The 142,276-nt window shown below is 49.0% G+C and overlaps 2 protein-coding genes and 1 pseudogene across 4 annotated transcripts; 2 read left to right on the plus strand and 1 right to left on the minus strand.

The window, feature by feature from the left end:
• Window positions 1–14,925: 14,925 nt before the first annotated feature.
• On the minus strand, window positions 14,926–70,094 carry VEPH1 (ventricular zone expressed PH domain containing 1). Of its 3 annotated transcripts, none has more exons than XM_066325661.1 (15): window positions 69,888–70,094; window positions 66,754–66,823; window positions 62,473–62,752; window positions 61,845–62,060; window positions 58,750–58,924; window positions 45,018–45,184; window positions 43,714–43,923; window positions 39,753–39,976; window positions 34,763–34,972; window positions 33,409–33,773; window positions 23,848–23,987; window positions 21,618–21,752; window positions 20,915–21,032; window positions 15,911–16,047; window positions 14,926–15,167 (listed from the first exon to the last, which is right to left on the minus strand). In XM_066325661.1, exons 3-15 carry the CDS (start codon window positions 62,608–62,610, stop codon window positions 14,931–14,933), a joined length of 2,472 nt encoding a protein of 823 aa, XP_066181758.1. In that variant the 5' UTR covers window positions 62,611–62,752; window positions 66,754–66,823; window positions 69,888–70,094; the 3' UTR covers window positions 14,926–14,930. The 3 variants fall into 3 exon arrangements, with proteins under 3 accessions (XP_066181758.1, XP_066181759.1, XP_066181757.1); XM_066325662.1 differs by lacking the exon at window positions 69,888–70,094 and adding an exon at window positions 69,254–69,550 and having other exon boundaries at window positions 14,926–15,164; XM_066325660.1 differs by lacking the exon at window positions 69,888–70,094 and adding an exon at window positions 69,254–69,550.
• Window positions 49,840–55,539, plus strand: PTX3 (pentraxin 3). The gene is made up of 3 exons (XM_066325668.1): window positions 49,840–49,987; window positions 50,476–50,997; window positions 54,138–55,539. The coding sequence occupies exons 1-3, from the start codon at window positions 49,840–49,842 to the stop codon at window positions 54,749–54,751; spliced, it is 1,284 nt and encodes a 427-aa protein (XP_066181765.1). The 3' UTR covers window positions 54,752–55,539.
• A 9,265-nt stretch (window positions 70,095–79,359) lies between the features above and the next one.
• On the plus strand, window positions 79,360–84,701 carry LOC136365767 (lysosomal amino acid transporter 1 homolog; annotated as a pseudogene).
• The last annotated feature ends 57,575 nt before the right edge of the window (window positions 84,702–142,276 follow it).

Here is a 142,276-nt window from a genome sequence, read left to right on the forward strand (position 1 = left end):
AATAAAAAAAATATAAAAAAATCTCACCACCAACCTGGAAACAGCACTGGCCTTTTAGAAACCTGGAACAGTCTTTGGACTTGTGACAGCAGAGCCAAAAAAAGTCCTACGAACCCACAATGCTGGTGCTAAACGCCTCTGCAATGGCAAAAGCCATTTACAGCCCACGGAATGTGCTGGAGATTAAAGAAATAGCAATAAAAGGAGAGAGCTGGCAGAGATGGACTCAGTGCTCTGCCCCTTGGATTAGCCCAAAGTGCAAATCCCGGGTTGATGTGGTATTTGCAGAAGGCAAACAGCACTTTCCATTTCCCTCTCGGGTTCCACCGTGTGCCAAAGGGGCTGGAAAGGAGGAAAAACCAGTCACGAAAGCAGCAGGTGTCAGCGCAGTGGAATTTGCCCACTTTATTTTTTTTTTCTTTTCATGCACACACCCATCATTTATTGCTTTTAATGCGCTCCAGTTTTCCAGGTTACTCTTTGATATTTCAAAAAGCTGCGGAGATTTGTACTCGCTCTTCTTACGCAGCTCGACCCGCCCGACCACTTTTACCAATCCTTGATGTTTTTATGTGAGTTATTTTTGAGCTCAGTAAGGATGAGCAGAGCCTTGTCCCCTCGGCAGCAGGAGCAGTGCTTTGTTGCCAGGACACTGCTGGAAAACAGCATCAATCAATGATTTCTGCTTGAGTCATGATGAACGAGTTTGGTTCTCCTGGAGCCCTTTGGCCTGGAAATCTGCAGGCCATGGAAGCTCCTCTTTAAATCAATTGTACACAAGTATAAACTGATTTTGTTCTTCCAGATGTTTGGTTGCAGTGAGAGACACCAAAGCTGAGCGATAAAAAAAAAAGGGAAAAAAGGAAACACCTCGTGGAAAGGGAGTTTTGGATATCCCAAACTCTCTGTTCTGGTGGGGAGTGACATCACCTAAGTCCCCTCAGGATTTACACGCTCGGCAGCAAATGTTTCCCAGAACGAAATACAAAAAGTTTCTCAGCAGAATGTTACAAATTACAGTGTGCACTTACCTTAACAGAAAAGAAAGGATTATTTTAGGAAAATAAGAGTCTGTGGTGACAGAAAAATCTGATTTCTTTGAAGAATAATGGCTGTAAGAAAACGTGACAGGAATTTAGGCAGCAAAATGTTTTGACATGAGCTGATATCTAAAAGTTTCTGCCATCATATCAAACAGACAAGACTAAGACAATGCAGAATATGCTTAGATCAACTTATTGATCAATCTATTCATTAAATTCTAAAATCTCCAAAGTAAATCATTAGTTGAAAGTTGTGTGGGTTTGTTTGTTTTTTTTTTCTATCAAGTAATTTAGGAGACTGACTTTAATTCTTCATCTGATTGTGATAAATTAAGTGAGAATCTGGAATTCCCTTCCATCTCAGGGATAAAAATCTGTATTATCAGCTGGAACAGGACTTCTGATGGCAAGTACAGCCCCTGTATGTCTCGACTACTGGGTTTGCATTGATATAAAAGTTCGATACCAAAAAACCTTGGCAGTGAGATTTATTCCAGCTGGATAAACAGCGTTTTGCTCTGCCAGATTATAACTTGAAGAGAAGTTCGTTAGATACCTTCATGAAAGATTTACAGAGACTCCAATTTCGGGCTCTGAAAGAACAGCTCAGAGGAACAAGGATTATTTGAAACCGTTCCCAGAGGGCGAGTTCTTTAAGCTCTTACTCACTGGTTTTGAAAGAGAAAAGGGGAATTGAGCAGTGGAGTCACACCCTGCAGTTTGCGCCGTGAATAACCGGGTGTGAAACCGGGGCAGGCGGGATACACTCGGCTGTAAAAATGTTTCTCTGTTTCAGGTTAACTGAGCCTTTACCTTCCACTCCCCGAATCCCTCCCTGCCTTGCTTTCAGCGGAATTCCTCTCGCTCGTGTTGCAGTGGAGGCACAGCTGGCGACTCGCTTGAAGTATCGAGAAACGATTTAAATATTGTTCATGTATGAAAACAGGTTTTTTTCGTGGTTTTTTTTTTTTTTTCAATTATTCTGTCACCTAGAACGTAAAATCCACTGCAGAACTGGAAAACTGGTGCTCTTCAAACCTCATACTCAAGGCACAACGCTTGTTTCTTTTGATTTCTCGGTAAATCTGCATTTCTGTGAGAGTTACAGAGATTTTTCAGAAGATTTAGTGCCTAAATGAAGCCCATTTCTCTCAGACCATGAGGTTATGGACTCGAGGATTCAGGTTTCCCGTCACAACAGACACAAATTGCTTAGACTTCCATCAAAGGTAGTGGGAAAACAAGGAAGTAAGAAATACTCACCATGTATTTAACTCAGTTTTTCCTACAGGCTGATGTTCAGCAGCTCACCTCTCTGCAGCAGCAGTATTAACAGAAATAAATCTACAAATACAGCAATTTGATGCAGTTACAAATCGAACATCAGCCTTGAAGTCCCTGAAGCTCAAACCTCTTTTCCAGCACATTTACAACACAACCCTGCTTTTCTCGCTGGTGTTCCAGGAAGAGCACGTGGAATTCGATTTATTGGATCTTATCAGGTCCCACTGAGTTGCAGGTCAGCGACAATAAGGACCTTTAAGGCTGGATCTCTGTCTGGAGAGGTTGGGTGTGAGCAGCCTTAGCTTTTCCAGGGTGTGTTTGTGCGTGGCCTGGCCACGAGCAGCTGGAATTCTGCGTGGGCAGCGCCGGAGGGAGGAAGGAGAGCTTTGCTCCTCAGCAGGTGATTGCCCCGGAGCGTGCCTGACAGCGATGTGGTGACATCTCTGCTGTCACACGGGTGGCTCCGAGGGCGCGTGGTTTCTGCTGTGCCCCGGCTTTGACTCAGCGCCGCCGGTGACGCCCGAAACCGTGAAGGTGTGACAGGAACAAACAGGCTGCTTCACGTCCCCGCCGTGGCACAGCTCCATCCCTTGGCACAGCCGCTCCTGGGGGGGTGACAGACCCTTCTGGTCACCTTTGGGCATGGGGAGAAACGCACAACAGGTCTGGGTGACATCCCCACTGGTGCGTCCCCCGAAATCCCACCCGGCCCGGTGAAATGCTCTGGGTCTGCTGGCGTTCCCAGCTGGGCTGAGGAAACTGGGGAAACAGCACCTGGGAGAGGGTGATGCTGGGCATGGACCAGGTTTCCAAACCCACTCTGCTGCAGCAAGAGCCTCTTGCACGCTGATCCTCCTGATGGGGAAAGGCCTGAGCAGGGAACGTGCCTGGGTTTGTCCTTGGGGCACTGTCCCCTCCTTTGTCCTTGTGTGCAGGTGTGGGTGTCCCGAGTCTGTCCCAGCTGAGCGGGCTGGAGCTGCAGGAGGGAGCAGGGAAATGCAGGTCAGGCTGTTCAGCTGGAGCAGGTCACAGCAGAGCCACTCAGAGGGGACAGGCGAGAACAGGCTGTATCCTGCACGGCTCATGTCAGGCACAGATATAGCTGCAGCTCCAGCAGAACGACATTTGTCACTATGACGAGAGGCCCAAAGTATTTTTAGAGCTTTCCTCATGAGTCTGCGGCTTTGAAGGACAGAAAAAGAAAGATGAGGCTGGCTTGGCTGGCCAGGCTTACCCAGCTCTTGTGGGCCAGGAGCTGAGGAGCGTGTGACAGCAGGGACAAGCCACCTCCAGGAGCTGGGGGACACGTGGACATGGAGAAGCCACCAAGTGCAGCATCTGGTTGTGTCATGCCTGTGACACTCAGCCTGCAAAGCCCAGCATCACCTCTGTTCACCTGGCTGAGCCCAAGCGAGCATTCCTGAGTTCAATCTGTGTAAGATGGAATAGCTTTACCCAGGAATTGCCTCACTGTTCAGGCTCAGGGCATTGGGAGCCTTGGCATGTTTCCTGCCCACCCAGACTGCATTAACAACCCTGGCATGGCCCAGAGGGACACCCCAGTCCCAGAGGGACACCCCAGTCCCAGAGGGACACCCCAGTCCCAGAGCCACCTTGCTGTGCAGCAGGAGGCCCAGGTGCCTGTCCCAGCCACGCTCTGGGGACACATGATGGCTCTGGAGCATTTGTGAGCCACGAGAGGCCCCGTGTGAGCACAGCCAGGCCACATCCTGCTGCTATCACCAAACCTCTCTTATCTGATCACGGGGGAGGAAACGTGGAGCTGCGAGCAGCCCACGGTGCCAGCAGGTGCTTCCCCTGCACAGACACAGCTGCTGCAGAGGTGCCTCACCTCATGGAAATACCAAACAAATCTTTCACCACATCACCGTTGGCACATTTGCATTTACCGAGCTGTGGCCAGGCCGGGCTGAGGGTCAGGCAGGGTCAGGGAGAGCAGCACTGCCTGTGTGCACGGTCACAGGAACCAGAGAGGCTCTTCAGGTCTGCTCTGGAAAGGCTCAGAGGGGCTGACACCCCCTCCTGCTCTGCTGCTGGGTGTTTGTGGCCACAACTCACTGCTCTGCTTGTGAGGAAAGCTCTTTCTGTGTATAAATGAAAAAAAAAAAAAAAAGCTGCTTTAATATTAAACAAGTTGTTCTTTCTGTCATCCAAGTGTTAAAATACCAGTTGGCAAAGCACAGGAGGGCACAGAGCAGAGCAAGGGTAGAGCTGGGGGAGATGTCAGCTGGCCCCTTCTCTCCCTGCAGGAATGAATTCCTGTCATGGTCTGTGAGTTCTTCAAGCGTTTCTTCATGGCTTTGCGAGTTCGTTCTGCTTTTAAAGCGTTTTCAAGTGTCTCCTTAACCTCAAGAGGTCTTTTATGCTATTTTTTTTCCTCCTCAGAGAATGATTCACAGCAGAAAGATCAGGGCCATCAGGTCCTCGCCTCTTCATCTGCTGCTCTGTCAGGGACTTGACCTCTCCTGCAGCATCTGAGTGAAATCTCCACTGCACTCTGAGTCAGTGGCAAATCTCCCACTGATTGCAATAAAACATGAGATCCTGTCCTTACGGGTGGAGCCGTGCAGAGAACCAGCACAACCTGGTGGAGGTGTGCATTCCGTGGGCAGAAGTGAGAGAGTGAGCTCAGGCAGGATCTGGGGAAGGAATTCCACCCTGGGAGGGTGAGGAGAGCCTGCCACAGGGTGTCCAGACAAGCTGTGGCTGCCCCTGGAGCACCCCGGCACCGTGGAAGGTGTCCCTTTAAAATGACCCTAACCCAAACCATTCCTTGTAAAAGAGAATGTAAAACCAAATCCCTAACCCAAACCATTCCTTGTAAAAATTCCTCATATTGTACCTCAGCGTTCAAGAAAGCGAAACAGCTTTTACTTTTATATCTTGCTAATTTTTTTTTTTTTTATACAGACCTCGCTGTAGTCTGGGGTTAACTAAAAGCCAAAATATAATTCTGTTAACGATTTGCCAGAGGTGAATTTCGCTGGCTTTGTTGAAATCAGACAGCGGTATTTATGGGCTTTTTCAAGGGGTTGTTTGCCATCTAGTGGGTTGTTGGGATTTTGCAGAAAAGCCTCAGGATGGTTATTTTTTGTGTCGCCTTCTCCCTGACGGGACGGGCAAAAGGGACATGAACAGCAAGAGCCTCCCCAGGAAAGGAAGGGAAATCAAAGTGAGAATAAATGAGCAAGACTTTCCTTACTGATATAACAACAGCAATATTGAACACACTCAGATGTGGCCACTGACAGCCCATGAGCTATTTGAAAATGGAATAAATTGATTCTTTGAAGTAATTAGTTATAGGTGTCATCAATAAGCTCTCTGTCCCCAGAGCACCAAGAGAAAATTGGCATTTAAGCATATAAAAGATGTGTACATTGCCAGGGTGTACTATTGTATAAATTTAATCTCAGAATGTTTTCAGTTCCTGTTAGTTAAGGGAATCACACAAAGGAATAAAATTAACTTTTAAAAATCATCTTAGTAAGTAATTTGGGGCGATGTGGGAAGACCTTTTGTTCAAGGATTGACAGAAATAGGGATTTCTGCCTTTATGAGCAAAGGTGCCCCACAGAGTACAGCATCATATATTAGAGTCTTTAATATAAATCTCCTTTTAGCCAACATTATTGAGGAATTCTGTCACCCATTTTTGGAACACATCTGAGTCTGAACTAGGAGATTCTTAAAGATGCTTTAGGCCTTCTCTAGTTTCTGGAAAGACTGACAATATAATTTTCTAGTATTTCCCTAAGTTATTAAAAAATGGGGTTTGGCAAGTGTATGTAACAATAACGCTCAGCAATCTTTGCAAAGCCTTTTCCAAAGTGAAGGAAATCCTCTCTAATCAATTCCTGAGCTAAATAAATTTTAGAGGGCCCTGCACCCAGCAGGAGGCAGCACTTTACTGCAAAAACAACCCAAAACTTTGAAACGTTTGTGTGTGACCTCAGGTAAAACTCATTCTCGAGGTGAATTAAACTGAAAAAAAAATAATAAAAAAAAAATAAATCACAGTGACACCCACGATCTAGTGGCTGCCTGAAGCAGCTTTGAGAGAGGCTGTGCAGAGTTTTGGGGTGGATGCTGCAGTTCTGATCCTCCCCAAGCAGGGAAGGGAGGCCGAGGGGCTCAGCCCCTCCAGGGACAGCTCAGGGATCTTTAGAAGGGAAATTCCGCATTTCTCCTGCACTAATTACAAGTAGGACTGTACTAATAAAGGATTGTGTCGGGTTCCAAATGTGTTAATTCTGATTTTGTGGCCCCTTTGTGCCTGCAGGTGTTGCCAGGAGGGCTGGAAGAAGGAAAGACCTCCTGACCCTGTTTGTGCAGCAGGACAAGACTTGTGGTGATTCCACCCTCCAAGTCTGCTCTGGTGTGACAGGGGAGCCCCAAAGGGATCAGCATAATTCAATTGTTCCCTTAAAGCCCATTTGCATACATCATTATCAAGAGAAAACCCACAATTTACTATAATTACCATTTTTGCTGCGCTGGAGTTGAATAGAAAAGCTGGATGACTCAGCCAGCTGAAAGCAGCAGAATCTGAGCCGTGCATGGAGCAGTTCTGGCTCTGCCATGCCCACACCATGCCAAAATAACCCATTTAGGACTCCAGACTGGTGGATTCCACAGGCTGGGCCCCTCCAGGTATTGAGTGCCCCTTCCCTCTATGTCTGGAGCAGAGCAAGGCTGGCCCTAAAGCTCTTGGCTCCTTTGGGTATCACCAAAGCCCAGGAGCTGGACACTCACCTGCTTCCCTTGGCAGCCAGAGCAGCACCTGCAGCGAGGTGGGAGCAGCTGGGACCCCCTGAACCCCCAAACATCTGGGTATGAGCAGACATCCTGCTCCTGGGGCTCTTCTCAAGGAGTCCAAGACCGAGCAGGTCACACCACGGCTTTCTCCAGGTCACCACCCAGCTTCCAGCACATCCAGGAGCTTCATGGCTCACAGCCAAGCACGTTGTTGTTGTTCTTTAAGGTGGACTTTTCCTGCTCCACAGTTTTGGCCTGTGAGCCGAAAAAATCTCCCCACCCAGCAGTCCTGAGCTAAAATCCCCCTTTTTCATCAGCAAATCCTGCTCCTCCTCTTCATGGCCACGTTATCCCCTTTGCTCCATGATTAATGGGAATATTCCAGACAGTCCTGGCAGAGTCCAGCTGACCACTCTGCTGGGCTGCTTCTCCCAAGCCACATTTTTGGGATGCAGCGTTGGCTGAGGGAGTGAGAGCTGTGTAACCTCACACATCAGCCCAAATAAAGGAAAGATGTCTCCATCACACTCCTGTCAGGGTTTAGGCTGCCCGAACAATCTGTGAGTGTTTAACAAGCTGCTGAAAACCACTGGTGGACAAAAGGCATTCCTGGCATTTTTGGGTTTCACGTCAAGCTGCGTTCCCTAACCCAAAATGTAATGATCAAAACAAGATGCAGCTCTCTGGACTTCTCTCCCAGTTGCCAGGCCTGGTGGGAACTGTGGCTCTACGACATCAGCAGCAGCCCAAAGGTGTCAGAGGACACTGTGCTTCCAGAATGTCCCTGCTGCTCACGTTGTCCTGCTCCCTGCTGGCTGGGCAGGGGACACAGAGGGACTTCATGGAACCTGGAAGTGTCCAAGGCCAGGTTGGACAGGGCTTGGAGCACCAGAAGGACTTCATGGAACCAGCAGCCATCCCTGGAGGTGTCCAAGGCCAGGCTGGAGGGGGCTTGGAGCAGCCTGGGACAGTGGAAGGTGTGTGACGAGGTGGGACGAGGTGGGACAAGGTGGGACAAGGTGGTCTTTAAGGTCCCCTCCAACCCAAACCCTTCCAGGATTCCACGATTCCCTGAGCTGAGTCACAACCACGGACAGCTGGAAAAACAGACTCTGCTGCTGCCTGAACACCACCTGCACTGGAGCAAAGGAGCCTCACACTTGCTCCCATCAAAGCAAAAACAACACCCCTGGCCACGAATGTTTTCCCTTGTGCTGGAGGCCCTGCAGCACGGCCAGGCTGGGCCCTCGGGCTGCAGATCTGGCCTGTGACACTCGTGGCCTTCTCCTGTTGTTTATCCATCCCCAGGGAAAAGCTGCTCCCACCACGGGCAGCCCTGCAGCCTTTGATGGGTGACTCAAAGTGAGCCTTTAAAAAAAAAGACAAACCCCGACAAACAAGACCCTGTCACAGACACATCTTTTCCATGAGGAGCTGCCAGTGAAAACCAGGATTTTTTTATTTTTTTGCTCCTAACCTGGAGGCATTGGCGTTGCTCCTGTGATCTTGGGAGTTTCAGTGACCTTTACCCACGCTCTGGGTGGTGAAACCACGGCCAAGGCAGTGGCTGAGCAGTGCCAGGGGTGCCACAGAGCCCAAGGAGCACCTGCTGTGGCACTGCCAGCAAAGGCATGGCCTGGCTGGAACGACCCTCCTGATCCCAGTGTCCCCATCTGTCCCCTCTGGGACACACAGCCACCACAGGTCCACCTTGATTTTCCTGCTGAGGAGGAGCTGGAAGGGAAGGGCAGGGGCAGAGATCAGGAGGCAAATCTTGGCTCTCAAACAATAGCTATTGTGTAAATGTCTTTTTACTTCTGTCCTTAAAAAAAAAAACAAAACAAAAACAAAAAACAAACCCACAAGTGATTTCGGCGTGTCCTAAAAGTTGCAGGATAAAATGCCAGGATTTTCATGGAATCACAGAAGGGTTTGGCTGGGAAGGGACCCAAAAGACCATCTTGTTCCATGGGCAGGGCCATCTCTCACTCAAGCCCCATCCAGGCTGGCCTTGAACACTTCCAGAGCCGGGGAGTCGATACCCGGAGAAGACGGACACAACATTTATATTTACAGCGTCCACATCTGTAGAAGCAAATCAATGGAAATCTTGGGATGGCCTGGGGCAGTGTGAGAGCTGTCAGGGCTGCCTGGGGCTGGGGGTCCCCTGGAGGGGCTGGGACCAGTGTCACTGGGGTGGGACAGAGCCCTGGGCTGGGGCTCTGGGGGCCCAGCCAGGGACATCCATGTCCTGGCAAAACCAACCCCAGCACAAACTGTTTGGAGAGCTCCAGTTCATTTCAGTGAAGCAGTCAAATGAATCAAGTCTGATTTTTTTGCCTCTTTCTTCACCTAATCGGACAACGGGGAGATTTATGGAATAATTGAGCCAACTCAATGTAGCTTTAATTTGACATCTAATTAATCAATGTCTTGCTCCTTCACAGGTGCAATATAAACCCTTCCTAACTACTGCAGGCACGTCCCTATTGTTTCTGCGGGGGGGAAAAAAACCCCAAAAACCCCCAAAAAACCCCAAAAAACAAAAAAAAACCCAAACCAAAAAAAACACCAAAAAACCCCAACCAACCAAACCCCATTTCTTGTTCCCTGGAGCACAGGAAGCTGCAGGAATTCTGTCGTTGCCCCCAGAGAGCAGAAGCAACGTTGCAGGGTGGTCACATCCCACGGGATGGCCTCACTGCAGGCTGCCGGGGGCACAGCCCGTTCCTGATGCAGCTAAAAGTTGGGGAAGCAGCTTTTCTCACCAAAATACTCCTGGCTGCCAACCAGGTGCTAGAGGTCTGTCAGTGGGGAGGGAAGGGATTGTGTTCCTGCAGCTGGCTGAGCCTGAGGAGAGCAGGAAGCTGTGAAGGTACCACCAGGACACGCAGGGACCCAAGGAGAATCCTGGCCCTGTTAGAGTTAATAGGAGTTTTGCTTTGACCTCAGCAAGGTCAAGGATTTTATACCCAAGGAATATTAGTCATCAGCATCGGGAGGAATTAGAGGAGTTGTCAACAAGAAGCAGGCAAGGTTAGTCCCTTGGGTGGCCGAGTTGGAATTGGAATGGCTGGAAAAAGAAAGTCCAGCTTATTCCATTTATCCCCGTGCTGCATGCGAGGCCTGAGTGCAATACCTCAGCATTGCTCTGTTCCCTTCCTGTCAGACATCCTTTTTTTTTAATTTGGGGGAGGAGGGGAAGTGGAGGGTAAAATTTCCTTGGAAAGCTTCCCGGAGCTGGGCTCAGCTCTCCCAAACCAGCCCTGGGAAGGCAGAGCTGGTGCACAGCCTATGGCTCCTATTTCTAGGAAATCCCATCCACCCTGACTCCCAGTGGCAGCAGGGATCCAGCCCAGCACATTCCCTGTGGATTGCACACAGCTGGAAGCCAGGGGACATCTGCCCTCACCCTGCCAGGGGACATCTGCTCCCGTGCTCCGTCCCCTCTGCAGGGGTGGGAGGTGACAAAGCCCCGAGGTGTGAGCCAGCCTTTCCCTGCCCGAGCCCTGGGATAGTTCCCAGTGGAGCCCAGTTGTTCCTGGGTGTTCCTGAGGCCACAAACTCACCCAGACTTGGATCCCTGAAGGATACAGGGGGATGTGGCACTGGAGGCACGGGGGACATCAGCTCTTTCAGGAAAACGTGGATGAATGTCCTTGCAGAACCCCGTTTGTGGAAGTGGGAGGCAGAATTTTGAAGGCTTTGTTTCCTAGAGCAGCAATGCTGATCCATGAACCTCGGAGGGTTTGGGAATTGCTCACGTTCAGCGATGATCAGGGCTGGATTTGGGGTTGGTTTAGGTGGAACCCTGAAGCTGGGTCTGTGCCCCCAGTATGTGGGAGGGACTGGGATTGGTTTGGACTGGGAGCTCTCTTCCAGGGCAGAGTCCTGGAGCTGTGGGCTCTGAGGAGGTTTCTGCATCCAGCATTTTCTCCAGGATGTGCCCAAGGACCCTCCATGAGCTCTCAGTGCTGCCACTGCAAAGCACCAGGATGGTTCCTGCAAGGATGAGCAAACCAACAGAGAAAACACAGTTCAGAGCCACCAACGTGTGGATATGTCAATCCAAATGTTTTGGTTATTTAAATCCGAAGTGGTTCAGATATTTAAATCCAGAACATTTGGATATTTAAATCCAAACTGTTCCGATACATGTTGTTTGAAAAAGAACCAACAAAAGCTATTTATACATTTGCTTGAGAAGTTCCCTGCTCTCGTTCTACACTGAATTGATGATCTCTGTGTTTCTCCTTTTCGGAGGGTGACAGGAAGAAGCTGCCAGCTGAATTTCTGTTTCATTTTCCTCCAAGTTTTAATTGAAGTCAGGAGAAGTGTGGCTGGGCTCCCTATTTTAGGGAATTCTTTCCTGGCACGGCACCCGGGGTGTCTCTGACTCCAGAGCAATGCATTCCACATTGTTCCCATCACCCTGAGGGTCAAAGGAAGGCTGTGAGTGCCCAGTGGTGGCAGCCAAGGCTGGTGACAGCCCTGGGGACAGCAGGTGACACAGAGCTGTGCTTGTCCCACACACCCGTGGCAGCACATTGGTGACATCAGTGACATCTCTCAGGGGTGGCAGACAAGCCTTGGCTCCAAGGGTATGAAACAGAGAACATTTGGTCTGTAAACGTTGTTTCTGGTGGCCACCTCACCTTTGTCAGTGAGCTCGTCCCAGGGTGGGTGACCTCAGTGTGAATTCCTGGAGGAAATTCTGGAACTCGAGGTGATGAATTCCGAGTCCTCACCTATATAAATTGACTTCATCCCCCACAGAGTCAATGGTTTGTCCTGAGGGCAAGGTGAGGGTTTGTTGGTGTCCAGGTATTGAAAGTGAAATGGATGAAGTCTCCTTTCCTCATCTCCCAGACGTCCTGTGGAAATCTCCCGTGGTGTGTCTGTCCTCACCCTTGTCCTGCTGCACTTCCATGGTGTGCTTCCCTGTCCTCTGTGACTAAATCCAGCTTTAGCAACGTTCTTCTCATCACTTTGCCACGTTCCAGGATCTGACACTCATCTCCAGTTTTCGTCGATACAAGGATTTTCAGGAATTTGAACATTCCACGTCTTTCCCAAGAGCATTGGGAAGTCTGGAGCCAGTTGTGAGGTTTTTGGGTTTTACTCCCCACTTTGCCCACCTGTGGCCTCACCATCCTCCTGCAAAGTCCCCTGGAGCGCCACTGTCCCCTGGGGCCACCACCATCGTGGGAAGTGATTCACAATTAGGGGAAAAAAGCCAAGCAGGGGCACACAGAGCTCCCCAAAGTGCAGGGAGCCCAAAAGGGGAACCCAGAGAAATCCAACAGCTTTTACAGCTCAGCCTGGGGCAGATGTGGCAGTTCCCTGGCCGGGCACAGCCCCAGGGGCAGGGTTTCTCCCCAGAATGAGGCTCTTTGGATGGCTCAGGTTAGAATCCTCGGGCAGCAGGGCTCAGACTCTCCTGTGCTGCCACAAATCCAGTTTTTCACCTTCCCATTTGGGTAACTGCTCATTCCCAAAGGTTGGCAGCTCACCTGTCAGGATAAGGAATGGCACAGCCCTGGGGGACAAACACCAGGAGCACTCAGTGCTCGGGAGGGACATTTACATTTCCTGGGGACACATTCCCAGCTCTGAGCCACAAACCTGTGCAGAAACCACAGCAAGGGAGCAGGAGCCAAAGCACCCTGGTGGATCCCGCAGATCCCACTCCTTTTCCAGCCTCAGACCCATCCTCCTCCTCACACACTCCAGGAGCAGCCCTCTCCAGCCCTACATCCACTGAGAGGAAAAAAAAAAAGCAATTTTTCCTCATTTTTCCACACTTCTGGCAACATTTTTTTTTGCCAAAGATACCTTTTGCTAGGTTGGAAAATTACGGATTTTATTTTGACTCAGCTTTGAATGATCTCTGAGCTTATTTCTTCACTTGCAGACTGCTCATTCTTTTTTTTTTTTTTTTTTCTTTTTTTTTTTTGCCCCCTTCTTTTCCTTTCCATCTCTTCTGCAGCACTTCCTCCACTTTGGAATCGTTTGAAAGTAACAAAGAAAATCAAACAAACTGGGAGTTTTCCAGATTTGCAGAAAGTCTGAAAAGTTACAGAATGGAGAAGAGAATTTAAAGAAAAAATTAAAAAATTACATTCAATTACAAAGCAGAGCAAAAGCAGGAAAAAGAGGGAAAATCAAACCAGTTAAATATTTAAAATTATTTTCCAGCCGTACAAAATCTTTCAAATTTCGGAATTGAAACCTGAAAGCAGCAGCAGGGACACACATAAACAGCAAAAGGATCAACTCCACCAGGATTAAATAAGGAAAATGACCTTTTTTACATCAAGTTGGTTGAGGGAAGCAGGAAGTCCTGGAATTCTCTGGACAGTGTCCCCTTGGGCAATGTCCCCATGGGCAGTGTCCCCATGGACAGTGTCCCCATGGGCAGTGTCCCCACAGACAGTGTCCCCATGGACAGTGTCCCCATGGGCAGTGTCCCCATGGACAGTGTCCCCACAGGCAGTGTCCCCATGGGCAGTGTCCCCATGGGCAGTGTCCCCACAGGCAGTGTCCCCACAGGCAGTGTCCCCACGGCAGTGTCCCCATGGACAATGTCCCCATGGGCAATGTCCCCATAGGCAGTGTCCCCATGGGCAATGTCCTCATCACCAATGTCCCCATGGGCAGTGTCCCCATGGGCAGTGTCCCCACAGACAGTGTCCCCTTGGGCAGTGTCCCCATGGGCAATGTCCCCATGGACAGTGTCCCCACAGACAGTGTCCCCTTGGGCAGTGTCCCCATGGGCAATGTCCCCACGGGCAGTGTCCCCATGGGCAGTGTCCCCATGGGCAGTGTCCCCACGTGCTCCCACGGTGGCACCTGGAGGTGTCATTGTCCCACAGGCCTCTGGCTCTGCAGGCAGCTGCCCCTGCTCCGTGTGGCTGTCCCACAGCCTCTGGGAGTGGCCTCATGGTTGTCCCCTGGTGCCACATGGGCGTGGTTTGGTGTCCCCAGGGTGGTCACAGTGGTCACAGGTGGGTGGTGTCCCCAGGGTGGTCACACGTGGGTGGGTGGTGTCCCCAGGCTGTCCCAGTGGTCACAGGTGAGTGGGGTGTCCCCAGATTGGTCACAGTGGTCACAGCTAGGTGAGTGGTGTCCCCAGGGTCACAGGTGGGTGGTGACCCCTCCCCAGGATGGTCACAGTGAGTGGGTGTTGTCCCCAGGGTGTCCCCAGGGTGTCACAGGTGGGTGGGTGGTGTCCCCAGGGTGTCACAGGTGGGTGGTGTCCCCAGGCTGTCCCCAGGGTGGTCACAGGTGGGTGGGTGGTGTCCCCAGGCTGTCCCCAGGGTCACAGGTGGGTGGTGACCCCTCCCCAGGATGGTCACAGTGGGTGGGTGGTGTCCCCAGGCTGTCCCCAGGGTGGTCACAGGTGGGTGGTGTCCCCAGGCTGTCCCCAGGGTCACAGGTGGGTGATGTCCCCAGGGTCACAGGTGGGTGGGTGGTGTCCCCAGGTGTCCCCAGGGTATCACAGGTGGGTGGTGACCCCAGGCTGTCCCCAGGGTCACAGGTGGTTGGTGTCCCCAGGGTATCACAGGTGAGTGGTGACCCCAGGGTGTCCCCAGGGTGTCACAGGTGGGTGGGTGGTGTCCCCAGGGTCACAGATGGGTGGTGTCCCCAGGGTATCACAGGTGAGTGGTGTCCCCAGGGTGTCCCCAGGCTGTCCCCAGGGTGTCACAGGTGGGGGGTGACCCCAGGGTGTCCCCAGGGTCACAGGTGGTTGGTGTCCCCAGGGTATCACAGGTGAGTGGTGTCCCCAGGGTGTCCCCAGGTGTCCCCAGGCTGTCCCCAGGCTCACAGGTGGGTGGTGGCCTCGCGGCTCTGGCGCTCACGGGCCTGTGCCACGGCCACGCTGAGGCACTGCAGCCACTCCTCGGCGTTCCTCTCGTCCTTGGCCTTGAGCACGTAGCTCCTGCTCTCCGTGAAGATCTCGAAGGCCCGCGGCAGGCTCCGGTCCCGCCGCTTCTTCCCCACCACCTTGACACTCTGCACCTTGCTCAGCTCGATGGGACACTCGTCAGGGTCATCCTTCTGGGACACAGGGGACACAGCAGAGGTCACCTCACCCACTCCTCAGTGTCCTGCTGTGGGAAATGGGCTCGGGGGGAATTCTTTAAAGTGTGATAGGAGGTTTATACAGTATGTCAACTTTGAGATTAAAAAAAAAGGTTAGATAAAAAAATGACTCAGAAATTTTATGGAGTATTTCTGATAGGTGTTGTTGGGAGAGGAATGGAATTAGAAACAAGTTTTAATTTAATTTAAATTAAATAGCGCTAGGTATTTTGGAGAAATAGAACTGTGAGAGATGCGCTGTAGTAGGATTTATGAGGGGTAATTTTAGATGATTGGTTTTAAGGTATTAATAAGTATTGTGGTAAAAGTTGATAGGTTTAGAAACGTTTATAATGAATTATAATTAGAAAATAGTTGGGTTTTGATTGTGGCGGTGTAAATGATGCTATTTGTATTTTTTTACTTTTTACACGAGACCGTTCTGTCTGCTCTAGCGTTTAACGTGCTCATGACTGTGATTGTTGTGTTGTTTGTGGTTGTGACTGTAGGTTACTTGTGGTTGATCTCGGCTCGTTTTATTTAGAAAACATGAGTTTCTATGTTTTTTAAATAAATGTCTGTGTCTATGTCTATGTCTTCCCTTTCAGAGGCTGCCTGCTGGCTCGCTGTGGCTCTGGTTTGTTCTCCCGTGGCACTGGGCAGAGCTGAGGGCTGCAATCCCCAGGAATGGTTTTGGGGGGCAGGGAAGGGGCACTCACGGATTTGCCTCTGCGGAACAGCAGCTGGTTCCCAGCCAGGGTGAAGTAACGCGTCTTCCACCTCTTGATGAACTTCCAGCGGACCTGCTTCTCCTTCAGCTTGCCCTCCATCAGGGGCTGCCCGTCCTGGTGCACACCTGGGGAGGCCAACAGGCAGCCAGGGTCACTCCTGCCCTCCCTTTTCCCCAGCCAAAGGCTGGTGCTGTGCTGCAGGACGGTGGTTCTGCCTTCCTCCCTGGTGTTCCCGACCTCCAGCATCCAGCTCTCGCTCCCCACACACAGCTCAGCCCTCGGCCGGCTCCTGCTGGGGAGGCTGAGCACATGGAGCACCTCTTCCATCTCTTTTCCTGCTCCCTCGGCCATCCCAAACTTCTCCCCACCTCCCAGTTGTTCCTCAGCCCATCCAAAAGCCAGTATCATTTCTGGCCTCGGACACTTCCAGGGATCCAGGGGCAGCTGCAGCTTCCCCTGCCCACCTTCCCAGGGTGGAATTCCTTCCCAGGATCCCACCCAGCCCTTCTCTCTGGCACTGACATCTCCCAGGGGTTTCATTTTCCTTTCTCTTCTCTCTTTCCATGGAAGGAGCGGACAGACAGGAGGGCAGTGGGAGGCACAGGCAGTCTGAGAAGGGACGGTTTGGGGTGGGATGTTTGCCTTGGAGCCCATCCCAGCATCTGTCCGAGGGGCAGTGATCCCTGGCTGGCCTCTCTCCCATCCCCAGCTCCCACCTCCATCCTGCATCCCTTGTCCTTGGAAGCCTTTGCTGCCATCCTGCAGCTCCTGAGCCCACAGGCTGCTGAGGATGGAGCTGAGCAGGGTGCCCAGTGCCACCCAGGGGAGTGCCAAAGGCTTTTGGGGCACCCACCCCGTGTCTGGAAAAGGGCAAACCAGCGGCAGGACAAGGCATCAGCTGGAGATAAAGGACGTGTCCTTCCCCCAGCGTTGTTTTCCTTGGCACTGAGGCTGGCTGGGGCGGTGTGGACTCGAGCAATTTCCTCAGGAAAGCCCATAAATATTCCTGTCTGTGCAGACTTGGAAGGAGCTGCATGGCTGAATGCAAAGGGGCTTGGCAAAGCCTCGGTGCCGGGCTGGGGGGAGCTGCAGCTGGGATTCCCAGGGCAGGAGCGAGCTGTGCCCTGCCCCACGCAGCCCCACAACTGCCCTGCGTGTTTTTGTGCCCCATCACAGCACCCCTGGAGAAATGCTGGCACTGCAAAAGGGGGATGCATTTCCCAGGAGGCTGGTTGGGGGCTGCTCCCTCTCCCCACACTGCTCTTTAGTGGGGCAGAGCAATGTTTTAGTGTCCCCCTTAGTAAAAACTCGGCCATTTTGTTAAATATTGTCCCCTGCCTGGCTCCTGGTTCCACAGGGACATCTTCAATCCCGTTCCAGAGCGGTGGGAACGTGCTTCAACCAAACCAAGAGGGGCAGAGCACAAAAGGCTCAGGGAGCAGACGATCCCGAGATGGTTTGTGGTCAGGAGCACAACACGAGAGGGGAAGTGAACGTGCAATTTTGGCCTGGAGTGAATTTTTATGGCCAAAACCTTTCAAACCCGGGATTTGCTAAGAAATGTTGATCTCTCTTTAAGGAGCCAGTGGCTTTAGGCAATGCTACCAGAGGACTTCTCCTGTGGATCCACAAAGCATCCCAAAGGGAATTCTGATGGCAGCTGCCAAAGTGGCCGTAATGAATCCGATGCCAGCATGTCTGAGGGGCTGATTAGGAGAGAGAGATTCATGCAAGATAAGAATAAAGCTCTTTTCCAATATTTTTCTAAGCCCTTCTGCTTATTTTCCTTGCGGTTGGCTTCACAGGATGCCAGAATAACTCAGCTGGAAGGGAGCTGGAGGGGTCTCTCCTCCAACCTCCTGCTCCAAGCAGGGTCACCCACAGGGTCACACCGGGCTGCTCATGGATTTATCCACGTGGCACTTGACAAATCTCCACAACATCTCTGGGCAAAGCTGTTCCAGTGCTCGACATCCTCGTGGTGGGAAAAGCTTTCACTCACAGGGAACGATTCCTGTCCAATATCCCATCTAAACCTCTCCTCTTTCAGTTTGAAAAGGTCATAAATATCCAGAGGTCTTGAAAATATCTATTTTTTTCTTAAATCATCTTAATATAGACACACTGACTCCAATTTAACCCTGAGTAGTTCCTGCTGATGTGTCTCTTGGAATTTTCTATTTCCCATCTTGCTTTCTTTGCAGAACTACAACACATCCAGCTCAAAGTTGTTTGGGTACTGAACAAAAAGTTAAAAACCCTCCAAACTCTTCCAAGATGAACTCGAGACAGATCAAACCCAAAGCTTTAAATCTCGAATCTGATGAAACATAAAATCCTCCACAAGAATTCATGGATGATCTCAGTGATAATAAACCCCTGTGAACTTGAAAGAATGGAATGTGTGGCAGATAAACGCAATTAACCTCGGGGAATATGGATTCACTCTCTCCCATTAATCACCCCGTTGGGTTTTGCTGAAAACCTGGAAAGAACACATTGCTGGATGCCACTTTTTATGATTCTCCTGTGAGCATAAGAGCTGGCCTCCTTCATTTCTCCGGGCAGTTGGCACTGCAGGAGGAGGAGAAATGTATCCCCAATTTAAATGGTATAGGCTTTCCCAAGGAATTGCAGTTTTCCAGAGGAATTCCCAAACTCCCTCAGCTTTTCCCGACTCCCAAATCCTTGCCCAGAGTTCCTGTGCAGCCCCCAGGGATTTGGGAGCTTCCAGAGGGAGGAATGAGCCGCAGCTCCCTGGTGGCTCTCCAGTGGATTGGAGGAATGTTTTGTGCAAGAGCTGGTGAAACCAAACTCTCAGTGTGCTGGGGGTTGTGCTGGAATGAGGCTCCCAAGAGGCAGCCTGTCCTGGCAGGAGGAATCCTCCCATCTCCCAGCGTTCCAGGAGCCTGGTGGCTGTGCTGGAATGGCCAAGGTTGGAACACACCACGGTGAGAGCTGCTGCTGCTCCTCCCTCGGAGCCCTCCGTGCCTGGGAGCACAGCAGCAGGATTTGTGGGAATGCTCCTCCTCAGGGGCAGGAAAAAGCCAATGCAGGATGATTTTACAGCACTTCTGGAGGAGTGCGGTGGTGCAAGACATGCTTTGGAACCAGGAGAACGGATGAGAAGGAGTCAAACTTTCTCTAATTGTCACCGTGGGTGCATCAACCCCTTTGCTTCAGCTTTACTGGTTCTTTCCACACAGGATCAGCTGCCAGCTCCAAAATCCCTCCCAGCTCCAGCCAAACAGGAGTCAGTGATCACAGAAACATGGAGTGGTTTGGGCTGAAAAGGAATAAATACCATCCCATCCCATCCCAGGCTGCTCCAAGCTGCCCCTGGGCACTTCCAGGGATCCAGGGGCAGCCACAGCTACTCTGGGAATTCCATCTGGAGGCAAGGCCGGGGCTTTAAGGCAGTGTTTGCTCAAGTCTGGAGGATAAATGGCATCTTGCAACACGGCATCCAAAAAATGCAACAAAACCCCACATGAATCAAACCCAGCAGACAATAATAGGAATTTTTTTTTTTTTTTTTGCCTCTGAATTCCCTCTTCAACAGGAGTTCAGTCGCTAAACAGCATAGCTGAGAGGAAGAAATTGCTTTCTTGCCTCTCAAAAGCGGATTCAAAGGATCTTTCCCACTCTGGAATGAAAATAAAAGATGCTTCAGAGCCTTTAAATTCCTTCCCAATCCAAGGAGACCTCCAAATCCTTTCTTGTGTCAGATCTTACAAACCCAGAGAGACCCTGCAGCGTCTCCCACTCTGCCACGACCCTTCCCAGCTGCAGCAGCTCTGCAGCACCAATACAAAAGCTGGAGTTGTCACTCCCTGCAGATTTTTATTCCACTGAGCTCCCTCTTCCACGTTCCTTTCCTCAGCTTTCACATGACCCATCCAAGGAATTCACTTTCTTGGTTTTCTAAAGGCCTTTGGAGCTCAGAAGCAAATCACCATACTCACAAAGAGCCTTTCTCACAAAAATTCTTTTAAAGTGAGACAAAGAGAGCAATTGCTCATGGAAAGGACAATTACAGCCAGGAGAGCAGGAGTGAGGCAAGGCTGGACTGGTTCAATGCCTTTGGAAATCCAGACCGAAGTTACTCCATTCAGCTCTGACATTTTAAGCAAGAGGCTCGATTTCCTCAGCTTGACATCCCTGGTGTGATGGGGCAGCCACACTGGGAGCACCGTGGAGATGAAGTTTTCACTCAGAGAAGGATTTCTTTCTGGTGCTGGGGTCCCACGGGAGCTGGGGAGGGAGGAGAAGCTCAAACCTCCATGGAATGAGCAGGGACAGCCTGGCCACTCCTGCAAGACTTCCTAAATTCGGGCTGGATGCAGCCTGAAGAGACACTAACTGTTAAAATAAATCTCTGAAACAGCTAATTATTCAAAACACTTGGCCAAAATAGTCAAAATTCTTGGCCAGGATTGAGCAGACTTTAATGGAGTGGCAGAAAGCCTCTAAGAACATGACATTGCTCTGCCTGTCAGGGCACTCATGGGTGCCAGAAAGCTCCAAAAGCAGGGCACCAGGAGATTGTACATGGGGAAAAGTCTCCTACTTTCCAATCACCCTCTTTTCCAATGAGCTGAAGTATTGATAAGCCTTTATGAGGAGATGTGCACTGTGGGGCCAATGACATTAAAGCAAACCATTCTGAGAGTGAAGACAGCAGGAAGCAAGTGTTGCTTCTGTGCCAACATCCCCTGACCTGAGGCACCTGGGAGGGCTCCAGAGGACCTGGGATGTGGTGCAGGAGATGCAAATCCTTTATCTGCACACTGCAGAGCCCTCCCACTCCTCAAGGCTCAGTGACGGTGCAGATTTGGGGTCGTGTCCCTCTGAGCACACACCAAACCAGCTTTGGGCCTGACTCCCTTCCCAGAGAGGAGTTAAATGGAGAATTCCAGTTCAAACAGCCACTGGGAAAGTTTGTTTTCCCCTTTCCCCACCACGAGCAGGGAGCTTCAGGCCCTGCAGTACCTGTTGCCTTCTCGGGGTTGTTGCACATGAAGCACTGCCAGGCTGCTGCCTCCTCACTGTAACCAAACAGATCGAAGAACCTCACTTCCTCCAGCTGCAGCTGAACCTTCTCCAGGTCCTGGGACAGGAGGAGAGAAACCAGAGTCAGGAGGTGAAGGAGCCCTGCTCAGCCTGGTGCCTGGGAAAGCTGAGCTGGAACAGAGACTGGACAGAGCTGGGGAGTAAAGCAGAGATTTATTGAAGGACCTCTGAGGTCCACCTTGGGCAGGACAAGAGCCTGGCCAGGGCTACACTCAAGGTGGACCCAAAATGGTCACAAAATGGACCCAAAATGGTCACAAAATGGACCCAAAAGAGACACAAAATGGACACAAAAGTGGCTGATTGGTCACGAGGTCTCACATTTTTCTAAGTTTTGGCCCATTTGCATTTTAGGCTTTAATTGTCCAATTCCAGTTTGGGGTTGTGAAATCCCATCCTTCTTGTCCCTCCCTCCAGCCCACCCTTGTTTGTGCTTTGGGGCTGAAAGTTGTCCTCGGTGTGCAGCAGGAGAAGGATTTGTTTTGTGTCCCTGCTGTGTGCAGAGCTGAGTGACACTGACTGTGAGCTCAGAGCTCAGCCCTGGGCACCACAGAACACGGAATACAGCAAAGATCAAACTTAAGGCAACACTTTTTGTGTGTGTGGTGAACAATCCCCTCACCTTCTGCTGTGGGAAGGTGGACTGGATCATGGCAGTCTCAAAGCTGTGCATCCCCTTGAGCTGTGTCTTCTCCCACAGGGCCTTGAGGGCTTGCACTGAGCTGCTTTGTGTGGACAAAGGTTCTGCAAACAGGCTCTGAAGAGAGTGATGAAAATTCTTTCAGGTGTTGTTTTTTGGTGGTTTTTTTTTTGTTGTTGTTTTTGTTTTTTTTTTTTTTGGTTTGGGTTTTTTTGGGGTTTTTTTTTTTTTTTTTTTTTTTTTTTTTTTTTTTTTTTTTTTTTTTTTTTTCTGTTTTGTTTTGTTTTTTTCCCCAAAGAGCAGCTTGTCCTCAGAGTGGGGCAGCCAGGAGGATAAGCAGGGCTTTAGTGCAGCTCTCCTGAGCGAGTTCTGACGGATCAATAGGCTCACAAATGGATACAACATCAAATATCTCATTTCCTTTGGGTTCTGTGGAGTTTGTTGCACATCCCACCTCTCTGAGGTCTGTGGCTCACCGAGGATTGCCCTTCAGTGAGAGCTCCATCGGTCAGCTCATTGCATTTCTCTACTGAAACGTTCATTTATCACCACTTATCACCACTGGCCTGGATATTTATCCCACTGAGCTCCCTCTTCCACGTTCCTTTCCTCAGCTTTCACATGACCCATCCAAGGAATTCACTTTCTTGGTTTTCTAAAGGCCTTTGGAGCTCAGAAGCAAATCACCATACTCACAAAGAGCCTTTCTCACAAAAATTCTTTTAATTTAAGAGCCCTGGGTGAGGTGCATCCCCCTGGAAAAACCTGGCATTTCCAGCCAGAGGGAGGAGATGCTTCCCACCCCTGCAGGGCTCTGTGGGTTTGTGTGGAGCTCCTTCGGGTCTCAGCAGCAAGAGCAGAGTTTGGGAGAGCACTGGACAGAGAGAGGGATGAAATGAAAAAGCAGGAGGGAAAACTCCCCAGCACACAGAGTGCAGGAGTTTTCAGCACCTGAACGCTCCCAGCACAGGATGGCACCTTGCTGGGGTGGCTGCTGTCACCTCCAGAGCCCCCTGAGCCAAAGGACAGGGAGGATCCAACCTCCCAGCGCCGGGAATGCTCCTGGGATTTCATCAGCACCAAGTTCTTTGTGGCACCAGCTGCTCACACAGCCAGTTCTCTCTGTGGCTGAGAGAACATTTGTGCCTCTCCTCTATCTCCTCCGTGATCTTTGAATTAAAGAATGCATTTCCACACGGGGGCCAAGATAAAGTGCACAAACAAATCTCAATTTTCCATACTATAACTGTTTGATTTCACAATATGGGCAATGTCCTTCAAATGTGGGATTCCTGGATGGACTTTCTGTCTCCTCTTTCTGAGCAGACTCATCCAGCCTAATCCTACCCTCCTGCACGAATAATTTCCCAATTTCTGTCCAAGAGTTTTGAAACTCAGTAGAACTCTCCATTAATATATTTTTTTTTTAATTAACTGACCAGTGTTCTTGAAAAGAATTTATTTCTAGGAAAACACACAATTCAGGCTGTTCCATCCACAGCATCCCTCAGCGAGTTTTTGGATAAATCCTGGGTGTTTCCAGGGCTGCCTCAGGGTGGGATGAGCTGCAGTGAAAAGCTCTGTGTGTGTTAAGAAACTGAACATTGTATTTTAACTCAACCCCCACCTGTTTGATCTCCAAGTGTGAATGGAGAGTTTTCTCTTAGTTTCACACTCTTTGTAACCTGTCAGGAAATTCCACCCGTGTCCAGATACTGGGCTGTACTTGGAAACAGCACTGAACACAGGAAAATGACAAATTTACAAATTCTGCTCAGTCCAAACCTCTGCAGTAAAAACCCCCATTGGGGGTTTTTACTGCAGAGGTTTGGACTGAGCAGAATTTGCCCCTCCAACCTCCTCCTGCAGCCCTGAGGTTGGTGCTGCTCCCCTAAAATCCACTGCCAACTCCTGGCTGCTTCCAAGGCACCTGGGACTTGCTGGAAGTTTTGCCTGAATAAGAACAATGTGGTTTGGTCCCACTTTTTTATCCCCAGACTTGGTGATCTCCCCAGCCAGTTTGCATTTAGAGCATTTAACAGAAATACAAAAACCTATGAAGCACAAAATAACTTCAGCCCAGCCAAAGGAGTTTCTGAGGGATCTCAAGGGTCACAACTAACTGCGAGTTAAAGGTGTGATTAATGAGTTTAAGCATGAGATATTCCTGTCCAAGTGGCAGGTGAGCAGCCCTGGTTTGTGTGGCCCTCACCTGCTGGAACAGGAACATGATGTGGATCCAGAGAGGAGGCTGCTGGCTCACCAGGGTGAAGCTGGATTTGCTGTACAGGCAGTAGTGACCCTTCAGGGGACAGCTGAAGGACAGCTTGGCCACACAGCTCTGAACAGTGTCTGCAAAGAAACATATGGAGTATTAAAGTCAGCCACAAAGCAGAGAGAAAACTCAGTGCCCATCCTGGGGTGTCAGAGCCACGTGGGGAAACATCCCCACTCAGGATTTGGGAGTCAGCAGGGCACTGATGTGTCTGCACCTTTAAAGAAGGAGAGAAATTCAGTATTCTGGGCTTCAAACCCTACCCAGTAACTCTTCAGTGCCAAATGCAGGAGGGGCAGCACAGCCCAGCCAGGCTCTTCATGGTCTTTGTGCTTTCTCAGGGGATATCAAACCATCAGATCTACTAAACCTGGGTGTCCCTTATCCTGATTTTAAAAGTTTCTTGGGAAAGCCCTGTCCCCCCCAGGCACGTGGGGTTGACACCCGTGGGATCCCTGCTGAGGTGATGCTTTTAACTGGAGATGGAGCCCTTGGGAGGCACAATTCTGCTTTGGCTAAATATTACAGATCATGGAATGGTTTGGAGAGGACCTTAAATCCCACCAGTGTCACCCCTGTCCCATGGTAGGGACACCTCCCACTGTCCCAGGCTGCTCCAGCCTGGCCTTGGGCACTGCCAGGGATCCAGGGGCAGCCACAATTGCTCTGGGAATTCCATTCCAGCTCCTCCCCACCCTCCCAGCCAGGAATTCCTTCCCATGTGACCCAGGAATTGCACTATCCCATCCATCCCTGCCCCGTGTCCATGTGAAGCCATTTCCTCAGCAAACCCAAGCAGTTTTGTCCAAGGATGATAAAATGGTTTCCCCTTGGCAGCTCCTGGAGGGTTTGCTCCCAGCCTCAGCCATCTGGCCTCTCTGCAGCATTTCTGGCACGTTCCACCAGCCCACTCTCAGGTTTTCTGCACTTCCAGTGACAATCTGACCACTGACACTTTGCTCTGGCAGCGCATCCTTTTGTACCTCTGGGAAACTCCCTCCTCACGTGTCACGCTTTGACATGAAATACCCAATTTATCACATTCCCTCCTGTGCACTGACATCTTGATTAGATGGAAAATGTTAAACTCAAGCGTTTGAAGCCTGTCTGCTGCAGGACACACAGGCTGCCTCTGCTCTCAGCCTCTCCTGGTGAGGAGATGCACAAACCATCTCCTCTTAGTCACGTTTTCTCAACAGCCACAACGCATTTTTCCAGTCAGGAGATTTTTTTTCTTTGAGCTTTTGATTCTTTTTCCCTCTTCTCCCCACGGTGACTCACCAGGACAGCAAGAGACTGAGTCACATCCCTGCATGGCTGGCCCATGAGCAACACACCCCAGCAGGGAAAAATGGGCCAAAAAATCCACTTCTCTTGGATGAGTGGCGTAAAATCCACACACTTGGATTAGGGGCTACGGGGAAAACTTGAGTTTAATTAATTACTTAAATTAATTAACCTACAGGTTCTTACCCAAACCTGCTCACATTCACTCTAACAGAGGAGTTTGGGAAGCCAAAGGGGTTAATTAGAGCCCTCCTGAATCCTGGGCCACATGAAAGCACACAAGGACATTTCCAAGGAGGCTGCTGACAGATGCTCTTCCAAGCTGCAGACCCCTCACAGATGCTAAAAAAACCCTTCACTGATGCACTCAAGCAGAAATGGAGGCTTGGCCTCGGGCCATGTGTGTGAAAAGTTGATGTTTCGAGATGGGAAATGACTCTTAGCTAAAAATGACCCTGAACCACGGTGAAGAGGAGCAGGCACTTTGTCTTTCCTCTTCCCTGGAGCACTGCAGCCATTCCTTTTCCAGCTACAAACACATGGATTGGTAAAAAACCTGGGGGCAGGAGGGGCAGGCCCTGGTGAGAGCTGAGAAAAGGCAGGATCATGTTGGATGGCTGGGGAAGGACATCCTCAAGTGCTGCAGGCTGAAAAAATGGCAAAGGAGCTGAAAAACATGGCAAAGGAGCTGAAAAAAATGGCAAAGGAGCTGTGGAGGAACAGGAGCTCCTGGGAAAATGCTCAGCAAGGTTTTGTTGGTGACACTGAGAGCACGGGGAGGCTGAGGACACCTGCCAAAATCAGCTCCAGCTCCAGAGCAGAGCGTTGCTGGCTGAGCACAGAGTTCCTGGAGTTCATTTGTCACTACCCACGGCAGAGAGCTCCTTCCCAGACAATCTCCCAGCCTCTGGAATGGCTGAGCTCTTACTCAGGGCTGCTCTGCTCTGTTTGATGGGCTGAGCTTGGCTCTGCCTGACCAGCAGCCCACGTTTGCTGGGTGCATCTTTCAGCAGCTTGTGAGGAAGTCCCAGGTTCCAGCTGGAAGGAGGAATATCAGTTATTCCAATGTCGGCAGGATCAGGGAATCATGGAGTGCCTTGGGTTGGAAGGGACCTTAAATAGAATTTAATTTCCACTCCCTGCCATGGGCAGGGACACCTTCCACTGTCCCAGGCTGCTCCAACCTGGCCTTGGACACTTCCACAGCTGCTCTGGGAATTCCAGCTCAGCCCCTCTCCACCCTCCCAATCAGGAATTCCTTCCCAAAATCCCATCTGACCCTGCCCTCTGGCAGTTTAAGACCATTTTCTCCTGTCTTTTCATCATCAGCCTGGCCTGGCTTGGCAGGAGAGTCCACAGGAAAAGGATCTGAAACCATGAGAACACGTGAAGAGCACCACAAGACACAAACCCACCCCACACAGTCACCCAATGGCCCAAAAGACTGATCAAGACCCCAAGGAAATGTTCCTCCAGCCAAAGAATAATTTTTTTTTTCAGCCCAGCTCTTGGTGACTCTCTGCCTTCCAGCCAGGGAATAAGCCACCACTCATTTCTCCTGCAGGAAACAAGGGAATGTATGCTGCAATTTTAAAGTTCACAACCGAGTGGTTGTGCCTGGGGAAAGAGGAACAAAATCCAACCAGAGGAATGTCAGTGGAGCTGTTAATTGTTACCTACTGCAGCCTCACACGCTGGGCTGAGCCGGGAGGGTGCAGAGTCACTGGGACAATTAATGAGCTCTTTGATTTACGTCGGTAATCCTTTACTAGGAAATGAAATCTGCTAATAGGAGTAAAAGTATGCCCATAAATTTCCTAAATAGAATCCAACCCGCACGGAAACGTGGAACCAATGAGAAATGGATGTGACTTTTTAAATTTGGGGGTTCAGCTTTTTCAGCTGCCTCCGTTCCCTTTGCCTGACCTCTCCAGTTTGGGTTACAGAAAGTATGCAAACAATAAATACATTTATGGGAGGAGAGGGTGATTTATTTACAGCAAGCAGCTTCAAGAAATGCTGCTTCACATTGTTTTTAACGGTGCTAACTCTGTGTGCAGGGCATAACTCAGTGGCAGGGTTTCACCTGCAGTGTGATGGGGGTGGACACCAACAACGAGGCACTCAGCACAGCCTCCACGTCCAAGGGGCCAATCCAGAAGCTCAGAAGTCATAAAATCATCACAGAATCACAGACTGGGTTGGAAGGGCCTTAAAGCTCATCCTGTTCTACCTCTCCCTTCCTGCCCCTAGACCAGGCTGCTCCAAGCCTCATCCAAAAGTCTTTTGGTTGATGCCAACACTCCCAGGAGTGTCCCAGGTGCCAGGCAAAGCCCAGCCTGTGTCCCAGGGCTGCTCCCAGGACAGGGGTGAAGCTCCCAGGATGTGTCCCACGTGTGTGAGGGCACCCAGAGAGGAGCATTCCCACTGCTGTGCCCGTGCCTCTGGGGATTTCTCCACCAGGAGCACCGTGGCCCATCCTGGGCGGTGGCACTGCTGTCCCCACTGCCTCCCTCTCCTTTGGGAATGGCAGCTCCTGTTCGCTGCTCCCTGGGAACGCTGTGCTGAGCCTCCCCAGCCCTGATCCCACTGCAGGACCCGAGGCCCATCTGTTCCCAATCAGGCTCTGGCTGATGGAATGCTGGAATTTCTCAGGCCAGAGCAGGGGTGAGCACTGCAGGGGAGCAATGAGCTTTTCCATCCACGCCGTCATCTGGTCCCCATTAGCCCCGAGTTCCACATAAAACATAATAACCAGCACACTGGGGGCCAGCACGCTGCAACCTGCTCCCCCTGCTGCCTCCTGCTCTGCCAGGAATCCCAGGGAATGTTCCCTGCATGGAGTTCCTCCTGCATGGCACCCAGGAGCCGGCAGCCACTGCTGGAAAATGATATTTTTCATTGGATGTCGCTGGATGGAGAGGAGGAAATGATTCCGTGGTCTCCCAGGGCTCTGTCCTTCCCAAAAGAGGCTGGAGATGGCAAATCCTTCAGCATCCTTGACACACAGTCCCAAATGCTTTCTTGGCAGCCCCTCACTCGACATCCAAAGCTCTGGTTAGTCACTGTGGCCTTTTAATCCAAATTACCAAAAAAAAAAAAAATCGAGCAGAACTACAGCAGGGAACAAGGGCTTGTCTTTGTTAGAACCAAATCCACCACTGGGCAGGCTCCTGGCTAGGAATCATCTGCACCCAGGCCCTCCCAAAATCAGGATGCACACAGCCAGGGGTCTGAGGGACCCTCCTGGCAGGGCTGGGGAACAAGGAGATCACAAATCCTGCAGGGCTCAGGGTAGGGGGGTCTGCAGGGGCTCCAGAGCTTTCTTCTGTGCAGGAAAAACTGAGGGGGCTGTGCCAGGAGGAACTGAGTGGACTCAATCCCAGCTGGATGGTGTGGCTGTGCCCAAACCAGCACAGTCACACCAATAACCCCAGAATCACCCTGAGCTGCACAGCTGGATGGTGTGGCTGTCCCCAAACCAGCACAATGACACCCCAGAATGACCCTGAGGTGCACAGCTGGATGGTGTGGCTGTCCCCAAACCAGCACAGTGACACCAATAACCCCAGAATCACCCTGAGGTGCACAGCTGGATGGTGTGGCTGTCCCCAAACCAGCACAGTGACACCAATAACCCCAGAGTCACCCTGAGCTGCACAGCTGGATGGTGTGGCTGTGCCCAAACCAGCACAGTCACACCAATAACCCCAGAATCACCCTGAGCTGCACAGCTGGATGGTGTGGCTGTCCCCAAACCAGCACAGTGACACCAATAACCCCAGAGTCACCCTGAGCTGCACAGCTGGATGGTGTGGCTGTCCCCAAACCAGCCACAATGACACCAACAACCCCAGAGTCACCCTGAGCTGCACAGCTGGATGGTGTGGCTGTCCCCAAACCAGCACAATGACACCCCAGCATCACCCTGAGCTGCACAGCTGGATGGTGTGACTGTCCCCAGACCAGCACAGTGACACCAACAACCCCAGAGTCACCCTGAGCTGCACAGCTGGATGGTGTGGCTGTCCCCAGAGCAGCACAATGACACCCCAGAATGACCCTGAGCTGCACAGCTGGATGGTGTGGCTGTCCCCAAACCAGCACAATGACACCAACAACCCCAGAGTCACCCTGAGCTGCACAGCTGGATGGTGTGGCTGTCCCCAGAGCAGCACAATGACACCAATAACCATAGAGTCACCCTGAGCTGCACAGCTGGATGGTGTGGCTGTCCCCAGAGCAGCACAGTGACACCAATAACCCCAGAGTCACCCTGAGCTGCACAGCTGGATGGTGTGGCTGTGCCCAAACCAGCCACAATGACACCCCAGAATCACCCTGAGCTGCACAGCTGGATGGTGTGGCTGTCCCCAAACCAGCACAGTGACACCAATAACCCCAGAATCACCCTGAGCTGCACAGCTGGATGGTGTGGCTGTCCCCAGACCAGCACAGTGACACCAATAACCCCAGAATCACCCTGAGCTGCACAGCTGGATGGTGTGGCTGTCCCCAAACCAGCCACAATGACACCAATAAGCCCAGAATCACCCCAGATCCTGCAATGGGCCTGGGCCCATCAGGAACATCCTGGAGGTACCAGGAAAATGCAGGATCCCAACCCATCCCAAAACCTACTCTGAGCAGAGGAGAACTCTGCTGAAGTCCATGAAAACCGAAGAGCCTGACAAATGGGGTGGTTTGTTGTTTTTCCTCTTCTTTTGAGGAAAAAATCCCCAGGATGAAGAGGCTTTAAGTGATGAACATGACATTTTAAAAAAAATGCCTCAAATGGCTTCAGGTATGTCAGGGATGTGGGTCAGGGCCCAAGGCTTCAAACCAAGCAGGAACTGAAGCAATAAATGGATTTTTGTGGGTTTGAGTTCCTTCTTTCTGCCCCAGCTTCAAATCCCCTGTCTGACTGCAGAGTTGTTCCAAAAAAAAAAATTCCCTCGTGCACACGAGTCTGGTGTTGCAGCTTGTCTGCTCTGTGCAACACCCTTTCCTTTAGGAGAAAAGCTTCTGGCCAAGAGCCCAGCGCTCACACTGCTCCTGCTGAAGGATCATCACCCAATCCACAGCTCTCCCCTGCCCAAGGCACAGCCAGCCAAAAACAGTAAATACGAAACAACACGGCAATTTTTCAAGGTCTGTATGAGGCATCTTCAAAATGTCACAGACAGTTCGTGGCTCCACCCTGACACCTCTGAACCTGCAGCCCTTTCCCGGCTGTAAAATCTGACACTCCAGTTCATATTGCATCCATTTGGACACGGAATACAAATTGAGTGGGCTTAGAAGTCAACAAGGAGCCTGCAAATCACACCCTGTAAAGCAAAAATACTCCGTGAGGGGTAAGAGCTACACAGCAAACATCTGACTCCAGAGCAAAAAAAAAAAAGCCAATTTGCAAATCACAGACGATTTAACAGAGCAGAGGTGCCAATTTTGTGTGTTTTGAACTTGCCTCTGACAACTTCATTGTGTGTTCTCCAGCATCTGGATGAGGGCAGACACTCAGTTAATCCTCCCAGTCACTCGTGATAGTGCAAATCTCTTTTCCAGGCTGCAGAGTCCATTTATCCCCACGTGGAGCTCTCTGATTTTTCCTCACACTCCTGCAGCCACTCTAAGACTTTATCCTTCAAAAATGAGGCTCTAATTAATGCAGACAATCCCAGAGCTGGTTGGGTTGGGAGGCACCTTACAGCACCTCCAGTTCCTGGGCAGGGACACTTTTCCCTGTGTGTCATTAGTGCCCAAATCCTACAGGAAAATTGGGACATTCCCAAAGTTCTGTCCTCCCCACACATCCCCTGTTGGAGGAGCCCCAAGTGTGGGGCTGAGGAATTCACCCCATTCCCACACGGGTCGTCCCAGGTTGGACACCAGCAGCAGCAGAAATGCAAGCAGGGCTGGAATTCTGGTTAAAAGAGCAGAATTTGTTCCATCACCTCATGGAAATTCTCCTGAGCGCCACCAACACCTTGCTGACCCCCCAGAGCTGCCACTTGAAACGCCAGGAAAGGCCTGAGCAAGGAAAGGAAAGGGAAATGTCCACTCTTGCAACACATTTTGCCACTATTTCCTTCAAATCCCCCCTGTGCTGAGGGGTTGCTCTGAAGTTCTTATCTTTTCACATCTCCCACATGAAATTTCCAGTTCAAGACTCCCACACAGCCAACATTAAACCAGCCAGCTATGCTTATTAATGTTTTCTAATCTCGATTTTTTTTTTTTTCTGCTAAACCACGTCGGTGAAACGTAAAACGCGCCTTTGAGTGGGCCCTGTAAGAGTTTGGGGATCTCTGAAGTGCAATAACTGCAGGTTTTTTTGGAGAGGTTTATGCAATAACTGGAATATTAACAGAGCTGTCCCCTGTGGAATGAGCTGGGCTGCATTTCTTCAACAGACTTCGAAGGAGTCCCATAAATCTCTGCTCTGCACATGTGGCCCTGCTCAAGGAATTTCCCTAGGAATGCTAGCTGAGGATTTTCAGGAAATTACAATAGTTTGAATGAATTTAGAAGTAGTCACGTGCCTGGGACGTATCATAAGAGGTATTGCAGAAAGGAAACTGAGCAATGCATTAAAAAATATTCAATATATGGGATTTGGTTAACACGGGGTCAGAGCACTCAGCACTTCAAAAGCCACGTTGTTCACTCTCATGTTTTCACTGGTATTTTATGGAACACGAGTTTTAGCCTTAATTCTACCAAATAGCTATTTCAACCACTCAACCTGGAATTTAAGGTATTTAGGAAATTCTTCAGAAGCAGAAGCTTTTAAAATATATATGTATAGAGAAAGCATTCTATCCTTTTTAAGAGTGGGAGCTGCTTTTCCACTTCTTGACCACTGAGAAAGGAAAGAAATAAATCTTACATCAACTTCAGTTGATGCTTGTTGGAGCTGAAGTGGCGCTGTATTAGAAGGTGACGTTTAAACTGACTGAAAATTGAATTTATTAAATTAAATGACATTTCATTTACTGAGGTTGGCTGCTCTTTGGGATCAACGTGGCCCACGGAAGGGTTGGGCTGTGAACAGCTCGTGGCCACCAGTGAGGGGTTGGATGCACCCAAATTCCCCTGGAAGGGAGTAAAAGCAACCAACCCAACCCAACCCAAAGCATTCACTTCAGAGAGGAGCAGATCACAGCCCCACCAGGGATGAAAGCAGCAAACATTAAAGCACCGCAGAGATTGGCGAGATGGGATCCCACCCAACCCATCAGGGATCTCACCCTGCTGTGCCCTCGGGGAGTTTTGTGGCTGGAATTTGCTGCCCTGAGGGTCCTGCCCTGCCCTGTCTCAATCCAGCTGAATTAATCACTTGTTAATGAGGAAGGAGCCCCAGACCTGCCCCAAACCAACCCAGCAGGAGCCCCTGGATCAGTGTGGGTGCCATGGGCTGCCCAGCACACATCCATCCCTGATGTCTAACCCTGCTCCACAACCCCAGCCTGGAGCTGGGAACGTCCCTTTCCTTGTGCCCAGAGGCTCTGCCACCCCTCAGGGCTCATTCCCCACGACACCCAACAGGAAATCTTCACCTGAGCCTTCATGGGAGTCTGGGAGAGGCAAGGGATGAGCTGTGAATGAACCCTGGAAGGTTTCAAAGGATTCCACTTGGGAAAGGTTGTTTTCCAAAGCTGAGGTTCCTCCCTGCCTGTGCTGGGGGGTTTTTGCTCCCCTTTGCATGAGCCCTGAGGGGGTCTGGGTGGGTGTTAAACTTCTTGGGAACTTTGGAGCTCCTTCGGGTCTCAGCAGCAAGAGCAGAGTTTGGGAGAGCACTGGACAGAGAGAGGGATGAAATGAAAAAGCAGGAGGGAAAACTCCCCAGCACACAGAGTGCAGGAGTTTTCAGCACCTGAACGCTCCCAGCACAGGATGGCACCTTGCTGGGGTGGCTGCTGTCACCTCCAGAGCCCCCTGAGCCAAAGGACAGGGAGGATCCAACCTCCCAGCGCCGGGAATGCTCCTGGGATTTCACCAGCACCAAGTTCTTTGTGGCATCAGCTGCTCACACAGCCAGTTCTCTCTGTGGCTGAGAGAACATTTGTGCCTCTCCTCTATCTCCTCCGTGATCTTTGAATTAAAGAATGCATTTCCACACGGGGGCCAAGATAAAGTGCACGAACAAATCTGAATTTTCACACTACAACGATTTGATTTCACTCTTTGAAGGCTCATCCCGCTTACCTTCGATCACACACTGCTCGGGGATGGGAATCCTCCTCCCCATCTCCAGCACAAACTCTTTTACTTTGCCCAGGTTTTCCTTCAGGTGCAGGTACAGTTTATCCTGGCATTCCTCAGGGCCCTCCAGGGCCTTTTCCAGGCTCAGTTCTGGCTGGGGGGCTGCCTGGGGACAATCAGCACTCTGGGGTGAAAGCAGAGGGCTCCCCACATGCACAGCTTCGGGGTGGTCCCCAAAAGGCACCTTCTCGTGCTCCTGGCTGAGGCAGATCTCGGAGAAGGAGATGCCAGCAGGGATCTCCCCATCCTCCCCACCCTCTGAGCTCAGCCCCTTCATCCTGAGCGCGTGCAGGGCCAGGCTCTTGGACCTGCAGGGGAGGAAAAAAGGGGAAAAGGGTTTGGAATAGGGGCAGGGCATAAAAATCCCCCCAAAACGTGCCCTGTGCAGCTGCCTCAGCCAGCCCAACGTGGGGCTCAGCGAGCCAGGGGCAAGAACCTTCTGGGAAATCTGTATTTCAAAAGCCAAGCTCAAGGCACAGCTTTACTGAGCAAATGGAAAGGAATAATATCCAAATGACATCCACATATCCCAACATCTGTCACGGGGGGGAGCGAGGTTATAAGGATCTCATAACCTCAGGGGTGGTGGGGCTGCTTTACCTCTCACCTCATAAAAACGGGATAAAAAGCCAGCAGCGTTTCACGGAGCCAGGAGCCAGCCTCCAGCTCCTCCTGCCCTGCATCCCTGCTGGGGATGGAGGGGAGCAAAGGGGGCAGAGTGCCTGAAAGGGCAAATCCTGGAGCAGGGAGAGCAGAGCTCTGCGTGGAGCTGTGGGGCAGGCACAGCCTGAGGACCCTGAGAAATCAATTCGATCGGTTTTGTCCATTGATAAATAGCGTTGGTGATAAATATTGTCATTGATGAATATTGTTAGTGATGACACCCCAGGAAAGCTCTCAGGGCCTTCTTTTCTGGGATATCTCAATGCAGTTTCTTTCCCTGCCCTTTTTTTACTGTGCTTTAGGGCACAGAAAAGATGAAATGGGTTCCCCAGAGCAGCTGTGGCTGCCCCTGGCAGTGCCCAAGGCCAGGTTGGACAGCCTGGGACAGTGAAAAATGTCTCTGCCCATGGCACTGGATGAGATTTGAGGTCCCTTCCAACTCAAACCCCTCTGGGATTCTGGGATTTAAAAAGATTTCACCCAGCCCTTAAGTCCATGGATGCAAAAATTGGTTAAAATCAGGTTTGTGCTGCCTGTGGGTGTTACAGGAGCAGACCAAACCCTCCACGTTTGGATAAAGTTTTATGACAAAACTGATCTGCCTGAACCCCTCACACATTTTCCAGAGCCATACCTGTTAAACCTCATATCCTTCCTCTCTTCTTTAGAAACCTGGCCCAGGCTGTATCTCCTCACTGAGCCAGGGGTGCTGTTGTCCACATTTATTTTCTCTTCAAAAGCCTGGATTTTAACTTGCAGCTTTTCATCTTCTTCACTGCCATTCAGGGCAGATTTTAAATCATCCAGTGGTGCAGGACATTCAGCCTCAGGGTCGTTTTCCATCCTGAGGGAGCAGAAAGCAGAGGTTTAACACTGGCACGTTGTGCTCGTTGTGCTGCTGCCGTGTCTCTGCCTGGGACTTGTGGTTTGGATCTGGTAAAATAATTACGTTTAAAACAGAGATTCCCCGAGGTTCTTTTCAGGAACATCCTCTAGATCAACATCTCTGATGGATCAGAAACATTGAACATCTCTGACAACCCCGGATTAGAAACTGCCAAGCGCCAGCAAAATCACAGCTCTGCTCCTGATAATCAAATTTTTTTCATCTGAACTGAAACCATTCTCTGGAAATTCCTAAACACTGGCTTATTGCATTATTTTCACAAGGCAAAAGTCAAGCTATTTGCAGGCTTTATAGAGTTCTGTGGTTTTAAAGCTTTGACCAAAGTACATGCAGTTCTTACTGAATTACTCCAAGAAAGAAAAATACCTTTTAAAACTCAGGAAAAGTTTCTGAGCAATGTGACTCCAGCTCAGCAAAGAGAAAATGAAGAGTTAAAAGGAACTTGCAGGACAAGAGTAGTTTTGCTTTGGATTTGTTACTAGTTTGTCTTAAAATCACAGAATCAGAGAATCATGGAACGGATTGGGTTGGAAGGGACCTTAAATATAATTTCATTTCCACCCCTTGCCATGGCAGGGACACCTTCCACTGTCCCAGGGTGCTCCAAGCCCTGTCCAGCCTGGCCTTGGGCACTGCCAGGGATGGGCAGTCACAATATATAACATTTCAATGCAAAATTCAAAGGTAACTTTCAAAAAAAAAAAAAAAAAAAAAAATTGACGGGAAGCTGTTGATCTTACACGACAAAAATCTGCTGAAAAAGACACTGCTGGTAAAAATGTGCTGGGTTCCCTCCAACAGCTTTGAAAATGGCTTTTTCTGGGTTCCTTCATCGCTCAGAGGCTGCAGAGAGACTCAGCTCCTCCAAATATTTGGCCACGTGCTAGAAATGTGAATTTTGAGTGTCTTTACTCTGCCTTGGAGCTGCAGCAGCAGCAGCAGGACTGGATTTCCCAGGGACCAGCAGCAGGAGCACCATTGCTGCTTCCCCTCTCCTGGGATGATGTGCTCCTTCCCACCTCACTCCTGCCAGCAGAGAGGAACTGGCACAAAAAAATCACAGAGGCAGCACAAAGCAAACAGGAATCTCTTGGAGAATTAAGGGGGAATGGACAGTATTTACTTTTTAAACTCTCCTCACAGCTCCAAAACAAGTTTTTTTTATGATTCTGGATATTTCTTTGATTTTTTTTTTTTCCCTGGTGAACAAACATCTGAATAGGCAAATCTGTAAAACATGGATGTATAAAAACCACAAATGAGGGCTTGAGCACAGCCCTTCCAAAGCAGCAGAGTCTCACAGTGGGGGAGCCCATTAAAAACTCCCCAAAGTGCAAATTACCAATTGTAAAAAGCCATTAAAAAAAAAAAAAAAAAAAACAACAAAAAAAAAACAACAACAACAACCAGGGATGTGGCATCACAAAATGCACTTTTTCACTTGTTTTGATAAAGGCAGCTCAGGATATTTCTCAGGGGAGCTGGCGAGTTTTCTCTTGCTTTGTTTTTGATTTAAGCAAGATCTCGTAATATATTAACACTGAGGAGCACTTGAAAAATATTCTTCTGTAATAAAGACCCTTGATGTGACCTTTCCTAACAAATCTTTCTGGGGATGTAGGACAAGATTGAATTTATTGGGAAGCAGTCACTCCAGCACAGCTCCCAACACTGCTCCCATTGTGGGAGCTGAGCTCGAAGGGAAACTTCTGTTCCCTGTGTAAATACGGGCAAAGCCTCAGGACACAGAGAGGGGATTGATGGACTGATGGGCTTTGGGAGTGACAGACCCCAACCAGGGAGCCTGGGTGATGTCTGGAATTGAAAATGGTGTTTCAGACAGCACCTCTTTGTCCAGCATCCTCCTGCCGAGCTCCCGTGGCTTTGGGAAGGGAATGCAAGGAAATTCTTCTCCTAAAGAATCATAGAATGGTTATGGTTGGAAAAGAAACCTGGATGGATGGATGGATCCTATTTTCCATATGTAGAGCAGAAAAAAGTCACTCCTAGGGTGTGGAGGGTGGGCTCCTCAAGCCACCATCTCAATTTTGCCCCTGGTGGTGCCAGGATTTCCAAGTGGGGAGCAGAGGAGCTCCGGGTGCCCAGCAGTGTCCTGTGCACCAGCCTCGTGCTCCCATCAATTCCTCGGGAAGCCAAAAGCACCAGTTCCCCAGGAAACCCTCCACGGGCTCCATCCCACCCCAGGGGGATTCCTGGCAGCCCTTCCAGCTCCACTCACATCATTGTCTGCAGACTTGGCAGGAGGCACTGGTGCCTTGCTGAGGTTGCTGGAGCAGGATCAGCATTTTTCACACCAAAGCTGTTTGCAGGAGGAGGAGGAGGAGGAGGAGGAAGCACGAGTTTGTGGAGAAACCATCATGCCAAAAATAGTGCCAATAGGCTGCTGACGGCTTCGTGCTTTTAAATCCTCTGGGCAAACCCTCAATGTCCAGGTGATGCATGAGCAGAAAGGACATTTCTCCAAAGCAGCAGCACCATTGTCACACTCCCAGCAGGAAAAAGGGCATCCCAAAGGGAGATTAATGAAAATACCCCTGGGATTGTGGCCAAGGCTTCACCTCTGTGCATGTGGAGGCCACAAGGATGGGTCAGGTGCCTGTGGTTTGTTAAGGGAGAGAAAATCACCTCCTCTGATAGGATGGATGGGAAGGGTTGAAGAAGGCAAGTGGTGGAAAACAGATCATGGAATTGTCAGCAGAATTCCAGGCTGGTTTGGGTTGGAAAGGACCTTAAAGATCTTCCCATTCAACCCCCTGCCATTGGTAGGGACATCTTCCACTGTCCCAGGCTGCTCCAAGCCCTGTCCAGCCTGACCTTGGGCACTGCCAGGGATCCAGGGGCAGCCACAGCTGCTCTGGGCACCCTGTGCCAGCTCCTCCTCACCCTCTGAGTAAAGAACTTGCTCATATTTAACCTAAATCTCTCCTCTCCCAGTGTAAACCAGTTCCAAGCAGCCACAGCCCTGGCAGGAGCAGCACTGGTGCAGCCTCTTGTGCTCAGTGCTCACCCAGAACGAGGACTTTGAAGCTTCCTTCCCCTTTAATTGACTACACTGCCCCTCTAGGTTGGCTAAGTCCATTAAAAACCCTGGATATGTTCTTTAAAAGCCCCTCGGGGACTGAATAAGTTGCAATTTTGGGACAGTAAGGAGCAGCAGAGCACGGCCTGGTTTTAATTATGCTTTAATTATGCTCCCCCCCAGTCCCTGCATGTGAAATTCCCTGTGTCAAACAACGCCAGGCCAGCCATGGCTCTGAAGAAATCAGCTTCTCCTTGTGTAAACACTGGAGTTTTGGAAGGAATGGTTATAATGCAGGCACAGAGTTTAAAATCCTGCTTTCCTCTCACAGCACCACCACTCTGCATTGCTGCTCTTCAGCTCAGTGGCTGCAGCAGCTCCAGAGCTGGGAGGGCACTTCCACCTTCACATCTGGAATGGTCCCACTTCCCAAGAGTCCCAATCAACTCTGCTTAAATCAGCAGAGAACTCTCATTCAGCCTGGTCTGATTTAGCTGACACTCTGCTTGATACAGGCCTGAAATGGAAAACCAAATAGCTAAAGACTGGGGAAAAACCAGCTTTTTGCTGTGGTCTCTCACAGTCACCTTGAGGTAATGAGGGCACAGAGGGTTAGGGAGGGAATAAAATTTAAAATAGATAAATAAAGAAATAAATATAATCAAGGAGCAGAGAGAGAAAATCATCTGTAACCCCACACAGACAATGAAGTTTCTACTCTTCAGCCAGCCCTTAACAAATTTTAGTGAGAAACAGCCAGATTTTGATGAAAGCCTTGTTTTTAACTGGTTTTTTTTAGCAGTTCTAGAGATGAATGTTAAGCACAGAATATAATAAGCAATAGGAATATCACAACATCTTAACAAATAAAGTAAATTTTCAACCACGAAGGGAGGGACCACGGTGTGTTGTGAATGCTGAGGGCTGGTTTCTGCTGAGGTTCTGCCACCAGGTGAAGCTTGGACATTTCTCACAGCCTCGTGCTCAGATGAAGGGCTCTATCTGGGTTCCTTTTTCATTTCTACCTCTCTCCAGGACACCAATAATTTGTTTCTCCACTGACCTCAGTGTTTTGGCTCCACCGCTCCCAGTCTGGCTCCAGGGCTGGCCTTCACCGTTAGGAGTTTTCTGACATCTGGGTTCCATTTTTTCCAAGAATCCCTACTCCTCTGTGCCCCCCTGACCTACTGCACTACACACAACTCTAATTACGACTCTCTCACTAATTAGAAGTGACTGCCACCCTGTATTTAAATAACATTCCTCTGCTCACTGTGATGATCACCACAAGGCTTTAACCTCAGCACGCCCAGTCAGAAGCAGCTGAGTGAGCAGAACATCTCGCTGGGGATGCTTCAGAAATCTTTTTTGTCAGACTTTTTTTTGGACAAATCTTCACCAGGGAGCTAGGCCAGCCATTGTGTTCTCATCACTCTCAATGGGCATTTTTTTCTAGAATAAACTCGATGATAATTGTGACTTCACTGATTTATTTTTAACCGAGGCTTTTTTTTCTGTTCACCGTAAGTCGACTTATCTGGGGTATGGCTTTCCTCGTGGCAATGGGAGTGTATTTGACAGAGTTAAAAACAGGGTTAAAAACAGAGTTAAAAACAGAGTTAAAAACAGAGTTTAACTGGTTCTGGTGCCTCAGAGAGCCCTGGAGAGGGTCAGTACCTGGCTGCTGCCGCGGCGCCGTCGGCATCGAGCTGCCGCAGGAGCAGTTTGGCAATGGCAGAGAAGCTGTTGCTCATACGATAAATGTCCCTGCTCTGGGTGCCCAGGATGCTCGAGAAGGTGTCCGTGAGGCTCTTGATCTCCAGCAGCAGGATGTGGTGAAAGGAGTGCTCCATGCTGGCCAGCTGGTTCACCAGATACAGCAGGGACGTCCTGGCTCGCTCCTGGGCAGCGTGGGGAGATAAGAACAGCAGTGAACACACCAAGGCATTGTCTGCTCCTGGCAGCTGGGGCTGAGTCACTGTCCCTGGGGAAGGGTGGCTGTGCCCCACCATGACACAGGCAGCTGCCTCAAACACAGTTTGTTTGTGGTTACACTGAAGTGGCTTTTGTTCCGCTTGGTGTTACCCAACCCAGCTTAACTCAGGACATCTCGGACCTAGAGGCAGATCCCTGAAGGCTCTTTGAGGGCCCTCCATGGTTCTGGGTTGGTGTATCAGCCTGGCTTAGTGATACACCAAGCTGCCCTTTCACCTCTGATGAGTCTGGCTCAGCTACTCCATAAAACCAGAGGATGGTTTGGAAAGGATCTCGACCTCCCAGTCCCACCCCTGCCACGGGAAGGGACTCCTTCCACAGGTTGCTCCAAGCCCCACCAACACCTCCTGGAACGGGGAACATCCAGCCTGGATGTGAACATCTCCAGGTTAGGGCTCCTCTCTTATAGTTGTCCTAGTTAGATTGGGTTCCACAGTCCTAAAAACACCCAAGTGGGAAAAGCAGTGGAAAAACCAGCGATTAACTCAGGAACTCCCACCATATCCTTCACTGGGGGAATCCTTTCACTCAGGGAAGCCCACTTGGTCCTCAGCAGATTGATAGAGAAACTGGGAGACGTTTGGATTGCAGCCTGTGCTGAAACACAAACAAAGGCAAAAACAAACAGCGTTTTCTTCCCAAGGGCCAGCAGGGAGCTCATGTGCCATGCACGTGCTCTGGGCTCTGCAGGGTCCCAGCCCCATTTCCTCCTCTTTTCTGGGACCTCGTAACCAGAGAGCAAAAACTGCTGAAAGTTTGATTCCAAACCCAGCTGGGCTATAAAAACACTCGGGAGACTTTGGCCTGAGCGCCACCACCACGGGCAAGGCTTTTTGTTTTTCTTTTTTTTTTTTTGAAGAGCAAGTCAACGTCATTGAAGGAGAAGAAGGAGAAGCAGCTCTGCTGCATCCTGCCATGGCAGAGAGAAGTGGGAAGAGTGGATCAGCCAAGCTGCATCCCTTCAGCCATGTGGGGGAAAGCTCCAGCTGCACCCAGGGCTGGGCTGATGTGACGAAGGAGCTTTTTCCTCAATGGCTTGGACGAGGGTGACTTTTTGGTGCACAAGTCACTCATTTATTTGAAAGCCGATCCTTCCTCCAAGAGATAAACAGAGGCTCAATTAACATTTAAAACACATTTTTGTTTTCTAAACAAACTGTGCAGCAGACTAAATGGAGGAGCAGTTTTGACCATTTTTCCTGTCACTTTGATCCAGCTGGAGAGTCTCCAGCCATGCTGAAATGCTGCTACTCGCCTGGAGTGAGGTAAAAGAACAATAAACTTGCCTGAGTAATGTAATATGTAACTGCTATACAAAACAAAATTAAAGCAAAATAGCTCAACATGAAAGCAGCCGTTATCCCTGCCACAATTCTTATCCAAGATGTTTCACAAAGCCTGTTTGGATGCACACAACCCCCTGTTATTTCAGCAATGCCTGCTTGATGTATTCGTGTATTTTTTCATAAGCAGCACTTACATTTTATGGTGTTACATCTGCCAGGAGGTGAAGAGCTAAAGCACAGGCAATGAGGTGTGGCAAAGTGTTGTGCTTTTTTTTCCCCTTTAAAACAGGTTCAGGAGACTACAAAAAGATCACAGGGCTTTCAGAAATAACTCCAACTCCCAGGTGGTTCAAAACATAGGGGAGAAAAGAAAGTGTCCGACTGCCCTGAGCCCCAAGATGGTTTTTCATTTGCACAAATTGATGGTTAAGGGACAAGTTCTGGTCTCAGCTTGCCCCCTGAGAGTGTCTCTGACACCAGCAGAAGTGGGGTGTAAATAAGGGACAGCCTTTCAAACGCAGAGCTCTCCTCTCTCCCGGGCTCCCTGGAAGCACAAGAGGCTTTTTCTAGGAGCCAGCAAGGATTTGCTGCTCAGACCCACAGTCTCAACCATCAAGGGCCAAGCCTCAATCCTTGCCACCTCTTTTCCCCAGGCAAGGCTTCCAGTGAAATAAAACATCAACAAATAAAATTCCAGCACTGCCATTGATGTCTCCTTGCCTATTTGTTTTGCTTGGCCGGGCAGGGGACGCCGACTCCTGTCTGAGAAGTGGCAGAATATCCATGGCAGGGCTGGGTGACAGGCCAGGGAAGAGGGGGAGAAGGGATGAGGGAGGGTTTTGGGAAGGCTCTGACACGGGGGTGCTGTGAGATGAGACCATCAGAGGCACACGTGGGTGGCCTTGGACTCGATGGTCCTGCAGGTCTTTTCCAGCCTGGGAGATTTTATGGTTCCACGACCTCACCTATGCTCAGGGATGAGCCATGGAGGCATTTCCTTCTCCTCCAAGGTGAGGTGATTCTGTTTGTAAGACCACCTTAGACAGGGTTTGGAGCAACCTGGGGTAGTGGATGTGTCCCTGCCCATGGCAGGGGAATGGGATGAGCTTCAAGGTCCCTTCCCACCTCAAACCACTCTGTCATTTTAACATCTTCCATTAACTCAGAATTATCCATACTTCCTCACTTTACAGAGAGCAAAACAAGAGAGGAGCCACTGATCTCCTGGTGGAACATTCACCTCCACCACCCTTTGTGTGTTGTTTTTATCCCTGTTTTTGAGTCTGGAGCAGAAGGTCCCAGGATTTCAGTGACAAACACAGCAAACAGATGACAAATGTGTCCTCCTCATGGGCTGGGATGCTGCTGAGTCAGCAGCTTCCCAAAAAATCAGACTCATGACATGGTACTCAACACTTCCTCCAGGCAGATTGGACATTATTTTTCAGTGCAGGCTGTGTGTGCTCCACTCAGTAGATTGGTGTAACCACATAAAACCAACAGGTTAGAAATATGGGGGGAAAATATTCTTTGAATTATGTCTTAGCAAACTTTTCTCTAGTGTGGGATTTCCAGCACTACGTGAAATCCAACGGGGCCAGTGGGTTCCTTGCTTAGTCCTGGTTCGGTAGAAAACACTCACAGCAACAAAAAGGCAAAATAAATAAATTCCTTCCCTTTGAAGTAGCAGAAACTCAGCAGAAAGGGAGTCTCAGAGACACCCAGATGGGGAGAGCTGGTTCAGCACCCCAAAACAGAATCCGAATGAGATCCTTCAGCTCTGAGCCCAGCTGTGCTCAGCTGAGGATCGCCTGGATAGCAACTGTAAAGCTTCTAGAAAACGCTGACTCTCAAATACTAAATACAGGATTAAATGTGGTCACCTGCAGATCTCGTAAAAGTAAAACTTGCCGGGGGATGGAAGTAAACAAGGAGAGAACAACAAACTTCATTTGGCTCCCAGGCCTCAGTGGGATTTTGGCTCCTCTTTCCACGCAACAGAAATAAGTTTTTACGAAGCCAAGCCAAATCTGGTTTTGATTCTTCTGAGATAAATTTAATTTTACACGAATATAAAGCTCCAGATTGGTAGAAACAGCAAGGATGGTGTCTTCCTGTGCTGCTCAGACACACCAGGCCCAGCCAATACACCCCCAAATGAATTCCCAAAGGGGGAAGGACTGGAACGAGATCATCTTGAAGGTCCCTCCCAACCCAAACCATTCCATGATTCCACGGCAGGGCAGTCTGGTGAAGAAAGAAACACATGGATGCCTTACTTTATACAAGGTTAAAAGCAACCCCAACCAACCCAACCCCAGACCCAAGCGAGTCCTTTTGTTTCCCACCTTTCTTACCTCATCGAGGTGCCCAACAGCTCCGAAGATCTTTGCTGTCTGCCCAATCAAACTGGGAAAACTCTCACCGATTTCCCTCAGCGTGGCAAGGAAAGGGGCCAAGGCTGCAGCTTCGTAGCTGGATATTTCCAGGAGGATGTTTAGAATCACCTCGCTGTGGTTGGGGTCCCTCAGGTGTCCAAATAAAAACGGCAAACACTCTTTCAGCGCCTGTTTAAAAAATCAGAAACAAATCGCACCTCTGTCTTGAATTGTGAACACATATAACCAGAGGAGATACAACCACCAGAGTGATAAAAATAAGCCACCAGATTTTGAGTTAATAGAAAAGTTTTCCACCCTTGGTGACCTTTGCATGGAGCTATTGCTGAGGTCAATCCAAGTTCAACTGAACATATGGAACAAGGGTAAGCTCTGCTTTAAAATATGGCAGTTATGCATAAATAAGTAAGGAAATGCCCAATTAAAAAACAAAAAAACCCACCAAAAACCTGCTTTTACAAAATATTTTCCTTGCTCCAGGCCAGTCTATATTTTATTGATTAAAACATAAGACTCAGCCTTCCTCAATGATGCAGTAAATTAAAAGTACTTGTAGAAACTTTTGGGCTCCACCAGAAACTAAACGATGTGACAAGGTCAGGAGCTGGAATAGAGGGAAAAACAGGGGGCAAGACCCTCATTGCATAATAAATGTGCTGTAGGTAAGTTGTCATTTCTTGTAAGAACCCAATTTTCAGGAGACTGAGGGTGTAGTCCTCGGAGCCAAACAGGATGCAGTTGTGTACAAGGCCCCACTGAGGGATTAATTCAGGGTACACAGACACACTAATGCACCTTGGATTCAGGGAAACTGCAGCATCTGTGGAAAAGACATTCAGACACAGACATGGGGCATAAAACAGTCCCTTCTTTTTTTTTTTTTTTTTTTTTTTTTTTTTTTTTTTTTTTGAGGATTATCAGTTCTCGTCAGTTCCTAAATCATTTTAATTGTCCTTGACATGGATTCTAATACAGCTCATGTACGCTGACAGAAACACAGTTATGGGAATTCACACTCAACTGACAGAGGAAGAGCCAAAAACACTGGAGACAAATGGCTTAGCCCAAGCCTTTTGGTCCAGCAGAGTCTTTGCTCTGTTCTCCTTACGACTGGGTGGAGGACTTGGAATGGAATCCGAGAATTTACAGGGAATCAGGGTAGGAAGGCACTGCCCCGAATTGCGGGATTTCTCTCTTACCAAGCCTGTGAAACACAAACCACTCAAAAGGAGGGGCAGGGAGACATTCCAGGTGTGGTTTACCCCCAGGTCTCTGTTCCTGGCCATGGTGTGCAGGAGCCTGAGGAGGTGCAGCTGCTCGGGGGGGTCCAGCCGGGCCATGGGTGCCACCAGGTCCCGCAGGTGGGCGCGGATGGGCTGCGGCCGCTGCTCGTAGAGAGCGGGCAGCACCCGCAGCAGCATCGAGTTCCCTGGGGACACAGCAGGGACACAGCGGCTGTCAGACACTGCCCAGCGCTGGGGACAGCCCCACAACACCAGCACGCTCCTGGGGTTTGACAATCATGGAATCATTCGGGTTGGAGAGACCTAAAAGCTCATCTCGTTCCACCTCTGCCCTGGGCAGCTCCCGCCCAGGTTCAATCAGAGTCAGAATCAGAATCAGAATCAGAATCAGAATCACCAGGTTGGAAGAGACCTCCAGGATCATCAACTCCCAACCCTAACCTCAACTAAACCATGGCACCGAGTGCCACATCCAGTCTTTTCTTAAACACATCCAGAGATGGTGAGCCCACCACCTCCCCAGGCAGACCACTCCAGTACTTTATCACTCTTTCTGTAAAAAAAGGTAATTAATTTTTTTTTTAAAAAATAGGATATTTTTCCTAATATCCAGCCTATATTTCCCTTGGCACGGCTTGAGACCTCTCATTCCGTCAGTGCTGCCTGGAGAAGGAGACCAACCCCACCTGACTGCAGCCACCTTTGTTGCTCCAACCCGGCCTTGAAGGATCATCAGTACAAAACCAGGAAGGCAAAAAACTGTAGAAAATTATATATTGAGGCCAAGAAACCAAATAAATTATCAAAATAGAGAAAATCATTGCAAGCTTAACAATGTTGTATTAAAAAAAATCCCACTCCTTCCTATTAATTATCATTTTAATTCTGAATATCTTGAGAACGCTGCTTAATGAGCTTTCAGTTTTGCATGATGCTGTTGAGTCCTAGGACCAACGAAGTGTGATTTCAATTAACAAAGAAACAAAAGAAGAAAGAAGGAGAGAAACGACCAAGAAACAACAAAAACAACAAAAGGCAAAAACTACAATACTCCTTCGCTGAGATTCAGATTTTCAAATTAAGTAAGCATCATATGGGAGGAATAGTTGGTTTACAGAGAACTGAACGTGCATTTGAACAGAAATAGTTAAAGATGCCATTTCCAGGAATAGAAAGGAGCCAGAGAGAGCCAACTGCAGACAGACAGAGATATGCTAAACCCTCTCTCACACATTTTCATAAGATGTCTGCGCATAATTCAATTTGAAGCCCAGGCTCATACCAAAATATATAACTTCACATCACAGAACATGCCTGCCTCCGTGGATTTAAGTTTCACTTGAGCAACATATGGAAAACATCTGCCTATTGCAACCTAGCATGGCTCCTTTTTGTAAACCCTTGGAAGTCCTCACGGCCTCTTTGGATTTGGTTTCCAAGAGGAATCAGCTCTCTGGCCTGCTGCTTTTCCTCCCATTTACATCTGAGCCCCGGTAACTCTGGAAGATAAGCAGATCTGTCTATGGATGGTAGGAAAAGGATATTTGGGTTCAGGCTGGAGCACATGGGGCTCTTGTCAGATACAGAAAACTCACCCCAGGACACGGCTGGGTCTCAAAACCTCCCCCCTGAGCCAAGGAACGAGCACATAACTCAGGGCAGGTTCAGACAGCTCTGAGCCCAGCAGCTCCTAATGAGCCCTGAGGGTCCTGATCCTTGGCAGGAGGGGCTCTGCACTCCAGCCAGCCACACTTCTGCACCTTATCCTGCCTGGAGAATCCCTGGCTGCTTCCCCAAGGCTGCTCCGAGCCCCCCGTGCAGCCCCGGCAGTGCCAAAGGCCAGCTCAGACCTCACTCCCACCCCCAGCAGATTTATCTTGTTCTGTTCTACACAATCACAAAGGCCAGGGGCAAAGGAAAGAGTTTTGCTGATGAATCACCCTGAAAAGATGAGCAAACTGCTCCATTCTGGCCACTTCCTAACCACGTTCCCTGGGCTCTTCCTGATGTTCCCAATGGATCTGGATGAAAAGTATCACCACTAACATTCCATGGGGGTGATGCCAAGCACCAATTCCTCCAGAGGGAGACCAGGGAAAGGTTCTTCTTCCCTCAGAGAGTGCTGGGCACTGCCCAAACCCCCCAGGGAATGGGCAGAGCTGTTGGAGCTCCAGGAGAGTTCGGACAATGCTCCCAGGGGTGTCAGGGTGGGATTCTTGGGGTGTCTGTGCAAGGCCAGGAGCTGGGCTGGAGGATCCTTGGGGGTCCTTCCCAACTCAGGACACTCAGTGATAATAAAAAGGTGTGAGGATGGATTCACTGGACCTTTTCTAGACTCGTGTCATCATTCGAAATGGAAACATTTTGTCCTGAATACCCCAACAATTATTTTCTCTCCGGATGACGTCGCCATTCCAGCACCAAGTCCTTTCTTTGCACTTGCCCTTGCTTAAATTTGCACTGGAAGTTTTCCACCCACATGGAGCAGAGCCCTTAAACTCCAGTCAAAATTTCAGCAACGATTGCAAAAGATGAAATTCCCGTATTCCTGGAGAGGCAAATTTCCTCTCAGCTATAGAAATGTGATGGGAAGGAATCCAAGAGGCAGGAACAAAAATAACAGCTTCGAGCAAGGAAAGACACCAACCTGAGCCATGCTGTTGCCTAAGCTGGGATGTCAGGGATAGGAAAGGATCTGGAAAGGAAGACTGATTATTTAGTCTGGCAAAGGAGCACTTGGAGTGTGGGGTGTATCAGAGGAGTGATGCAATCACAGATGATGGACTGCAGCCACCAAACCTCTCTGAACAAAAAATACTTTGTGCTAGCGCAGCTTTGGGCAGTTTCCTGCAGCAAACACTGCTGGGCTGATATTCCCTAAGCAAGATAAACGAAAAGCAAAGGCAATCAGAGCAACCCCCTCCCTCTGCAGCGAGATTGGAGTGAGCTCACCGACAGGGAATTGCTTTTAAGTGAAGAACCTGTGTGCACACGTGTAAATAATCCCAGATATCTCAGTTTGGAGATCTCTGCTCTTTAGAGATCTCAAGAAAGGTCAGCAGGCACACCCCAGTTGGCCATTTTCTGGTCTTTTCATGTTTGAGGTAGCAAGGGATACCCAGAGCTGTTTGTTTGTCACATCTTTAAGGGCTCTGAGGGGGATTTATGCACACACAACTCCCCAGCCCCGATTCCCAGAGCTGGAACAGCCAGAGGTGATATTGGGAATTCTGAATAATTCACTTCTCCTCAGTCTTGCTTCATCTGCCCTCTATCTAAACCAAGAGTGGAAATGTTTGTTGCGTGAGAATGGAAAAAAACATCCCACTCAACTCCTCAAACACCTTCCTTCCCTCTTCCCTGCCACCCTGACCCCCAATACTTTCCAGATTAGATTTTCTCACCCTTCCCAAGCAGACCACATGCTGGGAATGACACAAATCCAGCACAATTCCAGCTGGGGACACTCCATGGCTGCACATGAGGCAGGGAGGGACCCCAGGGCTGTGGCTGGGTGGTGCCAGCCCTACACCCATTCCTGGAAAAAGCTGCCCCAGCTCCAGCTCTGCCCATCCCGGCAGCACAGAGAGGAACAAGGGCCCTGGAGCACATTGTGCTGTCCCACGGGCACACGGATTTTCACTCCAAAGGGAGTTTCCAAAGACAAAAACCCCAAACACCAAGAGTAATTTCTCCCCCAGGGTGACCCAGGTTTGGCACACACCTACTTGAAAGTCATGGAATCATTTAGGTTGGATGGCACCTCCAGGATCAGAGTCCAACCTGTGCCTGGTGCCCACCTTGTCCCCGTCACCCTCCCAGGGAGGAATTCCTCCCCAGTACCCAAGGCACAGGTAGTGCAGGTTTGGAGAAGCAAAACCAGAGACACAAATGGAAAGGGAGCACAGATTCCAAGTCAGATGCAATTACAAGAGGGTTTTTTGCTATTCTCTGGATATTTCATAGCCAACCCATAATCTGTATGAGATCTCCCCCAATCTCACCTAAGCAAAGCATCTCGGATATGATTAATGAATGGCCTGTTAAACCAATAAGATTACAGGATTTAAACCAGATTGACACCAATAACACTTAGACTAAATTAATGTTTCATTCAAAAGCACCTTGTTTTGCTTTGTTAAAGGTGACAGACACAACTCTGACTGTGCAGCTGCAGATTTACAGTTCCCAAAACAGGATACAGCACTAACAGATTATCCGCGGAGTAATGATGGTGTAAGTGCTAATTAGGGCTGGAAAAGCAGAACCCTGACAAGCTGTTAGAACTCCTTCAGAGCTCTCCTTTATTGCTAAAGCAATAAACTGTTGGGACAGAACAGAATTACTTTACAGCAGCGCCTAACCCTCCCAAAAAAAAGCTGCACTATTTAGCGAAACCAGACACGTGTATCCAAACCAGCTCCAGGTATGTTTCTTTTCCTACCGATCCCCTCCAGAACCCTGGCACACACCGACCACAAACTGAATTTGCAGGGAACTCTTTCTTTTCCACAAACGACACAAAAAACACCCACACAGCCGACCCAGCCTTTGCAATTCCGAGCGCTCCCAACCCCTGGCGTTATTGCCGCACGTCTCGGGGCGAGCCTTGGCCAGTCAGAGCATCCCTCGGGCAAACCTGGAGGGGTGGGATTGAGCAGACTGCCCGCCCCTTTCCCTTCCCATCCCATCCCTTCCCGGCCAAAAGGCAGCGGCAGGAGCGCTCGGGTTTCAGCTCCGCTCATTCATTGGGGCTCGCAGCATCCATCTGCGCTTCTCCCGCTCCATCCCAGCCTCTGCCGCTTCTCTCCTCAGGGGATTGTCAGCAGCAGCCAGGACAATGCAGCCCCGAGGACTCCTCTCTCTGCTCACGCTGCTCTGCCTTTGCAGGGCGCTTGGCTCCGCCGGGGAGGAAGAGGATGACTACGAGCTCATGTACGTGAACCTGGATAATGAAATCGAGGGTCCAGCCCCTGCCGCTGAGGAAGGTGAGTGATAAACTGAGTTTGGGTTAAGTGCAGGACAGCCGCCGGTGTTGCCTAGCTCTTGTGAGAGTTATTCCTGCAAACACAATGGACTTGTTTTCAGAGGGGGAAGCTCGTGCTCGTTTATGGGCAATAATGGGAGGTTTTTATGGGCAATAATGGCAAAGCCCTGGGCTGAGGTGCTCTGGCCTGTGCTTTAGGCTCTTTATTTCTCAGTTCTCCTGCGAAAGGCTGCTGCTGGGGCAGGGGTTCAGGATCTCTGAAATCACAGCCCGGCACTGCTCTGTCCCCGTACACAGGGACAAGCAGTGGCCCCAGCCCGGCACTGTTGGGACCACAGTGTCTGTAAGGTCCCTTCCAACCCAAACCGGTCTGAGGACGGAGTTTGGAGGTCTGGAGGACGCGAGCCTTGCACAGAGCCAGATTTTGCCAAACGCTCCCGTGTAAATCTCGGTACAAAGGAATGGCAACATCTGTACGTTCCCTTCCAGCTGCTTCGTGTGACTGCCAGCGGGAGCACAGCAAGTGGGACAAGCTGTTCATCATGCTGGAGAACTCGCAGATGAAGGAGAACATGATGCTGCAGGCTCTGGATGAGCTCCCCAGGCTGGAGCTGCAGACCCTGAAGGCAGAGCTGAGCCAGCTGGCCACCACCCTGGCGGGCACCTTGGCCACTGTCACCTCCCACGTGGTGTCCCAGGTGGAGCAGGTGCTGGTGAGGAGCAGGGACCAGGCAGAAGAAGCCAGGAGGCTGCAGGAGCTGGAGCAAGGGAAGGTTCTGGAGCACGTCCTGCAGCTGAGCCACAACGTGTCAGTGAGGCTGGGCTGGCTGGAGAGCGCCTGGCGCAGCAGGGCTGAGCTGCAGGCACAGGACACAGCTCTGCAGCAGGACAAGCTGGATGGCAGCAGAGGGGACAGTCTCATCCTGAACTCGGTGTGGAAGGAGCTGCAGCAGACCCGGGCTGAGCTGAGGGTGTCACAGCAGTGGGCAGCTCAGCACCTGCTGCCTGCAGGTAAGGCCAGTGGGAGAGCTCTGGGGATCCACAACCCCCTCCTGGGCACCTCCTCCTCCAACAGCTCCAAAAAAACCCCAAAAAACCAACCCAGGAGCAGCAGGGCAGCTTTGAACAAGCTGTTTCTAAAAGGGGGGAACCCCAGAAGTTGTGGAAAAAGAGGCACTGAGCTTTTCAAATGTGGGATCAAAGAAAGGTTTCATCAAAGGGCAGAGCCAGCCAGGATCCCACCTCCTCCAGGCTCTCCCAGATCAAAGCCGCTGTCAGCGAGCAGCAAATGTATTTTAGACACCCAGGTGATGTTCTCTCACCTTTTGCCTTCCCAGCTGGTGACTTCTATGCGTTTGCACCAGTGATGGAGCTCTCCTGTTCTCCTGCATGTTCCCACTCCTGCCTCTTCCTGCATTAACATCTCACCAGCTCCAGTGGCCAGGAGCTGGACATGCTGCTGCCAGCCAGCCAAGCACACTTCCAGGCCAGGGAGGGCACATTCCCTGCATGCCAGTGGGAATATTCTGCCCTGAATATTCCCCACTGGCACAGAGGAGTCAGTAACCCGTGCTGCTGCTGTTGTTTGGGGAAATTTTCCCTTTCCAAAACATTTGCACTGCTCAGTGAGGTGGCCGTAGAAAGGTGGGTTCACACCTCAAATCCCAACTCGGCTTTTCTGTGCAGTGTAACCCAAAAAACCAAAACCCAGAAACCCAAAAAAGCAGCAGCTTGGGTGTGGCAGAGCAGCCCCTCATTTAAAGTGTGGGTGCAGAATTACCACGTTGGAGATAAGCTGCACTGAAATCTCCCTGCCCAGCAGCGAGCTGTCACTGCCTGGCTTCTAACCGCTGATTAATGGCTCTGTTTTCCACAAACATAAGTTATTGCAACCTAAAGCCCTCCAAAATCTACCCCTGCAGGGTGGGCATGTAGGCAGGAGGGTGTGCAGCATCCCCAGAGTGAGCTCTCACACCAAGGAGCAGTAATTTGCAGTAATTTGCTCCAGCAAAGGCAACAACACAACCCCAACATCATTTCCATCAAAGCTTTTACAGCCTAACCTGAACCCATCCCTTCACGCAGGGCACGGACTCAGCTTTAGAAGTAAATTGTTTTCAGTGCTTTATCACAACAGAAATCTTTGTGTGCTGGGAGGAGGTCTGTGAGCATATTCCTCTTGCCCCCAAACACAAACCTGGTAGAGAGCACGATCTCATTTCTTATCTCCCTGTGCCCCAGCCACCCTCAGCAGCTACCCTGCACTAGGTGAGAGCAACAAACTCGAGCTGCATTGAGGATCAGCAGTGGAAATTCAGTTTATTTCCACTGGTTCCCACATGATTTTACATAAAACAACCACACTTGTAAATTTAAGGGCTACATTTTAAGTACTTCCAGAGCATCTCTCCGGATTTTTTTTTTCCAAGGGAATTTTTAGCAACTGACTTTAATTTCTCACATCTTGACTTACTGCCAGCCATACTCTTGAGGGATTTTCTAATCACACTTTTTTGTTCTTCACTGAGGCTGGTTTTAATTTTGTTTAAGCTTTGATAACAGAGCCTGAAAGCCTGCTAATTAAAAGCTTTTTCACAATAGTGCTCCGAAGTAGCATTTTAAGGAGAATCCCCAGCAGTTGTTCTCTGACCCTGGCCCTCCTCAAAAGGGTCAATGGGAGATGTAAAATCTGCTCAAAGCTGGAGGGAAACAGCCCATGAAATACCTCAGCAGCTCAGTCCTGGAGGGCACAAAGAGTCCTTCATTCCCTGGAGCAGAAATTTCCACACACGTTTTAGACATTTCAGATCCTCCAGCTTCTTTAAACAGGAAATGAAGCAGCTTAATTGGAGAAGGGGCTGCTTGTTCCCTCCTGTCACCTTGGATATTAACTTAGGTACAACCAGGGAACAGCACAGAAACCACCAGAAATGTCTTGGCTTCACTGATCACCAGTTGCTTTCTCAAGCTGCATCAATTTCTGTTAGTGGTTTTAATTAATCTAATTTCTATTATCAACACTTTGATTAATTGGACATGAGAAAAGAGCTGGCTTAAAATTATCAGTTGTCTCATTATTTCTCCTGTTTAACCAGTGCCTATGAATGCTCCTGACCAAAAAAATCCTAAAGGCAGGGCCAGGAAAGAGAGTCATGTAAATTAAATAAGCAAGCTCATCTCGGCATGTTCCTGCCAGCATTTTCTGCTTTTCAGAAGCTCCAGTGCCCTGATGCCCATTATCCCTGGCACAGCCTCCCCCTCTATCCTGGGAATTCCAAAGTGTCCAAACCTGCTGTTTTTGAGGGGATCCCTGACCCCTTCCCTCAGCACAACATCGGGATTTTCACCACTCCACACTTAGAACAGAGGCTAAAACAACACTTCAGTGGCACTGGGGTGGGTTACCCAATTACCTGGCAGAATTACCCCAATTCAAGGGCTGAAGGGTCCCTCTCCCAGGAGGTGGAGCTCCATTCAGAGCTGGGAAGCCCAAAGCTCCTTCCCAAAGGAAGCAGCAGGGCAGACAGGCTGCATTGAGCCTTTGCATGTCACAGGGCTGTGCAGTGCCCCCCTGTGCAGGCAGGGAAGAGCCCAGAGATTCCTGCAGTGGGATTATCTCTTGCCATGGTGTCCAGCAAATCCTCTATCTGCTCTGACAGCTCCTTCCAGTCCTCCTGGGGCAGGTTCCTGCATCCCACGGGATGAGCTGAGCTCTCAGCTCCCTTTGGGAAGCCAGCACTGGAGCAGGCATTGGGACAGGCTGCCCAGGGGTGTGATGGAGTCCCCATCCCTGGAAAGGCTCAAAAACGTGGGGATGTGGCACTTGAGGGCCTGGTTTGGTGGTGCTGGGCTGGCAGTTGGACTTCACAGAATAATGGAATGGTTTGGGCTGAAGGGATTTTAGAGATGATCTGGTTCCAATCCCACCTGCCATGGGCAGGGACACATTTCCCTATCCCAGGTTGCTCCAACCTCGTCCAGCCTGGCCTTGGACACTGCCAGGGATGGGCCAACCACAATCACAAGATTGGTCTTTTCCAGCCTTAATGATTCCATGCGATGTCAAAGGTCCCAACTGTGCACAGGTAGATAAAACCAACATCCAAATAAACCAGTTCTTATTTACCTGATCATCTCCTCCACCCTTCCAGGCTGTGAAACCGCAATCCTGTTCCCCATGCGCTCCAGGAAGATCTTTGGGAGCGTCCACCCCACCTCTGGGATGACCCTGAGCTCCTTCACTGCCTGCATCTGGCTCAAGGTGACCGAGGCCTTGGACAAAACCATTGTCTTCTCCTATGGCACCAAGTTCAACCCCTACGAGATGCAGCTGTACCTGAGCCGGGACTCGGCCGTGCTCACCGTGGGAGGAGCCCAGCACAAGTTGGCTGCCAGAAATGTGGTTATTCCCGGGAAGTGGCTCCACCTTTGTGGCACCTGGAGCTCCCAGAATGGCTCAGCATCCCTGTGGGCACAGGGGCAGCTGGCAGGCAGTGCCTCGGGCGTGGCTGGAGCTCACACCATCCCCGACGGGGGCATCCTGCAGCTGGGGCAGGAGAAGAACGGCTGCTGCGTGGGAGGGGGGTTTGATGAAGCTCTGGCCTTCTCAGGGAAGCTGACTGGCTTTAACCTGTGGGACAGAGTGCTCAGCCCCGCTGAGGTGACGGCTCAGAGCACAGGGGACTCCTGTGGCACCCGGGGCAATGTGGTGGGCTGGGGGGTGACGGAGGTGCTGCCCTACGGAGGAGCCCAGTACGTGTCCTAAAGCCTGGGCTCCGCACAGGGAACGCATTTCGCAGAGCTGAGGGTCAATATTGCAACAGCCAGAGCTGCAGGAGCCCCTGCCTCTGGAATTCCTGAGGGACATCAGCGCTGCAAGGTCACAGAGTGAGGTACTGTGGAGATGGGATGGAGCTCTGCCTGCTGTCCTGGCAAAACCCTGAAAACACACCCACAGAGCAAGGCATGGCGTTGGAAAAGCTGTTCCTGGCGTCAGGCAGCTCTGTCTCTCCAGCGCAGGGTTTTCTGATGTCTAAAGTGAGGCTCACCATGGACATTCAGGAGCTAAATGGAGCTCCTGACATCCCTGCTGAGGAAAAGCTGACCTGGCTCTGCCAAACAGAGTGGCTGCCCCTGGATCCCTGGCAGTGTCCAAGGCCAGGTTGGAAGGGGCTTGGAGCAGCCTGGGACAGTGGGAGGTGTCCCTGCCCATGGCTGGGGTGGCACTGGATGGGATTTAAGGTCCATTCCAACCCAAAGCATCCCAGGCTCCCTCCAGGCTCCTCCAATCCTTGGGTTCTATAGCGTTAATGTGAATTTTGCAGAGGAACCACCCAGGCCAAGCAATGTGTTGTCTATTAATCGTTGTTAGGAATGTGTAGACTCTAAGAAAGCTAGTGCCTTGTTTAAAGCATTATTTATGCCACAGGATGATATAAAAATAATATTCCCCATCATAATCTGACGTTACATCAGGAGGAAATGCAGCTGTATTATAGTGTACATTGACTTCGTGATAATTTTATTGAAATTATTTTTGTAAAGCTGTTTTGTAAATAAAGATACTTTACTAGACTAAAACTCTCTACTCTTCTCATAAGCTAAACTTCTGAGCCAAGTCCCAAGTGAGACTTTTTCCACGTTTTGAACCATGCAGTTTTAGGTGCTGATAGAGAAAACAAAAAGAGCAACATCATCACCCCATGCACAATCCTGACCCTCTGGGGCCAGGTTTTAAGGTACTTTTAGATTGGTTTGCTGCCCTCAGGAGGTTTGTACAAGACAGGACTGCTGCTCCAGTGCCAGTGGTTCTCTTCTCCCTCAAACTTATCCCAAAAGCCTAAAACTCATCCCCTAAAAGCCCAGGGCTGGATACAGAGCACAACAGCAGCAGCAGAGAGCCAAGCAACTGCTGATGGTTTTCGTGTAGAAAACAGCACGAGCAGAGAATGATGAATACCCTGCTCACTGGCTGTGTAACCATTTACAACAAGAACCATTACTTGTTATCTGTTGAAGCCTCTGAGCAAGTTATCATGAGGAATGTCTTACTCAAAGCGATTCCTATCTCCCCTGGAAGCAGCCCATCCTTCTTCTCTATTCCCATATTCCCCTGTCTCTCTCATTCTCTACAGATGTCCTAAGAACATATTTTGACAAATTTCTTGACGTGTTGCTGCTGCACTTCCTCCTGACCATGACAGATCCTTTCTGCCCAGATACAAAAAGAGCAAAAAAAGGTAAATTCCACTTTCCTGTGCCATTTAAGGGGGTTGTGCTTCGTATCTAAAGTTATACGACCTGCTCCAAAGTTTTGGCAGCGCTGCTTATTTAAGGGAAAAAGAATTGCTCTGATTGCTGGAATTCCTCCTGTTACTCTGCAATAAAAATGTATCTACGTTATAAATGCTTGGCAGTAAACTTGACAAAAATCCCTCACTAAGTAATATCTGCAAATAACCTTAGCTACAGGACAATGAAATACTACCTCTGTTCACCTCTGGCAGCCAAACCCCAAATCTTCAGAGTTACAAAAACACTCGGGGTCCCAACATTGTGCAAGGGCAAAACCACTCTCAAATCCTCCCTCTGTTCAGTGCCCTCCATTAAGTGAAAACAAATGGCCTTGAAATGCAGCAGGAAAAGGAAAATCCTCAAAATGACCTCCAGAAATCCTTCCTGGCTGCTCCTCTTGCTGCAGCTCATACCTGAAATGCTTTGTCTTGGAAGGAGCCTCCTCTTATCTCAGCTCAGGTTTGGCAGAGGACCAAATGCAAAGCCAGGCCTTCCATCCTCCCTGACTCAGCTGGAAAATCTCCCTCTTCTCGAGAGGAAAAAAAAAAAAATAAATTCCCTTTCCCTCTGCTCCTCCTTCATCAGCTCCCAGGAGCAGCAAAGCCTCTCCCCACAACTCACCATCCACCAGCACACTTCTCCCTTCCCTGCCTCACCCAGCTTTGCTTTCCTTTGGCAACACTTGGGAAAACACCGAGGAAACAGCAATTTTTGGGAGGGGGCAATTTGGGCTCCAGTGATGGAAAGAGCCTCTCTGCAATCCTGCACTGCCAACACAAAGATGAAGGAGCGAGGCTGAGGCACAGCCCAGCAGCACAGAACTGCTCTGGGAAGAGAAGTGTGGAGTCCCAAGGAACTCTCTGATTACAGGGCAGAGCTGTTGCTGTCCCCCGGGAATGGGAATGAATAAATAAATGGGAGTAAATCAAGCCGTGTGACCCCCGGGTGCTGATGGACGGTGTCAGCACAGAGCTCACACTGACTGGGGGCACAGCAGCCCTTTCTTAAAGAGCTCTTTTTGAGCCAACCAGATAAGAGACCTGGTTGTGCAGCCAAAGAGTTGCCCCCCAAGTCATGCAAAACTCCAGTTCCTCTCCAACATTTGCAGGCAAGGGGCCAAAGTTTGCTCGGGCTGGTGCCACGAGGCTGAGCCCCGTCTGTGCAGCCCTACAACACGGCTTTTGTCTCAAAAAAAAATTAAAAAATCCTGCCTTGGAAATCCATCCTGGGCAGCTTCTCCTCCTGCTCCCTTCAGGGAGAACACTGCCAGGGCAGCCCCCGGTTCTGAGCCCTCTTTGTCGTGCCTCAAACAACATTTATGTGCGCTGAAATTAAGTCACTAGGCAAAACAAATCGTTTTTTTTTTTTTTTGCCTTGCTCCGAGTGGCCCCATCCAGGCTGGAATTCCCAAAGCTGATACCCACAGCAACATCTGCTGGTGGAAGAACAGAAATGCACAGGAAAAAAAGGCACAGAAAAAAAAAAAAGTCACAGAAAATGCACAACTCAGCCGTGCTGAAACCTTCCCTCGTGGGTGCACATCGTTTTCCCCAAAATCATGAATATATTCGCTTTTTCTTTCTCTTACTACCCCACAGTTACAAGTGGCAATGCGTGATGTCAGCACGTTATTAAGCCTTAAAAGCATAAATTTATAAATTAATTAATAAATTAATAAATACGGGATGCACGTGTTTAATTTGAGGGCTTAATAGCTTCACAGCAATGTTCTTTTAATAATTAGTTATTGCTACTTACTGCTATTGCCCCTGCTCAGAGGAGAACACTGATTTTACCACTGCAGTAGCACTGTATTGCAACAAACACTGTGAACTTTATTACTCCAATTCAACTGGAGTTCTCTTTATAGAGGAATGAATATTTTTGGCTTTTTAAACCACAAAAAAAAAAAAAAAAAAAAAAAAAAAAAAAAAAAAAAAAGATTAGCAGCATTGTTCTATATAAAGCTAATAACGCAGGCAAAATGAAAGAACCACTACAAAGCTTTTATATCTTCCATCTGATTTTTTCCACCACAGAATGGGATTAATTTCATCCCCATTTCTCTTCTGGAGCCTTGCCAGTGACACTAAGAGGAAGGATAAGAGCTCATGGCTGGTGCCTCATATCAGGGCTGATAATTTGGAGTCCATTAGCAGGGAATATTAACGAGTACAGATGTATTTCCTGCCCCGTGGGTCAACCAATCCATCCCCAAACCTCCCGAGGAGCAGTAAATTCACATATTCCTCGAGGAAGTCTGTTATTAGAGCGTGATTAATCCATTTGATCACGTTTATAGATATTTCCATCCGTCTGCTTTATAGAGCTCACATGATTTGTTGAAGGGTGGGATTGATCCTGGAGTCTCTCTCCCAACCCCTGATGATTGATTGAGCCTGTAAAAGGATGGTTCTGACTGATGTGGTGACACAGCTGGATTAAACCCAAGCTCAGGGCTGGGCTTACCTTGCAGGACACTCCTGAGGATGGTTTCTGTGTGCTCAGCCAGCAGCTCTGCCTTGGCAATGGCAGCCAAGGACAGGTAACTGGACATGTTCCTGCACAGCTCCTTGTTGCCCCTCTGCAGGAATTTCACTGCCACTGGCACAGCCAAGGCCATCACTGGAGGCCGGTTGTAATTCTGCAAAAACGGCAAAAAAAAAATTGGATATAAAATCCTCGTGGTGGGCAGAGCAGGGAAACCAAAGTCAAAGCAACAAGGAGGGGGGGAAAAAGCAAAAAACTTGTCAAGAAAGGTCGTGTTTTGGTACCAGTGCAGAAGGCAGAGTCAAAGAAAGAGCAAATACAGAAATTTAAATTCCTACTGCAGCAGGAGACGTTAAGAATAGCCCTGGTTTTGTCTTCTGCTAGAGGAAACGGAAGGGCACTGACAAAATATGTGGTGCATAAATAAAAATCAAGTATATAAAATATTAAAAATATAAAGATAGACTATAAAAGATATTTTATCAATAAAATATAAAAATACATATAAAAAAGAAAATATATAAATATTAAAATATTAAAATATAAAAATATAAAAATATTAAAAATATTAAAAATTAAGCACACCAAGTACGTGTAAAAAGACATTTTGTGTTTGGTGCTCCCTGGGATGACAGAGGCTGTATCCACCATCCCAAAGCACAGGAAACACCTTGGAGCAGCCACTCCCAGCCACTGCACTGGGAAACTTGCTCACAGTGCTTTAGTATTGAGCATTAATTATCCTATAATCATTAAGATTTCAAATTTTTTTTTTTTTTTATTTAAACTCCCAGACTGGTTTGGGTTGGAGGGACCTTAAAGATCATCCCATTCCACCTTCCACCGTCCCAGAGTGATCCAAGCCCCAATGTCCCTTGGACACTTCCAGGGATCCAGGGGCAGGCACAGCTTCTCTGGGACCCTCCAGCCAATTCTTCTGAACACTTGGAGATTTTTCAAGAGTGCAAACTCCTCTTCCTAAAATGGCCCCAAGCTTCTGGGATCTCTGGGTCCCTGAGTTGTACACTGGGCTTTTGGAATCAAGGTCAGACAAGGTTTTCTGCTGTTCTTCACACAGAAAATTGTGTGTACAAACCACACACATCCACTGCCTTGCTCAATCCCCACAGCAGCAGGACACATCTGTGTGTGACTGAGCACCCACATTCCCTCTGGAGCCTCCTTAACCAGGGCTGGCCTCTCCTCTCCACTCAGCTCTGAGCAGCTCTTTGAAACTGGAGCACATCCCTGATGCTGAAAATAATCCTGCAATGTGATTATGTCTCATTAGCAGCTGAAATCCCAGGCAACCCCTGGAACCCAGATGTTTCAGACAGCGACAGAACAGTGAGAAGGAAGGCACAGCAGACTTTCTGGAGGTTCATTCTGGAGCGGCTCTGAAGAGAATAAATTTAGACTGAGAGACCCCAAATCTGTTTTTCCACAGAGTTTGAGTGGCTCTGAGGATTTTCCCTCGGAACAGAGACTTGCCAAGGGGTGGACACTCCCTTCCAGAGACCCCTGAGGGAAAAGGGGCTGCAGCCACCCCTTGGTGTCAAGACAGATAATTCTGGCAGCTGCCATATGACCAAAAGCTGCATCTTTAATGAGAAAAGCCCTTCAAATAAACGGAGCTTTCTGCAGCAGCATGTTTAAATCAACATAATGCCTCGTTATGTTTGGCTGAGACACCACGGAGCAGGAGCCAAACGCTGCTCCAAGTTATTGCTCTGCTACTCCACACAAAGAATGGGAAGATAAGGCTTGGCTCTCTCACTAGGATTTAAAAGATCTAAGAAAATTCCAAAGAACAATTCTTATTTTTTTTCCCCCCCACCAACCCTTACAATAAAGATAAAACCCTTAGTTAAGAAAGGGTTTGAATGCAGAGGGAAGGAGAAAGGTTTCGTTTGTTCCATGATAAACATCAGGGCAGGAAGGCACACTTGGAAAATGTGGAGGTGACAATGAAGAGCAGATTTCAATAAAGTGATACAGTGATGTTTGCAAACCTTGGGGACCTCCCTGCTGCTGATATCAACAGAGACCTGCCTGAGATCCAGCCCAGCTGGCAGATACTCATTCTTGTTCCAACTGTCCCCCACATCTGCTGGAAAACCTCATTTTATACCTTTTTTTTTTTTTTTTTTTTTTTTTTTTTTTTTTTTTTTTTTAATGCAAAGGAACTTGCCAATAAAAGCTCTGCTTTAGGAAGCAGCAAATGTCCTTTTATAACTCATCCCTGGCAGTGCCCAAGGCCAGGCTGGACAGGGATTGGAGCAGCCTGGGACACTGGGAGGTGCTTTTAGGTCCTTCCATCCAAAATCCATTCCATGATTCTATGAGTTACCTCAATGATTTCAAGAGAGGAGAGATCAGAACAGTGCAATTCCCTGAGCTCCTAGTTTTAAACATAACCACCCACAAGCGCCCCAAAAGAGAGTTACAAAAACATTTTCTTAAAAAATAAAACTCAGTTGGCAACAAGAGCACTCCTGCTTTCAGCCCAACTCTGTTGGAGCCCTGGGCACTGAGGATTCCAGCCTTTCTGTGCTCACAGCACTGACCCCTGAGCAAACACTGCACTGACCTGAGGCCGTGGAAAAGGCTCCCAAAATTGAGTGACAGCCCTGGGATTGTGGGTGTGGGGTTTGGATAGAAGTGTGGGATATCACAGGGTGGGAAACTCAGAGTTTGAAGGCTTAGAATACAGTAATATATATAAAGCAAGATGGAGGCTTTAGGGCAGAGGCTGAGTCCTTCTTTTTCACCTTCTTCTCCATGGCTCTGGGTTGGGTTTTGTAATTGGGTAGAAAAATCCTCATTGAGGGCCACGGGTGGTTGATTATTGGGTTAAAAGTAAAAATAATTTAGGTATCATTTCTTAATTGGACATTTTATCCTTAAAAGGCCTTGGAGAGAGAGAGAGATAGAGGCCATTTGTAGTTTGTTAGCATGAAGTGCTGTAGAACTCATGGTTTGGGACACTGTGACATAGATAAGAATTAACAAACATCTCGAGCATTTAAATCCCGACTCCGGCAAAAAGAAGCTAAAACTCCACCCAGCTCTACCTGCAGGATACAGCTCATGATGTCAGATGCAATTTTGGCGTGTGGGGCATCCTCATCTCTGCCAGAAGCCCCCAGGTTGTGCTCCAGGCAGGACTCCCAGAGGGCCACCAGGGCTCGGCCGTGCCTCTCGATGGACGCCGTCTCCCTGATGGCCGTGGTGATCCTGGTGATGCAGATCTCCACCACAGCCTGGTCGTTGTCGTTGGTCTGGTAGTCCTGGGCCGCAACAAAACACATCTGTCTGCGAGTTGGTTTGCCAGGACCCCATAAAATTAAGGTTTTGGATCATTTTCCCGTATCCACCTTTACAACAAACTTTCGGCGTGATAGAACTCTGGAGTTTGTCATCCCCCAGGTCTTAATTCTCATTACTGGGAAGGTATGGACCCCTGTAATCTCCTATAATCTTTATTATGCTTTAAAGAGCTATTTAATAAAAAAGCTATTTTAAGGATGGACTTGAAATATCTTTGAAGATGGTGGGAACTGGATTTTGTCAGCATATTTTTAAATATTTTGCTCTGTCCTTCAAGTCTTATCACAAATCTAAATTGTTTATATCCTCCCCCTTATTTATACAATATAATCTCATTTTTAAAAAATATATTAAGGACACTGTTTCACTTACTGCAGCTGAACTAATGATTCTGATCTGTTCAAGAGCTTCAGAGAGGCTTCCTTCAATCTCAGCATCCTCCAGGGAGAAGAGATCCCCTGCCCGGGACAGGTCCTTCTGTGCCAAAACCAGCCCAAAGAGATGATGCATGGCCCTGCTCAGCCACCCTCTGCAGGCACACGGGCATGGGCAGCTCAGCTGGGGACAAAACAGGAACAATCCTGGCCAGGAGGGATCAGTTTAATAGGAAGGATAAATCTGGGCTGTATTTCGAGGCTTCTCTGGCCCCAGTCTAAAAGAAAACAATAAAAAAAAAAAAAAAAAAAAAAAAAAAAAAAAAAAAAAAAAAAAGAAGACAAGAAGAAGGAAGAAGACAAGGACAAGAAGAAGGAAGAAGACAAGAAGAAGAATAATCAGCAAATGCATTGATGGACACATTCCAGTTCAGCAAAGATTTTAAAATGTGTGTGAAAGCGTCAGACAGGACCCCCTGAGCCAAGGACATCCTTGAGCACGTTCATGAACTGTGGGAACTTTTACCTTCAAACGCTAAGTAGAAATTAGGTTAAACAAAAATATATAATTACTGAAAAATAATTTTAAAAAATGCATAATAACTGAACCCAAGGTTTTCTTCCTTTCTGTGCATGTTACCTGAGCAGGCTGGTGCCTGGACCAGCTGCTGAAGGTTCCAAACCTCTTTCCCTGGTCAGGAGCAGAGCTTGAGGAGGAGGGTGAAGCCTCTTCCTTTGTTTCCTGGGTTATTGCGTCTCGACTCCAGAAAAATATTATTAGCAAGATTGAGACGATAACGAGCTTTGTTTAGAAAAAACTATCCCTTTTGTTGCCAAGATGATCCCCAGGGGCTTTTAAACTGGTGTAAAACAAAGCCTTGGCTGAGGTGAAACTGCTCCTCTCCTTGGCTGAGGAATGGAGTGAGGCTGGGCCAGGCTCACACCGTGGGAAGTGTCCTGCACTTGAGTCCTAAAACTCTGCTTAGGTCCCACGTGGAGTCACTCTGGGTGTCACCTCCTCTGGATTCTTCTCTGGAGTTGACAAAGCCACAAGATACATCACTTATAATTATTATTTGAGATATGGAGTACCCTTAATCCCTATTTTATTCTCTTTTTCAGGGAAAAAAAAAAAAAGACTCAACTATAATCATAGAATCACAGAACTTTAAAGAGTCAGGAGGGACCTTAAAGCCCATCCAGTCCCAAGCCCTGCCAAGGGCTGGGCCACCTCCCACTAGCCCAGGTTGCCCAAGGCCTTACCCAGCCTGGCTTTGAACACTGCCAGGGTTGGAATAACCACAAAAAGGGCAAAACCAAAGCAAAATCTTGAGAACCTTCTGGAAGCAACTCCCTGGAACCATCTCTATTTTAACAGGCAGCACATTGCACTTGCTCATGCCACAAGGCAGGGCTGTTGGAACTCCCCCAGCTCTGTCCATCCCATTCCACAGGACTCTCAATTTCAGCAGGCAGCAGCAGAAAGGAGCTGAGACTGCAAATCCCGAGGCACAAATCACCCACCTGAACCACAGGGTTAGTGGGAGCTCAGATACTCTCACCCTGCTCACACACTCAGCCATTCCCAACTCCAAAAACAAAAGCTCAGAAAGCCTCAGACACAGATTTTTAATTCTTTTTTTCTTTCTTTTCTTTTTACCTGCTTGGCATCCCCCCGGGCCATCCTCAGGGATGGGGACAGGTGCTCTGGGGACAAAGCCTGCCCCTTTCCTCCTCTCCCCCCGGGCAGCATCCAGGGGCAGGGGCAGCAGAAAGCCGGGGAGGGATCCCGGAGCTGCTCCTTGCAGGAAAAGCATCCCAGGAATGCAGACTAAAGCAGCCTAAAAGTTACCCGTGGCTCCGTCAGGTGACTGAGGGAACCCAAATGCAGGGAGGGTTATCTCTCAATGAGCTGCTCTGTTTCCAGGGCAAAATACAAAGCCTGCTCCACTCGAGGGCAGTTGTTTTTGAATAGAGGGAACAGAACTCTCTGTGTTAGTGGAAAGCTATCCTTCCCTGGGAAGGAGGGGAAACAGCCCTGGGTAAGCTCACGCTGCTGGAAAGAGAGAGAACAAGTGAACAGCCTTGCTGGAGAGGAGATTTCCTGGCCGAAGGAATAAATGCTGTCGTTCTGCAGCCTTTACACGAGCACAAAAGAGGGTCTGAGGTTTGCTTTGGCTTTTAACGTGAGCCTCAGGAGCAGCACAACAAAAATGTGCCCACAAAACGCAGAGAAGTGCTCCAGGAAAGAAGGTCCCTCGAGCTCTCCCTTTGATCAGCTGCTCTGAAACACTGCAGCCCCTTCTGCGGGAGCTTCATCATCCTCCTGGGTCCCTTCCAGCTCAGGATATCCCCTGAGCCTTGGGAATATCATTGGCCTTTTGCAAATGATCCTCCCCAGGGTGTGCTCCTGCACAGCAGTTTCTCAGAGAGATCCTGAGCTCCACCTGAACAGAGAATTTTATGTGAGTTTTATAGACAACAGTCAGGATAATGCAGAAAAACATTTATTTGTTGTGAGCTCTTGGAAATGGAATTATAGCAAATCCTCTTAATGCTCACATTGTGTAACAGTGCTGGAAATACTTCCCTTGCATCAGCATTAAAGAGAATTGTTCCTTAAGCATTTCCTTGCTCACTACAAGATTTGCTATTAATAGGCAGCAGGCACTGAGCAAGAGGGAAAACAAATCATGTGCCTTATAAAACGTCATTTTAAAATTTTCTGTTTTAAAAGGCTCAAGCTGGGCAATAAGATTGCTTCAGGGTGCAGTTCCTGAGGTGTCTCATCACCTTGAATCTCCATCAGCTCGACTCCACCCCACCCAGCAGAGTTCTCTCACCTGCTGCATTGGTGTCCCACGCACAGAAGGAATGGAAAAGGCAAAGGGTTTGGCCAAAGCTCCTCCATCCTGCCCAGATCCCCCTGGCACTGCATCAGAGGGGATTCACAGCAGGAATTTGCACCTTTCCAAGGCCAGAACGTGGGGAGCAAAGCAGGAACTCCAGCGCTTGGAACAAACTTCAAGTCATGGTTGTGCAGGAAAAACCCCTCAGCTTGGAACACAAGCCACTTGCCCTGGTTCTGGTGCAGTCCCACATTAATTCCAAGGTTTGATCTGATTTTCAACACCTCCTTTTTTTCCCTTTTCATGCCGAGCTGAAAGTGCCACCCTTTCCCTGGGACCTTGAAGCTGCTCCCCTCCAAGGTGAGTCTCTCCACTTGCTGCAGGCACAGCATTCTTACCAAAGCTCCTTATCACAAGCAATCAGAATAAAAGCCAGCCTGGCAGGTTTCAGAGCGTGAAGCTACTGAATTGGTCTGTTTGCAAAATAATTCCCCCAATAACAGAAGATTAACAATAAAAAATTCTATGTAAAAGGGCTGTTGGACCTAAAGGCATCCAAAAGGCAATTGAACTCGAGCTGAAAGGCTGAGCCTTACGGTTTATCAGGAGCTTAGTTTCTGCAGAATGACATTAGAAGGACAGGAAAAAAGTCTCTCTTGAGCCAAAGAGGAAGAGAGAAGATAAGTTTTTTTTATATTTACAGTGAAGGAAATTCTACAAGTAAATAATTTCCTTCACTTCCAAAAGGCTTGAAATGTAAATCCAGCTGCTTGATTTTCTGGGTGTTATCCCACTGAAAACAGAAACACGAACCTCAAACAATTGTGCAATGACATTTTTTATCTAGCTCTGTGCCACACAACAGCCATGAGGAAAGCCTTCACTCTGTTTAAGGAATTTCAGGGAACTCAGGCCACTGGAGTTTGTGTTAAATGAACCTTGACAGGATTTTCTGGTTTCTCCCTTGCTGGAGCTGCAGAGAGGACAGGGATGATCCCAACCCAGCCCAGGCAGGGTTCCCAAGGAAATGCAATTAATTAGCAGAGTCCCATCCTCTGTGTGACCCCAGTTTGCCATCCCCAGATGCTGCAGCACAACTCCCACACGGAATTTCTCATTCCCCACGGAAAGGCTGAGCCACCAAAGGTGCCAAAGCTCTTTGCAAAACACAAGACCATGCTCAATTTTCTGAAATCTTCAAAAATCCCAAAGGTATAGAATGAGCACCTGGTGCAAAAAAAATGTAACTTCAAGTGTCCAGTAAATTCCATGGGAGAGGAAAGTGAGCTGGGAATTCCCTCAAACTGGAGAGACTCGTGTTGGAGAACTGGGAGCTGTTTTATCGTGGTCATCCTGGGCTCAACACAGCCCAGAGCTTTGAGTAAAATGAAATAAAATCTTCAAAAGGAAACAAAAACTCTCTTCCTTACCTCGCAGCCGTGTTGCCATGCTAAACTCATGGATTACACAGAGTTCTCTGGATGCCTTGGCTGAAAGGCACTGGGGGAAAAACAGAAGGAAAAGAGTGTTAGTGACTCTTTGCCTTTCCAGACTGTAAAATTCCCCTCAGGAATGACTGGTTTGCACCAAACAGGGTTTAATCCTCATGACCTGGGCTCTTAAAGGCCAGGAGAGCAGCTCTGCTGAGCCCTGGGCTGGTGTTAGTCACATGTGCACGGGGTGAATGGAGCACGTTTGGATTTCCATGCTCTGGAGATAAACGTTTGCAACGACTGCATATTTACTTTTAGTTTCCTTTTCCATGAATAGCAGGAAGATTTTGAAGTGTCTTCCAAGAAAAAAAATTGAATTTCAGGTGGAATTCCCTTCTGTTGAAATTCTTCCTCCCCATCTTACCAGGGAAAAATTTGTGGAATTTCTGTCTCAAAGAGTTACAGAAGTTTGTAATATTGCCAAGACTGCTGGATGCTTCCTTCCCCCTCCAACACTGACCCAGGGCAAAAAAAAAAAAAAAAAAGCCTGGATACATTTCCCAAAAACATCCACATATGCAATTCATAGACAGGAATATTACAAGATATCTCAGAGAACTTTTCCCCTCCGTGTTGCACTAATCAAAATTTATTTTATTTTTACACTTGGAAAGCATTCACTCCCTAAAACAGAGCTTCCTTTCAAAACTTGGAAATAAAGTTCTCACATTTTTCAGTGAAAGAAAAGGATTAAAGATTATATTGAGAGAGCATCATTTTCACACAGGGTGAATAGACTACAGCAGTTCCCATGGGATCAGCTGCATATATTTAAAATCTTCCCACAACACAACCATTGTTTCCTATGAGCCTCTCTCTTTTTTTTTCCTGTCAGGACAGGTTTCCACACTTCACATCCCTTGAAATCCCTTGGATGCTGAGCTGGACCAGATGATGAAATGATCAATCATGAAGTCCATTGATTAATTTTAACCCCTAAAATTAATTTTAGGGGTTAAAACTGTTTTTTTTTTTTTTTACTAATGGAACACCTCGTTGCAGTGCTGGGAGCTGAGCTGATTTCAGCATCCAGCTCCTGGACACAAGGAACCTGTGTCCCTGTGGAGGCCACTGCAGGACAACCAGGAATTACAGAGCCTTTGGAGAGATATCTCCTGCCGGAATTCCAGGGCTGTGCCACCACCCAGAGCCTGAAGGCAGCTCAGGGCCCTTCCAGACGTGTGAATATTCTCCCCTGTGATGAACTGGTCTGAGCAGCAGTTTCATAGGTCAGAATCTGCCTGAACTGAGCCAGATCTCACCCAGCTCCGAGGTAATTTTGGCTGCACAACCCTTGCAGAAGCCACTGCTGCAGAGGGGTAAGAATGTTCTCAGGAACTCGCCAACTTCCACTGCTGCAAACGCACAGCTTGATCAATTTTTTAATATAAATAAATGACTCGATAATCTGGGTGCTGTCGAGACAGTTTTCTCTGATTTTCAATCTATAAGAAATCATAGTTGGCTGCTGGTCCAGTGCACACTGATGCTTTATATAACACTTCATAAGACTTAGCATTTTTAACATCAGTAAGGCAGATCTGTAAGAATTCCATGTTTAAATGTCTCTGTGATATTAAAACATTAGGCTAAACTAAACAACACAGTGCTAAGATGGAATGAATTTCTTCATAATAAACACCAGTTCCATCCCTGTCACAGTGATCTGTCAAAAGCTGCTCATTTTTAACCATTTTCATTGCTTAATGAGCTTTTGGATCTGTGGCTTATTTTCAAGACTGCAGTGATGGTACAGAAAATCGTTTGGCTTAAAATTTTACAAAGGGAATAATGTGTCTTTCTGTCTAAAAAGAGTGAAGGAGGAAATGGGGCAAAGAATTAGGGTCAGAATACAAGAAGCCTGTCATGCAAAATGCCACTCTGGCAGGGAAGATTGGACTAGAGCAGTAAATAAATGCAAAAATCACTGAACCTCAAAGTCTCCTGAAGCAGCAGTCAGCAGACAAGCACTGAACGTCCTGAAGTTCCTCCCAGGACCTGGCAATCCCCCCCAGTGTCTCTCCAGCGGGTGATTTTATAGGACCAGCAGCTCCCCAGTCTGCCAAGATTCCCCCAAAGCAAGGCTTGAATTCTGGAGCCCAGGGACAAAGTTTCCCCAGGCACAGTGAGGGGAAGGAGGCAGCTGAGCCCCAGGAGGAGGATCCAGGGGCTCTGCAGGTCCATGTCCCACACACAGACATTGCTTTTTTCCTTTCCTGGCAGCTCCAGGCATCACTGTAATGCATTTCTACATCTCACACCCACAGCTCCCGCAGTCAGAGAAACCCGGGAACAGCCACGCCGTTAACGAACCACATTCCCTCCCAAAACCTCCTCCATTATTTAACACCCAGCCCTGCTCCTCCCCTCCCCTCCTCGCAGGGATTTATTCATTATTCAAACTGTTACGCGAACACACAATTTAAGTTATTCATACCTCTCAGAAGCGAGACCTCGGCAAAAGCCATGAATAATTGATGGCAAATTGAGGCTCTTTAGAGAAATTCGGATGGGCTCCATCCCAGCTGCCAGTGCCCCTTCCATCCCCCTGGCTCTGGTATGTGAGCGAGGCTGCTGGCGGGTGCTCAGCCCTGTCAACCCGACCGTACAGTCTATTCAGTTACCCTGGAGTTGTCATGTGGAATCAAGCAAACAAATATCTCCTCTCCCTCCGCCCCAAGCCCGGCGCTGGAAAACACATCAGGAATAATTCCTCACCCAGCTTAACTTGGGCAGCAGCCTCGAGTGAAAGTGCTTCCCAGCTCGATGCGGAATTTGAATTAGTTAAAAGGATTTATCAACAGCCAGTGGTTACATTCAGTTAATTAATAACCTGCTTAAGAGTAACAAGGAAATTGCAGAAGTTAATATTACTTATGGGGCCTCTTCTCGAAGGCTGGAGCCTGTCAGTGCCTCTGGAAGAACTTTAGCCAAAGGAAAAGGCAGGGAAGAGCAGGACACTGAGGAACTGCAGCCTTTCATCCGACACTTGTGGCATCTCAGCAGCTCCTGGACCTCAGCCAGCCCTTCCAAAGGGACCTGCCCGGGTGGGACCTGTGCCCAGGACCTACCTGAGCACCTCCAGAGCTTGGCAGCTGTCACAGAAACAATCTCCAAAGCATTCCAGAGGCTTGTGTTTGTTCCACACACACCTGAGCCTTCCCCATCAAACATGTCAGGACTTCTCCCCTTAACTTCCCTCTGACAAATCAATTCCACATTCCCACCAAGTCGAGCTTAACTAAAACCGACCCCAAGGATCTGAGCTTGGCTGTGTCCTCCTCTCCTGGGAGAGCACAGGAGCAAACCCCCACTGGGAGTGTCCCAGCAAGGACATTCTTCTAATAACAGCCAAAGAAATATCAAAGGAACCAACTGGGAACAGCCAAGTGTAAGGTCAAGCACCCTTGGGCAGCTGCTGGGAGAAAGGAAAGCCTGTTTGCCCAAAGATAATGAGGAGAAACGTTTGTACAACACTTGTTAAGGCTTTTGTAATACTGAAGGAGTTCATAAATTACAGGGTTTTTTTTTAAAAATCAGCTCCCTAGAATACACATTCAGTCACACAGGTCCTCAGTCTTGATGGCAATTCCTCCTAATGGCTTTTTTGCTCCTGTTCATTGCACCACAGCCTGGGCAATCAAATACAGAATTAATGGGGGGTGAACACATTCTTTTAACGATGTTAAAGTTGTTGTTGTTATTGTCTTTTAAGGGAAATCCAATTGTGTGTTTCCTACATCTTCCTTTTAGCTCAGGAAGGACAGGAACACAGCTGGCTTCTCTCCCACTTCTGTAAAATACCTTGTGAGATGATGGCAGGACAGAAATATTCTCACTCTGAAATTCATTTTCTAAAGAAGAAGTTTCAATATAATAAATTTCACAGGGCAGGCTGGTCTGACTCAGAGAGCACAAACGGGGTTGGATTTTACTTCTGCATCTGAGAATTACTTTAGTCATTATACAGCAGGAATTCAGAGCTTCCTTTGCTCACCATGAACCTAATTTTGACTTCGAATAGCAACCAAAAATCACCCAGAGATTGTGGATTCCCCATCTCTGGAAGTGTCCAAGGCCAGGCTGGACTGTGCTGGGAGCAGCCTGGGATAGTGGAAGGTGCTCGTGGCAGGGGGTGGAACAAGATGAGCTTTAAAGTCTTTGCTGTAATCATAAGACAAACCAAGATGTTGTGGTAATAAAACAAAAAAGTTCACACACATCTTTCCCTAGCTGAAAAAAAAAAAGAGAGTTTACTTTATGAAAATAGGTTTTTCCCCCATCCTAGAAAACAAGAATTTTGTTTTAACTTTCATTATAACAGCTACAGTGAATGACGCCCTTTTTCAGCAAAGCCCTGAAAATATTTATTTTGTTAGACTTTTAAAAACAAACATCTTGTTAGGGAAGAGACAGGCTATTGTTCTCCCTCCAACTAATTGGGGAAAAGCAACAGAATATTCCATATTCATTACATTTCACCAAAATGACTCATGTTATCTTCCACCCAGACAAAGTGTTTTAATTTTAATAACGACAATGCCGACAGCTACAATACTGTTCTTGCAGAAGTTTGCTTGTAAATAATTAACAATTGTTGTATAATGACAGAGGGGGGGTTGATAGCTCTATTAATTTCACAGTCAGGCTGGAGTCTCTTTAATTTTGGGTATTCATAAGAACCCACTCCCCTCCCAACATTAAAGGCTAATGGCAAAATCAGGTTTATGACCCTGCAGCCCGTCCCAATGCCCAAATCCTGTTGTGTGCCAGGAATCAGCTGTGGAAAACCACAGAGAATTGTGCAGGACTCACGGATCACACCTCCAGAGGGTTTCAGTTTGGCTAATAATTGTCTGGGTTTGAGGCTGAAATGTGGGATGGGATAAATAACGAGTTTCAAACCCTGCTCTGTGCTGGGGTGGCCTCAGCAGGGGACAGACCCAGGACAGGGCACCACTTATTAATGGCCTTTAAAAATGTGCACTCCAAGGCTGGCCAAGCAGGACACCCGTGAATGTTCCTTTAATCCACTCATATCCTTAAAACCAGGCAACATTCCCCTGATTCTGATGGAATCAAGGGACACAAATGCCTTGAGGACCTTGTAAAGGTTTCTCTTGTTTCCATACCAAGTCTTTCTTACTCTTCAGTTTCCAGCCTCAGGCACAGCCCCTGCTGAAATTAAAAGAGGTTTTCCCCGAATAAAACCCTGGGATTATGACCCAGGTCTTGGAGGAGGCAAAGCCTGCCCAGCCCTGGCACTGCTGTTCGGGTTTGCAGGTGGGTATTGCCTGCTGCAATGCTCAGAGCTCATTAACAGCTGCCCTGCTCCAAAGGCTCATTTGCATCTCAAACCCAACATCTGCTGCGCCATCGTGGTGATAAAGTTTATCACGAATGGGGAAACTCCGCATACTCATTTCTTTATAACGACTGCTGGTTCAGAGAGGGCTCTAAAATACTCACAAGCAACAACAAAAAAGTCACTCCAGCCTCCCTCTGGACAAACTCAAACCACCCCCAGCCTCGTTTTTACATCCCCACACACCTTCACATTTCACATCTCAGGTAACATTTTCATTAAGCACCCGCATCACTTCCCCGCTGAGCCGGTATTTTATGACTTCGGGCATCTCCTTCCACCGGCTTTGCTTTCCGCCGGACAGGGCTTCCTTAATTGAGCTGCATAGTTTATGAAGTGCGCTAATTGAGCTGCAGAACTCCGCTGCTGCCGGGGTTTCAGAGCCTGAACCCGACACAACATCGAGCCCTGGGTCGGTGCCACCGGAGCTGCAGCTCCGCAAGTCAAGGAGCCCTCTAACAGCTCCGCGCTCCCCACATTCCTGTAGGTTTTATCCCACTTCGTAATACCCGAAGGGGTCAAAAGCTGCATTGGGCTTGCACAAGTTGTTTTTTTGTTTTTTGGGTTTTTTTTAAGGAGAGCCAGGACAAATGAACGGAGGTGCTGCCGTCCCTGAGAGCAGCAGTGAGGAAAACTCACCCAGGAGAGCAAAAGCGGCTCCTCCTCACAGAGAAAAACCCGCCTGACTCCAAGGACTGCTCCAACCACGCTGCCAGGGCCTGGGGAGGAGCCAGAGCCTTTAAAAAGGGCCTGGAAGCAGGAAGGAGGAGCGGTATTGAGAGGTAACCGTGAGGATGTGCCGGTCCCAGCTGCCCGTGCTAAGAGCCATCAGGGCAGAGACACTGGAGCCAGGGCTGGTTCCGCACAGCATCCAGCTCTTTCTCGCCCTAATTAAGTCTATAGGCTAACAAGGGTTATTAATATTAATCGCCCAGCCTCTGAAGCGTCTAATGAAACCAGCTGATGATAATATAATGATAATATAATAATGAAAATTAACGCAGGGATTAGTGCTGAGTTATGCGGCAGAGAAGCAGCGCCCGCTCTTACAAAGCGCTCACCTCTTCCATGTGCACAGGTTCTCCTCCTGGCCACAGAGAGATGCCTCAGTAAGGCACTAAAACCCCTCAAATATCCGCAGAATAAGCTTTCCATCACGAATGAATTATTTAATACCAGTTATTTGAATGAATTAATACCAGCACTGATGTGGAAGTGGCTTGGCAGGCAAACTTTTCTTTGCTCGCTCTGTAGAATCCTTTGTATAAATAAGCAGGAAACTGTAAAATGTTGGATTGGAAAATCCGTGAGATTGCCAAACCTGTTGAGGCAAGAGCTGTCAGGTGTGGGCTAACCTGATGTTTGTCCTCATGTTGCTTCCCTAAGCAAAGCTTTTCAACACCCCACAATTAGGAAATTACTCATTAGCCAGAGAGTTTTCCCCACTCCAGCAAGAACAGAGGACACCAGGTGACTGGTTTGTTCTGGTGTCTGAATGAATGATTCTTTGCTCTCTCAAATTCTCCTTTTGAAGCAAACATTTCTTTCTTTTCATCTCTTTCTCACCCCGCTCATTTTGTCCTGTCCTGTTCCTCAGCAATCCCCACTAAGTTTTCGTTTCCTCAGTTTCTCTGTGTTTTGGGGGGGTTTGTTAGTTGGGGTTTGTTTATGGGCTGGTTGTTTTGGAGTTTTTTTGGGTGGTATCACTGTGTCTGTTTTGTTTTCCCTCCAACATCCTCCCTAACCTAAGAACCTCTTGCTCCAGAAACCAACTCCCTGAATTTTCAACACGTTTTGCAGAGAAACCATTTTCCTCTCATAACTTCAAAATTTAAACCAACTGTTCCTGCGAAATAAAACAAGATCTGATCCTTTGAGTCCGAAATGTGGTTCCTGGCTTTTCCCCAGCAGGTCTGAATTTATCAAATCGTGAGGTGTACACATTGCATTAAAACCAAGTAATAGAAAATTCAGTGTTCACCTTTCAAGTCCAACTCGGTAGGAAACCGATTCAATTTTGCTGTCAATTACGTTAGGGAGAAATAGGAGAAAATAGGGGGGGAAGAAATCAGATTAATGCATTCTGAGATAAATGGTATTTCAGATAAGTTTAATCTTACTTTTGAGAGGTGCAAACTCATCACGTGCATCCACATGGAGGAGCCTGGGAGGCTCAACACCAAAACAGTTTCACCCTCATCTAACTGAGTTAGGGTTTCCTTTTTTACCCTCAGCAGGACAGGACGAGGATTTCAGCTGGGGCCTGAAATTCCATATCCAGTTTGGCTGACTTTAACCATAAAGGCAATTTTCTCCTAATCAGAAGTTAGATTGGCCCTTTGGTCTCCCTTGTCAGGCTGCAAATAGATGCTCCCCTCTCTCCTCGGGAGGAGAAGGAGTAAAGGAAGACAACATGGAAAAGAGGTTGAAACCTGCAGGAACTGGGGGTGGAGACCACCGACTTCTGAGGTGTTTTTAGGAAGCTCCAGATCTCAGCTCAGCAGATCCTTCAGCTTAACTTTAACCACCCGACAACAGTCTGGTATTTTTAATTATTCAATGTCCCATCTCTTAGAGTGGGAATGAGACTGGGAGGTGCCTCCAGTGACCATCAAGTGCAGCCCCAGCAGAGTCGTCAGGGCCAGCTCCAGCTGGATTTGGAAACATTTTCATGGCTCTCCCCTGGATTCAGTGCCTCCCTGGCCTTCTTGTACTGAGAAGTTTGTTTTTTAGAAGTAAAAACTATAATGAGAGGCTATAAATGCCTCTCATCCACAGAAAAAAAAAAAAAAACACCTTCCTGAATGTCTTCAAATCCCTAACATTATTTCACCAGTAAAACGATAAAATCTACTTCAACTTGCCACTCTAACAGTGCCTTCACTCACCCTATAATTTGCTCCTAGAAGGGGTTAATGTCACACATATGCACACACCAAGGATTTTTATATTTTTATAGCAAGGCGACAAAGAAATTCACTTAATGACAAGTTCTTGGACTGATGCATTATTCATTTTGTTATGTGACAGCAGAACAAAACTGTAGCCATAAATATATAATGTTACACACCACTTTTAACGTCGTTTACATTTACCGAGTAATTGGCTGTCTTCCACATTATCCTGCCTTTAGTCACTTCTTTTTAAAGGGAGTGTCATGAAATGCAGCTTGTGGCATCAAAGATGTGTTTATTCAGGAACGGGGACAGCAACAGGCTGGGATAAAGCCGAGCATCTCAATCTATGTTTCTGAAAACTTTTTTTTTTAGTCCCTGGGAGGATCTCAGAGGTATCTTTACCCCGTTTTTTCCACATACAAATTGCTTTTTTGCTCTTTTTTCCCCCCCTATGATTAACATGAGTTTTTAAATATGCAGGAACAAAAGGAGACAAGGTGAGAAAGAGGATCTGTGACGAGGCTAAAGCACAGATCCAAAGGAGGCAGGGGTGGATTCTGGCTGGGTGGACAATGTGCTCACATGAAGGATCCATCCAGAAGCTCCCCTCCTGCATCCCAAGAACTGTGGAGTGCTTGGGATGGAGGGGGGACACCTTCCACTCCAGCCTGCTCTTCCCCAAATCACAAAACCTACTCCTGCCACTAGAAAATCTTCAGATTTAACAGATGAGTGCCATGGACATAACAGGGAATTTCACTGTGCCAGACAAACGCAGCTCAACTGCCAAACCCAACACTGAATCATTGCCTGAGCAGCAATTAAAGCAGAACAATGCAGATACCCAGAGCCTGCCTTTAATCATTCCTCCAGCCCTGTGTTAATTAGCTAGGCTGCAGTAACCACTGACATGACGAGCCTCTATGAGAATAAAAAGTAAAACTGAATTAAAAATTCAGTAAATTGTACAACACATTTCCCTATCAAAATATTCTAAAATATTCATGTCTGGCTTTCCAGGACCTAAAGGGGACTTGCAGAGGGGCTGGAGGAGCACTTTTCACAAGGGCCCGGGGTGATGGGACAAGGGGGAACGGCCTGGAGCAGAAGGTGGGCAGAGTTAGATGGGATATCAGGGAAAAATCCTTCCCTATAAGGGTGGAAAAGCCCTGGCACAGGGTGCCCAGAGAAGATGTGGCTTTCCCTGGATCCCTGGCAGTGTCCAAGGGCAGGCTGGACATTAGGACTCGGATCAACCCGGGATGGTGGAAGGTGTCCCTGCCATGGCACGGATGGAGCTTTAAGGTCCTTCCAACCCAAACCATTCCACGCTTCTAAAAAGACAAAAGGTCCCTCCAAAGACCCTGGGACTGTTAATTAGAATCCTCTGTATTGCGGTCTTGACGGACCGGATTAAACGCGTTAAAGCGAGCGGGTGGATGAAGGCCGGCGCCGCACCGGGGATCTCCCCTGACGCTCTTGCATTTCCCGCAGGTCGGCGGGTGCCTAACCCTGGAGGGCACATCTGGGCCTGCCGCCGGCCCTTCCAGGCTGGGATTGAGGGATAAAACGGTGATTTGGCAGGTTTTAAGGCCGAGGGCCCGGCGCGGCTGCCGGCCTCAGGCGGGCTGAGGGCTGAGGGCCAGCAGGGGGCGCCGCGGCGCCGCGTGAGGCGATGGCGGATGGCGGGAAAGGCCGCGCTCCCTCAGCGCTGAGGGACGGCGTTACTGCGCTCCCCGCCCTTATCCCGCCTATCCATCTCAGCCCTCCACCTTTTCCCCGTGCTCCCCTGCTCCCTCCCCGCCCGCGGGCTGTCCCTTGAGGAGCCCGGAGCCCTGCGGAGGAGATCCGGCCCGGCTCCGTGTTTCCCGGTGCTCGGGGCTGCTCCCGGCGCCGTTCCCGGGTGTTATTCCCTGTGTTATTCCGTGTGTTATTCCGGGTGTTATTCCGTGTGTTATTCCGTGTGTTATTCCGTGTGTTATTCCGTGTGTTATTCCGTGTGTTATTCCGGGTGTTATTCCGTGTGTTATTCCGTGTGTTATTCCGTGTGTTATTCCGGGTGTTATTCCCTGTGTTATTCCCTGTGTTATTCCCTGTGTTATTCCCTGTGTTATTCCCTGTGTTATTCCGGGTGTTATTCCGGGTGTTATTCCGTGTGTTATTCCGTGTGTTATTCCGTGTGTTATTCCGGGTGTTATTCCGTGTGTTATTCCGTGTGTTATTCCCTGTGTTATTCCCTGTGTTATTCCGTGTGTTATTCCGTGTGCCCGTGGCTGCCCCGAGGAGCCGCAGGGAAAAGGAGAAGGGCAGCCCCGGGACTCCTGTTCCCGCAGGGATGCGGCTCTCCTTTCTTCAGAAAGGCGCTTCCTTCTGTTCTGTTGTTTGGTTTATTATTGTTAACAAAGCCATAAAATCCTAGCTCGGAGGATCAAATGACGCGGTTTGGGTAGGAAGGGATGGTAAAGCTCATCCCATTCCGGCCCTTTCATGGACACTTTCCACCATCCCAGGTTTGTTCCCAAGAACTCGGCCTTGGTTTCCAGGTGAAATCTGGCCGAGCAGCATTCACAACCAGGAGTGTCTAAAATGCTTTTCAGAGAACAATTTAAGCACAAATTCCAGTGGCCAGATGAACATTTGGACATGTTCACTCCTGGTCACTCCACAGCCCAGCTCCACCTTTTCCTTCCCCAGCAGGAATTCAAGGATGAACACTGGAAAGCTGAACCCCTTTTGGGGCTCGAGCTGTTCTTAACTGCAGTTTAAAGACCTTGCACACCAGCCAAAACCACATCTGACATCCTCATACATCACTTGCAGTCCTGGTTATTTGACATCCAGAGCCCAGGGATGTTCACAGCAGCTGGAGAGGAGCTGGGGCAAAGCTCCCAAATTCCAGGGAAAACCTGCATTTCCTTGTCTGCACCGGAGGCTGTTCCTAAGCACGTGGATTTCACCTCAATACCATTGTCCATTTCTGTTTACTTACTCCAGAGTAGGATATTAAAATGAGAAAAATTATCCAAACAAGAAGCTCAGGTTACTGATTCCTTATTCCTAAATACCTTGGACCACAAGTGTTTGTATCTGGACAAGCACTAAACCTCTGTCAAAAGGATTCATGCCAAGGTCACACCTTCTCTGGAGCTTTTCCATATGGAAGTAACCAATATTTGAGCAGCAATCTAAGAAAGAATATGAGGTTCCAGGCAAAGAATTGTTACAGGAACAGAATCCATTTTTAATATAATTTTATAATCTGGGGGTTGGAACTGGATGATCTTTCAGATCCTTTCCAACACAAACCATTCTGTGCTTTTCTCATCACTGACAACTTCAATACTACAGGAAGCAAAGAAATGTTCTGGCAGTCTCCTTCTCCTCTTTTCATGTGGAATTCCTGGGTTTGCTCTTCCTGGGGCAGGACATTTTGCCAGGGATTTAAGAAAAGTAGCAATTTTTGTAATACTAAAATTGTAGTCTCAGGGACTGGCAACACAAATATTCTGCTCCATAAATATTGAATAATAACAACCCAAAAAATCAGATTTAAATACCATGTCCTGTTTTAGTGAGTCTGCTCAGCTGCACAGTGCCAGAACGGGATAAAAACTACTTGAAATACTACTTGCAACATTTTTTTTTTAAACTTTAAAAGTTATTTTCAAAGATGGCTACAAAGTCAAATAACTTCCCCAGTATAAGCAGAATAAACTGAATAAATCCTCCAGGCTCAGGTGATTTGTCAGTGTATAGATGTATGTTATATTTTTATTGTTTAATTGGTTTAAGTCCAATGATGACAGTTTTCTGGAGAGGCAGCCAATTCCTGCAGGAAACTTCTTCCAGCCTTTAAAGCCAGAAAAACCTGGAATCTCATAGAAAGAAAAAGGAATTTCTGGCCAACGAGCAAAGTGAGTCCTAATTTTACAGAAAATGATGCTCTGTGCAAACAAATTTTGAAACTTTTTCAAGATTTGAATAGTTTGGTGCATAATGGTGGCATCATTTTGGGAATTTCGGGGGCAGGATCACGCTACATTTGCTTTCTGCAAGTTTTTTATGCTTTCCATGTTAACTGTGGAGTGTTAAATAACACAAACTCTTTGACACTGTGTCGGGTCACTGATAAGGCTGGATGGATTTTAGTGACTTTAAAGCTCACCTGGAATCTGAGTCATAACTTACTTTTTGTTCATGGCATTATGTCCAAATTAATTACACTGAACCAACAAATAGATAAATATTTTATATAAGTATGTTTTTTTAAGAGTGAGTAGCATGTTCAGAATCTGGGTAAGCCCCTCTAAGGAAAATACCGTGGCTTTATTAGCATCACATTGAACGTGAAAAATCAGAGTTCTGCTCTTAAATTCCAATCAATTCCCTGGTTTAACTTCTCCTTTAGCAGATTTCTGGCCCCTCAGTGTCCCTGACCACGTCATCCACCACGAGCTCAGACTAAAACACTGCAGTGCTAAATTTGGAGTGTTCCATTTTGGATATCCCCAAGGTATTTTTCTTTCTTGGAAGTCCAGCTCGTGTCTGTAATGAGTGAACAGGAGCAGCATTATGTGGGTGATGCCTCGTTCCCAGTGTTTATTCCCTGGGATTTGGCAGGTTTATGTAGGAGCTGCCTGGGAGCTGCTGCATCCCTCTGGATGTGCAGGGCTTTGCACCGAGGATGTTCAGCATCCCTAACGGGATTTGGGGATTTGCACGGGCTGGGGATGGAGGCAGGAATCAACTCCCGGGGTTGGATCTCCGTGCAGGAGTGATGGCTCCTCAGCCTCTCCCCAGCACAGAGCAGGAGACTGTGCAGGAATGGAGAGCCCTGCGTTGGGCAGGAATGTGCCAGGGATGTGTGGGAGTGCTGGAGCCTTGGCACAGGGCTCATTCCCATTGTCTGCCCTGAGTTGAAACTCTTAAGCAGTTCTCAGATTCAAACACGAGTAATCTTGCCTGAAGCCTTTTGCAAAAGCTGCCTTCTTCTTCTTCTTTTTTTTTTTTTTCTTCTTAATTTTATCTTGGATATGTTCCTCTAGCTGCATAATACAGATAGAATAATATGCCAGGGAAGCATGTTGTTCATGTTTGCAAAAATATTTGGTGGTTGACAAATGAGCTTGATGTACTGTGCTGTTGTACTGACTTGACACTAATCTCTGCCACTTAGAGCAAATGAGAATAAATCACCTCTCCTCTCTTATCTTCCCCACACCCCGAGTTGTGTGTGCACTTGCAGCTCAAGCTGGCTCAAGGTTTATTTAAATCCACACTTTTCCCACCAGTCCTGTCCTGCCAAATCCGTTTGGGTTGGGAAAAGGTCAGGAGCAGCCCTGGAGTTGGCACTTGCACAGTGCTGAATCACTTGGTCACCGAGTTCAGGTTCCAGATGTGCAGGTAGGAGATGACAAAGGAAAAAGGGGGAGTGATCTCAGCAGCTAAAAATGCCTGGGGAAAAAATGGGATTGACTCCAAAGTCTGTCCCCATAAGGGGGATGTAATTTACTGGCCTGGTAAAAAGGGCTGTGGAAATCAAGTGAAATAAAACCACGCTTGCTCAGCTGTTGAGCTGCAGAAATGGGAGCTGAAATATTAATTGGAGAGGGGCTTTACATTAAAACTGTCACGTTTGTGAGCACAGAATTCGGCAAGGTGTGTCCAGTGGGCTCAGGTTGGGGGTTGCTCCCTAGTCCTCATTGTCAACCTGAATCACAGCTCTGCAATTTAGGGGCTTAAGTGGAGTTGTGAACTCTCTGTTCATTCTGAGCCCGGTTCTCTTATTTCTGCCACCTATAAACCGAGTCATAATTGCCCAAATATTTACACTGATGTTTATTTCTGGCAGCGATTTGGTGTTTGTCATTCACATTATGATTAAGAAGCAACATTTCTGTGCAGTTGAGATATTTCAAATTATTTGCCTGCTGAACAGGCAAATGTTTCATTTCTTTCAGATTGTCACTGCTGCTTTTTATGTGGACTAGGACCTAATTATGATGTCACAATTTGTTTAGTGTAAGCTCGAGAATCAGAAGGTGATAAAAGGTAAGTTTTTACAATAAACAATAAAATGTTCTCTATGATGTAGCACAGTCTTTACTAAGAGATTTTCCTACAGCACCTAAATACATTTTTTTCCAGAGGGATCCAAAATTAGGGTGTACAAATTCTGGAGTTCTGAGACCTGTTGCCTCCAGTTTTCCCTTCCTTCTCATTTCTGACCCTCACACATCTGTGAATATTTTCCATGGAGTATTTTTAGTTGATACAGACATAAAAAATGCAATAGATTTCTGGAATCTGGTTTAACTGATTCCATGGTTTTTGTGGAAATATGTGGGAGTTGAAGCCAAGCCTCATTTCTTTGTGGGGTTCAGTTGGTTTCCTGCCCATTGATTGAAAGTGGGCTTTATTTGCTTACAGCATAAAATACATTGACATCTTTGTGTGTTCTGTTTGAATATCTGCATTTAAAAAACCATATTCCAGGGAATGAAATTACTGGAGTTGTGCTTGAGCAGATCCTGGCAGTGGCTGGAATGCTCAGCCTGCCCAAGGACTACTGTTTTGTCTGAAATGGAAGACAGCTCTCCTCATATTGAATCAAATCAAAACCATTAACTCATCAATTAACAAAACAAACAAAAAAAAATAGGAAAGAAAATCCATGGTACAGCAGAGGTTACAAAAAGCTGAATTAAACCAGATGCCTCCCCACACAGTGAATGGGGGTAAAGCAGATCCAATATGGAACTGATAATAAACCTGGAGAGAGGGCAGTGCTGAGGGGTTTCCTTCCTGCTGCCTCCTCTGGAAACAAACCCAGGCTTTGGAGCATGGAACTGCCCCTGCCTGGTCCAAAAATGATACAATCATCAATATCTTAGTGAGATTTTAGTGAGTCACATTCCAAATATCCTCACTTTTTGCAGGTTTTTTTTATTAAGATGTGTGGAAAGAAAGTTACATTCTATTCTATTCTATTCTATTCTATTCTATTCTATTCTATTCTATTCTATTCTATTCTATTCTATTCTATTCTATTCTACTCTATTAATCAGTTTTGGGTTTTAGCTGTTATTTAATCATAAATTAGATCTCTTACATAATTGTAATATAAGAGAGAAGGTGAGAATGGACAGTTCCTGTCAGGAGCAATGTCCACCAAGGAGTTCCCCAGCAGTTCCTCCCCTGCCACCCTCAGCACTACAGCAGTGAGCAGGGGTGGGCACAGAGCCCAGAAAAAAAAAGAGGTGGAACTTCCACTGCTGCCAAGAAAAAGAGACATGAAATTCTACCTTTACATTTGCATGTTTGTACTGCAAACAGAAAGTGACCTCAAATCAACAGCAGATGTTATTTTTTTTTTTTCCAGCTAATTTGTTTGTGTGTCATTCCAGGCAGTCGCAGCCTGAGGAATTTGGGCACAGCCTGGACTGTGGGGTGTGGAGCTCGGAGTGTCACTGCCCTCTGTCAGCTGCTCCTCAGGAACCAGCAGCACAGTCCAGCAATCCCAAGGAAAAATGGCAATTCTAACCTGTTTCCATTAAAAAAAAACCCCAGACAAAAAAAACCCCAAACAACAATAAAACACCCAGAAGCGCTTGAAAAGATTCTGCACTTTAAAAAAGGATTTAGCTGTCATATATGTGGATGTTTTTTCCCACCCATCCCCAAATAAAGACGTTTATAAAATTTATAAATTTATAAAATTTATAAAGCTTATAAATTTATAAAAAAGAAGTTTATAAAAGCTTTCAGCAGCTTCCCCAGGTTTGTTGTGCGTGCTTTGGGCCCTGAGGATGTGATGTGCTGCTCTGAACTAACAGAACATAAATGTTGTGCCTGTGGGAAATGCTGTAAACATCCACGTGGAGACCACAAAGAAAAAAAAAAAAAGAAAAAAAAAATCAATAAAAGTGGAAAATCACCATTGTACCTGCTGCTGTCAGTGCAGCAGGAAAGTTCACAGCCCATTCCAGCAGTTTGATGGCCTTCCTGCTAATGCCAGGGAAATCATTGTAATCCAGCAGCCTGGCCCAGCAGGGAGGCAGCTTATTTTCAAAACACAGCCACAGTGAGAAAACCAGCAACTCTTAAACCGTGAAAAATGAGTATTTTGCTTTCTCCAGACGAGATGATTTCTTTTTTTTTTTTTTTTTTTTTTTTTTTTTTTTTTTTTTTTTTTTTTTTTTTGTGTGTGTGGCTCTCGCTACGGTTTTTAGTTTTGGTTCGAGTTATTGTGCCCAGGCTTTTCTAGCAGGAGGACTGGACTGATATCAGTGTCATGTCCCAAGTTTTGATGTGCATTGTTGTGAGGTGAAGATTAAACCCTTCCCAGCCCTCTCTGGTCACCTGAAGAGCAGCACTGCACTGCCTGAAAGGAGTTCTGTCCACAAACTCAGGCCGTGACTCTCAGTTTAATCCTCTGAAATGCCTCGGAGCGTTCTTGCCAAAATCCATGGGCTTTTCTTTTCCAGAAATCTCCTGATCCGATTGAAATGCCAGGTTTCATTTGTGGCTCTGTGTCCTGGCTCTTCCTGGGCAGCAGATTCCCTCAGCTCCATAAAAAACCTGAGGGGCTTTTTGGCACTGGTTGATTTGATTTTTCTGTTCCTTCCAGTGTTGGATTGTCCCTCACACTGAGCCTTCCTCACGTCAACCCCCAGCTTTGCTTGTGTGACTGAAAAAAATGTTTGTTTTTTTTTTTTTTACCATTCAGAGAAGGATGATGAGAATTTTAGGAAAATGCTGGTCTTTGATTGCTGGAAAAAGACAGATTGGCAGGGAAGAGGGAGGGAATATTTACAGCTGGATTTATCAGCAGAAATCTGCTTTGTTGTCATGAACAAGTGGCATCTCCACTTTTCTTTCTCCAAACCATTCCATCCTGAGAATAAACATTAGAATTAGAGGAAAATTTGTTTTAAATCTTAGCCCCTTTCCACCAAGGTGCCATTACCTTTCCCCACAGCCTCTTCACTATCAGTATATTTTTTAAAAAAACCCAACAAACTCATCAAAAGACCAGAAGATTTTACTTTGTCAATTATATACAGACGTTTTAATTGATTATGGAAGTGATTAATTAATTTCTAAGCCTATTCATATTCCCTCTCTACCTGGAGTGCCACAATATTTTCAAAAAGATCTGCTAAATAGACTGCTACACCAGCAGATTCCTTAAAAATTTGGAATTCTTTACCATTTGGAAGCAGATTGTCCTGCTATTTGCACTCCCACATGTGTTTAAAATGGCATTAACCAGAGATCTAAGCCCGGAATTTTCAGTGATTTGTGCTGAAATTCAGCAATTCAGGAAGACATGGACAAGAATGGCTGAAAGAATTTGAGTGGGTTACACCACAAAATACCCAAAGCATCTCTGTCTACTGGGGGATACATTTTAATGTTTCTTTGTATTTATAAAACTGTTGTTTTAATTATTTGTGTATAAAATTTGTGTTTAGCTCCAGAGAGGATGCACAGAAGGCACCTTTATACCAAAACCCAAATCCTCCCAGGTCCTCTGTTTTGTTCACCACCTTCCCTGGTTCACTGGGAGCTTTGGAGTTTTGTTCCTTGACATTTTTATATCATTTTCCTGTTATAGCTAAAGATTCGGGGTAGGCCTGTTAATAAATAGATCATAAATAAAGTGGATATTTTAAAAACCACATTTTTTTTCCTAACCTGCTAATAAAATCTTCTTGCTGAACAATAATTTGTATCCTTTCTAGAGTGATCATTCTTACAAGAATAGCGATTCATAGAAATACCAATATTAAAGCTACTTTGAACAGGTTAATTTATAACTTTGAGACAATAAATAGACACTGGAAGTTGGGAGGGGTTGCACATGATGCTGGGGTGTTTTTATATTTAATATATTCATACCCAGTGTAGTAATCATTGTCAGTCATGCTCCTTCTAGGTGGAGCATTGGCATTTTGTGCTTGAGAAAGGAAAAGCAAAAACCTTTGGAGAAACTTTTGTACCTTGGCTTTAAACACTTAGGGACAGGGATGGATGGGGACTGTGCTGCCCAGTCACCCTGGCTCATTGCTAGAGCTTGGATTGGCACTTAAAAGTGTATAAAAATAAGATTTCCTGATTTTTTTTCTTTCTGCAGGAAGTGTGTGTGAAAACATCTTTGGTGGTTAAGTCCATAAACCAGGATGGAACGAGGAGGGATTCCAGGCATTTTGTGTAAATCCATCCCAGATTAAAAACAAGTTCTTCACCAGATTTACCTGGAACTCTTCCAGGAGTTAAAATTCCCAGGAGTTATGATTCCAGTCGGTGTCTTTCTGATTAAAGGACTTTCAGAAAGTCCTGCAATCAGAGCAGTGACCAGACAGCCCTGGCCTCGGGATGGGCCCTGAAATTCCAGAATTCCCAAACCCTGGATTGTGGGCTGGGTTAAACCTTCTGCCCCACGGAACACAATCCCCCCCTGAGGTGGGGACACTGAGCTGTGGCTCCTGCTCTGAAACAAATTCTGCTTTTATCTTTTCAGGGACAGTGCATTCTGTGAGCAGACCGTGGGATTCAGGGGGGTATTCCATGAACAACGTCCTGACCTCCTCCTGCTCCAGCTGGAAACACAAGCCAGGCAGGATTTATTTACCCAAACCCCCCAGAACTTGATTTTGATGACCCTCACAGTACATTCTGTACAGATTTGCAGATGCTTTTCTATGATAGACTCGGAAAATCGACTTTTCATTGTTCCCAAAGCTGCCCCCCTCCATTCCCTGCCCCGGGATTGCAGTGCCAGCCTGCACATGACATCAATTCCTGGGTTCTGGCTTGATTGGAGTCTGAATCCAATCTTGTTAATAGTCCTCCACTTCAAATTGTATTGGAAACAGATGCTTCCAGATCAGGTTGAGGAGCTTACAGGAATCTGGTCAAGTATAAAGTGTTGGTTGGGAATGGATGAAGTATTTGTAATCAAGAGAAAACAAAAGCAGACCTCCTGCTTGGAGAGCCCTGAAGGTAGGGAAGGGACTGGTTTTAGAAAGAGCTTCACTGCTGCCTCTTGCCGAGCAAGAAAATAAAAATCTGACAAATTTATCCATCACTTCAGTCCAGAAACCAAAGGACAGGCTCACCTGGGTCTTGGAAAACAGGAATTAACCCCAAAAGTCCTAATTTCAAAGAAGGAGGTGTTTCATCATTGCTATTTGTGTAACAGTCTGTTTTGAAGAGAAATCGCCTAATTCCGGTCGACTTTATTCCTGATTGTGTCCAGAGTTTCATCAGGTGGAAAATAAACCCTCATTTCTCAAGGTCCAAGGCAGGATTAAGAGTTCACTCGCTCTGTGTCTGCTGCACTATTCCTGTGCTTCCATCTGACACAGACTAATCCTGGAAACAAATGGGCTCCTGCTCAGGATTCCCCCGGAGCCCCTTCAGCCTGGTTTAGCAGGATAAAAACACCCTCACCCCAAAGCTTTGGTGGCTGCAGTTAAAAGGGTTTGGTTGCACAAGAAGCCAATTATTTCCATAATTAATGGGAGTGTCCAGTTGTCCGTACAGCAGGAGCTGCCCTCCTGTTCACTTTCAGAGGAGTTTCATCACTGCACACTTGAATTGTGAACTGCACAGAATTGCCTTTTCCAGTTCATGTTTCCTCCCAGCAGGAGATGGGGGAGATTCCTCGAGATATTCTGGAGCTTGTCAGAGATGCTAAACCCAGGTTTGGGTTTTAGTAGAGCTTTGTGTTCTGTGCATGGCTATTTAATGTTTCCCTTGTTCCCAGGGCTGCAGTCCTCCATGTTTTAAAGTCCTAAATGAGTCCAGCCCTTGCTCTTGGAGCAGAACCATCCTGAAGTTCCTAAGAGCCTGAATCTAGTGCAAGTTTTTTTTCTGGAAAACTTCATCCTTTTCTCTTATTTCCTCCCCTGTGTCCTTCCTCTCCTGCTCCCTCCAAACCCAAACAACTCTGCTTTGTGTTTAGCTCAGAAAAAAACCTCTTCACTGAGATATTTCCCCTTTTTTTTTTTTTTTTTGCTTTTTTTTTGCTTTGACATCATCCTATTGTCAGGGAATTGTGTTCAGCTCTTCCACATGTTTTCCTTTTCATTAAACATGGCCAAGCTGTGGCTGGATAGCCAGAGTTTATTCAGCCAGAGCCAAGCTGCTGTACACAGACTTCTCCTGCACCTTTGGAATCCTTTCTATCCCTCCACAAAACATCAGGCTCTGCAATTTAATTATTGGGCTAAAATTAGAAGCCTGGCCTGACAATCGAGCCAGGAGAGTTTCCCAGCCAGACATTCAACTTCTCTGCACTCCTGTAAATGCTTTGGGGTTGCCTCCAAAAGCGGTTTTTAAGCTCAGTTTTTAAATTCATCTCAGATTTTTAAATCACCAGTCCATTGTTTAATTTCGTGGAACAAATTTGCTGCAGTAGCTCCGTGGCTGTCAGAAAGTTTACACTGGAACTCACTTGGGTTGTCTCCTCCACTCTGGGCTCTCTCTTGAGGTCTGAAATTTCCTGCATTCAGTATTTTAGCAGTTTACTTTTTTTTTTTTTTTTTTTTAATGAAGCAGCTGATAGATTTGCTGCAAAAAGCACTCTAGAAATACTCTTTAATAAGCTGCACGTAATTAATGGTTATCATTTATTCACCTGCAGAGCTCTGGAGCTGTTTCCAACTTGGTGGCTCAGGGTGCTGCAGCCCAGAGCCTTGGGAATGGCTTTTCCAGCCTTAAAAACTCCATGATTCTGTCCTTCTGGGATCCAAGGTGGGACTCCAGCAAGTTTTCCCTTTCCCAGGGACAAAACTCAAGCACAAAACTCCTCGATTATCCAACAAAACTTCTGGGGAACTTGTGATTAGTTTGTATTTAAGGGCTGTCTGTGCTCCAAGCCAGTAATTGTACTGGAGAGCTGACACCATCAGGAGAAAGGACAAGGACACACTTGTTAATTCTTTTTAGATGAGCAGTGTTTCAACGGTCTGCCTTACAATGGGGATAAATAATTATGTCTAATTGCACAAGTCGTGTTGAAAACAGCTCGAAATGTGGAGTCATTTGTTGTCCGAGTGTCAGTGCCTGGAAATTTGACTGCCTGGAACGTTTTGTAGGCAAGGAGAATTGTGTTTTGTCACCAGGCCCCTGCTGGGCTATTGCTAAGAAGGGTTTTCAAATAATTTTTAATGACTTTTTCTCCTTACCAGCCTCTCCTCTCCTTTTATACATTCCTGAGGTGATCATAAAGCTCCTTTGGTTTCAGGTAACTCAAAGGGACACAACATAAATTCGGGGTTTAAATCATAAAAACTCATCAAAAATAAATTTGTTTTCAAATAATAAACTAATGGATTCAATGGACTGTATTTAAATTCTTGCCAAAAGCACACACACTGCAAATGAAATACTTTTCCCTGTGGTTTTGAGGACCCACCTTGGAGAACTCCATTACTTTATTAGTTTCAGTCTGTATTTCCCTGATTCCTGGAGTGAGCAGAGGGAATTAAAAATTAACCTTTTCTGTCCATAAATTAAAATGCAATTTGTTGTCCTCCCAGATTTCTCTGCTGCAGACATGAGATTAGCAATCTCCTGCCTGCCTGTGATTGAAACCATGACTTGCTCCTTCTTAATGCCCTTAGAATTTGTTCTTCCATCATTTCTTCAAAGATTATTTCTCCTTTTATTGCTGCTCGGTGTAATCCTGTTTTTGGGATGTGTTTTATCCCCGTTTCATAGTGCTGGTTAGAACAGCCAAATGTGGGGTGTTATAAAGTTGCTGTGATTTAATTTGAGGCTTTTGATTGAAAAGAATTTGGATTTTTAAACGTGAAGCTGCAGCAGTTATTTGCTGATAGATCATATATAACTTATTATTGTGTGTGGGTTAAAGCAAAATTGAGGAAATGTTATTTTTATGCTCAACTATTCCAGGTTAAAGGCTGAAAGGCAGATCCTGATCACCTCTTCCTTAATCCCAGGAAAACACAGCACGCAGCTCCCATCCCAGCTACTTTACTGGAGAGCAAAGTGCCTTAAATCTTCTTGATTTATTTTACTAATTCTTCCCTGCTGCTGCTTGTAATCCGAGATTAACGGCATTGTTTGCTAATTTCATTGTTTGAACTATCAAGGAAATCTCATTAACTCAAGGAAACATCTAAAACGTCCCCGGGGCTTTACTTTTAAACAAATTAATCCCATTTGAAACAGATTCACCCCACCGCAGTTCTCTGCTGTTGGCAGAAGTGTTCCTCCAAGACTGGAGTTACTCCTGGTCGTCACCTCCCAGGTTTGACCCCTTGTTCAAGAAGGAAACTGGGTCTAAAATAAGAAAGCTGTGTCTAAAACAAGAAATCTGTGTCTAAAATAAGAAATCTGTGTCTAAAACAAGAAAACTGTGCTTTATTTGCACCTTCTGCCTTTCTCTTGCAACGTCAGGTTTTCCCAAGCCCATCCTTGTGTTCCCAGATTTGTGCTGTTGGGAAGTTGGTTCAGCACAAGTGTGGAGCAGCACAGCCAGGGCTGGTCACTCTGTCCCCCATCAACGAGCCCTTCAGCATCTTCTGGAAGCAACAAAAGCTGCTCCAACCTGCTTTTTTGTTTGTTTTTTTTTTTTATAACCCCTGTGAAAGGGACACAAACCCCTTAATGGATGATGTGGAAAGGACGTGGGGACACTGAGCAGGGTCACTGCAGGCCCTGGGACACATCCCAGAGGACAACCCTTCCCTGTTCTCCCAGGGACAAAGGGGATGCCCTGTGTTCCGTGTGAGTAAAACCTTGTAAAAGACAGGCCTTGTAAAATCAACCCTTGTTATTTCAAGAAGAAGTTCCAGAGAGGGAAAAAAAAATCAATTTACATCATAATTTATTCTTATAAAAAATAACTTACACCTATAAAACAATTCTACTCATATAAAGCATTCACTTCCCAAAAAACCAAAAATGCAAACGTATCTAAAACCAAAAAGTTGAATAAACGTGCCCACTAGCCATTACCGACCAGTGAACTAAATTTCAGTGGATTGCTAATTAATTAAATTCAAACACAGCGCCTTCTAATATTCATATAAATCATATAAATAAAAGTTCAGCTATTCTAAACAACAAAAGAAATACCACCCAAATGCTTTATTCATCTCTGTTACAAGAGCCCTGCACAGGGAGGGCTCTGTGGCCTGGAGGGCAGGGCTGGAACAACTGGGATTGCAGCCCAGTTCGCTCCATACTGGGATAAACTGGGATTGCAGCTGGAACAGCCCAGTTCGCTCCATACTGGGATAAACTGGGATTGCAGCTGGAACAGCCCCGTTCACTCCTCCATACTGGGATAAACTGGGATTGGTGCTGGAACAGCCCAGTTCACTCCTCCATACTGGGATAAACTGGGATTGCAGCTGGAACAGCCCAGTTCACTTCTCCATACTGGGATAAACTGGGATTGGAGCTGGAACAGCCCAGTTCACTCCATACTGGGATAAACTGGGATTGGAGCTGGAACAGCCCAGTTCACTCCTCCATACTGGGATAAACTGGGATTGGAGCTGGAACAGCCCAGTTCAATGCTCCATACTGGGATAAACTGGGATTGCAGCTGGAACAGCCCCGTTCACTCCTCCATACTGGGATAAACTGGGATTGCAGCTGGAACAGCCCAGTTCTCTCCATCCTGGGATAAACTGGGATTGGTGCTGGAACAGCCCAGTTCGCTCCATACTGGGATAAACTGGGATTGGAGCTGGAACAGCCCCGTTCACTCCATACTGGGATAAACTGGGATTGGTGCTGGAACAGCCCAGTTCACTCCTCCATACTGGGATAAACTGGGATTGCAGCTGGAACAGCCCCGTTCACTCCTCCATACTGGGATAAACTGGGATTGGAGCTGGAACAGCCCAGTTCACTCCATACTGGGATAAACTGGGATTGGAGCTGGAACAGCCCAGTTCACTCCATACTGGGATAAACTGGGATTGGAGCTGGAACAGCCCAGTTCACTCCATACTGGGATAAACTGGGATGTGCCGGGCTGTGTCCCCTGGCCCCGGGAGGTGACAGGGACACACCCAGACATTCTCTGCCTGCACAGCCGTCGCTCCCAAGGCTCTGGTGTCCCCTGGAAGCTGCTCCAGCTCCTCCAGCTCCCAGTCCGGTTTCCCCGCCCTGGTGCCCCCATCAGAGACAAACCCAGCCCCTGCTGGGGCTGTGCAGGGTCTCTTCATGGCAGGAGAGAGGATTCATGAATATTAACAGCTCCTAGAGCCTCGGTGTCCATCGTGTGGCTGCGAGAGGCTGCTGGAAATATATGGGATGGAGACAGGGCATTGATTCATTCCAGGATGAGGGGGGTCGCCCTAATGTGCTCCAAACGGCTTTTAAATAATGACTGCCGAGGAATTAAGACCAGTTTAATCCGACTAAATAATACTCCTAATGATAAACCATTAAAATCAAGTTGACTTTTAGATTCGAGCAATTGTCTCGGACAAGGTGATTACACTCACCATCAGTATTGATAATCATTAAAATAGATTAAACCGTGGACTGAGAAATGAGAGATGCTGGGGGACTCTGGCAGAAAACGCTGCTTTGACTTTCCAGCAGGGCCCCTCCTGCTCCCTGCAACTTCCTGCTGCTCCCTGGGGATTCAGGCACCAGGCACTGCTCTCCACGAGAACGAGCAACTCTTGAGACAGCACATTTTATCTCAAAATGTCCTTGGAGGGTGGCTGCAGACAACGGGAAGGAAAAGGATTGTGTGGTCTTGCCTTGGTCCTGCCTGGAGCCCAACCCTTGTTCTGCTGGAGGACGTTCTCCAGGGTGGGAACACATCCAGAGGGAACGGCCCTGGCTGGGAACTGAGCTCTGATCTCTTCAGCAGGGTCTGGGGTTTCTCCTCTTCAAGGAGGTTGTTGTTGAGGTGGCCCAAAGTGACTCTGAGGAAGCTGAACATGGAGCTGCCCACGAGCAGAGCCTCAGCTCTGAGCTGGACACGAGGAAGCCCCAAAGCCGCCAGCCCACGGGCTCAGAACCAGATGGTCTTTGAGGTCCCTCCAACCCAAACCATTCTGGGACCCTGAGACAATGAGAAGGACCAGAAGCAGCCAAGGCAGAGGGGACAGCAGGAGCCACCTCGTCAGAACTGGTCTTTCCTTCTGCCAGAAGGAAATCAGCCAGAACCCCAGAGCTCGATGATAAAAATCCCCCCACATTCACCAGAGAAGGTGTCCTGTGCGGGTGGGCGGAGCTTCAGTTGCTTTATTTTGGAGGGAGCCAAGCTGAGGAGTTAAGGAAGAATTTTGCAACTTCACTCAGAGCTCTTAAGACAAAGATAAACTTTTTAGCTACGGCGACTTGTCCGGAGACCCATAAGTCTTTTCGGGATTTTATGTAGATTTGTTACAATCGATTGGTTCTGTACTCTTTTTTTTTTCACTTTGGTGTCCTATAAAAACTCTTGAGTTTCTTCTGGTTGGCAGAGGTTTTTTTGTTTCTGGATCTTTTTCGTTGGTACTCTTGCAATAAAGTATTACTTGCGGAAATTCTATACGAGACCTCTCTTTCTCTCACTGTGGTCGGTTAAAAGAGGGGCAAACTCACAAGGGCATGAGTTGAGAGTATTGAGCTGAAATCTTTGAAAGCTGAAATCATTGAAGTGAAAAATCACTGCTTTGCCTGTCAGTCGAGAAGCCCCTCTGCCAGCTGAGGAGTGCCTGACTCCCCAAGGAGCTGTTTCTAGCGAGACATCCTTTGGGGTGGCTGTGGCTCTCTGGATCCCAAGCTGCGGACCCCATCCACCAGCTGGAATAGTGTCCTGTGAGGGGATGATGCAGAAGAGCTTTTGGGCACGCAGGAGAAGGAATTGCTCAGCGTTCCAAAAGGCTCCTTGGAAATGGAGCCTCTCTCCAAATGCTCCCTGTGAGCCACCCCCGAGGGCTCTAACTGAGCCTGGAGAGTCTGGGGAGCTCCAGAGCGGCGTGGCTGCTGCTCTGCTCTGCTCTGGGAGTATTGACATGGAGCACTCACTTGTCTGTGCCTTCAATTGCAAAGGGCTTTTTAAAATTGATTACTGGTCTGGCTCAAGTTATTGGATGACCCTGTAAATACAGAGCGAGGATGGGCGTTTTATGATGTCTGACTTCCCTACAATATTTTTTTATTAAGTAAACGGTAATGGAAATATTGGGTTTTCATTCCTTGCTTGCTCCTTTTCCAACAATTGCCAGTAAATCAAAGTTGCAAAGAGCTGCTCCGTGCTGCCGGAGCCGCCAGAGCCTGGTGGGCACTCATTTTGGAGATGATCTCCCCCTCATTTCGAGGCACTCAGCAGACTTCAGCGCTGATGTATTGACACTCCCAGCTCTCAGGTCAAGGGAATCGTGCAGGAAAGCATTTCCAGCAGAGAAATGCCCATATTTTAAAGGGAGGACTGCCGGCGGTAGCGACGCCAATTTGCTGAGGTACAAAAATGCCACGCTGGGAAAGCGAGGAAGTATTTCTTCCCTTCTTCTTCCAACATCCCTGTCTGGGTGTCTCCGTATCCATCAGGCACTTTGGATAGCACAGAAATCCCTGGGAGCCCCTGGCCACGGGGCCAGGCTTGAGCCACATCACACATCTAAACACCCACAGCCAGGCAACTGGGCTCTTCTGGGGGGCTTTGATCCCTTCTGGGGTGGTTAGATTCCTTCAGGGACATTTTGATCCTTTCTGGGGTGGTCTGATTCCTTCAGGGAGATTTTGATCCCTTCTGGGGTGGTTTGATTCCATCAGGGACAGTTTGATCCCTTCTGGGGTGGTTTGATTCCATCAGGGACATTTTGATCCTTTCTGGGGTGGTTTGATTCCATCAGGGAGATTTTGATCCCTTCTGGAGTGGTTTGATTTCACATGGGGGGATTTGATCCCTTCTGGAGTGGTTTGATTCCTTCAGGGACATTTTGATCCCTTCTGGGGTGGCTTGATTCCATCAGGGACATTTTGATCCCTTCTGGGGTGGGTAATCATTCACGTTGGCCCAGGACAAATAAATGCATGGAACCATCAACCTCTGAGCAGATCCACAATGATTAATTTAGGGACGAGTCCTGCTCTCCAGCTTGGTCTCTCAGGGCTCTCTCTGAGTTGGGAGGAAACAAAAATCCACATGAAAAAAAAGTTTAAATTCTGGACATCTATTTAATTTTTTTTCTCCATGCATTTCTGTGTTTGTTGTTTTAAAGTGGAAGCTGGGAGGCAGCAGGGGCTGTGAGCTCCCAGCCCACATCCCACATCACATCCCACATCCCCAGATCCCTGCAGGCTCCTGGGAAACCTCGTGGGATCCAGGAATGGCTTGGGTTGGAAGGGACCCCAAAAGTCATAGTCCTATATTCCATTCCACATCCCACATTCCACATCCCACATCACATTCCACATCCCATATTCCATCCCACATCCCACATCACATCCCGCATCCCACATCCCATCCCGCATCCCACATCCCATCCCGCATCCCACATCACATCCCGCATCCCACATCACATCCCGCATCCCATATTCCATCCCACATCCCACATCCCACATCACATCCCGCATCACATCCCACATCCCACATCCCGCATTGCTTCCCACATCACATCCCACACCCCACATCCCACATCCCACATCACATCCCACATCCCACATCACACCCCACATCACATCCCACATCCCACATCCCACATCCCACATCCCACATCCCACATCTCACATCACATCCCGCATCCCACATCACATCCCGCATCCCATATTCCATCCCACATCCCACATCCCGCATCCCACATCCCACATCCCACATCCCGCATCCCACATTCCATCCCACATCCCACATCACATCCCACATCCCATTCTGCATCCCACATTCCATCCCACATCACATCCCAGATCCCACATCCCACATCACATCCCACATCCCATTCTGCATCCCACATTCCATCCCACATCACATCCCAGATCCCACATCCCATATCCCAGCCCACATCCCAGATCGCAGATCCCGGCGGGGCCGCTCCCAGCAGATGGAGCAGTTGCTGTTCCAGCGCTGTGCCGTCCATCCCGAGCCCTGCGGAGCCGCTCGGAGCCGCTGCTCCCGGCTGTAAACCCGCCACGGGGCCGAGCTCCGGCCCTGTGCTGCTGCTCCAGCCCTTCCCATCCCTTGTTTTAGCAGCTTCCCGAGCTCTGCCCGCGTCCCCCAGCTTTGCCCCGTTTAAATCCCACGGTGATGGTTTAACAAACTCTTCCCCCAAAGGGCCAAAGATCAGAGAGAACACTGAGAGGACAGAGTGCTGTCTGCTCTCTCTCTGTGCCGGGGCAGCAGAGGGTGCCCGCAGTGCCGCCCCGTCCCCTGGCACACCTCTGGCACCTGGGCATCACCTTGTGGCTCTGCACAGCCACAGGAGGGCAGGGAACGCCCTCAAGCTGCTGGATTTTGGGGAAATTTCTCCCCAGAAAAGATTGTCCAGCCCTGGAGCAGCTGCCCAGGGCAGTGGTGAGTCCCCAGACCCGGAGGGATTTAACAGCCCTGGGCATGTGGCACTTGGGGACAGGGTCAGTGTGGCCTTGGCAGTGCTGGGTGAGCTCAGAGGGGCTGCTCCAAGCTGAACAATTCATTCCCTGAGCCTGTTCCTTGTCTTTCCTGCTGCTTTCAAAAGGGATTTTCCCCTTCCCATCCTGCCCTGGCTGCACGTGGCCAGGGGCTGCCCTGTCCCTGTGCCCCGGTGCTGCTGTGACAACCACCAGGGTTAAATCCTGAGGGTTTCCCTCTGCTCTGCTGGAGGTGAACCTTGGGCTCCAGGCACCCCCAGAATTTGGGAGGCTCAGCCAGAGCTCCAGATGTTGCCGTTTGGAACACAAAGGTGGGATTTATTATTGCATCCTTCGTCTGCACATCCAAACCAAGATTGTGTTACATAATCAGATCTCATTTGTTATTTATTGCTTTCTCTCCGTGCACAGATGTGGATGTTTCTCCCTCTCTCCTGGTGCGTTATCCCTGTGGTTTTCCTGCCGGGGCTCTGGGAGCTGCTGTGGGATGGGCGGGGAGCTGGGGGCTCGAGGGATGGGTTGAAGTTTTCCCAGACAAAACTAACAATTTTTGCTTGTTTGTGCCTGCAAAACTGCAGGACCTTCTGCCAAGGGCCACTTCAGAGACCATCTTGGGGGGTGAAACGCTTGGATATCGAGCCAAAAAATGCCCCAAAAATGCTTTGGACACCAAACTTGTTCAGGTGACCCTCCCTGCTGCCTTTTCCTGGCAGGAGAAGTGCAGGAAGGGCAGGAAAGTCACCCCCAGGCTGCTGCTGTGCTGCCTGGGCACAGCAATCCTGCTCCAGGTGCTGCCAAAGTGCAACAAAAACCTGCAGCACGAGTGTTTTCCCTGGCCAGCAGCCTTTCCAGAGCCCAGGGAGTGTTTGGACAACGCTCTCGGGGTGTGGTGGGATTTTGGGAATGTCCTGAGCAGGGTCAGGAGTCGGACTGATCCTTCCAGCTGAAGGTGTTTTGTGATTCTGGGTCTCTTCTGTCCCACAGTGAGCTGAGCCCACCCCGGGGAAAATCCACATCTCGCTGAAAGGTTTTAGGATTTAGAAATAGTGGGAAGTGAAAGGGTTTGGGAGGGGTTCTGCATGGCCCCAAAATCTACCGGCGGTTGTGGGTGCACAGGGAATGGCTCCTGCTCTCCAATCCAGGTGGATCCACCTTTGTCCTTCCTCCCAGACTCCCTCGTGCCCACACGTGTCACTTCCACCTCCCAAAGCACAACAGACAAATGATTTCAGTCGTGGTTTGGGTCCCCACGAATTTACCATGACCCTGGTGACGCTGCGAGAACTTGCCCCAAGCGCAAAGCTGGAGACGGGTTTGATTTTTTCACCCTCTTTATCCAATATTCCGCCTCACACAGAAAGTCAGGTGTGTGATGGGGACATAATGAACGCTGATCTTCTGGCTCCAGCTCTCTGCTAATGTGATTTTTTGGGGGCTGCATCGTGTAGAAAATCCGAATTCTTGTCTTTTTATGTGAAAGTGCTGTCACAAACCCCAGCAAGTTTTCAGTGTGATGAGACCCTTAAAAAGTGGGGATTTTTATGTTGTGTTGTAGTTACTGATGCCTCCTGCACAGCAGATCCTTAGGACACAGGAGCAGCTCTGGCTGCCGCTGCTGGGAATCCCTTGGAGCCTCGTGGGATGCAGGGACAGAGGTGGAAAACCTCTCCAGCTCGTGGGCAGCTGGCTGGCTTCGTGCTGCCTTTGCTTTGTGCTTCTCTCAGGGGTTTTCACCTGGGAGCAGCCAGTGTCCCCTCCCTGCCAGTGTCCCCTCCCTGTCAGTGTCCCCTCCCTGCCAGTGTCCCCTCTCTGTCAGTGTCCCCTCCCAGCCAGTGTCCCCTCCCTGTCAGTGTCCCCTCCCTGCCAGTGTCCTTCCCTGCCAGTGTCCCCTCCCTGCCAGTGTCCCCTCCCTGCCAGTGTCCCCTCCCTGTCAGTGTCCCCTCCCTGTCTGTGTCCCCTCTCTGCCAGTGTCCCCTCCCTGTCAGTGTCCCCTCCCTGCCAGTGTCCCCTCCCTGTCAGTGTCCCCTCCCTGTCTGTGTCCCCTCCCTGTCTGTGTCCCCTCCCTGTCAGTGTCCCCTCCCTGCCAGTGTCCTTCCCTGCCAGTGTCCCCTCCCTGCCAGTGTCCCCTCCCAACCAGTGTCCCCTCTCTGTCTGTGTCCCCTCTCTGCCAGTGTCCCCTCCCTGTCAGTGTCCCCTCCCAGCCAGTGTCCCCTCCCTGCCAGTGTCCCCTCCCTGTCAGTGTCCCCTCCCTGCCAGTGTCCCCTCCCTGCCAGTGTCCTTCCCTGCCAGTGTCCCCTCCCTGTCAGTGTCCCCTCCCTGCCAGTGTCCCCTCTCTGCCAGTGTCCCCTCCCTGTCTGTGTCCCCTCTCTGCCAGTGTCCCCTCTCTGCCAGTGTCCCCTCCCTGTCTGTGTCCCCTCCCTGCCTGTGTCCCCTCTCTGCCAGTGTCCCCTCCCTGTCTGTGTCCCCTCCATATCAGTGTCCCGTCCCTCTCTGTGTCCCCTCTCTGCCAGTGTCCCCTCCCTGTCTGTGTCCCCTCTCTGCCAGTGTCCCCTCCCTGTCTGTGTCCCCTCCCTGTCTGTGTCCCCTCTCTGCCAGTGTCCCCTCCCTGTCAGTGTCCCCTCCCTGCTCTTACACAGAGATGTTACTTTTCCCTCCAGCCCAGCAGTTTGTCTAAACTCATTGGTGTCCTTAAGGTGACAGCAAAGGGCACAGGGACAGTCCCCTCTCTATCCAAAACTTCCCTGCAGGATTCCTGTCCCGCCTCTGGGACGGAGGTTTCTCACTGACAGTCCCAAAGGTGGAGTTTTTGGGGAGTGCTTGTTCATTCCCCTGCAGCCCCAATTAATTAAAGGACACCGGATCTGCTGTATGGAATAAACGGGAATTATTTTACCTGGTGGAGTGGACACAGTGATGATAATGTGTGACCTTCCGGGGCAAAAATGGGAAAACAGGGTCCTGGGCTGTGGGGAGGGTCCTCCCCTGCCCATCCACAGCCCCCTGGGTTGGTGGGAACGTGGAGTAATCCAGGGGGAATTAATATCCAATGTCACAGACGGATCATCCAGACTGATGTCAAGCGTTGTAAGCACCAGCTGCACGTGAGCACCCTTCATCCAAACCACGTGTGGGTCCCCAGCACAGCATTGCCTGCACCAGAATTCCCTGTGGAGCATTGCCTGCAGCAGAATTCCCTGCACAGCATTCCCAGCACAGAATTCCCTGCAGCAGAATTCCCTGCACCAGAATTCCCTGTGGAGCATTCCCTGCACCAGAATTCCCAGCACCAGAATTCCCTGCATAGCATTCCCTGCAGCAGAATTCCCTGCACAGCATTCCCAGCACAGCATTTCCTGCACCAGAATTCCCTGCACAGCATTCCCTGCACAGCATTCCCTGCAGCAGAATTCCCTGCACAGCATTTCCTGCACCAGAATTCCCAGCACCAGAATTCCCTGCACAGCATTCCCTGCACCAGAATTCCCTGCACAGCACTCCCTGCACCAGAATTCCCTGCACCAGCATTCCCTGCAGCAGAATTCCCTGCACAGCATTCCCTGTGGAGCATTCCCTGCACCAGAATTCCCTGCACCAGAATTCCCTGCACAGCATTCCCAGCACAGCATTCCCTGCACAGTATTCCCTGCACCAGAATTCCCTGCACAGCATTTCCTGCACCAATATTCCAGAAGAAATGACATTATTGACAGCCCTCTCAGGAGCAGTGCAAACGTGCATTTCCTGCAAATTCTGGGGGTTTAAACTGAAAACAGGGATGTGGAAGCACCAGCCACTGGTGCCAGAGCTGGCAGCAGCCAGGTTTGTCTGCAGAACCATCATTAAATCATCACAAGTGCTGTGGAGAGGAGCATCAGCCCAAATTCCTCATAAATCCTTTCAGATCATAAGGCCACGGTCACTAAGACACGTGGAAGAGGAGGAGATTTGGAAACTCCTCTGGAAAAGATCCAGAATTCTCCTCTCAGAATTCTCCTCCAGGATGTTTGGAGCTCTGGGAGTGTGGGGGAGGCTGTGCCCAGGAGCCCAAACCTGCCCAGGATGGAAGGAAAAACTGTTCAATCCTCTAGAAAGCAACCAAAAAAAAAAAAATTAAATTTTGGCTCTTTAAGACATTAAATTTCCACTTTCTAGGAGAATGGTTGGTTCTCTCCATGCTGGTGCTGCTCCCTCAGCCCTCACATCTCCAGGAGTTTGGATTCTGCTCAGGGTGAAGGCTGTGGGGAGCACTGTAGGGAGAGGGAGTTTTATTTAATTTTTTTTTTTCATAATTACATGGATAATTTCGGAATTTGCAAAATTTCTCAGCTCCTCATCGCTCCCACTGCTGGTATTTGCTTTCCAAAAGAGAGAAAAAGAGAGGAAAAGGGGGTTTTGCATTTCCCAGCCACGCCAAACTTGGCCTCCTGACACTCACACCAATCCTGTCCCAGCCGAGCTCCTCTCTGCTGCCCTGAAGGGAAATGGGGAATCTGGAGCAAAGTGGGAAAAGGGAAATCAAACCCAGCACAAAGAAACCAAAAGCCCAATTTTGGGGAGGGATGATGAGCACTCCTGCACACCATCCCCTCCTCCTGTGCTGCCTGTGTTCACAGATTCTTGTTTTGACTCGTTCCTTTTGGCTCATCCTGTAGCTCCAGCTGCGGCAGCAGCTTCTGAGAGAGCAGCTCAAATACAAATTTGATGTTCGAGTGGAGGAATCAACAGAATTATTCAAGTGGTGCAGAAACAGCCTCAGAAAAAAGTGTGTGCAGCATCTCAGTGTTAATGTGTTGTTCCCTGACAGCAATCCTCGTTCTTTGAAAGAGCAGAAAGGCCGGATTTGGAACGCTCCAGTTGGGGTAAGAATGTTAAATACGCCAAAGCTTTTCCAAATAATAGTTTTATTAGTCCCTGGTGGGATCACACAGTGATTCTCTGGGATCCAATCCTGTTCTGTGCAGCTCCCGGGGCACCTCCAGGCGCAGGCTTTGAGGTGCCATCACACCTGGAAGGGCTTCATTTGCATAAGAAGGTCATTAATAAGTAATTAAATGGCAGGAGTGAGGGCCCCCACACCCCTGAGCCACCCGTGGATGGGAAGGGTTTGGTGGAGGAGCCAAGGAGCTTCTCCTGGTGACCCTGACCTTGATTAATGCTCCTGTAAAACCATCCCTGTGACACACCAGAGCCGTGGTTTGTGTTTCTTGTCAGAGCTGTTATCAGTGCCCGGGGTTTGGACAGCACAGAGCTGGGTTTGATTTCTGTCCTGGTGTAATCCCAAACAGCCAAAGGTAAATCCCCAGGAGTTTCATTTCTGTCCTGGTGTCATTCCAAAGGTAAATCCCAGGTGTTTGATTTCTGTCCTGGTGTCATTCCCAACACCCAGAGACAAACCCCAAGGAGTGTGGTTTCTGTTGTGGTGTAGTTCCAAAGGTAAATTCCAAAGGTAAATCTCCAGGAGTTTGGTTTCTGTGCTGGTGTAATCCCAAACAGCCAAAGGTAAATCCCAGGAGTTTGGTTTCTGTCCTGGTGTCATCCCAAAGGTAAATCTCCTGTTGTTTGATTTCTGTCCTGGTGTCATTCTGAAGGTAAATCCCAGGAGTTTGATTTCTGTCCTGGTGTCATCCCAAAGGGAAATCCCAGGAGTTTGGTTTCTGTGCTGGTGTCATCCCAAAGGGAAATCCCAGGAGTTTGGTTTCTGTGCTGGTGTAATCCCAAACAGCCAAAGGGAAATCCCAGGAGTGTGGTGGCTGTGAGGGGCACACAGCTTGATTGGAGAGTGGCTTTTCCATCCAAGTGGCTGCAGAAACTCAAACCCATCCTTGAACCACCTGGATGAGGGCAGTGAGAACATCCTGAGTGTCCCCCCACCGTGCTGGAGCAGCATTCCCATTCCCAGGAACAAACCCCAGGCTCTGGCACAGGGGGCAGCTGCTGCTGGGCACTGCTCTGTTGGCTCAGGGGAAATTCAGTTTTTACTCTTTTGATGTCTTGGGAAGGCTGAGCTGGAACAGAGACTGGGCAGGGCTGGAGAATAAAGTAAAGATTTATTGAAAGGCCTTCAGGATCCACCTTGGGCAGGACAAGAGCCTGGCCAGGGCCACATCCAAGGTGGACCCAAAATGGTCACAAAATAATCACAAAATGGTCCCAAACTGGCTGATTGGTCACAAGACCCTACATTTTTATAAGTTTTGGTCCATTTGCATTTTGGGGTTGAATTGTCCCATTCCAGCCCCAGGCTGTGAGGTCCCATCCTTCTTGTCCCTCCCTCCAGCCCACCCTTGTTTGTGCTTTGGGGCTGAAAGTTGTCCTTGGTGTGCAGCAGGAGAAGGATTTGTTTTGTGTCCCTGCTGTGTGCAGAGCTGAGTGACACTGACTGTGAGCTCAGAGCTGCTCCCTGGGCACCACAGAACACGAAATACAGCAAAGATAAATTTTAAGGCATCACTTTTAGCTTTAATCACAGCCTGGGACCTTGTGCTCCTTTCCCAGGAGTCTGGCTGGGGGCTGCCACATCCCCACTGTCCCCTGGCTGGTGTCACCCCTGAGGCTGCCACATCCCCAGTGTCCCCTGGCTGATGTCACCCTTGGGGCTGCCACATCCCCAGTGTCCCCTGGCTGGTGTGACCTCTGGGGCTGCCACATCCCCAGTGTCCCCTGGCTGGTGTGACCTCTAGGGCTGCCACATCCCCAGTGTCCCCTGGCTGGTGTCACCCCTGAGGCTGCCACATCCCCAGTGTCCCCTGGCTGGTGTCACCCCTGGGGCTGTCACATCCCCAGTGTCCCCTGGCTGGTGTCACCCCAAGCCCTCAGCACTGGAGTTGGCATTCAGAGCTGCTCAGTATTCAGTGGCACCACTTACCTAATGCACGAGGATTTAATTCGTTTTCCGATTGATCCCGTAATTACAAAATTTGTTTAAAGCTGTTATATTATCTCCTTATTTGACACAATATGGCACAATTTTGTTATAGGATTGAAAACCAAATAAGACAACTGCAGCTGGTAGCATTTCAAAGAGCCGTTCCCTTTAAGATGAAATCAATCCCGTTTCAAGTTTATTCCCTTGCTTTAGGATCGAGGCTCTAGGGGTGCATTTTGCTGGGGAAAAAAAAAAAAAAAAAAAAAAAAAGAAAAAAAAAAAAAAGTCTTTTTGATTTTTTCAGAAATTCTTTCGATTAATATGCAGCTGTCATTGCAAGGCAAATCCAGCTCGGCTTTCATGTGCTGCTCTCTCCCCGGGCTGTGGTGAGTGCCCAGCCCTGCCGGGAGCCACCACGGCTCTGGTGGCATCTGGGGCACGGCCACCAGGGCCACCAGAGCCACCCTGGCCCTCGTCCCCGCCCCTTTTAAACCCGGCTTAAAGCACAAACCCGTGCCAATAACAGAGAGTTTGGGTCCTTTGTGCGGCCCCTGGAGTGTCCTTTGAAAAGTTGGTTAACTTGCAGATCATGTCGACGAAACTTTCCGAGGGGATGCTTTGGAGTAAATAGACGCTGAAGGCCCCGAGTGAAGTTTAAATATTTATATCAATCGTTGGGTTATTCTTTTTTAGCAGAGTCGATCATTGAATGGCACAAGGGGTTGGGGTGGGAGGGACATTAAAGCTCATCCAATGACCTATGACACCTGCCACTGTCCCAGGCTGCTCCGAGCCCTGCACAGCCTGGCCTGGGACATTCCAGGGATCCAGGGACAGCCACAGCTCCTCTGGACACCCCGTGCCAAGGTCTCACCTCGCTCCCAGCGGGGAATCCCTTCCCCAAATCCCATCCATCCCTGCCCTGGCTCCGTGTGAAGCCATCCCCATTTCCCACGGATGCGCTCTGCAGTGACTCCACCTCAGTCCCACGCTCATCCCAGCTACTCGGGAAGGAGTTTTCCCGTTTTTTCCCCGTGTCCCATCCCTGCAGAGCCCCTCGGGCTGCTGAGGACGGGGATTTCCTCAGCCCAGCCCAGGATTTCCCTGGTGGGCACAGGAGCCCCTGGGCGCTGCTGAGGAGAAAACTCCCACACTTTCCAGACGTCGGCAGAAAAAAAAAAAAAAAAAAAAAAAAAAAAGAAAAGAAATTCTCTTCTTATTGTTTTCCTTATGGAGTAGGGAGAAAGAAGGAGAAGGGTTATCTGAGCGCTGCTGTGGACTCCTGAACGTGCCCAGCGCTTCTCCTTTACCGGAGCAGGCGGTGACACACGGGATGGATGGAGCGCTCCGGGGAAGGGGGATTTGGGACCTTCCTGAAGGCTTCCAACAGCTCATCTGTGAGCAGGGACAGGGCTCAGCCTCTTTTCTCGCAGCTCGTTCGCAGCGAGCGCCGCTGTCCCCTGACATCTTCAAAGGCGGCGCTGGCGGAGCGATGGAAGCGGCAGGAGCGGGGACGGCCGGTGACAGGCGGGAGGTTCGCTCCCCTGCTCAAAGCCTGGGCCTCCTCTTCCTCCGCACCGCCGAGCCCTTCAGAGAGGCCTTCCTCCGCTTCCCCGGCCCCCAGACCTTCCTTTGTGCTGGGGGAGTCCCCAGGCTCCTGCCACACACAGCTGGGTATCAGCACCCCTGGATGTTGGGGGGCTGCTGGTGCTGCACTGCTGAGGGTGCTGAGGGTTACTGGGGGTGCTGGGAGTACTGGGGTTATGGGGGTACTGGGAGTACTGGGGTTATGGGGGTGCTGGGGGTACTGGGGTTATGGGGGTGCTGGGGGTACTGGGAATACTGGGGTTATGGGGGTGCTGAGGGTACTGGGAATATTGGGGTTATGGGGGTGCTGAGGTTATGGGGGTGCTGGGGGTACTGGGGTTATGGGGGTGCTGAGGTTATGGGGGTGCTGGGGGTACTGGGGTTATGGGGGTGCTGAGGTTATGGGGGTGCTGGGGTTATGGGGGTTCTGGGGTTATGAGGATGTTGTGGGTGCTGGGAGTACTGGGGTTATGGGGGTGCTGGGGGTACTGGGAATACTGGGGTTACGGGGGTACTGGGGGTGCTGGGAGTACTGGGGTTATGGGGGTGCTGGGGGTATTGGGATGCTGAAGGTGCTGGACATACTGGGGGTACTGGGGTTCTGAGGGTTCTCAGGGTGCTGGAGGTGCTGAGGTTTCGGGGGCTTCTGGGGGTTCTGATGTTTCTGGGTGTGCTGGGGATGCTGAGGGCACTGGTTTTCTGATGGTTCTGGGGGCTCAGCCCTCCCACCCTGGCCCGTCCCCTGCAGCCGGGGTCCCCTGTGCCACCCCGAGGGTCCCCAGGCGTGTCCCCAGGGCTCTCCAGGGGCTGGAGCTGAGCCTGGACAGGACCCGCGGAGCCCAGCAGCCTCCCCGGCTCCTTCTCCTCACAGCAGGGACGCAAATGAACGCCTTTGGAGCGTGTTGGATAAATACAATGTTTGTTCTTCCTAATGGATTGCAGCAAGATATGGTAAATATTAACTCCCAGGTGGGGAAATGCATAATTCATCGGCAGGCTCCCGACGAACGCGTGGCTGCGGCAGAAGAGTTAATTCTCCTCCCAGCAGCCGGGATGGGGCTGGGATTTGTGCTGGGAGCAGCGCTGATAACCCAGGGCTGCTTTTGCTCTGGCTGAGAGGGGCTCACACAGCATCGAGGGGGTGCCCAAGGAGCTGCGGGCACCCAACTGACCCCAGGGTATCATCTGATCCCTCCCAAACCCCTCGGAGGAGTCACGAGTGAAGGTGAAAACCTCGGTGACGTGATTCAGGGGTTGAGTTGGGCACAGCTCTGATGCAGTTTCTGGGGGACAAAATGAGGTTTGGTCATTAATTCCCCTCTCTCCTGTGTCCACACTCCTCTCTGCGTCAGCCAGCACATCCCAGGGCACCCAAATTCCTCCCTGCCTCTCCAATCTCCTCCCCAAACCCATCCCAGGCACCCAAATTCCTCCCTGCCTCTCCAATCTCCTCCCCAAACCCATCCCAGGCACCCATATTCCTCCCTGCCCCTCCAATCTCCTCCCCAAACCCATCCCAGGGCACCCAAATTCCTCCCTGTCCCTCCAATCTCCTCCCCAAACCCATCCCAGGGCACCCAAATTCCTCCCTGCCCCTCCAATCTCCTCCCCAAACCCATCCCAGGCACCCAAATTCCTCCCTGCCCCTCCAATCTCCTCCCCAAACCCATCCCAGGGCACCCAAATTCCTCCCTGCCCCTCCAATCTCCTCCCCAAACCCCTTTTTTTGTTGCCTGAGCAAAGGGTTAAGAGGTGAAAAAACCCCTCTCGCATCCATCTTTGGCCGTGCCATTTAACCCAATTAATTCCAGCGCAGCAAATAGGATTTCAATTGCGGCTGCAGTGATTTGTTGGGTCAGGAGATGAACGCAGGCCCTCACCTCCTCCCTTAATTAGATGGCAATTCATAAACGCCGGGATTTGATGGCACGGCGAAAAAATCGCCCCTGGAATGGATTAGAGCCCCTCTTAAACGGGTGGAGGAAATATTTTTCCAGACTCTTGGCCACTTTCCACTCGCTCCTGGGTAGGAGTTAATCCCTGCGCACCCCTGGGTGGCTCTGGGGACTGCGCTGGGTGTCACCATCACCCACCTCGAGGCTCACTTGGCTTTAAACCCGAGTCTAAGAAATCAAAGCTGGCTCAGTGACTTAGCATCTCCCAGTTTTTCCCCTCTGTTTGAAGCCGGGTGGTGACAACTCACCAAAAGGCGGGATGACAGCGGTGACATCCAGCGGGGCCACCCCAAACCCGCCCGAGTCCGATGCTCGACACCTTGGGGCTGGCACCTCCTTTTCATGCCTCCACAGCTCCCGTTTAACATTAATAAGGGACACGTGCACCTGAAAAAAGTGCAAATTAGCGCTTACAAACTCCATTGATTAATTATTAAAGCGGCTCATTAAAGCGTAGCCACGCCTCCAGCTCATTAGAGCGAGTCCCGCACAGCGCGGGGACAGGCGCGCTGCTCCCTCATTAAAACAGCTCCTAAAAATGCCATTTAGGACCCCAAAATGAAGCCAGAGTAAATATTGGTTCATCAGCCCCTGCCTCGTGCGCGGTTTGGAGGTTTGAGAGTTTGAACTTCTCTTCTTTAAATGCAAATGAGCGCCAGGCGATGCTGCTCGTGCCGGTGCCCCGCTCACAAATCGATGGTTAAAAGGGAAAGGAAAGCCCAAAGCCCCAAAGCTGCGGGCCCACGCTGTCACCGCAGCTCTTTGGTGTTGTTTCGTGGGGACAAAGATGCGCCTCCCTTCCCAGGGAGGCTCAGACCCCAATTCCCAGCTCTGCCATACCCGCTCTGCTCCTGGAGCAGTGGCACCCAAGGGTGACCCCAGAAGCTTTGAGGGGACCCTGGAATCCTCCTGCTTTCCCTTTTTGGGGTTTTTTCCAGGTTCCCGTGGCCGTGCAGGCAGCAGCTCATCCCGATCCTGGTGCTGGGGATTCCACACCCATGATGTGACACACAGAGATGACCTGGGGCAGACTCCTCCAAACTGGATATTTATGGGAATAAAATCACCCTAAAACCCCTCAGAGGGGTTCAGCAGGATGTGTTTGACCTGCGAGGTGTTTACTCACCCCGTGACGATTCTCAGTGCACTAAAAAGGCATTTCCTCAGCCTCAATATTCAGGTTGACATGGCTTGTAGCATCCCAGTGACCCACCTTCCTAATTTATAGGATATTGCCTTCACCCTTCCAGGGATATTGTTTTAATTTTTTTAAAAAAGGTTATAAAATAAAAGGTTATAAAAAATTAAAAGAAGTTATATATTTATATATAAGGTCATAAAAAAATAGTTACAGCCACTATCCTAAACACAAATCCCAAACTCCAAACCCATTCCCAGAGCCATTAACCAAATTGCTTTTGAAAATTATTTCTTTACATAAACAAGATTTATTATTTATTATATTATTAATATAGAATAGAACCAAATAAGCACCAAGAGGAGTAGAAGTCAAGAAAACAGCTCCTCAGTGGTGATCCTGAGTTTGGGATGGTCCCAGTTCTTTCTGCCAGCGAGGATTTTGCAACAGGTGAATGCAAAGGGTCCGTGTTTCTGGAGATAAATAAACGCACAAATTCATTTGGGGAGTTTAAAACACAGCAAGAATGAGAGCTTGGTGCATTATCAGCCAGAGCTGGGTGCTGCTTGAGGTGCTGCTTTCCAGGAAAATGGAAAATGTGGATTTTGGGGTTGGGTTTTAGCACGGCTCAGCTCTGATCTGAATATCCAAAATGTGGATTTTAGGGCTGGGTTTTAGCACGGCTCAGCTCTGAGCTGAAAATCCCAAAATGTGGATTTGGGGTAAGTTTTCTGAGCTGAATACCCAAAATGTGCATTTTCGGGCCGGGTTTTAGCACGGCTCAGCTCTGAGCTGAATACCCAAAATGTGGATTTTCGGGCCGGGTTTTAGCACGGCTCAGCTCTGAGCTGAATACTCAAAATATGGATTTTAGGGACAGGTTTTAGCTCGGCTCAGTTGTGAGCTGAACATCCAAAATGTGGATTTTCGGGCCGGGTTTTAGCACTGAGCTGGAGGCTCCAGGTGAAGCCCAGGCACCTCTCCAAGAGCCCCTGGTGTCACCAGAGCCACCAGAGCCCACAGCAACACCCCCCGCGGAACCCAGCCAGGCTCAGCCCCATTAAATGAGCTTTAATTATTCCACACATTACACAGAAAACACTCGTTCCTTTAAAAAAATTATTCTCCTCAGAAAACACGTTTTATCTCTCTAATAAGAAACCATTAATTAGGAGATGTTGACCCGACGAGCTGTGATAGTTTGGTGGCTGATGAACACCGCCTTTAATCAGACCTTTTACAAGCTGGTGGATGTTAACTTGCGCCTGTTAATTATTCACACCTTCAAGTATTCCGATGCTCGGAATATTTCATGAATGCCCTTCTTTTTATTGAGCAGCGACGATGGATTTTATGAGCCAGGAATCGCACTTATTCATTTACAGTCGTTTCGCACTTCCACGCCGGTCGTTTGGCATTAATTCTCTGTTTAAAAATAATAAATGACCCCTGACTCTCTATTGTCTGCCCTAATTAGCATATTGTCTTTTAAAGAGGAGAGCGTGTTTTCTCTTCATTAACCGTAATATTACCTCGGCAGACAATCAGTAGGTCCGCGATCTAGAAGCTGCTGCGGACGCCAAATTACCTCCTCTACCAGGACAAAAATCAATTAACACCACTAGGGATGTCATTATTGTCACATTATGTCACCGGCTATACTCCAGGGTAAATAAATGATTTGTGGAATTTTTAATGCCGCCGCTGGAAAAAGCCGTGGCTGAAGCAACCGGGTGATGGGATGGAGGGGCTTCGGGCACTGCCCGTCTCTGCCCTTTCCTCGGGGAGCCAGAAGTGGAAAAAAAAAAAACCTGCGGGGGAAAAAATGTCACTGCCATGGGGCTGGGCTGGGGACACCGCGTCCTCCCCGGAGCATCACCCCCGAGTCCCTCGGCGTGTCCCGCCCCGGGCACAGCGCACGGGATGAGAGATGGGACAAGGCTCGGAGAGGGATAATTGTAATTTTCTAACCAATTTTCCCTCCAGGATCGCCCGCGTTTGCAGCTCGGACGGGAACCACCCGGAGCTCCCGCATCACCCGAGAGATGCCGGCTTTAAAATGTCCCCAACTCCGGCTCCTGCCCTGCGTCGGGGGCTATTTAATTAAGTCTGCTCCGTCTGACACGAGCTGATGTCATTGTACAAGGAGATGTTCTTTGTTAGCGGCGCGCTTCGTTTCAGGCTCCTCTGTGTATTTGAAACCATGGTAACACAAGAGTAAGCTAAAGCCAATGAGATAATGAGATATTCTCATTGTAATTGTGTTTCATGAGGGCACACGCTCCCATGGGTGGGATCCGACTGTCTTACAACTGCTAACAGAATTTAAGGGACAGGAATAAATTAGCGGCGGCGGCGTTTTTGGCCACAACAGCCGTGTAAGCACTCCCGGCCGCCGCTGCCGGCGCCTTCCAGCGCGTTTGTGGCACGGGGAAAAAACGCTGCCGAACGAGGAGCCGAGCGTCCAACCCCGCAGAACTTCAAGGAAGTTCACGTTTGAAAGGCATCAACGAGCTGCGAGCTGCTGGTTTGCATGATAATTGCGAGACGAGGAGATGGAGGCAGGGGAAAGGGCTGGAGCTGGGTTGTCGGGGAAATTCTGGAAAATCCCACGCGGAACGCAGCCCGAGTGCCCGTGGGCTTCGTCCTCCTGCTCCCCTGGAAGCGAAATCCAAAAGTTCAGCCGTGATTGAAATGATAGAAACTTTCTGGAGGCGCTGAGCAAAGGAGGAGTTTGTCCTCCCGCGTGGTGAAGGGAGAGAAAGGCAAAGGGGTTGGGTTTGGAGAGCCCCGGGTGAGGTTTTCATCCTCCTCCCAGACCCCGAGCAGCGCTTCACACACCAGCAGGACTCTGGGCACCGCAAAAGTAAACTAGGGAATGGGATTCGGGGAGTGGAAACAGGATCAGGTCTGCTTCACGCCCTAATTGTCCTCATCCTATAATTGTCTTCATCCTGTGGAATTCCCAGCGAATGTGCAATTATTGCTCTTTCCCCCGGAACATCTCAGTGCAGGGCAGGGCCATTTGGGATGGTGAGGGGGAGCCCGGGGAATATGGGACGGTCTCCTGAGAAAAGTCACAAACTCTCTGGAAAAATCCATCTTTTCCTGGAGCAGAAATAGCAAAGGGAGCAGAGCCTGGAGCTGCTGCACCACCCGGACAGGCTCAGGCAGGGGAGCAGCCACAACTTGCTCCACATTGTAGGCAGAGATGATTTTTATTAATATAATTATTACTATTGCTCAAAGAGCGTGCTTCAGATGTGGGGAGAGCTGACAAGATAAATTATATCCGTTGTCAGCTGCACGGAGAGACCCTGGGCATGTTTTAATTAAGAGCAGGCTCCCCCCAGCCCATTGTGCATCTTCCCCAGAGCGGGGCTGGAGCCACACGGTGATCACACCACGCAACCTTCTCCGCAGCCTCCTTCTCCATCCAACCTCCTTCCCAACCATCTGAGATCCTTCCCAACCATCTGAGATCCTTCCCAACCATCTGAGATCCTTCCCAACCATCCAGCCTCCTTCCCAAACATCTGAGATCCTACCCAACCATCCAACCTCCTTCCCAACCATCTGAGATCCTTCCCCACCATCCAACCTCCTTCCCAACCATCCAACCTCCTTCCCAACCATCTGAGATCCTTCCCAACCACCAAACCTTCTCCCCAGCCTCCTTCCCAACCATCCAACCTCCTTCCCAAACATCTGAGATCCTTCCCAACCACCAAACCTTCTCCCCAGCCTCCTTCCCAACCATCCAACCTCCTTCCCAAACATCTGAGATCCTCCCCTATCTCCTCCCCAACCATCAAACCTTCTCCCCAACCTCCTTCCCAAACATCCAACCTCCTTCCCAAATATATGAGATACTCCCCAACCACCAAACCTTCTCCCCAACCTCCATCCCAACCATCCAACCTCCTCCCACCCCATCCAACCTCCTCCCCAACCATCCAAACCTTCTCCCCAACCATCCAACCTCCTCCCACCCCATCCAACCTCCTCCTCAACCATCCAAACCTTCTCCCCACCCCATCCAACCTACTCCACAACCATCCAAATCTTCTCCCCAACCATCCAACCTCCTCCCCAACCATCCAAACGTTTTCCTCACCCCATCCAACCTCCTCCCCCACACCACAGAGATTTGGGGGTTGCCTCATGCACCCCCAAAATTAGTGCCTGTGTTTGTTTGGTGTGAAATAAGACCATGAAGTGCCACATTTCACACGGGCACCGCTTCTGGGGACATTTCCCGTTAAAGCTGTCAGCAAATCATCACCACAAGGGAGATAATCAGATAGAAAACCCCCCTTTAACTGCCTGACTGGGCTGTAAGCTTCTCCCCGGCACGGAGTCCCAAGGAAAGGTTTGTTTAGACTCTTAAAGGAAGATTGTTTTCGATGCTGCAGTGCCTGGGCACACTCTGGCCCGGAGCCTGGGGACCTTGTGGGATAAGTGGAGCTTCAGCTGCGAAGTTGATGCAGAAGGATCCTCCAGGATCCAGGTGTGGGGTTGGATTGGTCAGTCCCACCCTCTGAGCTGTCCACACCCATCACCCTCCACAAGGCCCAGGGCCTCCCACGGGGACAGATGTGCCAGGAAGGAAGGGGCCAGATGTGCCAGATGTGCCAGGAAGGACAGATGTGCCAGGAAGGAAGGGCATTTTAGAAGCTGTTCCAAAAGAATCTGTCAAAATCCTGATTCAACCCCCATCTTCTCCTCGCTGACGTGCCCGTGCACAGCTCAAGTTGCCAAATTCTCTCAGAATTTACCACAGAGGAGCTGTTTGACAGCCTTGAACAGGAAATCAGAGCTGTGTCGTGGCTTCTTCTAATTTCAGCAATATACACAAATCAAGTGCATTTATTAAACCAATGTATAATCATTTTTACAAGGAAATGTCGTTTAAAAACAGGCGTAAAAGATTTCTAAAGTAACGTTACACGTCTCTTTTTTGGACAAATGTTATTTCAGGGATTTATGATAATTCCTTTTCTGAAAGAAAAACGAAGCTAATTGAAACAAACTTTGTAGTTTCTATTAATGCCATTGGAATACAGTATGTGCTGCCAGTTACAAAGTGACATTGAAAGCTGATGCTGTTCTCAACAACACCATGATTTCTCAGTTTTATGTACTTTTTAATTTCCTCTGTGGAAAATCTGTTCTTCATAAAAGAGCTGCCGAAGAAAATGTGGAAAAAGTTGATTCATTCCATATTTACATTCTTGCAAGTACCTGGAAATGAACCAATTACCAACGGGAGCCAAAAAGAGAAGTTAGGAAAGTAATTTAGAAAACTCATCTTCTGACGGGCTCTGCCTCAGAAGTGCCCTGGGAAAGTCCTGCTCTGATTGCCAACCCCTCCCATCCCAGCAGGACTGGGGTCCTTGGCCTGATCCTTGTCCCACTCTGTCCCCAGAGCCTCAGGAGCTCAGGGACAGCTCTGGAAAAGGGCCTGGACTCCTGCCCCAAACTTGACCTCACACTTCGACAGGGACCCCAACGTGGTCTCAAACCAAAACATGAACATGAACTCAAAAAGCCAAATGAAAAAACAAAACCAAACCAAACCAAACCTGAGCCTAAATGCAAACCAACCCTGGCATGAACCCAACCAAAACCCAAATCCCAACCCAAAACCATACCCAAAGCTGAGCCCAACCCAAACACAAACCTGAGTCCAGCTCAATCTCACACCTAAACCTGAATATGAGTCCAACCCAAACTAAACCCAACCAAACCGAAACCCAAACCAACCAAACTCCTCCACAAACCCAAACTCCAAACCAAACTTGAACTTTAACCCAAATTTAGTCTCAAACCCCAACAGCCTCTCAGCCCAGCACATCAGGTCAGAGCTGCTCTGCTTGCAGGAGAATGCTCTTCCTATTAAACCTCTACTAGTTAAATTAAAAAAGAAACCCGCAAAAAATCAAGGAAAAAGGGGTTTGCTTGTTTTAAATCTGATTTTTGGCATCATGAACACCCACCCATGTCAGAGTGGTCTCTGCTTTTTGGGCACTTTTGCCAGTCCCACCACGAGAGCAGAGCTGCCTCACCCAAACCCAGACGTGGCTGCTGCCACCTCCAGCCCGAGCTGTTCTTTTCCTTTCCCCCCAGAATTTCACATCAGGGGATGTCCCTTGCTAAAAAAGCCCCTCAGCTGGGGAGGGGGGCTGTGTGCTGCTCCTGTTGGTGACTCAGCTTTGCAGGAGCACACGTTTTTCCCTAGGCCTGGCTTTAATAAAGCCTTGCTGTGGCCACCCCGGGGTTGCTGCTCGGGGCTCGTGTGGCTTTCAGCGGCGCTAGCGCTGGACAAGGCTTTATTAAATTCTGCCAGAGGAAGGAAAACAGAAAGTTGAGTTTCCAGCACTTAATGTGATTTTTATTCTTTTTTTTTTTTTTTTTTTCACTCCCCCTCACCCCCAGCCTGGTGGCTTTTCACGCTCATATTGTGAGTTCATTTCAAACGGGGGTTTGATGGATCCTCATTACCGGGAAAAGCCGGGCTGGCGGCGCCGCTCTCCCCCAGAGACAGGGACAAATCTTGTCCCACTTCATGCTCCACAAACTGGAACACGACGTCTGTGAGGGTGGATATAATGAGGTGGAGAGTTCTGGTTTTCACACCCCGGGCCCTGTTTGGGTTTCTTTTGGCAAGGAGATAACCCCGGGGTCAGGGCTCTATCCTACAGTCCCGCTCCGCTCCGTGTCCCTGCTGCAGGGTGCAGAGAGGATTAACCTCCCTCCTTGCAGGTGTGGGGAAAACACCTGGTGGGGAGAAACTTCCCACGGTCAGGAGAAACTGGGACAGAAAATGTTTGTTTTCCTGAAGGAGGGAGAGAAAATTCCCCATTCCTACCCCTGCCCAGGCCAGCGCTCGAAGGGCGTTTGTCCGAGCCTCGCTCCTGGTTCATGGCACGTGGCTCAAGGTGCAAACCTTGGCTCAGAGCCCCCTGAGGTGCTGCTGAGCCCGAGGACCCCAAAATCCTCCTGACAAGGCAGCACTGGGCAGGCAGGATTGGCCCAGTGATCCTGATTCCCAGTGGGCACTCCGCAGCCGCTGCACAATAAACACGGCCCCGAGCAGATATACCAGCACTGATGTGCTACTAATAATCCTTTGCACTTCCACAGGGCTTTTTAGGGAGTCTCCAGGGTTTCTAGGATTGCTGTTCATATCCAGAGCCCTGAAACAACAACTGGCTTTGGTGATCCCCTTGGATCTGTGGGAGCATCGGAGCCATCAGGCTTTTATATCAGCAAAAATTAAAATTGCTTGATATGCAACGGGTTTCTCAGACTCCCTGCCCCAAATCCTGTTTGTCAACCCAGCCTTTCGTGTTCCTCACAGCAAGCAGTGAATGGGGAAGTTGGTTTGTGGCCTCCAAATTAAATTAGGACTGATTTTATTTTGGGTTTGTTTTTTTTTTTTTTTTCCCTACAGGCAGACTGAAGAAATATCTCCAGTTCAAATTGCTTTAAGTCCATTTTAAAGTATGCACTTTCATACTGAATTTAGCACACAGGCCGTTAGTCTTGTTACTTTAAATTAACTAGAAAATCAATTGGAAAAAGAGATTTCCATGCACAGCTGCAGGAAACTGTGGGAGCACCAACATCTGCTGCAATGGGGCATCTGCAACGTCTTAAATATGAGAGGGTAAAATGCACCGCTGAATGTGGACGCTTTAAACTCAGCTGAAACACACCACCACGGCACTAATTAACTGTATCTGTATGGATGTGACAGTGTTGGGTTAATTATTGCGCTTGATGGTCTTAAAGGCCTTTCCCAATATTAATTATCCTGTGAGTCTGTATTTTAAATAGCATATATATAATTTTGTTTGTCTTTTTTCCCTTCTCCTTCTCCTTCCTGTTCACCTTAGCATTAGTATTTTTAATTTCCAGCCTTCCCATTCCTCTTTCTTGTCTCCTCCTGCCCGTTTCCATCCCCCAGACTCCAAGCACAGAACATTTCTGTGCCTCTTTGGAGCTGTTCCTGCCTGCTCTTTTCCAGGAGACAGGGCTCAGGTAATTCCTGGGCTAAAGGCACGTTAAGACTGGCAGATGAAAGGCTGTAATATCTCAGCAAAATTTAATGGAAGGAGAAAAGCAAGTTCTTAACTGAGCAAGAGGAGCCAGATGTGCAGCTTCTCCAGCAGGAACAGATCTGTTCTCCCCCTGGATCTTCCATCCCAAGAAGGGTGCAGGTTGTACATGGGATTTACGTGCTGCCTTTTTGTTTTGGTGTTGATTTATTTATGCTGAGGCTATGAACTGAGTGGCTGCAAAGTGCCTGCTGAATGCCATTTGGATAAATCACTGCTGGTATTTATTGTATTCCTTGCTGGACTGGTGTTGCACACACTGATATATAAAAAAAAAAATGGACGGGAAATCAATGTGGCTGAGTGTAAAATATCTTGACTATAAAGATTTTTCAGATCTATCAAACATCCAGTGTGTTTGCTGTGTCTGGAGGCCGTTCCCTTGACATGAGGATTGTACTAATTGTCCGAGTATTTGATTTAATTTGCCGTGGGAGCCAGGAAGGGGCACACAGCTCCTGCCTCAGGGATTTCACTGGGAGTTTGGGGCAGGAAAATGTTCTGTACATAAGCAGCCATGGGACAGAATCCCTTCCATGAACTGGAGCCCAATCCAAAGCCCCTCAGGCTGTTTTCCCTTCCTCCCACCACGGTCCCCAATGTCTGTATGGATGCTGCAGGACTTCTTCACACCACAGAAATCAGAACACCACCAACTCTGCCCACAGATTTCTTCTTGGGTTAGGGATATCCTTCAGCCTGAAAAGCTCCTGCTGGGATTGCACAGCCAGTCTGGTCCCCTGAGCCCTTGTCCATGCCCAGCTCTGGGTGCCTCCTCCTCCTCCTCCTCCTCCTCCTCCTCCTCCTCCTCCTCCTCCTCCTCCTCCTCCTCCTCCTCCTCCAGCACATCTCTTGGAAAGGATTCTGAGCTGAGCAGGGCTTGTCACACCTGCACAAGCCCCTCAGTTTAGGATGGACACTGAGTGCTGTGTCCAGCTCTGGGTGTCTCAGTTTAGGATGGACACTGAGTGCTGTGTCCAGCTCTGGGATCTCAGTTTAGGATGGACACTGAGTGCTGTGTCCAGCTCTGGGATCTCAGTTTGGGATGGACACTGAGTGCTGTGTCCAGCTCTGGGTGTCTCAGTTTAGGATGGACACTGAGTGCTGTGCCCAGCTCTGGGATCTCAGTTTAGGAAGGACACTGAGTGCTGTGTCCAGCTCTGGGATCTCAGTTTAGGATGGACACTGAGTGCTGTGTCCAGCTCTGGGATCTCAGTTTGGGATGGACACTGAGTGCTGTGTCCAGCTCTGGGATCTCAGTTTAGGATGGACACTGAGTGCTGTGTCCAAGGGAAATACAGGCTGGGTATTAGGAAAAGGTTTTTTACAGAAAGAGTGATTAAATACTGGAATGGTCTGCCCGGGGAGGTGGTGGACTCACCATCCCTGGATGTGTTTAAGGAAAGACTGGATGTGGCACTGGGGCCATGGTTTAGTTGAGGTCTTGGGGTTGGGTTGGACTCCATGATCTTGAAGGTCTCTTCCAACCTGCACATCCTGTGAATTCATTCATTAATTCCTCCTGTGAACAGCTTCCCACTGATGGAGGGCAGGGATGGGTGGGATTTTGGGAGGAAATCCTTCCCTGGCAAGGTGGGGAGGGGCTGGGATGGAATTCCCAGAGCAGCTGTGGCTGCCCCTGGATCCCTGGCAGTGCCCAAGGCCAGGTTGGATCCACCTGGGACAGCAGGAGGTGTCCCTGCCATGGCAGGGGTGGCACTGGGTGGGCTTTGAGGCCTGCCACCCCTCCATTCTGGGGTCAGTGCTGCAGCCAGCCAGGCTCGGGGTGCATTTGGGGCTGCAGACACCCCGACAGAGCTCTCAGGGAGCCGGGAGGGGATGTGGAGCTGCTCTCCTCGCACATCCCTGGCTCCAAGAAAGCCCACCCCAATTAACGGCGGGTTAATTAGGAAAGCCATCCCAAAGCCAGCACAGCGGGCAGAGCTTCCCCCTGGCAGCAGCATGGACCCCTCAGCCTGGTGTTTGGATGGGAAGGAGCAGGATGACTCCAATATTTCAAACACCACTCAGGGCCCGCCGCTCTAATCGCCGTCACTAATGCACTCGGCCATCGCTAATGACACCGGGGCACGACAAGATAAAGCACGGGCTGCTCATGAACCCCCGCACAGAGACAACGTGGTTAAAGCAATTACAGCCTCACGTGGGGCCAGAGGCCGAATTTTGGGTAGAGCTGGACCCCTGAGATAACCCCGAGCTCTGGGAGCTGCGGCCGGGCTGCTCCTGCAATCCACTGCCGTGAACATGAACCCATTTACAGCCGACTTCCATCTCCCTCCTTTAATTAGACAAATTAACTAAAGCTCTCTTTGGAATCTACTCCCCATTCAAGGCGAGGGATGCTGCAGAGATTTTGTTAAATGGTTCGGAGGAGGCTTATTAATCCCGAAATGAATTCTATGGAGCCCTGCAAAGCGCCAACTTCAAGTGCGTTTGTGGAGAAGAAAGCTTTGCAAATCAGATAGCAAAGCCACAAAAGTGCTGCGTCTTATCCTAATCTGGGGAGTGTTTAATTTGACACTCTTATGTCAAGATATTAGAAGAGAATGAGCAAATGGCCTGATAAATATGTACTTAAAGAATGACAATCCTCATAATCAGTTAATTTCTATTTATCTCGTGATACCCTTTTCCGCAGAAACTTGTATTAGAGAATAAAGAAGATTACGGGGTAATTCTGAGAGCTGTAAAAAGGGAAAACACTTAAAGGCAGAAGTTGTGGTTTATGGTGCAGCACTTGCACGGTGATTCCATCCACTCCCAGGCATGGGATTGTCTCCTGCTGGGAACTGGGGCCATCAAACCCACACCATGGGCATCTCCCTGCAGCCCAGGGACATGGGAGAGGGACACAGAGAGCTTCTTGTGCCAAATCTTGGTGATTTCTGCAAACCACATTGCACTGAGGCACAGAGCCTGTCCGGGGGAAGACTTGGTTTGGGGGTCTGTGCCTGCCTGGGCAGTGCCTGGGAGGGTTTGAACTCAAAATTCCACATCAGAGAGGCCAAAGAACAGCCTTAAAGGCTTCAGGATCTGACCCAGGCATGAAACAATAGCCAGCCCAGAAGAAATGAGTTTATTATCTGCTCTAAAGGGATTTTATTGGCTGGGGAAAAAAAAAAAAAAAAAAAAAAAAAGGAAAAAAAAGTCGTATTTAATATTGAAGTATAACTTTTAAAAACAGAGATGCTGACTCTATAAAAATGTGCTCTGGAGCTGAGACCTTGACTCCAAAGCGTAATCCAGAGGGTTTTTTTATAGCTGTGCTATAAATCATCAAAATTAAATGTTTGCATTAGCAGCGGCGGGAGAAGCCTATGCAGAGTGTGGGGATGTGTCACCCAGCCCAGAGCTCAGCAATTGCACACCCTCAGCTGCTTCTGACCCAGGGAAGGGCTGTGGCTGGGGTTGGTCTCTATTTCTACTGGGGTTTTGCTGTTCCCCTGTGGGATTTTTCCCCAGTGGGGCAGGTGAGGTGTGGGGAACCTCCCAGTTCCCTGATCCCTGCTGGGGCTGGGTGCTGCAGTGGGAGAGCAGGAGCAGGATGAGGAGAGGCTGCCCAGAACAGTGAGAGTGAAAAAAGGAGGGATTTTCCCCCATTCCCATGGAAGGCACCGAGCTGCCACCACCAGCCTTGGGCTCGGCCTTCCTGCGCTGTTTTCTCACCATAATCATCCCAACAATACCATTTTTAACCAGGATCTCCTTCTCCAGGCTGGCCCCAGGAGGGGTTTGCAGCCCTGGTCTGGCTGCAGGAGGCTTTTCAGAGCTGTCCTGCACATGAACCCCTTCTCTACACCGTCACAAACGCTCTCCAGAGCCCGGCCAGCCAACCTGTTAACATCCTCTCCTTCACACTCCCGCAACGAGCCAGCTGCTCTGCCTAGCAAAATACAGCTGGAGAGGGTTATAAATAGTAAATTCAGGCTTGCTCCAGCCACTCCAGCTGGGCAGTGTTACAGGAGGGAGTCATTCATCAGCGGGGTGTCATCCCCCCTTGATGTGCTGCCCACCGCCAGCCCCACGCCGGGGACTCGGGGCTTCGCTTGGCTCCGACTCTAATTTTGTGCTGGAACCTCTCCTCTGAATTCATTTAGCCAGTGTAACCTCCCCAGGAGGGGAAATGTGGGTGGCAGGGCGCTCACAGAGGCTTAAGGACATCGTGCCCAGGGAGGGATGGGTGCTGCAGTGCCCAGTGTGGCCATTTTGGGGGTTTTTTTTGGGGTTTGGTGGGATGTCTTTTGGGTTTTTTGTTTATTTGGGGTTTTGTTGTTGTTGTTGTTGTTTTGTGTTTGATTTTTTTTTTTTTTTTTGTTGAGGTTGGGATTAAGACACAGGAGATGTAGATTTTGAGTTTGAACTCGCTTCTTCATTATATTTTATTTATTTACAGCCATGAGCTTAATTTTGCAAGCTAGAGAAATGAGGTGAAGCGGCTTACTTTTAATTTTTATAGAGTCATTTTTAAGGATTGTTTGTTTAATTATGAAACGCCGCTTAAATTATTTTTGTTCTAAACTTAGTAATTAATTACTTGAGGTTCACAACGTGGACTTTGTTAACTAACCACTAATCAAGAAAAAAGAAGAAGGACAAGAAGAAGGACTCAGCCTACAGCACTTTATCTTGACTTACATGTATTACTATATATACTCAAATCCCAAAATCAAAGTTTCCAGCATTCCAACACCCAGGAGCCCCCCACTCTGCCCCACTCCCCCTTGGCCACTGCAGGGACATTTCAGGGCCAGCCCATTGGACCTGAACAAGCTCCATCTCTGCATCAGGAGGGGCTGGAGAGATGAGCCTGGACATCTGACACATCCTCCTGCTGTGACTTTGCTTCAGGGAGAGGAGAGAGAGGGCTTGGTCCCTCCATCTGTTGTGTGCATCAGCCCAGGGTCTCCTGGGTGTGTATCCATATCAAAACTCAATTAGAAAACGAGCCCTGCATGTGAAGGACTATTGTGTTTCAAGTATTTTTCTAATTAAATCTGAGAAGGTGGGACAGGCTATTTATGGAGGGCCTTCACAGGACATTTCCTGGTGCATGGAGGAAGGGGGTAGCAGAGTTTATTTCGTGTGTGGTTGTTTCATTTTCAGTGCACGGTGGGGAGAAATCTCTCTGAAGGGTCAGGATCCCAAATGCACATCATCATCATCCTGCACTGCTGCTGGTTAATTGTTTAATACCCCCTCAGTCACTGAGCAGAGATTTCATCTCAGGAGCTGGAGGGGTGCAACAGGGACCTGCCCCCCCATCCCATGGAGCAGCTTCCAGTGGAATTGCTTCTGGAATTGCTCAGAGTCATGAACCCCAGAATGGCTGGAATTGGAAGGACCTTAAAGCTCATCCAGCCTCACTCCTGCCATGAGCAGGGACACCTCCCACTGTCCCAGAGGCTCCAAGCCCCAAAGTCCAACCTGGCCTTGGGCTCTTCCCAGGATCCAGAAGCAGCCACAGCTTCTCTGGGAACCTACACCAGCCCCTCCTCACCCTCCTAGGAAGGGATTTCTCCCTAACATCAAATCCAAATCTTCCTGCCTTTATTTTAAAGGCCATTCCCCCTTATCCTATCACGACCTCTCTGTAAAAAATTGCTTCCCTTCTTTTTTTATCGGCCCCCTTCAAGTACTGGAAACTGTGGGGCTTCGGCTTTCTGCTGCTGCTCTTGAAGTCCTGCACTCAGAAGAAAAGTTATTCCCTTTCCACATCCCTGCCTGAGTTATTTCCCACTTGCAGAGCTGCTACCTACAGGATATAATCATGAGCACAGTAAATCATTGTACCATGTCAAGCTGCAAGTGGTTTTGGAGTTAGATCTGGAGCTCAAATCTGCGTCTGACTGCGTATTTTATCTCAAACGTACTTTTTAATTTGTCCATCTGAAATTCTTCTAAATTTAGGGGGTACCCAGCAAGAAGAGGGAAAGTTTTTTTCTGAGTAACTGTGGTTATTTTATTGCCAAAGTCTTTGCAAGAAATCTCCGCCTGGGGCTGGAGTTGGGGCTGTGTTCAGGACTGGGTGTCCCTTTCCTGCACCCCAGACTCTGCTCTGCCCACAGAAACACCCAGAGTGTACACACAGATTTTTCAGCCACTAATTGCATTTCTGTCCTTTGCACACATCTATTCAATCCCCGTCATGATTTTAATAATTTTTATCTGTCCTTTTTTTTTTTTTTTTTTATTCTGGTAAAAAGCCAGCTATGACGGCTCAATCACCCAAAGGAGTGGGAGTTTTAATATTCCTCCTAGCAGGTTTGGCTGTGCAGATGTCACCTCCTTTGGTGGCTCCGTGATGGGGACATTGTGACAGCACAGGGCAGTGGGGAGGGCACGGAGGGGACAAACTCAGTCCTGTCCTTGAGCTCCCCTTGCTGAGGGGTGACAGGAGGGAGGATAAGGAGGACTTGGCCAGGCTGAGGCAGGAACAGAACAATTCAGGGCCCAAAATGAGACGTCTTGGCGTTTTCTGGGCTGGCTCCCTGGAGCCTGGCTGGGAGGCTGGGCTGGCTGAGCCATTATCCCTCTGCCAAAGCTGCCGAGGCCAAGGCTCCGCACCGGAGCGTCCCTGCAGTCACATTCGTGCCTCAGAGTTTGCATTGTCCTCAGAAAATAATCCCCACTCTGTAATTCCCCCATAATTCTCCACGTGAGGGTCTTGCCTGCCCAGACAGGGGGTGGGAAGGCAACAGAAACTCTTCCACAATCGGTGATCCCAAAGTGCACCAAACCCTGCTGGCACCCACAGGCCATGGACACCACAGGTCACATTAAAAAAAAAACCATCCTGGTAGAAGGGGCTGTCTCCAAAGCACAAAGGCCAGAAATAACAATTGTATTATACTGCATTCATGAATTCATAATAAAGTTCAATTTGCCACCATTTATCATGTGACTTAAAATTAAATTGAGTTTTTTAGTGCAAAAAAAGAAAAGGGTTTTGTGCTTTTTTTTTTTGAAAAGAATGTAAAATCTTTCATGCCGTTCACAAATCATTTGTATTAGCAGCAGTGCATACAGATTAATTTATTTATTTTCATTAAATCGTTGCTGCTTCCCATTGTTCCAGTATCCTTGGGGACAATCCTTATTCTTTCATGTATTTTTAAGAGCTAAAGAGTCACAGAGACAAATAACAGACTAAAAAGGCGCAGTGGCTTTAGTTGTCTCTTGGCTTTGGAGTGCTGGAAGGAGTTAAAAACCACGAGCTGGGGGAGGCCATGTGGTGGTAGCATTAACCACGGCATCGATGTTGACACTGGCATTGATTTGGCACTGAGGTTGGCAATGGTATTGGTGTTGGCATTGATGTTGGCATTAGTGTTGGTGTTGATGTTGGCATTGGCTTTGGGTTTGGTGTTGATTCTGGCTTTGGTGTTGATGTTGGTTTTGTTGGCTTTGGTTCTGGGTGTTGATTCTGGCTTTGTTGTTGGTGTTGATTTTGGTTTTGATGTTGATTCTGGCTTTGGTGTTGATTCTGGCTTTGTTGTTGGTGTTGATTTTGGTTCTGGTGTTGATTTTGGTTTTGGTGTTGGTTTTGGTGTTGATTCTGGCTTTGGTGTTGATTCTGGCTTTGGTGTTGGTTTTGTTGGCTTTGGTTCTGGGTGTTGATTCCGGCTTTGGTGTTGGTTTTGTTGGCTTTGGTTCTGGGTGTTGATTCTGGCCTTGGTGTTGATTCTGGCTTTAGTGTTGGTTTTGTTGGCTTTGGTTCTGGGTGTTGATTTTGGCTTTGGTGTTGATTCTGGCTTTAGTGTTGGTGTTGGTTTTGTTGGCTTTGGTTCTGGGTGTTGATTCTGGCTTTGGTGTTGATTCTGGCTTTGGTGTTGGTTTTGTCGGCTTTGGTTCTGGGTGTTGATTCTGGCCTTGGTGTTGATGATCAATCGGAATTGATGCTGATGTTGGTGTTGACATTGGCATTAATGTTGGCATTGGCACATGGGGACAGGAAATAGGGAGGCACCAAAACAGAGACTCTCTCCCCTGAGACTTGGCCTGTCAGAGGCAGACTGGCAGCAAACCTTCACCCTCATCAACACCCACATGGAAATCACAGAAACTCAAGCGCTGGAGGCCCTGGCTGCCTTTGGGCACTGCACAAACCCTGTGCAGGTCTGGAGCAGGAGCTGCACACAGGCACCCATCACCCCGTGCAGGATAAAGAGCAAATCCAGCCCCCCGTGTCCCTGCCGAGCTCGCTCCTTATCAGCGCCGTTTGTGCGCCCGCCGAAAATAATCATCTGTGAATGGAGCCCTAATTACATTAGAGCTAATCCATTTTCCTCTCTGAAGCTGGTAGTCAACAGTTTATTCTCTCACCTCCGAGATGAAACCGAATGTCAATTTTGGAGATAACATTGACGTGAACTTATGTATCAGGCAAGCAGACAAATACCATTATAATCATTTATAATCCTTTAAAGCTGTGACTGAGAAGTGGCATTTGGACTGGATTTAAACTTGGCGTTGTCCGTGCGGAAGATTAACCGCTCCATAAGACTTTGATTTCGGAATATTGCCCATTAGAGAGTTTTGACATAGGAAATTGAAGTATTATATATAGTTTTAACGTGGTTAACAGAGTCTGACACAAACAATAACATTCCAACTTCAGTTAATTCTTTCGCATCCCATTTTCCCCAGCAGGGGAAACTCTGCTGCCATCCAAAAGCACCCCAGCAGGACTTTGAAGATTATTCCTGCTGGATGGGAATTGCACATCCCCAGATCATTCCTGCTGTTGCCGATCGCTATCGATGCTCTCCAGGAGCTGCTCTGCACCAGCCAACTCCGGGGCCAACACCAGCCCACAAAATCATAAAATCATGGAATTGTATAGGTTGGAAAAATCTAAGATGGGGTTCAACCATTCTCCCAGCGCTGCCAAAGCCACCACTGACCCATGTCCCCAAGTGCCACATCCACATGGCTGTTAAATCCCTCCAGGGATGTGGACTCCACTGGGCAGCTGTGCCAGAGCTGGACAATCCTTTCCTTGGAACTTTTCCCCGGATGGAGCAAAGAAACGACCAGAGTGCTGCAATTTTTAGAGTTCATCCTTCCCAAATGCTCTGCAGAGGCTGGTGGCAAATGCCAGCGCTGACTGCTGACAAAGGAACGGATCTCATCCAGTGCCACTGGATTTTCTTGCTGACTTCTCTGACACAAGTACAGATTCTGGACATTGCTCACGCAGAGGTAAAGAACCAAACCCCAGCAGGGAAGGGTGCTGTGGCCCTTGCTGGATGCTCCCAGCCCTGCAGGGAAAATAAATATCAGGATCACACTTAGAGCTTTCAGGAGGAAATCAGTGATCAAACACTTTTTATTGCCACTTGTTCCTCCACATCAGAAGCGGCTTAAGAAGGATATAAAGGAAATTTCAATGGTGGTGCCTGCTAGATGAGGAGAAGGCAAAAAGCAAGGGTGGCCAAGGGGAAGGTGGAAATGCTCAGTTGCTCTGGTTCAGATGTTCTTTCTCCAAGGCACAGGGATGTGCCAGGCTGCTGTGGGCATTTGGTGTGGGCTGGGCCACTTTGAAAACTTTGAAAACTTAAGGTGCTTTCCAAGTGCCATTCATGGTTTCCAGGACCGTGCCCTGATTTGAGGGCTCTCATTTTTCCATGGGAGGGATGTGAGTGACTCTGAGCAGGTCCCGGGGGGCAGGAGTGCCCAGCCATGGTTGGACAGGGATGTTTGGGGCTCTGCAGGAGGCAAGGGGGGAATGAGCCACCCAGGGCTGCCCCCACGTTCCCCCCTGGGTCCCCAGCCTGGAGAACTGGGTGTCTGTTGGAGGCACATTCCAGCCCATGCGAACAGCTCGCTGTCATCTGGGTTCAATCTAGGGATAAATGGGCTCCAGAAGTTTTGGAATATTTGTATAAGACCACAACGCTTCTTATCAAAACATTTCCCATTATTATTTTCCAGTCTTCCCTCCATCCCCAGCTACCTCCTCCTTCCCTTCGGTGCCCAGCCGTGCCCCAGCCATTAGCAGTGCTATCATTTTTTCTCTCCATATGGGAAGCAGAGGAGAGCTTTCCTCTAAAGAGGGCAGCCCAAATCCTCCTGGGGCTCCCAACCCATCCTCCATCTGCGGTCACACAAGTGTTTCCTCCCGGGCATTATCCCTGGAAATGAAAGAATGTGAACACGCCAGGCTCATTTGTTTTGTGTGTTTAATTTCGGCGTAGGTTTGTGTAAGTACTTATCGTCTTCTCCTCGGGAGATAATCCAAGACAAATGTGCAGGCAAGAGGCAGCTTTAACAAATGGGGCTGCCTCCTGAAAACTCCGTGGGATAAATGGGGATGGAGGAGCAGTGCTGGAGCCTGGGAGAAGGGATGATCCCAGGAAGCACGGAAAGTTATGGACGCAGCTCAAATCGGCACAAGCCCATCATCAATATTCACATGGCCCAGACAAAACATTTCATATCGGAGCTGCTCGTAAATCAGAGGGGGAAGAAGGGGAAAAGGGAAGAGGTGAGGAGAAAGGGGAAGATAGAAAGGAAGGGATAGCTGGGGGACGAGGGGATGGCGAGGGGGGACTCGCCTCATTCAGGGTAACATCTGCTCGCTCTGAAGTGGAACCACCTGTTAGTTTATTAAACTGCACAATTAATTTATGTGGAAGGCAGGGAGAGCTATATCTCATCAAACCCTTCCCTTTTAGCCTCTTCCTCCGAAAGTGAGCTGGGTAAAAGCGTGCATGGCATCATTGCTCCCACAGGGAATGATGAGGAGTCCCCAGAATGTCCCCCTCCATGGTGCCTGTCATGGCTGGGATCCAACAGAATCCCAGAATCCCTTCGGTTGGAAAAGCCCTTCAAGATTGAGTCCAACTGTTCCTCCAGCAGTGCCAAGACCACTAACCCATGTCCCCAAATGCCACATCCACAGGGCTGAAAAATCTCTCCAGGGGTGGGGATTCCATCACTTCCCTGTTCCAGGCCCTAACAACCCTCTCCGTGAAGAAATTCTCCCTTATATCCAACCTTAATCTCCTCTAGTGCAGCTTGAGGTTGTTTCCTGAGCTGTCACTTGTTCCCTCAGAGAAGGGCCCAATCCCCACCTGGCTTCAGCCTCCTTCAGATGGAGGTTGAGGATCACAGAGCATCTCCACAAGGAGCCTCATCATCCTCAGCAGGCAAACAGGGGCTGCAAACCACTGCTCAAGCACATCCCAAAGGTTTGTCTCCAAAATCCTGCAGCAGCAAGGAAAAGGATTGTGCAGGAGACATTTTGCACCAGCCTCTTGCAGCCCCACTCTCCAGCACTTACCCATGTTGAAACACTTGAATTTTTCATTATTAAAAAAACCCAAAAAACCCCCAAGATTTTCAATAATTTATTTCAGGCATCTGTTTTGGGATGTGTCCGAGCTGCTCCTTCCTGCAAGTCCCCACCAGAGGAGGGTCCAGAGCCCCCTGGGGATCCTGGGCCCTCTGAGCTCACAGGATCGGGCTCCAATTAAATGCAATGCTCTCCAGATTTGGTTCCCATTATTGTCTCCCTTTGGCATGACCGACCCCAGCACTCGAATTGGAAAGGCCTCAGAATCTTCAGTCTCCTAAAATATTTTCAATAATGTTGAGAGCAATTTTCCTTAGAGCATGTAAGGATTTCAGCGGAGGAGCCAACTTTCCCAGAGGAATGATCCAATTATGAGCGCTGGATGCTCTTGTCAATCTCTCCCTCAGGGACGTGGAAAATCAAAATTATGATTTATTTTTTTGAGTGTGACAGTGAGCGTAAAGACAGAAATCTAAGCCATGCCCTTATCTCCCCGTGCACCCCCAGCTCCCTCTCTGATAAAGTCAGCTAAAAATACCCACTCGTTTCAGGCAGAACCTCCTGAAGTTCTGCTCTAATGACAGCACAGGCAGGACCCAGCCCTGGGAGCTGCTGAATGACTTTTTAATGGTGACCTTTGCATGTAAAAATTGAGTCAAAATTACTCTGCTCCTTGCTAATGCAACGAGGGAAATGTGGTTTGAACCCCGTGGTTTGTGCTCAGCGACAAAGGGAGGGGACAGGCACCAGCTGGGCCCCAAAAGCTAAAAATACCTCCCACAGAGGAGGAGGTGGGGAGGGAGTGAGGAACTGGCTGTGCCTTTGCTCAGGATGCTGCAGGTGATGTCCACAGGATGGGCTGTGCCAAGAGGGATGGGATCCCAAAGCTCCATGGATTATTCCAGCAGGGATGGGATCCCGATGGGCACCACGGGCTGTGCCAATAGGGATGGGATCCCAAAAGGCTCCATGGGTTATTCCAGCAGGGATGGGATCCCAATGGGCACCACGGGTTATTCCAGCAGGGATGGGATCCCAAAGCTCCATGGGTTATTCCAGCAGGGATGGGATCCCAATGGGCACCATGGATTATTCCAGCAGGGATGGGATCCCAATGGGCACCATGGATTATTCTAGCAGGGGTGGGATCCCAATGGCACCATGGATTATTCCAGCAGGGATGGGATCCCAACGGGCACCATGGATTATTCCAGCAGGGATGGGATCCCAATGGCACCATGGATTATTCCAGCAGGGATGGGATCCCAATGGGCACCACGGGTTATTCCAGCAGGGATGGGATCCCAATGGGCACCATGGGTTATTCCAGCAGGGGTGGGATCCCGATGGGCACCACGGGTTATTCCAGCAGGGATGGGATCCCAATGGGCACCATGGGCCATGGCAACTCGATGGGATCCCAATGGGCACCATGGGTTATTCCAGCAGGGGTGGGATCCCGATGGGCACCACGGGCTGTGCCAGCAGGGGTGGGATCCCAATGGGCACCATGGGTTATTCCAGCAGGGATGGGATCCCGATGGGCACCATGGGCTGTGCCAATAGGGATGGGATCCCAAAAGGCTCCATGGGCCATAACAACTGGAATGGAATTTCAGTGGTCACCATGGGCCGTGGCAACTGGGATGGGATCCCGATGGGCACCATGGGTTGTGCCAAGAGGGATGGGATCCCAATGGGCACCACGGGCCATTCCGGCTGGGATGGGACCCTGATTAACACCATGGACCACTCTAACTGGGACAGGCCCCCCCGCGGGCTCCCCTGCATTCCAACAGCCTGCAGCCCCCTGCCCGTGCCCAGCCACCCCTCTGTGTGCCCGCTGTGTGGGTGCAGCTGTTTTGGGGTGCAGGGTGGGGCTGGGCCGTGTGCCAGCCCCGCCGTGCCGGGGACATTGTGCCGGGGGAAGGAGCTGCCTTTGTCTGGCGGGCAGCAGGAGGGCTTTGTCCCCACGGAGCCCCCGCCTGGCTCCCGGGGCTGGAACACCGAGATCAAGGCGTGGGCAGTGGGATGTGCAGCCACCCGCTCCCCATTAGAAGTTGTTGTTGCTATGGGGTCTATTGTTGGCAGCTTTCCCCTGGTGCTTTACATCCTGCACCTTGCTTTTCACAGGGTGAACAATAATGCAAACTCTTTTTGCTCCTGGAGTTGTCTTTTCACAGTTTTCCCCCCTGCTTTTGCAACCTATAATGAGTGATAACGGTAAAGAACAGCACAATCCTTCGAGAGATTTCCCCCCCTCCCTCCCCACCAGCTCACACTGTGCTGCTCACTGCGTTATTCTGCCCGAGAAACCCAGGAAAATCTGCATATTTGGGGATGTATTAATTACCCAACGTGACATCCCTAACTCTGCGAAGATTGTCTCTGGCTAATGAAGCTGTCAGGGCAGGCTCCGTGCTGATGCTGCCCTGCCGTGGGCGCTGGCCCCGGGCCAGCACAGCTCCTGCTGTTCCCAGCCCCAGTCACCAATCCCAGCAGCACAGGAGCAGGATCCAGCTCTGCCTGTTCCCATCATCACCACAACAGGTCCATCCTCCAGCACTTCTGGATCGTCTCAGCAAAAAAACCCACCAAAAACTGGAAATCAAAACTGTTCAGTCTCATCTGTTAATCCTTGAGGTTGAACCTGCAACAGGAGGAACCAGAGCTTTGATGCTTTCAGGGTGTGACCTCAGGCCCCTGCAGATCCCCTGTGTGCTCCTGCAGGGCTCTGGGGAAGGCACATGGAATGGATTGGATATTGTGCCAGGGACAGGAGCAGAATCCCTCGCCTGGGTGCCAGAGGGCAGAGGATGGGCAGGTCCCCAACACACCACTCACTGCCTATGCCCTATGGTCAGGCTCCCATCTCCGTTCCAGCAGTGGGCAAACGTCCTGAGGAGCTGGTCCTGCTGCTGAGAAACCTCCCCCTGGCAGTGCTCAGGGCCGTGCTCCCATCCTCGGGAATGTGGCTTTTGTGAAACCCGTTGTAAGGGATGAATAACCCCAAATTCGGGCAGTTTTCCATGATGGGAGGTGATTTTTCCCGCTGATACAGACCAGGCTGCCTCAGCTCAAACCCGAGTTGTAAAATTCCTTAAATGGGAATTGATATTGGTGTTTAAATAAATTATTTTATTGGCTTAAGAATTCCTAATGACGAGGAGCAGGAGGGCTGCTGGAGCTCGTGCCAGATCGTCTGCCTTCCTAATGACAAACGTTTGAATTAAAATAATTCTAATTAAATGGATGTCAAAAAAATGTTTCAGCTGGAAACACACTTCACAGCCTCACATCACATCCTATCAGGCAGTGGAGCACATGACAAAACACAAAATAAACGGAGACCTTTAGGCAGATATTCCTCAAAGAGCAGTGGTAATTCCCGCTGGCAGCCAGAGGGGTGGCAGGGCCAGCAGTCACCTGCACCAAACCAAAACCACTTTGGGGGCTTTAATAACTCTGACATCACTTTCTGACTCTCTAGGGCTTCAGCTGTCCTGCAGGAGATGGGAATCTTCACTCTCAGCCAGCACACACGGGACCAGAGAACAAGGTTTGCTCTCCTCCTACCCAAGGTGGTTTGAAGGGTTGGATTTGGATGATTTCCCCTTTGGAATGGTGGCCTGGGATGATAGAATCATCAAATCATGATGGTCATCAATCAGCTCCAATGGTTTGGGTTGGGAGGGACCTTAAAGCCTGTCTTATTCCACCCCCTGCCATGGCAGGGACACTTTCCACAATCCCAGGTTGTTCCAAGCCCCATCCAGCCTGGCCTTGGACACTTCCAGGGGTGGGGCAGACACAGGTTTTTGGGGCGATGGGTGCCCAGTGGTGCAGGACAAACTTGGGAGCAAACTGCAGCCTGGTGCTCCGTGTGGTCAGGAATGCTGCAGGACGGGAAAGGGGGAATGTGAAACAGCAGCAGCAGCATCCCCAGCACAGCTCCCCCGAAATGATGTCATAGGACTTGAGGCCATTTATCATTTTCTCCATCTGACCCTTTTAATTTCCCATCCCAGGAGTCTTTCCAAGGGATCCCCAGCCCCTCAAGGCTGCAGGTAAACGTGGCAGGATCCCATGAGATCCCCCATCTCTGTCCCACATCCCACACAAGGCAAGGCTGCTCCACCAGCAGGGCCAAACACTGTAATTGGATCTTAATTACACAACTCTGCGAGAGGTTATTTTTATTTCTTTGTTTGTTAATGCAATTATTTAGCTGCCCTATTTTAGCCTTGACCTTGCAGGAAGAGGGTATTTTCCAGTCAGCATAATGCTTTATCTTTGAAAGCTCCAATCAATAAGGATAATTAATGATGCCTGCTGCAATGATAGCCTCAGCAATCATTATCCCACATTAATCCCTGCAGTCAGCCTGGGGTCAAGGCCATCTAAATCATTCACCTGGGGGTGGAGAAATTCAAATAATTTACCCATTTAAATCCAAGCAAACGAATCCCACTGTATTTTTCTGAGCCATTTGGCAGAGGCTGCAGCCTGTTGAGGCCGTGGGTTTGCAGGGGCTGTGGATCCTCCTCGCAGGAATCCTGGTCCCCTCGTGGGGATGGCAGTGGGGACATGCCCTGGGGACATGACAAATGTGCCACCAGCTTCTCCTCAAACTAGCAGGAGGATTCAATGTGGGCATGATCCCACCTGCAGCCACCCGGTCCCAAAATTGGGATCACCCCCTGTGGTTGTGCTGTGGGAACAGGAAGGGAGTTGTGCTCCTCTTGCAGGGACAAAATGTCTCTGCCACCAGCCCTGGGAGTGGGGAATTGTCAGCCTTCAGTGCTGGTTTGTGCTGGAAAGCCTCCGTGGCCCAGGGACACCCAAAGAGGGGACAGGGCATCTCCAGGATATCTCTGAGAGGAGCAGAGGTCTCTCCTCAGGGTGTTCCTGTCCCTCTCCAGCCCCACAAAACCCAGCCCGTGCCTGAGCTCCTGGGACAGCCACCTGCATGGCCCCTGTTCACCCAATCCCTGCTGCTGCAGGTGTCCCCAGCCCTCCTGCCCATCCCACATCCCATTCCCAACCAGTGTGGAGTAGGGACTGGGAACTGGCTGAGCACAGACTGCAAACCCACTGATCTATTTTTTCTTTCTTCAGCCTGTTCTTGGCACATTTATAATCTCTTTGGGGGGGACAGGGATGCACAGGGGACAGTATGGGAAGGCCAAGGAAAACCCTTGGCGTGTTCCCTCTGGAATCTGCAGCCATCCTCAAGGCCAGGCCAGCTCTCCTGGCTGCTGTGCCCAGCTTTTTTTAATGTCCCCTGTCAGAGGGATGCAGCTTTTTGACATCTCCGTGCTAGGAGTGAAGATATCCCTCTGTCTGCTCCGTGCAGAGATAATTTTTGGGATACAGCCAGCACTGGGGTGGCATCCTGATTCCTCCCAATCTTCTCAGCTGGGAGAATGCTGCATCCCTTTGACCCCAAGGTGAGGAGGAGGACAAAGATCCCACCCAGCCCCGTGCCAGAACGTCCATCCGGTGCTGCTGGGCAGAAAGAGGCACCAAGGACTTTGTCAGGATATGGGAAAACCCACAAAGCCAAGCTGGAGTTATTATAGAAAGAGCAATGTCCTTGGCCAAAACCCGGCGTGGCTGGTAATCAATACGGTTCTGCTGATCTAAAGCTGCCTCTGGTGGCTCCTGCAGGGCTGGGTGTTACAGCTGGACGTGTGGCCTGCTGCCATGCCCACTGCAATGTCCACCGCCACGTCCACAGGATGACCACAGCAATGCCCACCACGATGCCTTCCACCATCCCCACCGTGAGTCCCACTGCAACACCCACCACAATTCCCACCATCACGCCCATGCCATGTCCACTGTGATGTCCACCACGGTGCCCACCACAATTCCCACTGCAATGCCCACCATGATGTCCACCATGATGACCACAGCAATGGTCACCACAAATATCTTCCCTGATGGCCACCATGATTCCCACCACGATTCCCACAGCAATGTCCCCATGAATGTCCTCCATGATGTCCACCATGATTCCCACCACAATTCCCATCACGATTCCCACCACAATGCCCTCATGATGTCCACCATGATGACCACTACAATGTCCATCACAAATATCCTCCATGATGCCCACCATGATTCCCGCCACAATGTCCTCCATGATATCCACCATGATGACCACAACAATGTCCACCAGGAATATCCTCCATGATGCCCAACGTGATTCCCACCACAATGTCCACCACAATGCCCTCATGATGTCCACCATGATTCCCACAGCAATGTCCACCATGAACGTCCTCCATGATGCCCACCACGATTCCCACTGCAATGCCCACCTCAATGCCCACCACAATGCCCTCCATGATGTCCACCATGATGACCACAACAATGTCCCCCATGAATGTTCTCCAGGATGTCCATCCACCACGATTCCCACGGCAATGCCCACCACAAATGTCCCCCATGATGCCCAGCACCCTGAGGACCAGCAGTGCAGCAGGGTCTCAGGGCTGTGTCCCCCCAGGGTCTCAGCCCAGCTCAGGGGTTTGATGGCCCCCAGGGTGGGTGAAGTTTGAGACGTGCTAGTGTTGAGTCCCTCCATGGAAACGAAGGGACAATTTGGATTCGATCTGATTTATGGCTCTGTTATGACCAAGTTGGTGTTTTCACCAAAGTCCTTCTCCCCCTGCTTCAAATTAATTCTATATTAACAGCAGCATATAATTTATATGTGGACACATCCACATATCCAATAAATTATGGCCTAACTCTATAATTCCACAGCTATAATTAATTACATTAAAGACCTCCATTTTAAGCCCACAATTAGATAACCCTGGGAGACAATCCCGTTAGCATTTTTAATAAATACTTGTGTTTGAAGCTGTTGAACAGAGCACCTGATAACTGATAGAGCAGTGTTAACATCTGTTCCATTATTTCCACAGGACGTTGCCTTAACGTAATGCTCCTCACATAAAATATGCATTTGTTCTTGACTGTCAAGTGCCTCTATTATTTATTAAAAAGTCAAAAAGAATATAATCAGACTTCATAATTTATGTGTGACATTTTCATTACAGAAAACTTTATGCAAAATTGAATTCTAAAATTTAATTTCCTGTGATGTTTAAATTACTTACTATCTGGCTCCTCTCCAAACATTGTGATCACTCCAGGCCCCATATGAATTCCATTAAGGATATGTTTAGCTGCTGCCAAAACGTATGGGGTATTTTTCTATGTAATTCCAAGAATATGCTCCTTAAATTTATTTTGTGCCAGTTTAAATAGTTTCTCTCATGGAGGAAAGAAACACAAGACATTTTAACAACTGCCGTGGCTTTTTTTTGTTGTTGTTTCCCTTGGGTTTTGATGCCTGTCGTGGTTCTTTGGTCTCCTTAGCCAGAGGAGAATTCCCAGTATTCTGGGAATGGAGATGGAGACCTGAACTTTGAGGGTGTCCTGCTTGCCACGTTCTCTGTGTGCACTGGAAATTAGCACATGCAAATTAGGTGTAATGAGCATGTGGCTGAAGGAACAGGGTCAGTGCTGCTTCAGTTCCCAAAGTCTGGGTTTTGTGTTGTCCCTGCTCCACGTTATCTCCCTGGGATGTCTTCAGTATCCATGTAAGGAAGAGAAAGCAAATCAGGGCCTGGAGAAGAGCAGGAATGGGGAATTGTGAGGGGCTTAATGGGACTCGAGGGGGTCAGACACAGAATCACAGAATCCCTGAATCCCAGAATCCCTGAATCCCAGAATCACAGAATCCCTGAATCCCTGAATCCCTGAATCCCTGAATCCCTGAATCCCTGAATCCCTGAATCCCTGAATCCCAGAATCTCTGAATCCCTGAATCACAGAATCACACAATCCCAAAATCACAGAATCCCTGAGTCACAAAATCACAGAATCCCTGAACCCCAAAGTCACAGAATCACAGAATCCCTGAATCCCAAAGTCACAGAATCACAGAATCCCTGCATCACAGAATCATAGAAACCCTGCATCACAGAATCACAGAATCCCCAAATCCCTGAATCGCAGAATCCCCAAATCCCAGAATCACAGAATATCTCTAACTGGACCCACAGGGATCAAGTCCAACCCCTGGGCCTGGAGCAGGAGGAGTGTGGGTGACCCCAGGGAGGGACAGGGGGATGCTCCAACCCCACCAATCCCACAGGGTGTGTGGAATCACTCCCTCCCTGCTCCCATCACCCCAGGGGTGCTCAGCCCACACCTCTCAGCGTCTCCCAGCCTCATCCCTCCCCCGGGGCAGTGTCCTTCAGCCCTGCCCATGGCTGTGGACAAACATTTGAGGAAAGAACCGGGTGCCTCTGCCATCCCTGAGCTATCCCAGCTCTTCCTGGCAGCTCTTTCTAAAATCAATCTGCGTTTTGCACGGCCTCATCCACCCGGAGCCAAGGCACTCTCAGGGCTGGGATCAATACATCCTCCCGGCCCAGCGCTATCGGATCCGCTCCTTTGCTGAGCAGAACACGTCAGTAAAACCCAGCCTGCTTGGGAAATACAGCCTGAGCCTGTGGATCTTTGGAGAAACTCAGGAAAAAAGGCCTTCAGGCACGTTTTTGGAAACAATTTCAAAATTTTTGTTGCTGTAAAGTTCGGATGTTTCGTGTGCTGTGATTGATGGTGATGTAGGAGTTCCCAAAATGAAGGTGCTCTGCCAGATTCCTGCCTCCCTCCCTTTGCCTGGAACGTGTGAGCAGCAGTCACACCCTGATGCCTGCCTTTGGGAATAAAGAGATGCTGGGAAAAGGGGGTGGTGGACATATCCATGCCTTTGTCCTTCGCAGTCAGCTTTGGTGTGGATCAGGGAGCTGAGCATGCTGGTGAACATCCCAAGTCATCCCAGCATGTGCCAGGATGTCCCAGCAGATCCCAGTACATCCCAAGTCATCCCAGCATGTGCCAGGATGTCCCAGCAGATCCCAGTACATCCCAGCAGCCCCTAGTGTTCCCAGCTCATCCCAGCAGCCCCCAGTGTTCCCAGCTCATCCCAGCTCATTGTCCCTTTCAGGATGTTCAGGAAAGGCCTGAGCTCACTGACTCCAAGTCAAAGAGGAGAGGGCAGAAAATCCCCAAACCCCCCAGCTGCTTGGACAGAGTGGGGTTTTGCACATTCCAGGGGATGGAATCCCTTCCCAGGGACACAGTCCCTGCTCCCTGGCCACGTGCATCCCCCTGTGCCAGGGCTCCCTTTGGATCTGATCCCATTGTGAGTGGGGGGAACGGGAGCAGGGCTGATGCTGGGAACAGGGATGACACTCCTGGGATGGACCTACTCCCTCCCAGCCTTCCCTGGGCACTGGGAGGCCAAACTGGTGAGTGGGAAAGCTCCCAGTTGCCGTTGGGTGTTCCAGTAACCGGACCTTGCCGGGTCAGTACGAGCACAGAACTAATAAAAGATGCAGCCAGGCTGATGCCAAAGGAAGGCTGGGCAGGAATGGGATGACAGAGCAATATCACAGGAGGTAGGATCCTGCTGAGTCTGGAAGTGCCTGATTTATTTATATTCAGCTAAACTGAAATATTCAGAAGGAGAAAACCTTCAAGCCGGACCCTTTCGCTGCCTCCTTTCAGAACAGAGGGATGTGTGTTGTGTTTGCCAGGGAATGATGCTTGCCCTGTGCCCAGCTCCCATTAATTCAGGCAGCACAACTCCAATTGGAATTTTTTTCTCTGATACCTTGTGATTTGTAAATTGGGTGATGACAAAACGAGGTAATTTATTACCAGCATGTTAATTTATTCTTGAACATTTGATTAACCTGTACACTTTGCTGCCTGCTCATCTTCAGGGGTTTGTAGTAAAAGTATTCATTTGTTCCTGGGTGTGAGCTGGTGCCTTCATAATTCACCTGTTAATTATTGTACCCAGGGTCTTTGTTGAAGGGTTAAACACTAACGAAGGCAAAGCACATTGTCATTCTGGAGAGCTGCTTCCCTCAAAATCTGCTTCCCTCAAAATCTGCTTCCCCATTCCAGGCTCAGCCCTCCCCGTGTGAACAGAGCATGCATTTATAAGGAGCCCAGCATTTGTAGCCTAGGTCCAATCCTTGATGGATCAGGACTCTTTAGCCAGACTGGAATAAATACAGAGAAGTGGCTATAGAGGGTGGTCACCACTCCTGTAGGCCGTTCCGGGAATAGAATCACAGAATTTCCTGAGCTGGAAGGAACCCACCAGGGTGATCCAGTCCAGCTCCTGGCCCTGCACAGACCCCCCAAAAATCCTCCCCTGGGCATCCTTGGGAGCTCCTGGAGCTCTGGCACCCTCAGGGCCGTGCCCGTTCCCTGGGCAGTGCCAGCACCCTGTGGGGAAGAACCTTTCCCTGATCTCCACCCAAACCCTCCCCTGGCACAGCTCCAGCCATTCCCTGGGTGCTGTCCCTTGTCACAGGGAGCTGAGATCGCTGCCTGATGTTGGCTGTGCTCTTGGTGGGTGATGCACATTTGACCCCAGTGTGAAGATGTTCCCTTGCAGGTGAAGCTTTCCACAGCCCTGAGCTGCCCTTGGCCACCTCGGCAGCCAGCCCTGACGCCCAGGGAATTTTGGGGGAGGATCTGACATTTTGGGGGCAGAAAACTTAAGGGAATAAAGGCGATCTCACAGCGCAGGCGGTAAAAATAGTACCGTGGAGAGCGGGGGGGGGCCGTAATGAGAACCACGTTGGGCTGGAAATAACTTAATTCTATCACAAACACCAGCTTAATGTATGCCCTTAAACTCGCAGCCATCTAGGTTTCCCTGCAACATCCGCCCCTATCGGGACGATCTGCTCCATCCAGACACCGTGGTGCCGCTCTCGCAGCGGCTTTTAATGAGCGTTTCTCTATTTATCTCATGTCGCTGCTTCCCCCAGCAGCCCAGTGCCCGGCCTGGCCAGTAAAAGCCATTATCTCTATTATGCTGCCGATAGCCCATCGCTGGGATTGCTGCTGCCTAATTGCTGGAGCTCCATCCTCCTCCTCCATCCTCCTCCATCCTCCTGCTGATAGATTACCCCGGGCTCACCGCCCCACAGCCCGCTCCCCAGCTATTGGGCTTTGCTCTGAGGAATAAATCCTAAGCTATCAATATATAAAAGGGCTAAATAATCAACAGTTCTAGACGTCGTGTGCTCCGGGAGGGCTCCGCAGCGCCGGGCAGGTTTTATCGGCTATAATTAGCAGCAGGCACAGCCCGCTCCTGCCTGGCCTCTGTAGGAACGAGGACCGGGGTTTATGCACGTTCAAACATGATTTAATCGCCTGCTCTGCCTGTCTCGATGATGTGCAGGGGTGTAAAAAAAGTCCAGCTGGCCCGGGAACGTGTGGGAAACATCAGTGGTGCGGCGGGCGGCTCTGGAGGGAGCTCTGCCCTCGCTGCTGCTGAGGTGCCTTATTCCTGATAGCGGGAGAATGGCCCCGGGAGAAATCCTGGGAGAGGGTTTGGACTGGCCTTGGAGCAGCCTGGAGCAGGGGAAGGTGTCCCTGCCCATGGCAGGGGCTGCCACTGGATGGGTTTAAGGTCCCCTTCCCACGAGAACTGTTCCGTGGCTCTGTAATTCCAGGATTCTGTGATTCCAGGATTCTGTGACTCCAAGATTCTGTGATTCCAGGATTCTGTGATTCCAGGTCTCTTTGATTCCAGGATTCTGTGACTCCAAGATTCTGTGATTCCAGGATTCTGTGATTCCAGGGCTCTGTGATTCTGTGCTCAGCCTGGGGGCTTTGATAGGACAGGCTTTGGATTCACTTTAGGAAGGGCTTTAGATTCATTTTAGGAAGGGCTTTAGATTCATTTTAGGAGGGGCTTTGGATCCCCTTTAGGAGGGGCTTTGGATCCCCTTTAGGAGGAGCTTTAAATCCACTTTAGGAGGGGTTTTGAATTCCCTTTAGGAGGGGCTTTGGATCCCCTTTAGGAGGGGCTTTGGATCCACTTTAGGAGGGGCTTTGGATCCCCTTTAGGAGGGGCTTTGTAGCCAAGAGCAGAGGATGCTGTTGGAAAACGTTCCCAGCCAAAAGCGCTGGGGTCAAGTAGCTGTGCACCAGCCACAGGAGGGGAGGAAGGGAAGGTGCCCCCAAACAAGGCAGTAAAACTATAAAGTTAATGAGGAACCCGTGTCCTTTTTTTACAGTATCACCCTTTAAAAGCCCCTCCTGGGGAGCCAGGCTTTCAGGGGAGTACAGCGAACGCTGTAAAATGGATGTTTAATGTAGCTGGGGGCCAAGAAAAACGTTGTATAATTGTAGTAAGCAGCTTGCTGAGTAAAGTGATAGCTTTTAAAGGATGAAATACAGCGTGGGTTTGCAGGGCTGTGCAGGCTCCAGCCTCAGACTGCTTAAGAGCAGTTTCCTCCTTCCACTTACAAATATATCTCTGGGAAGATTTGGGGTGAACACCTCTGGCTTTGGAGATCAGCTGCTGACTAGGTCTGGGCATAAATAACCTGGGACTGTGCTCCTCGCCTCTCTAGCACCAAATTTGTTTGATTTTCCTCCTTTTCATGCCAACAGGGTCTGTCCCACCGTGTCCAAGCAGGGCTGGCAGGGCACTGGGGCAGGGAGGGATGCTCCCCAGGGATAACCACCCTGGCTGCACCCACACTTCAGTGTGGCTCCTAGGGGTTCCATGGGCGCCCAGCCCACCCCAATCCCACCAAGAGCACAGCTCCTGTGCTTCCCAGCCTGTGTGATGTGGTCTGGGCTGGGTTTCTGAGGAAAAGGGGCGCAGGGAGAGGGATTTGGACGCGGCTGGTTGGTGGAGTTTAAGGCTTTGTCTCCCAACACTCCAGGCCTATGGGCGCTGTTGAGCTCATGTAAATTCAAATCAAAGAGCACCTATGGCTTGGCTGTGGTTTCTAACACAGAAATTCCTCTGTTGTGTGTAATTTATGCCCTCAGGAAATGGGAAGGGGAGGGCACAGCTCAGGACTTGGGGTGTCTGTGGGGCATCTTCCCCCCTGCCCCAGCTGTCCCCTGGTTCCTGTCACCACAGAGAGCCACAATGTCCAGCCTGGGCCATCCCCCGGGGTCTACAACTTCTGCTGGGAAAACTACTCACTTTCCATGAGATATTTCCTATTCAGAGGTGATGGGGGTGTCACTGGTGAGCTCTGGCTCAGTGAAGTGAGGGGCTGAACCTTCCTGGTGGCAACCAGGACATGGTACCACTGCAGAGAACTGTGACCAAAGCACAGTCTGGTGTTACCGCCACAATACTCTCAATTTGGGCAGCAAAAGTGAGCTTCAAGCACAAAATACCCGCCTTGGCTCCTAATTCGGGGGCCTGCTCAAGCTGAGGATAAACCCACGCACCTTTACTTTCTGTGTGTGCGCATAATGGGAAATCTCATCAGCTGCAATATTCCCGAAGACAGGACTCGTGAGATATATCACATGTAAATGGACACATCATCTGAGCAAGGCCCCATTCATCAAGAGCACTTGGAAAGGCGAGTGGAAGATCTGATGGGATTATGTAGATCTCAACTATCCACGGGTGAATGAAATTGGGTAACCTTAGCAACCCCAGGTACGCTCGTGCGGCGATGAATCAAACGTCAGCCCGATGAGCTCTGCACAAAATAGAGAAATAATTCTTTGAAATATTCATAACAGGCTGCAGAGTATTATTTTATCAGGCTCGGCCTATTATGCACTTTGGAAGCCAGGTTTTAAAAGAACCAACATTATTAGCGTTTACATCCTCCCCCACGATGGCGGAAATGCTTATAAATAAACCCAAAAATGAAACATCAAGTGGCAACTGCAACAAACCTCTTCCTGCTGGTGGAAAGGGCATCTCCCACCAAGCAAATAGTCCAGCACAGGGGATGGGTTATCCACAAAGGAACAGCACCTCCCACGATCAGGTTGGAGAAAAACAAAAGTTGCACACTGGCCTTTGGTTTGTGTTAAATTCATCAGGCTGCTGTAATGCCAAGAAAAAAAAATAAAATAAAAAAGGTGGGAAAAGCTGAAAGTCTCCCTTAAAAGTTGATGAAGTAAAAAAAATGTATGGTTTGGGGTACTTTTTGCTTGGTTGTGCATATGTATTTGGGATGACCAAATTATAGTTTAAATATATGCTGTGTCTTAGTTGAAAAATACATAATTACATCTGGATTTGCAGAGAATTCCTTATCCCCCTGCCCTTGGCTCATGTTTAGCTCCAGAGAGCATTCAGGCACGCTCCAGCTTTGGTCTCCTCCACACTGAAGCACTGAAGTTTTCAAAGTTTTCTGATTTTTCCTACACAGAAAGTCATCCTTTAGCCCTGCCGTGGCTCGAAGTCTGTAGTTCTCAGCCTGCAAATTTATTTGTGATGAATTAATGTTCCCCTCAGTGACCTGCAGCAGTTGGGATCACCCACTCCAGGAGAAACAACCCCTGAGAAACCTGGTCCAGTGGAAGGCTGGATGATCCTGAAGGTCTCTTCCAACCCAAACTGTTCTGGGTTGTTTGGGTGTGTTTCCATCACAAGGAAAAGCCGGGGCATGGCCACGATGCTCAGACACCTCCAGGTTGTCTCCTCCACCTTGGTGCTCCCTGCCGATGTTCTAAGGTTTATCTGTGGCAAATCACAGAATCTTACCTTGGGTTGGGTTGGAAGAGACCTTAAAAATCAACCAATTCCAAGCCCCAAGCTGGAACAAGGCAGCTGAGGATTTCCTGACAGCCTGAACACCAGGAGTTACGTTGACAATTGAGAAATCTCAGTTTTCCTTCAAAATAATTCCTCGCGCTTGTGGCCAATGAAAAAAACCCCAAACATATTTGACTCTTGGGTTTCAGTTCCCTCTTGCTTTCCGGGTCCTGAACACGGGTGAAATCAGATTACAGCTCCCCAGTCCTCTCAGCACCACGTGCCCTGTGGAGAGATCCAATTTCAGAGTTTGGGAACCACCCATTTATTTATTTTATGGTGCTTGAACCCACCCTCACACTTAACTGGCTGGCAAGCTCTGCGCTCTGTTCCCTTATTTCCCAAACAGCTCTTAAAGAATTAGTGTTCCCATAAATGCTCCTCGTCCCCATTAAACGTTTGGGGTGGTGCTGAGGAGCTCAGCAGTGAAACCACCCTGAGGACTGCAGCGGCAGCTCTGGAGCTGCTGCCTTGTTTGTTCCACATCACCTCTTCCGATGGCTCTCCCCAACGAGCTGGATTTAATTGTTCAGGACCTATAGCACATGCTTCAGTGAAAATAAATTGCTTTATTTCTATTACACCACCGGTGGCTGTGTAACTTAATTTCATTAGCTCGAACCTGTTGAGAGTGTTCAGATTTCCATGGCAGGACGCACTCGAAATGAAAAGACGCCTTCGATTCCCAATTAACAGAATCGCTCCCTTTCAGCCGAAATGAATGTTATTGAAACCAATTAGCATGGACTGGAAAATCTCTCATTAATGAGGGGAGTGTGGGTGAGTAAACAGCAATGAAAAGATGAAATTAGAGAAGAGGCTCTTCTTGTTGGCCTGAATAATTACATGCTTAGTTGCCTAATTGTCTGGTGAAAAGCCTCGCCGTGCTGGTAACAGATTGCCGTGTTCATTAGGCTGCAAAAGGCCACCTGCTGCTGAGGCTCATTTTCCTGCAGTCTATATCCACGTGTTGCTCCCCAGGGACTGCTATTTGGACACAACACTGG

The sequence above is a fragment of the Sylvia atricapilla genome, chromosome 10 (assembly GCF_009819655.1).
Source record: "Sylvia atricapilla isolate bSylAtr1 chromosome 10, bSylAtr1.pri, whole genome shotgun sequence".
NCBI lineage: Eukaryota > Metazoa > Chordata > Aves > Passeriformes > Sylviidae > Sylvia > Sylvia atricapilla.

What these genes read in the sequence shown, in the direction of transcription:
- PTX3 (XM_066325668.1), top strand. Translation starts at nt 49,840, where the DNA reads ATGCAGCCCCGAGGACTCCTCTCTCTGCTCACGCTGCTCTGCCTTTGC. An exon ending in AGCCCCTGCCGCTGAGGAAG is followed by an intron (nt 49,988 to 50,475) that starts GTGAGTGATAAA and finishes GTTCCCTTCCAG; the next exon opens with CTGCTTCGTGTGACTGCCAG. An exon ending in TCAGCACCTGCTGCCTGCAG is followed by an intron (nt 50,998 to 54,137) that starts GTAAGGCCAGTG and finishes CCACCCTTCCAG; the next exon opens with GCTGTGAAACCGCAATCCTG.
- VEPH1 (XM_066325661.1), bottom strand. Translation starts at nt 62,610, where the DNA reads ATGCATCATCTCTTTGGGCTGGTTTTGGCACAGAAGGACCTGTCCCGG. An exon ending in CCTCAGGAGTGTCCTGCAAG is followed by an intron (nt 45,185 to 58,749) that starts GTAAGCCCAGCC and finishes CTGTGTCCCCAG; the next exon opens with GGAACTCGATGCTGCTGCGG. An exon ending in CCACCTTCCCACAGCAGAAG is followed by an intron (nt 21,033 to 21,617) that starts GTGAGGGGATTG and finishes CTCCTGTCCCAG; the next exon opens with GACCTGGAGAAGGTTCAGCT.